At 33.9% G+C, this 126469-nt stretch overlaps 15 protein-coding genes, 2 long non-coding RNA genes, 1 other non-coding gene and 1 pseudogene across 24 annotated transcripts; 12 read left to right on the top strand and 7 right to left on the bottom strand.

The window, feature by feature from the left end:
- On the bottom strand, window positions 5302–10438 carry LOC18607953 (PI-PLC X domain-containing protein At5g67130). Its single transcript, XM_007042388.2, has 9 exons — window positions 10226–10438; window positions 10081–10137; window positions 9852–9974; window positions 9610–9747; window positions 6646–6744; window positions 6225–6528; window positions 5924–6147; window positions 5725–5811; window positions 5302–5646 (listed from the first exon to the last, which is right to left on the bottom strand). Exons 1-9 carry the CDS (start codon window positions 10229–10231, stop codon window positions 5485–5487), a joined length of 1200 nt encoding a protein of 399 aa, XP_007042450.2. The 5' UTR covers window positions 10232–10438; the 3' UTR covers window positions 5302–5484.
- LOC18607951 (probable receptor-like protein kinase At1g49730) lies at window positions 13425–18342 on the top strand. Of its 2 annotated transcripts, none has more exons than XM_007042385.2 (9): window positions 13425–13724; window positions 14259–14810; window positions 15356–15649; window positions 15756–16017; window positions 16093–16145; window positions 16468–16535; window positions 16665–16754; window positions 17203–17287; window positions 17371–18342. In XM_007042385.2, the coding sequence occupies exons 1-9, from the start codon at window positions 13652–13654 to the stop codon at window positions 17913–17915; spliced, it is 2022 nt and encodes a 673-aa protein (XP_007042447.2). In that variant the 5' UTR covers window positions 13425–13651; the 3' UTR covers window positions 17916–18342. The 2 variants fall into 2 exon arrangements, with proteins under 2 accessions (XP_007042447.2, XP_017970719.1); XM_018115230.1 differs by having other exon boundaries at window positions 15362–15649; window positions 17371–17915.
- LOC18607950 lies at window positions 18419–21182 on the top strand (annotated as a pseudogene).
- On the bottom strand, window positions 21296–24758 carry LOC18607949. Its single transcript, XM_007042383.2, has 3 exons — window positions 24451–24758; window positions 24264–24327; window positions 21296–23350 (listed from the first exon to the last, which is right to left on the bottom strand). The coding sequence occupies exon 3, from the start codon at window positions 23226–23228 to the stop codon at window positions 21642–21644; it is 1587 nt and encodes a 528-aa protein (XP_007042445.2). The 5' UTR covers window positions 23229–23350; window positions 24264–24327; window positions 24451–24758; the 3' UTR covers window positions 21296–21641.
- Window positions 25390–27780, bottom strand: LOC18607948 (thioredoxin M3, chloroplastic). Its single transcript, XM_007042382.2, has 2 exons — window positions 27355–27780; window positions 25390–25952 (listed from the first exon to the last, which is right to left on the bottom strand). The coding sequence occupies exons 1-2, from the start codon at window positions 27542–27544 to the stop codon at window positions 25633–25635; spliced, it is 510 nt and encodes a 169-aa protein (XP_007042444.2). The 5' UTR covers window positions 27545–27780; the 3' UTR covers window positions 25390–25632.
- TRNAR-UCU lies at window positions 27928–28000 on the bottom strand. The gene has a single exon. It is a non-coding gene; the product is annotated as a tRNA-Arg (tRNA).
- Window positions 28256–31794, bottom strand: LOC18607947 (methylcrotonoyl-CoA carboxylase beta chain, mitochondrial). The gene is made up of 10 exons (XM_007042381.2): window positions 31380–31794; window positions 31178–31297; window positions 30636–31070; window positions 30472–30562; window positions 30139–30380; window positions 29886–30050; window positions 29582–29656; window positions 29227–29358; window positions 28743–28799; window positions 28256–28661 (listed from the first exon to the last, which is right to left on the bottom strand). Exons 1-10 carry the CDS (start codon window positions 31590–31592, stop codon window positions 28458–28460), a joined length of 1734 nt encoding a protein of 577 aa, XP_007042443.2. The 5' UTR covers window positions 31593–31794; the 3' UTR covers window positions 28256–28457.
- Window positions 31873–35793, top strand: LOC18607946 (protein DJ-1 homolog C). 2 transcript variants are annotated; one of them, XR_001926587.1, is made up of 9 exons: window positions 31873–32185; window positions 32430–32630; window positions 33018–33167; window positions 33253–33432; window positions 33676–33753; window positions 33913–34113; window positions 34396–34533; window positions 34611–35172; window positions 35425–35793. XR_001926587.1 is itself a non-coding variant. In XM_007042380.2 (8 exons), exons 1-8 carry the CDS (start codon window positions 31925–31927, stop codon window positions 34818–34820), a joined length of 1419 nt encoding a protein of 472 aa, XP_007042442.2. In that variant the 5' UTR covers window positions 31873–31924; the 3' UTR covers window positions 34821–35274. The 2 variants fall into 2 exon arrangements, 1 of the variants encoding a protein (XP_007042442.2); XM_007042380.2 differs by lacking the exon at window positions 35425–35793 and having other exon boundaries at window positions 34611–35274.
- Window positions 35965–40828, bottom strand: LOC18607945 (ABSCISIC ACID-INSENSITIVE 5-like protein 7). The gene is made up of 5 exons (XM_007042378.2): window positions 40653–40828; window positions 38485–39661; window positions 37376–37447; window positions 37257–37286; window positions 35965–36467 (listed from the first exon to the last, which is right to left on the bottom strand). Exons 2-5 carry the CDS (start codon window positions 39583–39585, stop codon window positions 36399–36401), a joined length of 1272 nt encoding a protein of 423 aa, XP_007042440.1. The 5' UTR covers window positions 39586–39661; window positions 40653–40828; the 3' UTR covers window positions 35965–36398.
- Window positions 36459–37014, top strand: LOC108660887. Its single transcript, XR_001926588.1, has 2 exons — window positions 36459–36540; window positions 36639–37014. It is a non-coding gene; the product is annotated as an uncharacterized LOC108660887 (long non-coding RNA).
- LOC18607944 (pentatricopeptide repeat-containing protein At4g33990) lies at window positions 45440–49138 on the top strand. Of its 2 annotated transcripts, none has more exons than XR_001926322.1 (2): window positions 45440–45938; window positions 46192–46224. XR_001926322.1 is itself a non-coding variant. In XM_018114573.1 (2 exons), the coding sequence occupies exons 1-2, from the start codon at window positions 45503–45505 to the stop codon at window positions 48644–48646; spliced, it is 2463 nt and encodes an 820-aa protein (XP_017970062.1). In that variant the 5' UTR covers window positions 45440–45502; the 3' UTR covers window positions 48647–49138. The 2 variants fall into 2 exon arrangements, 1 of the variants encoding a protein (XP_017970062.1); XM_018114573.1 differs by having other exon boundaries at window positions 45440–45510; window positions 46192–49138.
- LOC18607943 lies at window positions 50953–51786 on the top strand. The gene is made up of 2 exons (XM_007042375.2): window positions 50953–51441; window positions 51543–51786. Exons 1-2 carry the CDS (start codon window positions 51066–51068, stop codon window positions 51632–51634), a joined length of 468 nt encoding a protein of 155 aa, XP_007042437.1. The 5' UTR covers window positions 50953–51065; the 3' UTR covers window positions 51635–51786.
- LOC18607942 lies at window positions 53605–58840 on the top strand. 3 transcript variants are annotated; one of them, XM_018114570.1, is made up of 5 exons: window positions 53605–53849; window positions 55834–56013; window positions 56106–56397; window positions 57873–57976; window positions 58089–58840. In XM_018114570.1, the coding sequence occupies exons 1-5, from the start codon at window positions 53697–53699 to the stop codon at window positions 58236–58238; spliced, it is 879 nt and encodes a 292-aa protein (XP_017970059.1). In that variant the 5' UTR covers window positions 53605–53696; the 3' UTR covers window positions 58239–58840. The 3 variants fall into 3 exon arrangements, with proteins under 3 accessions (XP_017970059.1, XP_007042434.2, XP_017970060.1); XM_007042372.2 differs by having other exon boundaries at window positions 57864–57976; XM_018114571.1 differs by having other exon boundaries at window positions 57864–57981.
- On the top strand, window positions 60313–65468 carry LOC18607941 (glycoprotein 3-alpha-L-fucosyltransferase A). The gene is made up of 7 exons (XM_007042370.2): window positions 60313–61183; window positions 61775–61935; window positions 62393–62634; window positions 63374–63478; window positions 63875–64031; window positions 64188–64415; window positions 64769–65468. The coding sequence occupies exons 1-7, from the start codon at window positions 60785–60787 to the stop codon at window positions 65022–65024; spliced, it is 1548 nt and encodes a 515-aa protein (XP_007042432.2). The 5' UTR covers window positions 60313–60784; the 3' UTR covers window positions 65025–65468.
- Window positions 67196–70190, top strand: LOC18607940 (ferredoxin--nitrite reductase, chloroplastic). Its single transcript, XM_007042368.2, has 4 exons — window positions 67196–67755; window positions 68289–68643; window positions 68743–69031; window positions 69149–70190. Exons 1-4 carry the CDS (start codon window positions 67386–67388, stop codon window positions 69887–69889), a joined length of 1755 nt encoding a protein of 584 aa, XP_007042430.2. The 5' UTR covers window positions 67196–67385; the 3' UTR covers window positions 69890–70190.
- On the top strand, window positions 100769–103678 carry LOC18607939 (abscisic acid 8'-hydroxylase 4). Of its 2 annotated transcripts, none has more exons than XM_007042365.2 (9): window positions 100769–101165; window positions 101298–101622; window positions 101904–102053; window positions 102145–102393; window positions 102495–102584; window positions 102672–102750; window positions 102854–102960; window positions 103057–103175; window positions 103328–103678. In XM_007042365.2, exons 1-9 carry the CDS (start codon window positions 100960–100962, stop codon window positions 103497–103499), a joined length of 1497 nt encoding a protein of 498 aa, XP_007042427.2. In that variant the 5' UTR covers window positions 100769–100959; the 3' UTR covers window positions 103500–103678. The 2 variants fall into 2 exon arrangements, with proteins under 2 accessions (XP_007042427.2, XP_017972083.1); XM_018116594.1 differs by having other exon boundaries at window positions 103054–103175.
- Window positions 103848–107180, bottom strand: LOC108661001. The gene is made up of 3 exons (XR_001926851.1): window positions 106998–107180; window positions 106639–106713; window positions 103848–104236 (listed from the first exon to the last, which is right to left on the bottom strand). It is a non-coding gene; the product is annotated as an uncharacterized LOC108661001 (long non-coding RNA).
- Window positions 111740–119323, top strand: LOC18607938 (LAG1 longevity assurance homolog 2). The gene is made up of 6 exons (XM_007042364.2): window positions 111740–112173; window positions 114734–114942; window positions 116809–116964; window positions 117858–118043; window positions 118133–118311; window positions 118982–119323. Exons 1-6 carry the CDS (start codon window positions 112054–112056, stop codon window positions 118999–119001), a joined length of 870 nt encoding a protein of 289 aa, XP_007042426.2. The 5' UTR covers window positions 111740–112053; the 3' UTR covers window positions 119002–119323.
- LOC18607937 (ethylene-responsive transcription factor ERF109) lies at window positions 123783–125094 on the top strand. Its single transcript, XM_007042363.2, has one exon. It carries the CDS (start codon window positions 123827–123829, stop codon window positions 124781–124783), a length of 957 nt encoding a protein of 318 aa, XP_007042425.2. The 5' UTR covers window positions 123783–123826; the 3' UTR covers window positions 124784–125094.

The following is a 126469-nucleotide window of genomic DNA, read 5'->3' as shown; positions in this document are numbered from 1 at the left end:
CAAAAAGAGAAAGTATCAAATTACTATCAGAAAGGTGCCTAAGACAGAGCACAGAGCGAGAGGGTGGAGGGCTGGAACAGTCGGTGTCATCTAGCTGCGGAAGCACACGCTTGTTGGGGGACAGTGCGCTCCACGAGCCACGCCCCCTTGCGACCTTGCTGTCTCCGGTCAACCGGGCAACGCATTGCCGTTACAGCCTACACAATATTTGCCTGCCCCGATGCACGTGCGAAACAGCACGTGTTTCCAGCTATAAAATCCTTTTGTGTGTGTGTGCGTGAGAGAGAGAGAAAGAGAGCGAGGTTTCTTTCTGGTTTAAGAAAAAACAAAATCTTAAAACAAAAAAAAAAAAAAAAAGCTCTTAACTTTGGTTCCTCTTAGCCTGCTACAATCCGCAGTTTGTGCCCCGGGTACGGAATTCCCTGATTCCTATCAACATTATCCAATGGGGTTTCTGATGACTCAAGACTTTTGATGGATCTCCATTGATTTGTGTGCCCTTTCCCTCCCCCCAGTTTTCTATTTTTCTACGCTTTTTTTAAATAAAATAGCACACCCAATTTATTACAATTTTATTTTAGTGATTATTTAAAAAATAAATTATATAATAAATGTGAGTAGGCAAGCTAATTGCCACCCAGCCAGAGCATCACGAGCAAGTATTAGAAAAAGTTATCCTTGGACAGTCATACTTACTGTAACTAAAGCATGTACGTTAGTAAGATAAAGGGCAAAAGAGGTACCTTGAAATTGTCATTGGTTTTGCCAACAAAAACTTTTCGATAATTTCCAAACTTTATCTCAAAGCGGATTCGTGAATCGATAAGCTTTTTATGTTTTAATTCGTTTGCTAAACAGAATCTAATCACAATTGGACTTGCATTCCTTTTATTAATCTTCGAACGATTGGATAATACAAAAGGCTTAAACTTGAATGGTGTCGTCTTTTCAGTCTACAAAATTAACTATTGTGTTAAGATATTTTTAGAAATTATTTAGCAGACAATGCTGTCTGTGCTTAGTTTCCAATTCCATGATTTACTTTTAATATCAGATTTATCATTGCAACGTTCTACCTTTTTTTTGCTTCCCCAAATTAAGTAGAGATGTTAGTGTGTGCCTTATCATTATATACTTCACATCACTCGATCTAATTAAATACGATTATAGTATTTTATAATTGAGTTCGAGTAATAAATTTCCTATATGTTACAATTTAAATAAAATTTGAATAATGATCTTAAGATACCCAAAACTCTCTACCTTAATTATAAATAATATTTTTTAATATTAAATTTTATTTTTACTATTTTTATTTATAAAATTTTTATAATTAATATAATACTTACTAAATTTATTAATGGTTTTAAATATAATTTTAAATTGTAATTTATTTTATAACCTAACAATAAATTATTAATTTAATTTTTATTAATATAAATTAATTTAAATTTTAATTTAATTAGATATTTAATTTAATGAATTGTGTCTATAATATTCATTTACAAATTCAGATATCAATTCAAAAATTTAATCAAATATTTACATGGTTCGAATATATTATAAAATAATAGAGTTCAGATTATGATACTTTAAAAAATAATAAGTATCTTACTGTTGACATACCTAAAATCAAGATTAATACTTAAAAAAAACACTTAATTACTATTATAATTTCTAATGGAATCTTTTTTTTCATCAGGTTTCAATAATTTACAAATAGTAATTAAAGGAGAAAAAAAGAAACTCCCATCAAATATTAACCGAATTCTTATGTTAAGATCGTAGTATCCTTTTTTTCTTTTTCCTTTATAATTTTCCATTTTAAAGCAAAATAATCGTAAATATGCATATATTAATAATTCATTCTTTGATAATTCTTGAATATAAAAGGTTGGCATTATTTCCCCTTCAGTGGGAGAGTCGGCATCTCTTTTTGGTGTAAAAGAAAGTTTGACTCTACGTGAGGCCTTTATGCGAAATTAATAATTCTGCGTAAGCATGGTACCCAACAAATCTCATAGATGTTACAGCGAAGTCCACTATCCCTTTAACCCTCAATTAATATTAACTTAATCAATCAATTAACTCTTGACATATTTGAATTTTAAAAAGCAAATCTAAAAAAAACGATTAATTGAAGGAGATTATCTTTAAAATGGATAAGTTGCCACGGAAGTAAGGCTGCTTCTTGTCAAGAATCTCAAGCTCTTAAATGTACTTTTTCAGAGTTAAAAGAATTATTCCTTTTGGGTATTTTTTTGAAAATACTATCAGAGTATTTAATCAACGATTACAGTGGAAAGGAGGCAAGTCTAGTTGGCATTGTGATTCGGCCTAAGATTTTATCTTTACGTGGTCCAATAATGAAATTATTGAATCCAACTTTCCACGTGGGTTGTTTTCGTGTTCACCACGTGTCACTTTAGTTGTGCTGCTGACGTGGTCCATAACTAACTTGGATCCTTTTATTTTTTCCTTTTTATCCCGACTGTATTTTTATATTGTGTGGTTGAGCTCTCCTCGTGGCTCTTTTGTTCCATCCAAAGCTAAAAGTCATGAAAAGTTTTTTGTGGCATTGATTCAAATTAAACTCAAGCGAAGAAAAATGGTCAATTTCATTACATTTGACATTCTAAATTTTTGTAAGGACTATGCTGTAACAGGAAATTTTTTGTTCACATTAACTAGCTTAATCCCACCCATAAGCATGGAAGAAAGACCGAATAGGGTGAGAAGATTAGTAACAAGAGATGGATAATATTAATCTGGTATAATTTTTTAAAAAATTAAATAAATATTTAGTTAAATTTTTTACGTTCCTTTTCAATTAAATAAATTTTTATAATTTTTATTACTTGTCGTTTTTTATCATATGACGTTTATATGACATATTGATATGTCATAATTCTGATAACGTGGTATGTTAATGTAAAATAATTATATAATAATTTGATATTTTTCATTATTCACTTCAACGGTTATATCAATATCATATGAGTATAAAATGATAAATAACATATTGATTAATGATAATTAATTATAAATATATATTTAATTTAAAATAAAAATATAAAATTTTAATTTTTTAAATATAAAAATTTAGTCGAATAAAATAAAAAATATTTTTAAAATTTTTTTTTGAATAATTTAAAAATTTTTTCGAGACAATTAATTTCTACATCTCGATTTTCTCCTATTCCATCATATGCATATAAGAAAGAAACAAAGAAAAAGCTTGGGTGTTTTTTACTGTTAATGAGTACTACGATTGAAGAGGTGGCATGTAAGTGGGGACAGTGAGTGAGTGAACGGGTTGAGGAAAAAAAAATCAGAACAATAAAAAAAGTAGTGATACGAAAAGTAGTCAAAGAAATGGCAATAATATAAGTTGGGTTGCTTTCAAATTGGCCACTGCTAACAAAAAAATTTCAAAGATGTTAATTGGTCAATGTCATTATCACATTTTGAGTATTACTCCTTGGGGGCGCATGTTAGGCGAATATAAAGCCAATTGAGCCCCCATTAGTCATGCCAGAAACTGGTGCCCTCCATGTCATGTTCCTGAAGATTGAGAGAGCAAAAAACTCTATATATTTTGCATTTGGTCAGAACTTCCACCCCCTTTTTTCCCCTCTTTATTCACCATGCTTTTTTGATCACATGTTACTTTATGAAGATCTTCATCGTCATGCTTAACAGATTTTCCTTTTTTTTTTTTATACACTAATATTACTAAAGTTTTAAAATATACAAATACATTGAACCCAACTTAACTGGGAATCAGTGTTTTGTCGAGAATGTCATCAAGTTGATGTTAGATTGTTTATGACTTTAACTTACAAAACAAGTGAAGAATTTCACCATTTCGACGGGGGGTCTAAGGCTAATGATGAGACACTAAAAAGCTACTTTGGGTTCTCTTTAAAGAATTGTGAATTTCTCTCCTTGAAAAATAGATGCTACCCAACTTTGAAGAGTTATAATTCTTAACCAAAAGTTAAAAAGAAAAGAACTTTGTATAGAGTAGGATTAGATTGTGTAACTTTAGCTGTAGCAATAAATAAGAAAGAAAGAAAGCCCATGAATTAAATCAAAGCAGTCATTTTCCCTATGGGAACATGAGGCACTAAGGCAGATATCAAACATTCCCACAAAATTTTTAGTGGAGCACTTCAGCAATGAATCCTATCATCATCATATCAAGGTAGGGAACGAGATGACTTTTGTTTTTCTTTTTCTTTTTTTTTTTGTCATGCATTGTGCTATCAATTCAAATCTCATCACAAAATTTAATCAAATCAGCATATCCAACGCTTTAATTAACTAAAATTTATATGAAGAAGATGTTTAGTATATGCCATGTTCATCCCATAATTATATTATTCTTTGTCCTTAGCTATATGACACAAATTTCACCGGATTCCCCCCTACCTACCTACAAAACGTATATTCCAATTCTCACTTCATGAGAGAAGTAAATTAAGTAAATAAAAAAGGCAAATTGTTTAGATTTTTGGTGTTGACTTAATTGCAAGCACCGTTGGAGCCAATTAAGTTTGCTGCATGTTAATGTATCATTTAATCCTCGAAAGGGCTTTAAAATAAATGGATTAAGGTTTCTTGAGCTGTGCGCGAACCGACTGCAGGAGTATTTTTAATGCTTTTAAGTGCCCCTGATTCATGCCCGATTAGCTCTCAAGTCATGGACCAATTAGTGAGAAGGAGGGCAAAAAATTGGAAAATGAAAGCAAAAAGAAACCAAGAGAGAAACTCTTGCCGCTGACCACCCCTTGACCCAGTAAACAAAGAAGGCTGGAAGGGAAACCAGAGTGAAAGGCGCTGGCCTTTGCCCAATTTACTCTCAAGATTTTTAAGCCCACATCTCATGAGGAACCTAACCAATGGGGCAATTGGAGTTGGTTTTAGTAGCCCAAACTTGGGCCAACAAGACAGGAAATCGTTCCATTACCCAGTGGTTTTGTTATTGATCGCTCGAGGACAAGTGCAATTTGGACTTTCTCGACGAGGAGAAATGCAATTAGTTAAATAGAGATATAATATAAATCTCCAATGCAATTTATTGATGACCAATTGATCATTACATTGTTAAATAATTCAATGACTTCTCCATTATATTCATCATCTATTGTTAATGGGAGAGGTGACAGGGAAGAGCTAAGACAATATGTTGTGTTAGCGCACGCCTATAGTAGAATCACTAGCAAAAGATTCTTCAAAACAATCACATGATACCCACCCAAACTATAATAATTGGAATACAAGAATAAGTACCACTAGTTATGGCCATGGACCATGGTTAGCCGTCACTCTTGAACCATTGTTAATGTCCAACATCCATAAATAAAGCTGGAATAAGAAGTACAATCCTTTCGGAATTGGATTAATATCTATCTGAGTTATGTAATGGTTAGTAGTTTTTTTGGGGGGGGAGTAAAACAAGTAGAAGTTTTAACTTGGTGTTTAAAGTTGTAGGCCTATTGCTACTAAAATTACGCCAAGCACCCACTGGAATTGAGTTGGTCTAGTAACCAAAAGAGCAAAGCTCGAGTCATGTGCTACTGCTCCAGGTGCAGGGGCAACACCTGCCTCAGGTACGTCGCATACTCCGAAAGCCATATTTTCCTACACAACATTTAAATACCACAGTCAATCAGAAGGAAATGGATGGAGATAATGGATGGAAGTATTGTTGTCACAGACCTTGCAATAGACAATGTTTCCACATCCGCACACAAGATGACCGTTTGCCACATCTAAGGCCTCCGGAGCACCTCCACTATCACTCCTCTGAAATTTTCATGCAAGAAATAGTTACATATGCCCAATTCAGTAACAGTTAAGATGTTTAGACTGCTCATGCTTTAGTAGTAACAAATCACAGTTATAGCACCATTTATACCTTGTAAAAATCCACAGCAATGAAGTTAGGCCACCGGTTTCCAGCTGCCACATAACATGTGTTCACCATGCGAAACAGTGGAGCTGAATTATGTTTGCAAGCTTGAGTTACATCTGGTGTATCAGGAAAGTAGTTGACTAAGACCAGTGACCTTGATGTTGCATTCATGGCAGGTGATTCTGCTCGGTTTGGACAGGAACCAGCTACCATCCCGTCATTTCCATCTGTTATTTCAAGTTCATCAATGTTATCTCTGCTTCTTTGAATGAATTGTTCAACAGAAGAAGGTAACAAGACTCACATTGGTTTTCTACCATGTATCTCCATTGATAAGCTATGCCTTCAGAGGCCTCCTTATCTGACTTTGAAGTGAAAACCACCAGGCGCTGATTTTTTTGGACCATATCATCAACCGTTGGCCACTTTCCACCATTTTTGGGCATTCTAGATACTGGAAACCAGAACTTCCTCAGGCCAGCAGCATCAAACACTTTAGTCAAGCCTCTTGGTGAGGTAACATAGTCTTCAATGATAATGGTAACAATTTCTGACGGGTTTGCTTGAAGAAATGCTTGAACCTCTTTTAGAACATTAATTGCAGGTTGCTGATCCAAACAACTTATCCATTAATGCCGTGGTAAAGGAATTGTTAAATTCACATTTTGCAAAACCCAAATCCATGTATAATAATATATTAGCTTTAGATGTCCACACAGACTTACGAAAGCTGTATAATTGAAGCACTGTCCTCCAAAGGAATGGCACAACCAAATGTCATTCTGGAAATCATACATGTCCAGCATCAAACCTCTAACACCATTCTGCAAAAGAATACCACTTCTGAACAAGTGCTAATAATTGAAAGAGCAATGCTCATTCCAATAATTTACCAAAAAATTGACCATACATGGGAAGAAAATGTTCAGTTACAGTTAGTGGGCAATTTAACAATCAAATTGTTATCTGATCATTGCTAATATAATATATACTATATGAAAACCCAGCGCACTTTCTCCTCTAATTGTTTAGTTGTGAGTGAAAGTAATGACTAATGATGACAAGAAATTAGGTTAGGTCACCAAGCATTTATTTCATTATCTCTCATCATCACTTCTTGGTACTGATGCAGCTGGGAGCCGGCAGAATATGGTTGTGAAACAAGTGCGACATCAGTCATAGGCCAACAACAACATTGGTGGTATGCAAAGCACATGACTTTCATTTTTACCGTTATATTTTTATTGAAGGATCACCTACCGAATTCGCCTAACATGTGGGTTTTTGAAGAGAATAAAGTATGGATGTCCTTTATTCCTCAAGATAATGATGCTTAGTTCTATTAGAAAAAAAGCATGTTGGTCCTACTTTCCAAGTTAAAGACAAATGTTTCAGTTCCCCGCTTAAATTAAGAGGTGATATCCTATTGTGTTGCGGTACTGTGAGACCCATGATTCCGACCATTTGACGAATTCTGACCGTTTGATCTGGCAGCATGAGCTTACAATCGTTAAATCAAATTTTGGGCTGAGCTGTCAACCACGGAGATTAATTTAGTAACCGGCCATAACCACTTCATAAATAAAAGGCAAAAGCATCACAAGACACGTGAGCCCGATTCACATGAAATTTTTTCCCAAACACTTGAAAAGGATGAATTTCAAATAAGAGCAGTGGATCACAAGATCTACGCAGTTGTTGAATATGTGTAGAATGTTCTAGATGGGGTTCTATATCTAGAAAGTTGTAATGGCTCTAAGGATTGTGACATTTGGACCATCTTTGCCATTCATGGATTGGTTATAAAAGTAAGTTATCTCTTTTCAACCATTTAAGCAACTGTTTGAGCAATAACATTACTTTTCTTTTTTAACCTTCTTTCTCTAGCTTTTTGTGAATTGCTAAGTTAGTTTCCTATAGTTACCAACTCAGTTCTTAAATTGATCTAAATTGTAAATTGTATCATTAGATCCAGAATCACATAAATAGAATTAGTAGGATTAGTACTACGGAAGAAAATTACCTGTAGGAAATTATAATATGGAGATATCTATATATAACAATTCCAAACAATGATAATTTTGAAAAACAACTCTAAAAAATAACTTCTTAAAAAATCATGTAGTATCATGTTGTTGTAGTTATTAAAGTATTTAAATTTTAAAAAAATCAAAGAGAAAATTTCTTCATTATCAAAGTTATGCTTGACTAAATATTATGGTTTACATGTGATTTAAATTTTAAAAAAAATATGATTTAAGTAATAGATTATGAAATTGATGAAAATAAAAATATACATTTTCTTTAAATGCATTTCTTTTAGGAGAGAAAATTAAAGAGTGAACGAAATCAAAAGTGATGACAAAATGACATTTTGAATTAGAAAATAGATACATAAATTTGATCTTCAGAGCAGCATATCTAAAATTAATAGATCAACTTAATAGACAATGTTAGAGTGGAAAGGTTATCTTACCAAACTAATTTCGTTGTGAATATTTTGGGCTTTAAATGGATTATTAAGTATAATTTTATTTTTGTTCTTTTGTTCTCATACTTGACGATGATTTCTGACTATTATGAGATGATGTTGGGTTTTGTTGTGATATTTTGGTTCAAAAACGTACCAAACAGTAGTTCATACCTTTAATATTCTTTTTAAAAAAATCACATGCGAGCAAAAGCACGAAGTTCAAAACAGTAGAGCAGAGGATGTCGGATTTGACTCTTGACGGAGTTGGAAAGTTTCTTTCTACGTAACCACCTTTCCCGCTTTTCTTTTCCGGATTTAAATACTATTTTTGATGCTTTTCAATTAGAAAATTGTGAATAAAGACAATCACTATAATCATAACATACCAAATACAAAAGTGAAAGGATGGTGAAAAGTTTTTTCAACCATAGTTAACGGTATACCATCAAATTAAACCTTCAACAAAAGTGAACGCAAGTATAAAATAGGTAAGAAAGCATGGTAGAGCAAGTTAATTATTAGCTTTGTACATTAATTTTTCCTTTTAAGCAAGGAAATGCATTGAGTTACTTCATTTTTACTTAATTAAAGTGGTATTTCCCGTATCCTTTCTAGCAGTAAATTAAGTAAATCATCTACGTCCAAAATGAGAAAAAAAAAATCATCATTGAGGATCCGTGTAGTTACGTTGACAACACAAGTCAAACCTTGAGGTCTTTTTCTATTTGCCTCATACTAATCATCCAACTATATATATTACAACTTATATCTAGTTGGTAATCTCATAAAATAAACATTACTTTATTCAATTCCTAGCCGTAGAGTTCACCTAATTAAAGCGGATTATTGAGTACCCTACAACTATATTCAAGCACAAACAAACAAATTCCTTAACAAAAAGACTTGAATATCTTTTCTCTTTAATGTAAAAGTTCAATAATTCCAACTAGAGATTCTCGTCTTTTAATCTTTTCAAAATTTTTACTTTCCAACCCAAAGAGCCGACATTCTTAAAACCAACCCTTACGTAATACCTTGATTAGTTCACTGAAAACTGAAAAGCTAAACCGAAAAGCAAATTATAAAGGCCGCAGGGAAAAGAATTAAAAAAAAAAAGAAAGCTGAAACTCATAGGATCTGAGAACTTTATTTTCTTTTTCCTTCTCATCTTTTTGTAGACAGCTAAAGCATGGGATAAACAGGGAGCGGAACATACATTAAGCTGGCTGGTGACGGAGTCCTGCTGGTTTGTTGGAGCTAAAATCAAAGACCCAGTCGCAGACCTCTCTCCAAACCTTGCATACGAGTTGTGGGTTGTCAACCAGGAGTATCGGTTGAATGGAAGTCCCTTCACCTAATTGAATCATCACAGTCGCACCCACAGAATTACATCCATTAATCCTTCATATGTTTATATACAAATGTGCATGATGCCGAAAATGGATGAATCATACGGACCTGAGAAGTGGGGTTTAGAGGTTGGATTCTGGTGCATCGGGGCCGTACATTTCCATTTGCTAGACACGTTTCACAGTGCAACCCTGGGTCACAATTGCGATCTGCTACGCATGTTTGTCCCTCCTGTTCAAGATTATACACCCCACATTCAGAAACTGACATTTCAAAAAAAAAAACATAGAACAGTCTTCCTGATAAAAAAAAATAGAGAGAAATATATATGGCATACCTTGAGAGCAGAGCCAAAACCAAAGAGAAGAGCGGCAATGATCAGAACAGTAATCAACTGCAATTGAAATGGAAAATTGTGTTAGTTTTCCTTTGACGACAGAGGAGAGAAGGAGAAGAGAAAAAGAAAGATATTCAAAACTTGCCCGCATTTGGTGACGTTGGAGTTGGCTTTTTGAATTTTTCTTCTGCTCCCTCTCTCCGTTTACAGGATCAGAATTTGCAGTCCATTTTGTGATTTGTTGTGGTGACCCTTTTATATAAGGGCATCGAAGCTGGCAATAGAGGAATAAAAATGCAGGTGTTTCTGCGCCGCTATGGATTTTCAACAGAGCATCTTTTGCTCAGCTAGTTAAGGGTCTTTTTAATTAATGATAATTACCCAAGCTTTTAATAATCGTTTTTTTTTTCCAATAAAAAAGAGAGAAAAACATTGAGGGTAACAAATAACTGCAACCCCTTTATTAAGGATACATGATAGATAGATAGATCATAGATACAGTCTGATCTTTCGTAATAGCATAAAATTCTAACAAAAACGGAATTGCATCCAATCCAAGAGTGCACTTCGAATTTGTTGCTTAAAGTCTTCCTCTTCTGCTTGCTTGCAACAATCAATCACTAACTATATACATATATAGTCATTGGTCTTTATATTTGTAACATTCTTTTTCTCACACTTTATTTTACGACAAGTAAGAGTTTGTGCATAATTTTTTCTGGGTTTTGTTTGTCCGACACTAGGAAAGTTTTACTCTTTCAAGGAAGCTTCCTTTTCTTAGACACATTAGAGTTGCCTCGGCCATCACTTAATTAAACTGCTTAGTAGAAGAAAAGAAAAAATCTTCTTACAGTCTCCACATCTGAGAAAATGTGGCTTCGCCGAGCAGTTTTAACATATCGAACACTTTGGTAATTTTTCACTGTCTTTTTGCCCCAAAACCGATAGCCAGAATCCTCCGACTTAGTGCAGCACTCTGAGCTGCCCTCTGACCAACAACTTCGAGCTGCCTTGGATGAAGGATTTTAAAGCCTTTTATCCTTCACAGTTAGCTCGTGAATGATAGCTCTAGCGGCCTTTGTCGGCACGTAACTGACACTAATCCAAGCCCGCAGCATGACAAATGTGGTCCTGCCTTGAACTTTGAGATCTCACATGGGCCATGCTTACCATTAACAATGTTCATAATACCTCGGCCATCCGAATAAGTAAAGTCGAACATCAGCAAAGAGGCATGGGCCACTTATTCAACCAATTTACTGAATTTTGATTTGGCCCAACCTCACAGCGGTTCATTTTCAAGTCCAAGAAAACCAGCTTGAAGTTACCTGAAGGGTGATGTATATTAGGCATCCCTTAAAGAAAGGAAGGAAAAGAAATGCCAAAGGACATGAACCACGTTTTAATTCAGATGATTAGAATCCAACAATTAGGTGTAGCATGACAGACTTTGAACAGAATGTAGATCAGGTGTAAGATCTCTGCTAATCAATTGATGCAAAGTCCATCCTCTCAATGTACTAATTTCACAGACAATCAATAATAGAGACTTGTATCGACAGATGCGGACATGTACTACAGGCTATTGGGGACGTTAAGTTTTCAAGTGGTTAGAAATTGAAAGCATGCTAGGCATTATTACTCCATTGAAATACATATGAACAAGGACAAAACTAAGAATGTACCAGGGTTTCATGTACAGAAAATTTTAACTCCAATTTTAATCCCAGCAGTATGAATAGTTTGCGCAGAGTACACCTTTAAATCTGTCATTAATTGGAGTAAACTTCCAACTAAATTAAACGAGGGATTCTTCTTTAAGCAGAATCTTAACAAAATGAACATAACAAGCAAAAGCAAATGTTCCAGGCGTGGATTGCAAGGATAAAATTAATAATAAAAAAAAAAAGAAAAGAAAGAAAAGGGCACTGCCTGCCTGTCCAAAATTAACACAAAAAGCTGTTCATAAATAGTTACTATCTTCACTAAAACCCTTAACATCACCCAAAGTTTTCTCATTAAAAAACAGTAGTTCCCACCCCGTGCAAGATACAAACAAGAAACATAAGACCCCAGACAGGGGTGCATCAATATCAATGTTTTATTCTCTACTGATATGAGGTTAACAGTCTAAGTATAAAAGTTTATCAGTACTATTAGAGTGAAGATTAGGTCTATTTTTTTTTGTTTGTTAGCACATTAAGAAAACTGATATGATTCCAAATGAACCCGTGCCCATAAGATTACAAACATGCTCGAGTTTCCAATGTTTTGGGTTTTGGCAGTTGCAGGTACCCTCACGCCTCCCACCATTAATGTTGGTCCCACTTGGTTTATCACCACGAAATTTCCAGGACAAATTTAGCTCACTCCTGGCCATGCCCTCTATTCTCCCTAATTATCGCAAGGTCAAATAAGTAGAGGTCATCAAAGTAATTAATCAAATGTGATGATAGCAGCCCATAGCCCATAGCCCATAGGAAGCCAAACATGGGACGGGAGCACATGTTGCGGATTCTTTCTATTGAAAGTTTGAGGCAGGTTGATGTTCTCCTTTTTTAACTTATCCTCCATCTCTATGTACAAAGGTCGAAGTCTTTTTCCATCCTCGGCGGCCAAAACACCTACCCCCCCCCCCCCCCCCCCCCTCATGTCCGGTTCAGTGAAAAAATTTGTCCTCTTAAAACAGGTGCCACATCGTCTGCAATATATTTTGCAATTCTGCAATAACTTTCACTTTTCCAACTAAAGTTTTCTATACCTTGTTTCACATTTTGTTCCCTCAAACAAACAAACAAAACATTGTTTTGTTTGCTAAGAAAAGCATCAAACAAACTTTTACTATGTGGTTACATACAAAATTACATGAGCAGCTGATTTTTCATTTGAAGGAAAAAAAAGGGGTGAAGTGACTTTTTTTCCTTTGATCACGCTATACATTGTTATGGCTTAAACCTAAATTCTTTGCTTAGGCATTATTTTATTATAGTTAATGAGTAGGACTAATTAATATTTGTGGGTGAACTTTTTATGATACATATGAAAATGGAGTGTCCTATTCTACATGAAGTCACATCCTAACAAAAGGGAAAAGAAACCCCAACTGACCAACATTGTTGCAGGCATTGTACACCCTAAAATTTGAAAACAAATACTCGAATCTCATCTAGCCAACAACTGTTGTTACAAATGTAATAAAAAGGGTCCTAAAATAACTCTAAAAACTGGCCACCTCAATGTGATTCTTTGGGTCCACAGTCCTCCCATTTTTTTTTTCATTTTTCCCATTTCTATGATAAAAACTAGTTTGAGCCTTTGAGGACACTACACTGTTTAAAGGCTGAAATAAAGGGAGAGAGAAACAAAGAGACGAAAGAGAAGGGTCAAAAGCCGCACTCGCGCACCGCTTAGTGACCAGTGCCCCCTTCTCTCTGTTACTCAGTTCTCTATTGTTCCCAGATGTGCTGACATTACCCCATTACTTAGATTTCTCTGTTCCTTCTTCACATCGTTCTCTCTTGTTTCTTTGGGCAAAACTTGAAAAAAAGTTTTTTCTTTTTCCTGGTCTACCATGCTGGTTCATGCGAAGGCACTGTTGGGTTTCCTGGCTTTTCTTGGCTTGCAGCTTCCTTTGATACTGGCAGGTTACGTTTGATTACTTTCTTGTTTCTATTAGCTTAGCTCTACTTTCCTTTCTAAGCAAGTTGCAATTTTTGTTATCAGTTCTTTTTCTTTATTGTAAAAGATATAATTTTGAGCCATTTATTATGCTTTTTTTCTATTTTGGGTCTGGGGTAAGATTGGAACCCTGAGAAATGGGTTTGGGTTTTGAAGCAGAAAATTTTGAATTATGATTGCATTGATATAAAAATGCACGCTTTTAAAGTTTAAACCTTGTTCTGTTTTGATTATGACGGGCATTAGAATGATTGAGCTACCTGCACTTTGTACCCAGTTATGTGGTTGAGATGATTTATGGGTATTTTCTTTGGGCTCGCTGTTTAATGAAGTTGAAGACAATGTCATGTTCAATCCAGTATCTATTCATTTTCTGAATTTAGCTTAATGGATGTTTAGAGCTCTGTGTCAAAGATAACTATGTTATTATGGATTGCAAAGCGAAGATAACTTTGTTATTGTTGCTTACTCACTGATAAATGGTCCTGCTACTTTTGCAGATTGCCCCTTAGATTTGAGTGGATCCAATTTTACACTTGTGGCTTCTGTATGCTCCAATAAAGATGACAGAGGAAAGTGTTGCCGCTATATGAATGCTTTCATTGCAGTTTCTGTTGCTCGTTATGCAAACGTGACAAGCAACCTAGGAGTTACATCAGATTCATCTGAGGTCTGCATCCACTCCATATTGCAGACCATGGAACTGTATGGAGTGCCACGAAATGCCACAATTTTCTGTGGGTTTGGTACAAAAATTCCTGTTAGTTATGACTGTAGGGGCCGAACAACTGTCATGCAGATGCTTGAGTCTCCAAAATTTATGGATGTCACAGAGAACTGCAAACTGCCACTTTTGCAGGAAAATGATTGCCGAAAGTGTTTAAATGCCGGCATTGTCTACCTTCATCATCTGGTTGGATCTGAAAATAATATGACATTGAGTACTTGCCGAGATGCAACCTTTGCTGCACTTGCAAGCCAAGTTGACAACACTTCAGCCATTGAAATCGCAAGCTGTTTTTTTCAAGTTCAGGGATTTAATATCCAACCAGGTAGGAATAGTTTTATAAAAAGCATTGGTTTGGTTTTTTATGAGAATTTTGTCTATATCTGTTGTCAGTTGTAGATAGTCTTTCATAAAATTTCTCCCACTTTTGCAGTTTGTTGCATGGATCAAATGTTTATGACTTGTTTTTTAACTTTGTGTCCCTGTACCCCCTTCCTCGTCTTTCCTCTTATCTGTGGTGATAAGAGCCAAGAAGCATTAATGGGCCATTATCTTTCTGGTACTGAATATAGGTGGTTTATAACAATCATCAGGATAAAATTGAGTTTTATGAGGATTGATGATAAACCTTGTAATGTTTTGGTGCCTTGTTCAAAAAAAAAAAAAAGTGAAACTTAAGTCTGCCTAGAACAAATGTTGCTTCTAACAATAACCTTTTGTCAAAATGGTGCTTTTGCTTTCCTGTATTAACTGTATCAAGATATTAGTTATGTGAGTATGTTTGCCATGACTTAGTTTCTGTAAATAAATGAACTTTTATGTACTCCATCCAATGATTTAACTAATTATTTGTTGCAATTATGATGCTAGTTTCAGAGTCATCTCCATCTCTGCCTGCTCCTAAGGCTTCTCCTAGTCCATTGGTTGCTGCTAGCCCAAGTCAACTCATGTTGGGAGTGCCTCCAAAACAAAAGCACCACAACTACCACCTCACATTAATTCCAGGTGTTGGCATAGCAGTTACAGTAGCTGCTGTGATGATGCTTATAATCTTGGTAGTTTTGATTCGTAGGAAAAGCAGAGAATTGGAGGATTCTGAGAGTATGGACAAGAACTCTTCAAAACTCTTTTCTTCTACTCGGCCCATGCGAAAATTTCAGGAAGGTATGCCTTAATATCACTTGTTCTCCTTTGATAATGGCATGCTTTGAACATCATTTTCTTTCCAAGGACAAGTGGGTGGTCTGATGGGGATTTGTATTAAATGCAGGTCCTACATCAATGTTCCAAAAATATAGCTACAAGGAAACAAAGAAAGCAACTGACAATTTTAACACCATCATTGGTCGTGGAGGGTTTGGAACAGTGTACAGAGCCCAATTTAGTGATGGCTCAGTGGTAGCTGTGAAGCGGATGAACAAAGTTTCAGAGCAGGGGGAAGATGAATTTTGCAGAGAGATAGAACTTCTTGCTAGATTACACCATCGTCATCTAGTCTCTCTAAGAGGATTTTGCAGCAAAAAGCATGAGAGGTAATTCATTCTTGTATGAATGTCTATGTGATTGATCACCTACCAGCATAATTAAATGCTTTTACTTCATGGCAGGTTTCTAATGTACGAGTACATGTCAAATGGAAGCCTAAAGGATCATCTACATTGTATGCTTCTTCATTCCCTTAATTCACGTTTCTAAAGTTGGATATTGTTCTTAAACGTGGTTGGGAGGGGTATCTTTGGAGCCTTTTATGGAAGTTGAAGTTTGCATATCAGTTTCCATAGCATTTGAAAGTCAGTGCATAGTCTTGGTTCAAAATAAGAGATTCGCACCCCCATTTGACACCATATTAGCTTCTGTTACCTTTATTGTTTGGGTTTGTTAAAATTTTCTGTGATAATTCTGTTCTATGCCCTTGTTATTTTACTATGTCCCTCATTTGCTTATTGCATGCCGTAAATGGATTTGATCTCATATTTGTGCAGCCCCAGGAAAAACCCCACTGAGTTGGGAGACCAGAATACAAATTGCCATTGACGTGGCAAATGCTTTGGTAATAGCAAAATGATTCTAATTTGTTACTGATTTATTCTGTTGTTTTTTGAATTCGCAGAATTGTTTATAAAAAATTATCATCTTGTTAAATCACTTCACTTTACTCATCTACGGTTTATATTTGCAGGAGTACCTTCATTGTTATTGTGATCCACCTCTGTGCCACAGGGACATCAAATCAAGCAACATTTTGTTGGATGAGAATTTTGTTGCAAAGGTATTTTGTCCATTGAATGCACATTTACTTGTACTACCACTTGTATTTTGCTCTCACATTTATGAGAAACTCCTTATGGAATATAATAGATTCTCTCCATAATACTCAAAGTCATAGAAGCAAACACACAACTTTAAGAACTTTTGATTTCCTCACCATTTTCTCAACACATTGGTTTTAAATAAAGTAAATAGGAGTTTTTGTGATCTTTCTCAGTATATATATGTCAGTACAACTTTCAATAACCAGAGAAAGCTGAAAGCTGGTGGAAATACAAAAGGCCATATTAAAACTAAGAGAACAGTTTGAGTAAATGGAACAATTTTCAAAGAAATTCAGGAAGGAACCTTTCATATGAGAAGGTTGAAGAACTTCTGTCTTCTAGTAAACGCATCAATGCACATTCCTTTGTAATGATTCCTGCTTTCTGCTTTACTGTATCCTCTAGGTTGCAGATTTTGGCCTTGCACATGCTTCAAAAGATGGTTCTATTTGCTTCGAACCAGTAAATACTGATATCCGTGGAACTCCAGGTTAGCCAATAAATTATTTGGAAGGTTAAACAATAATTGTCTCGTGTTATTTACTAAAGATCTAAAAGTTAGATGACTTTCAGGTTATATGGATCCTGAATATGTGATCACTCAAGAGCTCACTGATAAAAGTGATGTGTATAGCTATGGTGTACTACTTTTGGAGATAGTGACGGCAAGACGAGCTATACAAGATGGCAAGAATTTGGTGGAATCATCCCAGATACTGATGGGATCAGAGTTGAGGCTAATTGAGCTAGTGGACCCCCAAATTAAGGACTCCTTTGACTTGGACCAACTTCAGACAGTTGTGACCATTGTGAGATGGTGCACCCAGAGAGAAGGGAGGGCTAGGCCTTCAATCAAACAGGTTCTTCGCCTTTTGTATGAGAGTTCAGATCCGATGCAAAGTGGGTTCATACAAGCTGTTGAAGATGAAGACTATGAAGGTAGCGAAGGAAGAGGTAGGTCAAGTAGAGGGAAAGTACCTAGGAGTGGACCTCTTTTTTACAGTGGGGATGGAAGATATCTTGCTTCATCTTCAAGTACATCAAGGTCATATTGTAGTAGAAGCTTTTTATTAGAAACTGGCTCACCACAATCTCCTCAAAATATACTCTCCCTTTGAGGCTAATCATTTGTTTGCTTGATCCAACAATATGAGAGAGCTGCCTCCATTTGATTAAGCCACAGTTCAGAAATTGCTTGGTGTGATTTGAGTCATGAGCTGGCAGGTATACATGGTCTTTGTTAGGCAGAATTCTCCTGTTGTAGAGCAGGTAAATGCCATCAAGCTTGTTACTTGTACAAATGGGATAAAAAAAGAATTTTGAAGAGTAGTCATCCTATAATGTTCCGGTTTTTGTTACCCTTAAATTTTTTGGATAACTGAGACCTAAATGTATTTTTTGGTTGTCATTGATACAGAGATTAGGGTATTGCAGCTAGTCATCAAGGTTAACTCTGTCTGTTATTGATCCAAAAACTGGGAGAGATGTCTCAGTGCAATTGTTTTATTACCTTCTAATAAAGTTACCGCTGTTATATATGGAAAATCATGCAGGCAGTTCGAAATTCCATGGAAAATGAAATCATTCCATCAAAATCAAGTAGCATAGCTCCATAAGGTTCAGTAATCAAGGGTTTCCTTGCTTGCTATGGTGATGTATTTAAAAGTTGATATTGCAGAATTAAACTATGGGCTCCTATGTTTCCTTTGGCTACCCCATGTTTGTTCCGTCCAGAAGGTTTGGGACAGAGAGTCAGAAAACTAAGAAAAGAAAGACTGTCAGCAAATCTGAAGGCCGTAATTGCTGCAATCACTCTTTCCTATTTGTTCGGACGATTAGAACTATAATAATCCATTTTGCCAGCTAACAATCACTATTAAGTTAACAATGTTGGAAAAATCATTGTAACTTTGGGTGAGTCATCTCACAGTTTCTGTGAGTCCGGCCATAGGAAAATCAGAAAATTCACAGGTTTACTCTTATCATATGCTTTGGCTTTTCAACTGAACTTGATTTTGTCGATCATATTAACTTCAGGATGATCCATGTGTATAAGTAAGAACCTCCGAATTTCTGAATGCCATATCCAGGTGGTTCTAGTGATCTGAACAACGGAACACCTCACTCCATCAAGATTCCTTGTTTCTCTCTCCCTCTTCTTCTCTGTTGCCACATCCTTGCCTGCTTCACGAAGCAGTATGACCTATATCATCCACATGAACAAATCAGCAATTTCTGCTGCCTTTTCCACCCATCATGATTGGTTCACGTCAACCCTCTCATCCCTGTCATAACCAGATGGCTTTTCCCCATTGCATCTCTACACTTTCAACCATGTACTGGATGGCTTCAGCGCTATTTAGTCCGAAGAGCACCTTGATCACCTTCACGAATTGCCAGTTCATCTTGCCACACAAGTATCCTGAAACATTTAGCCAGCTCCACACATACGTAACCGATCATTTCTTGGATTTAAGAAACATACCGGGCTATGGTCTCTGGATTTGGTGACGACATGATCAGTGACGTTCTTGAAACAGGCACCTAGCCTGAAAGCAAGAGTTTGACGATAAAGCCTTGCCTCCAGTGCCAGAGAGATGGCATGCCAAAGCGGCATGGAATTTAACTCATCTTATTGCAACAAGAAGCTGATTGGAGCAAGATCCTTCAGCAAAGGCATGCTGCAGGAAAGAATAGATATATCAAAAACAGATGACGACTATGATTCACCGAGGGATTACGTGGGTCATGATACCCACACATCATCCACAAAGGCAGGCAGCCGGGTGGTAGGTGTTGAATATTTCGGATATGCAAAAGGAACAGCCACAGAAATTGCACCAAAAATTAGAATTGCGGTGTACAAAGTGCTGTTCTTAAATAACAGTCAGACTGCCGCAGCAACTGATGTACTGGCGGGCATGGATCACGCAATAAGGATGGTGTGAATGCCAAGTCATTGCCTTCGGGATTCTTTGAGACTCCGTTTGATGAGAACCCTATTGCAGTTGGAGCATTTGCACCTTTGAAGAAAGGCAATAATGGCCCTCATGCATCGGTGGAGAAATTCTCAATGACGCTCCTTGGATCACTAGCGTTTGGTGCTGGCCGAACCATCGGTGGAGACTTTGCAGCTCATGTCACGCTTGGTGATGGGGACTTAACCGTAACTAGAAAACCTGCCTATAAGGACAACTTGTTTGTCTCTGGCGTTCCTATATATTTTGGACAGGAAACCGAACCAAAGAACTCTGCGAAGTTTTACTCTTTGGACACAGAAAAAGTTGATGGAAAGAACTTAGTTCCGTTACTTCGACTCCAGCGGTCAAATTAATGAAAATCAACTTACTTTTGAAATGGACAGAACTGGAGCTGCTGCAGCTATCTTTAGCTCGGACGATATGCAGTTTCCCGTCCCATGGATTTCTATGAGCCCTTTGTGATAGTAAGCCCGAAGGATGGAGAGTTGGTAAAAAATTACATAATCAATTCCAAGAATGCAGTAGTCAGTATCAGGTTTCAAACAACCCTTTTGAGTACTAGGCCAGCAAGTGGCTTATTTTTCATCTCGAGGACCTGATAGGAGATCCCCATGGATACTGAAACCCGATATCTTGGCTTCTGGAGTCGACATTTCGGCTGCATGGTTCCCCAACAGCGGCTTAGCACCAATTGGTGATGATGATTATTTGCTTACAGATTACGCTATTATATGTGGAACATCCACGTCATTCCCCCGTGCAGCTGGCATAGCCAAACTGCTTAGAGCCACCCACCGCGACTGGAGTTCGGTAGCCATCCGATCAGCAATGATGACAACCGCCGATTATACTGATAATGCAAACGGCCGAATCATTGATATGATCACAGGAGTTCGTGGGACTCCTCTTGATTTTGGAGCAGTAAATCCTAACAAAACCATGGAGCCTGGCTTCGACTACGACATTGAGATTCAAGACTACCATCAATTACCTGTGTGGGTTAAACTATACGAGAACACAGATCCCAACTATCACGTTGCATTTCACTATGCAGGTGATAATGCTAACCAGGATCTTAATTACCCATCATTGATCGTAATATTGAAGAATACAAACACCACCTGCATCACCTTCCAGAAGAAGCTGGCAAATTGTGGCAGATGGTAGCTCAGTTTATTGATCAGTGGTGAGAGCTCCTTCAGGTATGAAAGCTGTAGTGCAACCAGCAAGAATAACCTTTGCAGGAAAATACAGTAGAGCCAAGTTCCAACTCACTGTGGACATTGACGTCGGAGTAGCCAGTATCCCTCAAAAGCGATTAATTTGGGAATTATAGATATTTGAGCTGGTACAAGCTCAATGGAAACACCGATAAGTCTGATAGTCTCTGCATTCGCACCTTAAGCCGAAATGATAGATGGTAGTCTCAGCGCTCGCATCTTAAGCCAAACTGATAGAAGCCAGAGACGGTGCAAATTACTGGCTGCAAATTCCATCTGATCTTACTAAAAAAAAAATGGAGGAAACAAAAGCGTAGGATTTATTGCTCGAGATATTAATTTACAACAGAGTTCCACATTAGTGGTTGATCAGTTACAACTTACAATGACCAGGCATGAGAATTACATGGAAACTTTAACCTCCAAATCCATGCATGATGCACAACAAAAATAACATGTGCTCCCAGCCTATCCTATCTATCACTTATGAAACCTTTGGCCAAAAAAATTCAGAAAAAGGAAAAAAAAAAAAAGCATAGACAGATCAGAGACCAAGTATCAATAAGCACAGCCCAAATGTCTGATCTAGTCAAGTTAAAAAAAAAAAAGTCAACGGTTACAAGAAAAAATCTGTCCGATTCTTCTAGGTACCTACCGCACAGAGAAATTTCCTCTTGCTTACTGGTTCTTCATGCAAGACCACAACATCCCTCACCTTATCAAACAACTCCTCCAGCTTCTCCACACCAAGCTTTCTATAATCCAGCGGTTTCTTGTACCGTTGCTGGTATATTTCTTCAAAACAACCCAAGAAAATTCGGCAAGAATAACTCACCAAAATTTCCTGCAACTCATATTTAAATTGCTCAAGATTACAGTTATCAATGTCACATCCAGCTGCTCCAAAGTTAGTCCGTCCTACATTCCTCCTCTCATCACGTTCTTCTACCACCACTCTTTCCTCATCAGAAAACTCATCAGAAGAGCCAGCACCTGCAGTAACATCCATGCTTTCCTCCTGATTCCCCTTCCCTTTCTTATCTTTCCTTGCTAGAGCCAAAGGAGGTGCACTTGGGCCTGCTTTCCAATTTCGAAGGTAGACAAATTTCTTATGACTTTTTCCATCAATTGCCATAGTGTCACCCATCTTTTTGAAAAGATTAACAAGTTTGAATGCCCCATACTCTGCCACATAAAGAGGCCTTCCAAAATATTTTTGATACTCAGCAGGAACACGGGTAAGAGGCAGGCATCCTCCTGAAAGTTCAAGCAATTTCACTAGTTGTCCCTTCAAACCATTTATGTCTCCAGGCTGTACCCACATAGTATCATTCTGATCACAAAAGCCAGGACATCCTGATGCTTCATTTAAACCAGCTGGGAGACTTTGTGACCTCAAAGTTGTAGGGTAAGAAGGCATGCCTATTGAAGGGTTGCTTGTATATTCAGATAAAGATTGTGATAAAATTGAAAAATCTCTCAAGTTGTAATAACTTTGCGACATGCCCCTATAAACTATTGCCTCTTCCTCATTTTGCCCATCTGGATTGTCACTAATATGGCACCCCATGAAATACCCAGTAATATCCGCTGGTCCTCGAGGAGGCATTAAGGCCTTTGAGGGATGTACAAAGCCTTCCCCACGAGCAACACTAGGCCAGTCCCATACAAATTTACCAGCATTGCTCAGCGCAGATGAAACACCTACCCCAGAAGGAATAACAAGAATGACTGTATATCCACGTTGACCAAGGATGTGAAGAGCGGGAGCAAAATCAACATCCCCTGAGATCAGCATGATAGATGAAGGTGGAGGGTTGTCCAGGGCAAATAAAAACATGTCAACCAAGATAGCCTTGTCAGCAGCATCCTTCCTTCCATTTGGGACATCTATGAGTTTGACACCAGTTCTCTGACAGCCTTCTCTAAGTCTCCTGGGGAAGGCATTAAAATCACCATATGCAGAGAACATCATAACAGCTCCTTTAATTACAGGATGCACTCGCAAAGCCATTCTTATATTCCCAGCTACATCTTCAGGGCGGACATCACTTGGGACAGGGCAGTTCTCTATATCCCAAAGGATAGCCACAGGACCATCAGTGGAGGTTCGATTTTGCTGGTTCATAGGAGGTTGAACTACATTCACGTTTGAATCTACCATAAGAGTTCCCTTTTGTTCTGAGGATTCTGAAGGAACTACGGATGTCGATGCATTTAGATTGGCCATCACCACTCTTTTATCAGAAGCTTAACCAGCAGAAAATTGATGGGAATGCAAGGATGTTGGGAAAAGTAATCCTTAAGGCTGAACAAAGCAAATCGTGTGTATGCCAAGGACCAATCCGATAACTGAAGAAGAAACGTTAAGAAACAAGTCAATTGCTAGGATTAAACTTGGTAAGTACCCATCAGCAGAGTTGCAAGTTATACATAAAACTATGCCTAAAAGGCTATAAACAAAGCACAAGCAGCTCATCATGGGCCATCCATATGGAAAAAGGAAGAAAGAGCGAGGAGGAATACCGCACAACTGGTTCTCCTAGTAGTTTGACTTACAATTAGTAGTATATCAGCCAGAACTTTACATTTTATGGCAATGTTTTGCATAGTTATGAAAACTACACACCATTCTTGATGTTTTCCTTTAGCATCTGCTCCAGATACTTGTTACATAAATCATTCAAAGTAAAACAGAAAAACGCACTTTAAAAAGAACATAATCATGTGGCGCTTGAGAGAAAAAATTTGGTTCCATAATTTATTTTGCTACTGGTTGTTAAAACAGTTATTCATAAGCAAGTGCTCAGTAAAAGATGTCGAAAACAACAATGTGAAAAGTAAATATGCCTTTAAAGAAGGGCTCTTTGGATGCAGAAAGCTGAATACCAAAAAATTTCCAAGAATTTCCCACACCAAATCAGTTTCTTAATTCTTGGAATTGAAGACCAAAATTAACAATTGTTTCCATTCAAGTATCGTCCCAGGTCTTCGATTTTCGATTAAAATTGACAAACTTTATTCTATCACGTATTCAAAATGAGAATCCTGCACAGACACACACACACACACAAACCCTCCTAAATTCAATCACTAAACGCCACAGCTACAATGAACTAAAAAAAGGGTTAAAGAAAACCCTTCAATATCTATTTAAATCCCAATATTTTCCCAAGAAACCAAAACTAAAATATGAAATGATCACTCCATCAAGAAAAATAGAAATGAAACACGAATTAACACCAAAGATTGAGAAAAAGGGTACCTTATGTCAAAACCATGACCCCATATATTACGCCCCTGTCCCCTGAAACCAATAATCTCAGATCCTGAAACCCAAAAAAAAAAAAAAAAATAAGAAGATCCAATACTTATTAAAAAAAGGGATCTTTATTTCAAACCCAGAAAGTCAAATAAAAATCAGGTTCATCTCAAGAGAAAAATAAAGAAACCTGGGGAAACAAGAAGGTGTTTTCCTTGATGGGTTTTTCTTATTCCTTTAAAAGAAAAACAAATTCAGATAATCTGACAAAACTTGGAATCAGAAAGTTAAAATATGGAGAGAGAAATTAGGAGATCATTGCTGTGGAGGAACTGGTTGCTTTCGTAGTGCAGCTACCGTTTCTGCACAAAGATAGATAGATACGGGCTATCGGAAGTGGCTTTACTTTCTTTTTGTTCTACTATTAGGAAGACATTGGCAAACAATTTGAGGGAAAATAAACATGAAAATCGTGCGAACAAAGTTGTTTGTCTAGTTTTATGGACGGCTAGATTTTGTTCTTGACAGAACGCGTGGAATTTCTTACGCCTGCGATTCTGCACTAGGTCGGCGTAATTAATAATCATCGCTTAAAAATTAAACCCCAGAATTAATGGTAAAAAGTAAAAATGAATTACCTAGTTCACGGGGAAAAGGGTCAATGTCTGTTGGTTTAACTCAAAGTAAAAAAAAAATGAAGTAAAATTTGGATGGACAGTAACTTCAATCAAAAGATTTTTGCGTTTTTTTTAGATAAGATCAAAGTCTTCAGTGAGAAACATATGGAGTTTTCGTTCTTCTTGTATCCGTATTTAATTGGAAGAAATTAGAAGGTTGAAAAGACAAAAAGAAAACTTGCTTGTACTCGCAAAATGGTATCATTGATCAACCTGTCAAGATTAATTGTTCCACTTAACATTTTCTTCCTTATGTTTTCAGAAAGCATTCCTCCTGGCTTAATTGCTTTCCTTTCCTGCTTAACGTACCTCGCATCAAAGTGCAAAAGTTATTACCACCCGAAACAAAGGAAGTTTTGATAATGCAGCACTATCAAATTTTGGTTCCTATCTTGAACCAAACACTGCTGCCTTTTAACTTGAAACGCCATCTAAATATGTAAAAGAGAATCTGGGGGCAACGCAAAGATTGGATTGATAGAACAGTTTTTAAGTTTCAAGACTCCAGTAAAAAAGGATAACCGTGAACCAAAAAGGACCATTCAGACCATTTGGAAGCTATGGTGGTAACAGCAACTAGCAAGATACAACTAAAAGGATGTACAAGTTATGCACTTACAATCCAATCAACATATATATATGCAAGAAGAGCTGAAACCTTTACTGGACATTCCAGTTATGCACTATATCATTGTTTATGACTTCAGAACCCTCTCTATGGCGGCGATATAAAAGTCCTTTGGCATGGTTCCAACAACAGACTCCCGCTTCTCTCCATTTTTGAACAGTAACACCACAGGTACAGCCTTGATTTCATAATCCTCTGCAATTGGCAAGTCATCATCCGTATTGAGCACAAAGCAGCTAAGTCTCCCGGCATACTCTCCTGCAATCTCATCAATAATTCGGTGGACCATCCTGCAGGGGCCACACCAGCTTGCATAAAATTCAACAAGAACAGGGGTATCACTGTTCAATATTGATTTCTCCCACGTGTCTTTAGTAACCACCGCAGCTAAACAAACCCAATAAAACATGGTCAAGATGGCATTCAAATGTTCTATACTATGATCACTAAGATCTCAGTAGAACTCAACAAGAAGAAAGTAGAAGCACTGTACAGAATATAGATACACAAGTTTTACATTGCAAACTCAAATTGTCTCTTACTACCAAAGAAGCCTTACATCATTACTTTTAAGAAACACCTTGTTAGAAATTGTTAGTCATTTCTTACAGCCTCTAAAGCTTAGAATATTAACCGGCATCCTAAATGCATAAGTCATATTTGAAGCTGCTTGTAATATCTAAATCAGTTCAACCTTTACGATAACTGATGAAATACAAATCACTGTTTAACATCTGCAATTGTGAGGTTACAAAGAGAAGTTCACTTTCTCACCTTTTCAAAATATCTTCTCTTCTTTTTAGTCTGATATTTTAAACTTATTTACACTAAAATTCGGTGTAAGAAGAATAAGAACATAAGATTTTAGCTAGTCACAAGGTCTAGCATCCAATAAAGAAAAGGGGACAAAAAAACCCCTTCTACCCAGAGCACTAGCAGTAATGGATCTTCGTCACAGGAGAACACTACAAACAAGTTTTTTGGCGGACAGATCAGATTCATTCTATGAAAGCAATCACCTTCCAAAACTTAAAAGTCACATACATAGTATCCGTTACGCTATGGGAAAATTTCCCTGAGATCTATTTAATCACGACACAGAGCAAAAGAACTAAATGGAATTACTTTGAATGTACACATGTCCAGATTGAAAAAAAAAGGGTCAAATGGCTCTCGTTTTGTAACTGTTTGCAGATCTAGTATCAAATTGATGCTAAAGAAAAAGTAAAGAACCAATGTTGAATTATCAAATATCCCATCAAATGTCAAAGAGAAGTTTCACCATCCCACTTTTCCAAACTTTCTTTCTAATCTATTCAGAGAATCGAATTATCAAAAGATCATTAATACTTGGAATGTTAAAAATCATCATATTTCCAACCAAGGCACCCAACATTAGGAAAAGTGATCCGTCATACCCACAATTCTAAATCAACCCTTCATTGAGGGCTCATATCCAACGTACCAACACTCGTTTGAAAGCACCAAACCTTCAAAGTCAAACTATTTCCTACACTTGGTTGCCAGTTGCTACAACCACAATCAACTGAAACTGAATATTTTAACAGACCCACACCTTTTGATTGCTTTGAACAAGTTTTTACAAATTCACCGAAAAGGCAACCAAACAATCAAACTTCACTGGATTAGCCACAATAAATAACATGGAAAAACCAAAAGAAGAAGACAAACAGAGAAACAGAGTAAAGTTGAAGCAGATCAAATAAAACCCACCATTTCAAACAGTATGACATAATCGAAGAAATAAAGAGAAAGATAGAGTGGTTACCTTTGGGTTCACGGGCAGAGAGGGCCTTGAGAGTGAGCGGAGGCGCATAACGAAGCTTCAAGGACCCATTTTTCAGAGGAAATGAGATTCTTGAAGAGCTTAGCTTAGAGGGCAACTGAGAAGAAATGGCGCGTGTGTGAACGCGTGTCGAAGCAAAATGAGACGGGGTAAGCGAAGTAGAAGACGCCATCAGGGAAAGAAAAAAGGAGGGAGAGAGGAATCAGATGCTTTATATAAAAAGAAGAGTAGGTTTGGGCAGATTTCTTATTTATTTGTATCAGCAGCCACTCAGTCTCATCAGTCAGTCAGTCAGTCAGTCTACCAGAAAACCAAAGAAATGAAATGGAAAGAAGCCAGGGGAAATGCAGAGAAAAACAAACGCACATCTCTTTTTTTGGGTTGATTTTTACGATATTGTTTTTACTTGATCAGGACAGGCAGCTGGGGGCCCCATTTGGTCTAGTTGGTACCACCAACCCAAGGAGCTGGGCCCTAATTGGTGCTGAACAAGATGAACCATCAAGGGCTAAGAGCCCAGTTTGAATAATATTGAAAAGGGTTATTTATTGAACGCACGCCCGATGGGACTCGAACCCACAATCGCCTGATTAGAAGTCAGGCGCCTTATCCATTAGGCCACGGGCGCTTCACTTGTGGTGCTTGTACTTCCTTTTTTACTTATGGGAACTACGCTTTAATCTTCCAACACAATTAATTCGCGACAACAATCACGGTGATTCAAAGATATTATTCCTGCCTAGTTATTGAGTAACAAAGCTGGCACAAGAAGGTCATCTTGCAAGGCAAAACTGAGATTAATTAAACTAGTCTAGGCATATGGCACCACAAGCATCAGGAACTTAAACTAGTCTTCTTGGCTTCAAGAAAAGACACTGGAACCTGAACATTGCAAAAGTTAATGTCCTTTGATAACGGTATCTTGACATTTGAAGCAATTGATTAATGATTATGAGCTGCATTACATTCTTATACAGATTTTGATTACATTATTTCCTTGTTTTTTCCAATGTTCCTTTCTTCCCTTTTGGTGTTTGTTGGCTGGGGGAGGAGGAGAGATTGCAGGTTTGGAGTTAATGAGTACATTACATCCTAAATACACCATACTTGGTATCTTCCAATGGATGATTCATGGATGCAGAAATGCTGAGCCCTAGAATTTTCCTCGTATCAGCAGGATCAATAATACCATCATCCCAGAGCCTAGCTGTGGAGTAATACGGATTTCCTTCTCTCTCATACGCCTCCACAACCTTAGCCTTGAACTTCTCCTCTTCTTCTTTTGTCCACTAGAATTCAAGAATGTGCAAGCACAGACAATAAGCATCTATTAGTAAGTGCTTGAATTCAATAGAAGAAGCTAAGTTTACCTGAATTCCTTGCCTTTTCTTGTTGGCCCCTTCAATTTGAGACAACACGCCAGCAGCCTAATTGTTGCCAGGAATAATTCAGTATATGATATGATTAGCCAAAACTCAAATGTGAATAAAAAACTGAGTAACTTTTAACCAATATCTATACACAATAACTATTAAAATGTCTGGCCACTTAAGCATAAGGACTAGCATTCATGACATGAATGAAATATTCTGGAGTTTATCATTATTTCAATGGAATTTATCACATCCATTCATGTTTAAATAGACAAGTGACAGATTCCTGCTTTATTAGACTGGAGCAGACAAAGAGAACCACTTCTTAAGAAGGTAAGCCACAACCATATTGAATATGAATATATAGGTGACAGAAAAGGCTGCTTTTAAGATTACGGTATACTTCTCTATGCTTATTTTCAACCCAAGGATATCATATATTATTAGCACATAGATCATATGGAAGAAAGTATCGATCCACCTGCGCACCGCCCATCACAGATATTCTTGCATTTGGCCAAAGGAACAGGAAATTTGGGTTAAAAGCACGACCACACATTGCATAATTTCCAGCACCAAAGCTTCCACCAATCATAATAGTCACTTTTGGAACCTGTAAATTCATCATCCAGAAGAGATGCTCAGGTCAACATTACAGATGCATGTATGTTTGTTTTTGTCCTTGTACTTGATGATTATATGTCAAAATAGAGGAAACACGTTGATACAAATAAGGAGGTGAAGGAAATTAATGCAATTTGTACATGTAGGAATCCATCAGTGTATATCATAAGAATAACGTAGAGGACCAATAAACATTGAAACATGGTACCTACCTTTGCACAAGAAACTGCCATCACCAGTTTTGCTCCAGATTTTGCAATACCATTTGCCTCAGATCTTGAGCCAACCTAGCAGTTACAAATGATCAGTATGGTTCGACAGTGCTATTAAATCATCAGCTTCAAAGGAAAAATGAGAGATTACAATAGTTGACCAACTCATTCATTTTAGACTAAGTGCATAATATTCTAGATCAGTTTGATGAGCAACACTCTGCATGAATCATGAATGCAAGGACACAACTCACAGAAAGGCTTCATAAAAAATGTAATGGAAGGAAAGTGTGGGATCGTGTACCATAAATCCAGTGATGTTCTGAAGAAAGACCAAAGGAATATTACGTTGAGAACAAAGTTCAATGAAATGGGTCCCTTTAAGCGCAGATTCATTAAATAATATCCCATTATTTCCAAGGATCCCTACAGGTTGTCCAAAAATTCTAGCAAAACCAGTTACAAGTGTCTGCACCAACATGATCCAGGTTAGAAGATTCATGCATTTTATAAGGAAAAAGTAACTTTGGAAATCCAAGAGATATGAAAGTCCTCACAGTTCCATACAGTTTCTTGAATTCATCAAATTCACTTCCATCAACAATACGTGCAATAACTGATCGGACATCAAATTGCTGCTTGTGGTCTACTGGTGCAATGGAACGAAGTTCCTTCACATCATATAATGGTTCTTTATAATCAAGGTTTATGCTAGGAGATGCATTCAACATCCCTTGCCTCCCAGCCAAGTGCAAGTTCTTCACAATGTTCCTCCCAAGAGCAAGTCCATGCATTTCATCTACAGGAAGATATATAAAAATTTGTAAATCGTCACATAATGCTCAAGTGAGAGGTTCCGCCAATGGTAATAACGCATAAGGAAACAATACCTTGAGCAAAATAATCTGAAACCCCTGAAGTCTTACAATGAACAGTAGCACCCCCTAAATCCTCCGCGGACACTTCCTCTCCGGTGGCAGCCTGCCCAAAACTTCCCTTCAGATATTATCTAATCTCAACAAAGACATTGGACAGATAAGTGCATGGAACTAACCTTGACAAGAGGAGGTCCGGCTAGAAAAATGGTACCATTTCCTTTAACCATTACACTTTCATCAGCCATGGCAGGAATATAGGCACCCCCAGCTGTACAAGACCCTAAGACCAATGCAACTTGAGGAATGCCTTGAGCAGACATGGTAGCTTGATTATAAAAAATTCTGCCAAAATTTTCCTTGTCTGGAAACACCTCAGCTTGCTTTGGAAGAAAAGCGCCTCCACTATCAACTAGATAAATGCAAGGTAATTTGCATTGGGCAGCAATTTCTTGTGCTCTTAGATGTTTCTTAATGGTAATAGGATAATAAGTTCCACCCTTAACAGTTGGGTCATTAGCTACAAACATACAAAGTCTTCCATGAACTGGACCAGTTCCGGTTATTATTCCACCTGATGGTAAGGGGTCTTCGTACAATTCATGCCCTGCAAGCTTTTTACATCAAATGTTCAATAAGGAAGCAGAAGACACCCAAAAAAGAAAAAAAAAAAAAAGAAAGCAATGACCCAGTTTAAAAGAGAAGAAATGGCAAAAGGAACCTGAGAAAATTCGAGAAAAGAAGAACCAGGATCGAGAAGACGATCGATTCGTTCCCGGGGAAGAAGCTTATTTCTGCTCCTGTTCCTCTTCACAGCAGCTTCTCCTCCTCCAGCAAGAACCTTAAATCAAATCATATTAAATAACAGTAGCATATTTTAAGAGAAGAATCGGATAATACATTTGTTGGGAAAGTGGGAGAACCTTGTTGATGTGGGATTGGAGTTCAGATAAGAGACGTTCCATGGCGTCGGAGTTTTGGGCAAAAGAGTCGGAGTTTCGGTTGACTCCATCAGGAAGGAGTCCTATAGAGAAGTGCTTCGTTTGGAGACGTTGGATTGGATTAGCTATTATACATGGGGCTGAATTGACTGTCCAAGAAGCTGAAGCTGCTTTCCTCACCAAAGTCCTTAGCATTTCTCTCTGTTTTCCTTTTTCGGCCGTCAAACAAATCAGAATTCGATCAAAGCCAGTTCATACTCCAGAGTTACAAGAGTTTATAGAGTATAGTGCCTCTTTAATAGTTTATCTTCTTCGCTGGCTTTGCGTGTAATTCATATCCATTTTCTCTGGATCCTAAAAACGCAGCGTTCTACTGACTCTCCCTGTCCTGGGTGCCAAACGACACCGTTAGGGCCACTGTCAGACTGCGGTTGCTGCGGATAAGATAATAGCGTCAATTTTCCTGTTTTCAATTCTTGCAAGAAGCTGGAGAAGTGGTTCGCTTTACACACTCCAGTGCGTGAGAAATGGAGAATTTGTCGTGTCTGGTGTTGAAACCAGCAGCTCCTACGAGGCTACCTGGACCTAGGCTTTCTCAAATGGCAGCTACTGGTTCTGCAACGTTTGTTTCTAGCTTGTCATTTCCTTCTTCCATGGACTCTCAACTTCCAAAAACAACAGCAAAACGCTCTTTAAAACCCACCGAAGCGTCGTCTTCAGCAATTCCCACAATCCCATCAGCAACTACCAATGTTAGAAACACAACCACGGCCGTCTCGACCAAAAAGGTCTCTCCTTCCTTAATCCCTGTACCATTTCTTTTCTTCAAATGCTTCCAAAAAATTATATAAAAAGCTATCTTTTCTCAAAATCTGCAAAACCTTTTCACTGGAGCTTGAAAGAGTGGCAACGGCTTTGTTTGCTCACATGGTCAAGCAATTAGCTTCAGGGGTTTTAAGTAGTTCGCAAATTGCGTAATTTTGATATATAAGTTAAAATTTTGATCTTGTTGATTTTTATGGGAATGGATAGGTTTTGGTTCCAATGGGATTTGGTACAGAGGAAATGGAAGCTGTTATATTGGTGAATGTTCTGCGCCGTGCTGGTGCAGAGGTGACGGTAGCCTCAGTGGAACCGCAGCTTGAGATTCAAGCATCGGGTGGCACTAGATTGGTTGCTGATACCACCATCTCCACCTGTTCTTATCAAATTTTTGATCTCGTGGCATTGCCAGTTAGTTCTTCAAATCTTTGAATTGCATGTTTCTTAAGAGTGTCAGTGTCAGTATGACTGCATATTCATACACTGTTAATTGTCACAAGTAAAGAGTACTAAGGGGTTTGTATTCATTTGTTGTGACAATAAAAATTAGGCATTAGGTTTAGCGGTGTTAAGGGCAACAAATAATAGTGTGTACTTATAGCTTTAAGGTTCCCCAACTGGAAATAACACACACTTCCGGGATTAATGCAGCACTTTTTCTTTCTGAGTATATGACTGTGCTTCCCCCAATTTATAATTTTACTGACCAATAGATTGATTTGTTGGTGATATTTCTTCTGGTAATTTGTTTTTACTACATAGTTCATGCCATAGTTAATGCTTGGGTACTATTCGAAGGGAGGAATGCCTGGGTCAGCACGATTAAGAGATTGTGAAATTCTAAAGAGAATTACAAGCAAACAAGCTGAGGAAAAGAGGCTGTACGGAGGTATATCTATGGCTCCAGCAGTCACACTTCTCCCTTGGGGACTCCTGAGGAGGAAGCGGGTGAGTGCTGGTTTATATTAAAATTGGAGTTCCGTGCATATCAATTTTTTTTTATTGCTAAATTTGATGTAGTTTGTCATGCAAGACAACATGCCACCCTGCATTCTTTGACAAGCTTCCAACCTTCTGGGCTGTCAAATCAAATATTCAAGTTTCAGGAGAGCTTACAACAAGCCAGGGCCCTGGAACTTCTTTTTTGTTTGCTCTATCCTTAGTAGAGCAGCTCTTTGGGGTGGCTGTGGCCAGGGAGATTGGAGAATCATTGGTAAAGCTTTTTACTCTGTTGTTTTCAAAGTCTCTTTATGGTGCTTCACCTCACTTGTTTTATCCCCCATGATAGACAATCGCATTCATTCATGCACATGGGAGGATTTTGGCTTATCTTTATTTGATTTCTTTTTTAGTTTCTAACAAGACTTCTCCAACGAATTCTTGACTAAAAGCCATTTTGCATTTCCAACTAAAGACAATAGAATGAGTTTCACCGTGCATGATTACTGTTTTCCAGTTCATGCATTCTGCTGATGAGAAACCCACAAAGGAAGAGTTAAACAGAGTTGACTGGGCTGTTGATCACACTCCTCGTGTGAGTTATTACTTGCTTCAGTTGGATACTTTCTATGTTCATACTCTGTCTTCAAGTGTGACAATTTCTTGTGTAGTATTATTATAAGTTCATGTGGCACTTTGTTGTAGCCATATGTTTCTTACCCCGCATATGTTTCTTTGTCAAAATTTATGACAGGTTCTAGTTCCAGTTGCAAATGGTTCAGAAGAGATTGAAGTAGTTTCTATTATAGACATTCTACGTCGAGCAAAGGTGGATGTTGTGGTTGCTTCAGTTGAAAAATCAGTTAAGGTTTTGGCATCTCAAGGTGTAAAAATTGTTGCTGACAAGTTAATTGGTGATGCTGCGGGGTCAATATATGATTTAATCATTCTTCCGGTGAGATAAGCTAACTGCCATTCTAATACAAAAAGTTGTGGATGCATTCTTTCTCAATATAAAATTGGGATTAGGGACTTCTCCCATTAGATTTAGTATTACTTCTGGTATCAATATATGCTTTGGTTGAAAAGATGTAAATATTTTAAAAGGCTTGTACTTATTACGAACTTTCTATCTTTTAGTTTGAAAATTCATAATTTCGGCTTAAAAGATTTTATTTTCTATTCTACCCCGCATCTCTGAATGGTGAAAGATTTTTTGTTTATTTTTAACTTGAAGGGAGGAGTTGCTGGTGCTGAACAACTACAGAAATCTAGGATTCTTAAGAAGTTGCTCAAAGAACAAGAGGTGGATGGAAGACTATGTGGAGCAGTATGCTCTTCCGCCACAATCCTGCACAAGCATGGTCTGCTGAAGGTAAAGATAAACTATTTGACATTTTCCTGCGTATTAATTATCATATGCTGATCATTAACAACCTTTGCCAAATGCAGGAGAAGAGAGCCACTGCTCATCCCTCTACCACTAGGGAACTCACCGATGTAGTAGATGGTCCCATAGTAGTTATTGATGGTAAACTGATAACAAGCAGGGGACTTGCTACCGTTTCAGATTTTGCACTGGCTATTGTGAGCAAGTTTTTTGGCCATGCAAGGGCTAGAAGTGTTGCAGAAGGCCTCGTTTTTGAGTACCCTAGGAGTTAGAAGATCTAATTTTGAGTCATAGCTGATGAATGGCAATTTTTCAGATGCCATTTAAACATAAAGATCAGATTATAATCCCTCAACTTGGACCACTAGCGGAAGGACAAAACCATCACAAAAACATGCTCAGCCAAATCCTAAATGCTCCATGTTAGAGTTAGTGCTTTTCTTTGAAAAGTATCTGCCCTTTTTTTCTTTTGTATATGCCTTGCCATAAACAGAGGCCACACCTGTCTGTGAGGTCCAAAGCAGGAAAATGACAATGTGACTTATCAATTGTCATAGCCATATTCGGGTGAGGAGCTGCTATCAAATCTTCAAATATCTACCAATGTGGCAAACCAAGCTACAGGTAATTTCATACATAATAGAACCTACTAGCAGTAAAAGGACTGATATGTTAATGAGTTCTTCTGATGCTTTGCAATTCAATATATTTCCCCAATGTTGATCATGTGTGTGGCCTGATAGGGCAATAATTTGGGTTGGGAGATGGGGGGAATGAAGGCTGCAGGTTCTCCACTGTTATAATATTGTTATGACTGTCTTCAACAAGATGAAACAAGTGAAGGGTCTAATCTGACTATGATATTTCATGCTTTAGGCCTATTTTTGGTCTTTTAGGAGCAAGTAGATTTTTCTAAGCATCGGCATTTCTGGATATCTGGACTCGCTTTCACCAAACAGCATCTTTCTCTGCAGTCATTTTCTTCCAAAGGTTTCTGTAGTCTCCTACGCAAAGAATTGTAAGGTAGTTTATGCTCTTGGGGGCCGAATCAAATTAGAAAGCGGATGAGACATCCACGTAGCTCATAGGGTGGGATAAAGGATTGGGATGGAAGAGGTTGGGATTATCGCCATCTGTTGAGTACGGGCTGGAACATGTCTCCTGTCTGCATCAAGACAAAAATATTTTCGCTTCTTCTGTTGACTTTTCGAAAGTTAAACGTACACGACTTTTGTTCTTTCTCAAGGTTGTTCTAGAAAAAAGATACCCAAAAAGATATCATAATCCACCGTGTGATTTCGACCGAAACAATGGGTTTTCACGATCCGAGCACCAGGTGTCACATTAAAAACGTATAAACAACGTTGCTATATCTTTTAGTTTGAGGCAATTCACAACTTGTCTAGATATAAGACATAGCACAACATCAAATGAATAAACAGATTCGATGACCTAAGTTTATCTGTTACAACAAGGCAAAAAGATAAGAGATGTCTTAAATTAAAAAGTCAAATCTAATGGTAGGTTAGAGACTAACCAAGTCTGTGGGTGGAGTGTAAAAACATAAGAGGAGAAATACGTCTGACTTTCCTACATGCCTTTGTTGTCAACGTTATATCATGATAGGCAAACAGAGATCAAGCCAACCAGAAAGTCTAATCTACACGGTTGAGCTAATAGTATTAAGTTCATAATTTACAACTCAAAACCCTTTGCTCCTATTCATACAGCTATCTACCCCTTCTGCAGTATAAGATACAGATAATAGATGCACACCCGCAATCCTTGTGCCATACCACTGGCCAGGATTGCGTATCTAAGTAAAGTTTGTACCATCAGCAGTTCCAACTCTACCAAGGACCAGTCAGCGTTCTTCTCAAGCAGTGTCTTTTACACGGTCGACTCATTGTCTCTAACATCTGTCGAATTAGGCAACAGAAAGCAGAATAATATCAGCATTGTCCTCTAACAGTGACGTTAGTAAAGAAAAGGGTAACGCTCATGTCTAGCTTAACTTTCTGGTCAACTTTTAATGAAGAATAACGCCAGTACAAATTTACTGAGTGTGTGTGTGTGTAATATGCAACTAGTCATCAACTCCTTTACGTTACTGCCCTCTCCTTTGGTCAACCACTCAACCTAGACGGCACCACTGGCCTTGGTGCAAATTCAATTGTAAGTTTGTAACTCATCTTTGACCCTTTAATCCAGCAATTGCTTTTTGGCATTGTCAGTCTAGATATTTTACAGGGTTTTGGTGTGATATGGTCGACCAATTGTTAATAAAAAAAGAAAGAGCAATGGAAAAGGAAAGTTGGAAAGGAAGCAGAAGACTTGATTTCAAGTTAAGCACATCCTTCACGTAATGACAAATCAGTCATTGTTGATCTTTTTCAGTTAATCATCCTGTAAATACCTAGTGTTCGTTTCCAATTATATGAGAGAAAACGTCTATTATCATTTTAATCTCAGGATAATACATATTTTGAGGCTTACTACTTTCCCAACGTGAAAACAAGTGCACAAGAATAAACATCCTAAAACATGATAACATCTCAATAAATATCCATATGACACTATAGTTTATACTATGGTTTGCAAAAATTTGTTTTTCTTCGGGCCTTGGAGCCCATCTAAAAGCTAGTTGCTGCTTTTGAATGGTAATATAAAATGTAAGGTAGTAATGGAAGTATGAAATGAGCATTTACCTGATTTTTCTGCATTTCCATCATTTCTTCCTGCACCAACCAAAAAACAGTCAAGGAGGCCATCACCCAACATTTTCAATAAAACACAAAGCATCTTAGACTCTTAGTCAATGACTTACCTGTTTCTTCTGCAATTCTTGGTTCATTTCTTTAAGTTTTGCAACTTCAGCTTCAAGTTCCAATGTATAGGCCTGCCAGAAACGCAGAACAGTTAAAGCAATCAGTTGTTTTATATTTGGAGCTAAACTATAAATCAATAATTAGTAGAAATTATACTTCTATAGTTCTTTTCTTTTACAGTTGGGTTCAAAAAGACAATTGAGGAACCTCTATGATCACCACCATTTATCATTCAAACAATTTTCACACAATTAAGACGAAATGATACCATTTAATTCCAATATGATTAATGTGATACATAAAGATAATGGAAAAATAATACAACTGTAACAACTGAGTCAATCATATGACATGCCCACTCCATAAACTTGTCCAAGGAGTTAAACAGCTGTGTTATTAAATTGGCACTTCAAATTTATGCCATGCCCCAAGAATGATACATGATCATAATCTTGTTAGTATATAGGGTTTGATTAGAGTTTCTTCCACATCTCACAAGGAATCTTGCAATCAAAACATAGTGTGGTTTTCAAGAGTAGTAGGAAGAAATGAACTCGAGCTGCAGCATTTCATATCCACAAATAGAAAGCCATAACAAGAAGAATGCACTGAACAACATTGATTAAAATTCTATGTTGTATTTAAAATTTTGTTTCGAACAACAGTTGCATGAATCTTTCATCATAGTTCCTTCAACAGAAAGGGCGACATACAAACAGCAATTTACTTAGTGCCTTTAAGTACGCCCATATCGTCATAATCAGAACGAGAACCCCCCCCAAGAGAGAGATATTCTTCCAATGTGAACCTGACTGTCACGCCAGTCATAATGGTGCAAGCAGCAAAAAGCAGTAGCTTTGCACTGGCATTACATTTGATGTGCCAAGTAGAAACCATACCAAACCACTATTTTCACACAAAGAAAGCAAGGGCATCCTGCTAAACCTTATTATGTAGCATGTTTTTAGCAGGGAAAAAAATTTGAAACAAAGTTGCAACTTTTTCAACAAGTATCCACATAAAGGAGTTTGAATCTATACATTAAAAGACATACTATCTAACTGAGTGTGGGGAAAAAAAAGTGTAGTGGCTCAATCACCCAACTTACCTGCTTGCGAGCTCGTGATCTTGCAGCTGACTCTCTGTTCTTAATCATTCTCCTTTGCCTTCTCTCAACTACTTTCTCCAAAGCTGCACTGCATTTTCTTCCCCGGCCAAATACATAAGGAACTGGTGACAAAGAAGTGGCATCTACGCTGTTATTTGGAATCATATCTGAAGATATCTGGCTTGGAGGAGATGCTAAACCAACTATTCCCATCCCACCACTCTGCAGCCCGGTAGACTGAACTAGATTACTATTCATAGATGGGTCACCAATTCCAACCATTGAACCCCTAACTCCTGGATTAGCAAGCTGTGCAGTGTTCATTAAGTGCATAGAAGGAGCAAATGCTACTGTTTGTTGCTTGGGAAAGAGTGGTTGTGGCTGCTGCTGCTGCTGTTGCTGTGGTTGTTGTTGTTGTTGTTGCTGCTGCTGCTGCTGTGGCTGTGAGGATTTGACTCCACTCATGTTCAATGGTAACCTTGGAGGATGATTGAGAACTGAGTTATTGTTACTCAAAAAGCCATTGTTTCTATTTGTCTGTTGAAATCCGAGAGCTACACCAGTGTTGTTACCGAAGAATCCACTATTGTTTGCCATTCCAATCTGTTGCATATCTTCTCTTACAACACCTGCCCTCACCAAGAATTCCTCCAACGTCATCTCTCCCAAAGTCTGTTGCCTCTGTGGTAAACTTGCTCCTCCACCAACACCACCGCCATTACTTCCGTCTTTAGCACCATCATTTTCTTTCATCAAGTCTCTCCATACTTCATCAACCGTTTTCTGACTCAGAGTCCTCGGCAATGTCAATGATCCTTGCCTCTGCAAATTCCCACCAGAAAAACTTCCTTCTCCTCCAGCAACTGAAGCTGTTGTCACAGCCTGAGTCTCTTCAGCAGTTGATATATTTTTCAAGAGTTCATCCATGTTCATTGACCCAAAGTCCTTCCCAAGTCCACCAAAGGTGTTCTGCAGCTCATCAAAGGTCAATGAGTATATAGATGACTGCCTAGCCAATGGGAAATTCCCCAGTGGCTTTGACCCGTTTCCTTCCATACTTGGAGCATCACCAAAGTTCTTGTAATTCAGATGAGATCCCATGTCTCTTTTTAAACAGCAGCAGACACAGATGACCTCAAATCAAGATTGCCCCAGATGACCTCAAATCACGATTGCCCTAAAAATCCATCCAACTGAAGTAGATGAGACGATTATGTCATTCACTTTTCCTTTTATAACCTTTTTTTTTCCTTTAACTTAAGATCTAATAAATGTTCACCAAACCAAGCAAAGTCAAAGTTAATCATACATAACATTCTCGATATATTTCCAATTATGGACATACTTTTTAATCCCAATTCCATTAAACCATAAATATCTAACTAGCAATAAAATCATACTATCTATCACAACTTCGAACCGTAAAAATCTAAAAGACAACATGAGAAAGTAACGGCTTAGTAAATATGGGAACCAATAAGCATTAAAACTTTCATGTGATATCTCAAAATTCAATATTCTCCAACAAGTGGTACAAAATATACGATCATACACATAAGAAAACCAACTGTCCTGCAAAGCCATCCAATTTATGCAGATAATAAAGAAAAATCTGAAACTATATTAAGTCGTTTTATCTTTCTCCAAAACTCAGATCCAAAAACTAAAATGAAAAAAAAAAATCTTGGAGCCAGAAACTAATCAACAGCCAACAAGTGTCAAACTGCCATTTCTCGTAATAGTAAACTTCCATATCCATGGAACAACACAGATATTGAAGCTTTATTAGAATCTAAAACCAACCCATTATTCCAAATCATAAAATCTATCGAAAGCATGTAATATCAAGAAAAATTCAACCAAAACAACAAAAAAGGAGTCAAAGGGAAAGAAACTTTCATTTTTATAGAACAGAAAAAAAAAAAAAAACAAGCAGCTAAACTAACTCTTAAGCACAAAATCTCTTCTTTAATCCATTCAATACGGTTTCCTTAATCGAGAAAAAGGAAACAAAAAATTGAGGCAAAAAAATAAAACTAAAAATAAGAAAAAGACAAAAATATAATAAGAAAATGGGGAAAAATAAAACAATAGATAACGAAGAAGCGAGAGAAAGAGTAAGGAAGAGAAGAAAAGAAAGAGACACTTTCTTTTTCCTTTTTTTTTACCTTTTAATTTTATTTTCGGCAGTAGTATTTAATTTTCGTAAACAAAAATAAAAAATAAAATGTGTTGAAAATCGGGAGTGTGTGTGGACTCGAGCGAGAGGGAGAGAGAGAGAGAGCTGTGTCGTTTCTCTGAAGAGAAAGAGGGTTTAGCAGTGTGGAGGCGACAAGTGTCTAGTGCCGCCTCGACACGGGTCGAAATTTAAGGAGCTTCCCCGATTTTGGTGGATTTAATTGTAATTTTCCTTGTCATGTTTTTTTAATTCATTATAATAATATTTACGTGGAAGACTGATTAGCCGCGGAGATGGCGCAACGTGGATCAGTAGAAATGCGGTTGAAATTGTGATGTGACTTGTAGCCAATGGGTGAGACAAAGGTGGGAAATCTCTGGCCGTTGGATCTGCTTTCCGACAAGGTGATCGATGGTTCTTGGATGCTGGATTAATTTGTCCCGCGGAGGAGATGAAAATTGTGTACGGTATGGTGCACAGTTGCATACAATGCATGTTTTACATGGCTTTCATTTTCTCTCCTTGTTACCGTCTTAAAACTTAGTAATAGAATTTTTAAAAAATCGAAAATAAATTTTTATCACATAAGTTACAACCAAACAACGTATAGTATATGATAAAATAAAATTATTGACTCATGTGTAAACTTCCACTACATTTAATTGTACAATGAGATTGAAGAATAAATCATTTTTACCCACAAGTTTTGGAAATTCGAATAAATTTCAACAACTATTTAATTAGATTTTAATACTTGATGCAACAGGTCAAGGTTGTATGTAATAATATGTATTAAATACACATTTATATGTGTGCGGTACCAATGATTACATGCCTAATTAATGTTTTCACTGTGCTGATTACATCAATTTGCTCTACGCCCTAGGATAACAAATTAAGACTGTTACTCGATATTAAAATATATTAATTAAAATATAGTCCTAACTCCTAACTACTACATTCTAATTGTGAAATCTTTCTAATTAAAGTTATTAAAAAAAAGTTACTCACATAGATGAAAGACTTCTAATTCAAATACTAAAAAGCCAATCTCAATATTTATATGTTTCTTTTATATATAGATAAGAAAATAAATTTATAAAAATTAACTATATCGTTTTAGGTAATGCAAGACCCAAAATGTTTATTAACAACACTGAACTAACACTAGCTGGTAAAGAATTAAAAACATGCAACGTTGTGAGCATTCAATCAACATACTAATTAGTTTTATGATGAACATGAGATATGGTACAGTCTCAAATCTATTGAAATAGTTCCCTTATATACTTGGTTTTAATTGATAATTAATAGTGAATTTATTAAAAAAATAACAATGAACCATAGATTACACGAGTTGAGATAATTAAGAAATAACGTTCGTTGAATTTTTTAAAAGATATAATTCAATGATAAGAATGTCCATCCTATCATTCAAAAAGTTAAATAGTTAATTTATTACTCTCATTACAACTTCACAAGCAATATTATTACAAATTGGAAATTTTTATTCAAACTTTAAAAATAAATGTAGCATTATTACTCTTGAAATTCACAAATTTGATATAATTAATACCCAAATACGTTTGGTAATGTATTAATTTAAAAAAAAATGAGGGATGAACGATGAATAGCTAAATTCATTATAAAAAGTCACTACATTAATAACATTAATTTTCTCTTGAAAGGCCATTCACAACATTCAAATACACTCAGGTTCAAGACGTCTAGAATCTAAAATTTTAGTTAAAAACGATGCTTTTGCATTCAAATCCTTCACTATCCCTACCTAACTAGACAAAGTAAATTGCTTTAAAAAACAATAAAAAGGGGTTTGAACGAACAAAAGAAAGATTGTCATATGGTTAAGATTAATTCTTCCGTACCCTCATTTTAAAGCATAGAGTAACTTTCTTTGGTGGATTTCACGTGTTATGTGCGCACATCAAATAGATGTCAATTCCATCACATTGTCATGCACGGATGCACATGCGACTCTGCTCTTCCATCTGACGCATGTTCGTGGAACACTGTTTCTTCTCTAGCAGTTAAAAGCTTCCCCAGATCTACTTCCATGGCCGAAAGCTTCCATCTTTTTAGTTTTTACCTCTCATGTCAGGAAAAATGCAAAACGTCTACGAGACTATTGCACTTTTAACTTTTAAATAGATGAATTGGGATGTGAATTTTAACTTTTAAAAATATCTCGACCACCTTCGATTGTTTAAAATTTTTTTTTGAAGATATATGTTGTTGTTGCTATTAAATTATTTATATTATGTATATATGTTTTGGGTTACACAATAAAAGATTTATAACTTTATTCATTTTTCAAACTTGCAATCTCGAAAATAAATTTTTAAAAAATTATGTTATTCTTCACTTAAAAAATTCATGACTAAATTTGCAATGTTTTCATTAGTCAACATTTTTTTTGCTCTTTTTTGTGCGCTACATTAAATTTAAAGCAAAAGGGGGAAAAAGGTCATATAGACTAATAGCCACATATCACGTCTCCTTTTTTTTTTCCCCTTTAATGTACGTGTCCAAAATTTAAGCATTTTCTCTTTAATTAATATTTATAATAATTTATCTTAAAGTTTATTACTAAGTACCATTTATTTGATATTTTTAGTTTTTAAAATAAAAAGCAAAGCATTAACCAAAAATAACTGATTTCACCGTGCTTGGTATTTACCCCATTAGGAAACTTTCTATTTTAGAATTGCTTGCAATTAAGGGATATGGGATTATGAGTGTCTAAATCTAGCAAAGATTTAATTGGACAACGTTTCAAAATATTTAATGAAAAAAAGTATGATTTTTTAAATTACCAAAAAAAGTGAATAAATTATAAAAATAATAATCACCTTAAGAAAATCGGCTTTAGCCAAAAAAAAAGAAACAACAATGTCATGTCATGGAATGAGTTGGCAACAAAGAGCGGCACTAGGAATTTTACAGGCCGTGCGGGTCACCAGAGATAAACGGCTGAGACCCACACATCAGCGTCGCACCATTAACGGTTTCATAATCAGAATGATAGTACTGGGTACATATTACCCAAACCAATCATGAGGATTCGTAATCTGCACAGATGGTGGGGTTTCCGGCCGACAACGTGGTTGCGCTTGATTCCTTCATATGCTCACCATATTATGTATGATGGTGGGCCCGCACCTATCCAGTCCGTTCTCCACAATCTAACTTTCATTGCATCATGTGTACGTCCTTATGAAAATAAAACTTATATTAACTGTGTGAATGTATATTATCTCATTATTTAAGAAATGCAGATCAAATCAATAAATTTAATAATTAAGATATAAAAAATATAATATAATTTAAACTCTTAAATAGAATTAGATTAAAATTATAATTCAAGAAATTGTTAGCTTATAAATTGATTCTCACTTCAGTTATAATTATAAATACACATTTGAATAAGATTTTCTTACTCTTTTGATTTTTTTTAAATATTTTTTTTATAATTATTCATTTAAGATTTATTTCATAACATTAACATTAACAAAATAATTATTTTTATTTAAGAATATAAATTTAATAATTAATACTTATGAGTTATGATTTGACAAAAAAAAGAAAATAATAAATACCTCATTACCAATTATTTATAAAAATAGATATTGATAAATAATCAATTTGTTAAATTCATATTATTTGCGAGTATTTTCAGGATCAAAAGTTGGGAAAAATAAAACTGTTCTTATAAAAAAAAAATTGCGAACTAGAAGTTTAGGATATATTTATTTACTCAAATGTTAGTTGAGGTATGCAAGCATTTTTGTGGTTGAAACTAGCTCATGTGAGCAATAGAAATTAGGTAACATTGTTTTTTTTGTCTATTTTATTTTAGAATTTATTGTTCAACAACTCAGATTGCTTGAACACGAAACTAATGCACATATATTTATAAAATACTAAACAAATCCCAACAATATATGATACTTCTTTAATTCGATGATCCAATCGATAAATTGATTTTTCTTTCTTAAAATTGGATGATGTGATTAAGAAAAACAGTACTAAAATAGCCGTAGAATTAAAGCTATATCCAATTTGATCTGTTTAGGACAAAGTAAGTAGTACAACCTCGAATTAGGCAATAGTCACTTGTAGTACAACAGAGGTAATAGTATTTTTCACTGCTTGTATTGTTTTTGGTACAAGGATTTTGGGTGTGTTTTTTAGAGGATGATTTTGAGCTTATGTTATAACAAATTCTGGGCATATTCCTTATTCCAATCTCTGCATAACCATAAGGTTTTGTCTATCCTTTTTTGTCATCAGATCTGATGGCCTGCAAAAGAAGGTGGAGAGCAAGAACAAATGGGTCTCATATGATCTGAGATTTTTAAGTCACCCGTGGGATCTTCTGTGTTTCCAGCATGAAATATTTTATTATATTTATACCTAAAACGAGTAAATTATTATTTTTATCACTTAATTTTTAAAATTTTTTTAATCACCTAAATCCCAGTTATAAAAAATAATTTATATTATTATTTTTAATTGTTTATCTATTAAAGCATAACGGATCTGTTACCTATATTTCAGGTTAGGATACAGCGAATGTGCACCTTTTCTGCTCAGGATCCAAAAGAATTTCAAGCCCAACCTTAATTTCCTGATTTAGAATATGGGTATCAACTCACGCAGCCCAAGCAGCAAGCCCAATCTAAACCCTTTCTCTCCCTCTTCGAAAGACTTAAACCCTAGCAGGCCAAACCGTACTCTCGGGAAATCATTATCATCATCATCGTAGTTCTGAATTTCTACTCATTTCCAATATATCCTTTACAATAAAGAGCTAGATGTATGTTCAGGTGCAATTCTCCGAATAATTTCTTCTTGCTTCCTCATTTAAACTTAATTAAGAACTTGGTGTGAACGGATGGGATTTTTTCTTTTTCTGATTCTGGGCCTTTGATTTTTGGGTTCTTTTATCCATTTGAAAGACAAGCAGCAAGAACAAGAACTGGCTTCAGTTCGCTTCTGTTCAGTTTGAAGGTTGTGGAAGAAGAGAGAGACTTGAAGCGGTTTTTGGGTTTTGTTCGTCTGGGAGACTTTTTGTGCTTTTGCATTTAGTACATTGTACCTTAGTTCATTCTTGGAATATATTTTTACTTGAGAGAGCTTTGAGCTTGAGATAGATTATAAAAATGAGGGTGCAACTTATTAAAGCTACAGAAAACTTGTTGATTCTGGTTAACTTCACCACTTCAGATTTACAAATCTCTCTAACTTGAATTCTGTAAGTTGGATATGATAGTGAATCATGGAACCTTTATTGGGCTACCGTTCTGTGTTAATTTCATTTGATATTTTCATCCTGTTTTTCATTAGTTCTGTTTTAAGTTTCACTTGAATTTCTTGTCACCAGAAATTCCATTGCGGACATCTACTGATCTTTTGTTTCAAGTAATTATTAGAGTTAGGCCATGGTGCGTATTTAAAATTTTAAAAGTAATATGCAGTATGCCTTATGCATTGCCTATTTTACTCAGATTGGTGCCAACCTACAGAGTTAGGCATATTTCCAAAATTTTCCCATTGCTTCAAGTGCGGTGCCCCTTGTTTTCAGCAGCTGCAAATTCTCTACAAGGTACTTCAAATGGATGTGAAGACAATGACAAATCAATTGATTTCAATCATCTGTTCAAATCCTGCACCCAATTGCACCTTGCGAAGCGCCTTCATGCCCTTGTTTTGGTTTCGGGAAAAGCTCAAAGCATCTTTATTTCAGCCAAGCTTGTTAATCTTTATGCTTACCTTGGCGATGTCTCATTCTCTCGTCGCACTTTTGATCAGATCAACGAAAAAGATGTCTATACCTGGAACGCAATGGTTTCTGCTTATGTTCGCAGTGGCCGTTTTCAGGAAGCTGTGGATTGTTTCTATCAGTTTTTCTCGACCTCAGGTCTTCGACCAGATTTCTATACTTTTCCTCCTGTTCTAAAAGCTTGTAAAAATCTACCTGATGGAATGAGGATGCATTGCTTGGTTCTAAAACTGGGTTTTGAATGGGATGTATTTGTTACTGCTTCCTTGGTTCATATGTATACCCGGTTTCGAATTGTAGGCTCTGCTCGTAAATTGTTTGATGATATGCCAGTACGAGATATGGGTTCTTGGAATGCAATGATTTCTGGATATTGTCAAAACGGCAATGCTGCAGAAGCATTAGAGGTTTTGAATGAGATGAGATTGGAAAGGGTAATGATGGATCCTGTTACTATAGCTAGCATTCTTCCTATTTGTGCACAATTAGATGATATTTTATACGGGAGGTTGATTCATTTATATGCTATAAAAAGTGGGTTGGAATTTGACTTGTTTGTGTCTAATGCATTGATTAACATGTATGCCAAGTTTGGTAAATTGGAGCATGCCCAGAAGGTTTTTGATCACATGGTGGTAAGGGATTTGGTGTCATGGAACTCAATAATTGCTGCCTATGAGCAGAATGATGATCCACATATGGCACTAGGTTTATTCTACAATATGAAACTAATTGGAATTAATCCTGATTATCTGACACTGGTGAGTTTATCTTCTATTGTTGCTCAGTTAAGTGATTCTCGGAAGGGTAAGTCTGTTCATGGATTCGTCATGAGGAGAGGTTGGTTTCTGAAGGATGTCATCTCTGGAAATTCAGTAGTGGACATGTATGCAAAATTGGGCATTATGGATTCTGCACATGCAGTTTTTGACGTCCTCCCAGTGAAAGATGTGGTATCTTGGAACACTTTGATCACTGGTTATGCTCAAAATGGTTTGGCAGGTGAGGCAATTGAAGCATATGGCATGATGCAAGAGTGCAAGGAGATAACGCCCAACCAAGCGACTTGGGTGAGCATTCTACCTGCTTATTCTAATGTAGGAGCCCTGCAACAGGGGATGAGAGTTCATGGACGGTTGATTAAGAACTCTTTCTATTTGGATATCTTCGTGGGAACCTGCCTGATCGACATGTATGGAAAATGTGGGAAATTAGATGATGCTATGTCCTTGTTCTTTGAAGTGCCCAAAATGACTTCTGTCCCCTGGAATGCCATAATATCATGTCATGGAATTCATGGGCATGCTGAGAAAGCTCTGAAGCTATTTAGAGAAATGCGAGAAGAGGGGGTGAAGCCAGACCATGTAACATTTGTATCTCTGCTTTCAGCTTGTAGCCATTCAGGTCTGGTTGATGAGGGTCAATGGTGCTTTCATGTGATGCAGGAAGAGTATGGAATTGAGCCTATTTTGAAGCATTATGGCTGCATGGTAGATTTGTTTGGTCGAGCTGGGCATCTGGAAATGGCATATAATTTTATAAAAAACTTGCCAGTAAAGCCTGATGCATCTGTTTGGGGTGCCCTTCTTGGTGCTTGTAGAATACATGGAAACATTGACTTGGGCACCTTTGCTTCAGATCGCTTGTTTGAAGTGGATTCAGACAATGTTGGGTACTATGTTCTGTTGTCAAACATTTATGCAAATATTGGGAAATGGGAGGGAGTGGATAAAGTAAGAGCAGTGGCTAGAGATAAGGGATTGAGGAAGACTCCTGGATGGAGCTCAATCGAGGTGAGTAATAAGGTTGATGTCTTTTATACTGGAAATCGAAGCCATCCGAAATGTGAGGAGATATTCAAGGAGTTGAGGAGTTTGACTGCTAAAATGAAAAGCCTAGGCTATGTTCCAGACTACAGTTTTGTGTTGCAGGATGTTGAGGAGGACGAGAAGGAGCATATCCTTATGAGTCACAGTGAGAGACTGGCAATTGCATACGGAATTATCAGCAGTCCTCCTAAAAGTCCTATCCGAATATTCAAGAACCTGAGAGTTTGTGGTGATTGCCACAATGCGACCAAATTCATATCTCAAATTACTGATAGAGAGATCATCGTGAGGGATTCAAACCGTTTTCATCACTTCAAAGATGGGATTTGCTCTTGTGGGGACTATTGGTGACATGACTAAACAATTGATGGAACAACCTTGGAATTGTTGAGACAAGGGATTGCGAGAAGAATTGAGTACACTTTTTGGGCTTGAGCAGTTGAGCTGGAGCTTGGATTGATGATCACTAAAGTCTGAGCATACTTCCAGGATGAGTTGGCCTACGTCAGACAAGGCCACTGGAGGAATGAATGCTTTTCAGCTTGATGCACCCATTTAAATCAGCATCGCGTGAGGGAAGGTTGTTCTTTTTGCAACCTGATTTGGCGACACTTTTTTCTCTTAATCAAAAGTTTCATCATTTTTGTGATCCCAAGTCCAAACCACTGTGCTTTCTTTCTTGGCATTGTGGTTGAACCGCTCTGCTGTTGCTCGAGTGCCAACCAAGTTGCCAGCTCGGTGGGAATGTCAGAGGGTCCATATGCTTATCTGGACCATGTGGTTTTCTAAACCCTTTGCGCATGGAAACAAAAGTTGATTATACACAGCTGACTTTCTTAGTCATCCTAATTGCCAGCTTGTTTTCTTTAACAATAGTAAGCGGCCAAGATTTTCTTTTTCCTTTTTTTTTTTTGATGATTTTTCAATGTTTACAGCAATCTTTCTTTCTGTATCTCAATGAATATTTTTTAGGGTAAAATATAAGTGAAAAGTAATACGAGTAAATTTTTGTGGATGCACATAAAAACCTAGGAAGGTGATTAGTATGTCAATGGGTGTCAGGTTTGTCTTACCTTTATGTTACACTTTCAATCTTAAAGACATGCTTATTAAGTAGAAGAAATCTCTTATTTATTCTTTTTTGTAAAATTTGTTTAATTAACTGTTAAACGTGAAATATTTTGTTAATATAGTCGTGTATGTATTTATAACATTTACACGTTTGATTAATCATATAATATTTGTATTTACTCATAAAAATATTAATATTTTATATTTATACAATATATCAAAATTCATGAAAACAAATTGACGAGCTATACATATAACATTGGGCATATTTAAGCCAATCATGTGAGGCCACGTCAATGTTAGGAGGGGTGAAAGCATGTGGTTATAACAAAATGTGTCTACATTTGATCGTTTAAGGTTTAAAAGATTTAGCAGAATTTGATTGTAGTATTTGAACTTAAATAAAATCATTTTATAAGAATTTTGTGTAATTAAATAAAAAGTAAATTGAGTAAAAGTTGAATAATTTTAAAAGAATTGGTATTTGTAAATTGTGAAAATTGTAACGAAATCAACATATTTTACTAATTTAAATTCAGTTCAAGTTAAAAATTAAGTTAAATAAATTTTAAATTTTTATACTATTATAAATAGAAAAAGTTTATTTAGTCATTTTATATTATTTTATTATAACAGAATGCAAGTTATTCATCTAAATTTGATTTAAGTATGAAATTTTTTCGAAATTTTTTTTTATAGAAGGAGAATTCAAACTTAATTTTTTACAAAAAAGATAAATTAATGTACATATTTTAAAATCAAATAGTTAAGTAAGAAAATATTTATATATATTTTTTAACACCATAAATTTTTTACATTTAAATATTTGACTTATTAATAAATGTATCAATAATCTACTTAAAGATTTGTATTTTTCAAATATTTTTTTCAATTTAGTCCCTCTACATCTTAATTTTGTTCAATTTAATTATTGTATTATATATTTTTATTTAATTTAATTCTTATGATGTGATAAAATTTTTTATTTTGAAAATTTTTTTGATATTTCACGTGACATTAACATATTAGTATGTTAATCTTATGTCAGCATTATTATGTCATCATATTAATATCATATGACATTACCACGTCATCATGTTTATGTCATATGGTACGTCACGTCATAAAAATGTATCATGTCAATGTTGATATCATTGGTGGCGTCATTTCATATAATGATAAAATTAAATATCGTTACGAGAAAAATTAAATTAAAAAAAATTAAAAAAAAATTATTTTGATTTTAAATTTATAAATAAAATTAAATAAAATTAAAAAATATAAGGACTGAATTAATTTTTGATCAAAATTATAACAATCCGAAAAACTAACGCTATTAATTGACAGCTTTATCCTAGAATTATTATGTGGCCATAAATGATTGGTGGAGCTCTGTATAATTTGGCTGGGTGCACCATTGACCCACCAACCAAACCTATTTAATGGTTTTGCTGCTTTTGCGTACATAACGCCCCAAAATCAATAAAATATTTCAAAAAGACCCCCATCCCGCCACCTCCTAAAAATAATAAATAAAAAAAAACTAAATTCATATATATTGTTATATGTGAATATATATATACACTTGGAAACACGCACGAAGAGTTTGTGAAACGTCCTGAACCTCTCCCCTCCCCCACTGATTACCCAGAGAACCCTAGCCAACCCGATACAGCGTGCAGCTACGGCTGTGAACCCAATGTCGAGACGTTACGCGCCGCCTCCACCCCCTCCGCCACAACCAAGGCATTTATACAAGCAGCGATCGTGGTCCCCTGACGCGGAGCGAGACGAGGCGTGGCTCAGGCGGAAGGGAAGCTATGGCGTGGGGCTCCGTCGTAGCCAAAGCGTCACCAACGATGATTTGCAGGAGCTCAAAGGCTGTATCGAGTTAGGTTTCGGTTTCGAACCCGACTCGCCCGAACTGGATCCGAAACTATCCGATACTTTACCCGCTTTGCCATTTTACTGCGCCGTTAATCGTCAATATAGCGGTAGATTATCGAGGTCTTCATCCACTTCATCGATTGGATCCTTTAACGATGCTGGTAGCTCTAGCACGATAATTGATCATGGTAAACATTAGTATTATACAGTAATTCTCTTTATTAAATTCAATGAAATCATATCGCCGACGACGATTCTTAATTGTCTGATGTCAATTGTTGGGCTATAGGCGACGATCCGGAGACGGTTAAGACTAGGTTGCGGCAATGGGCGCAGGTGGTGGCATGTTCGGTGCGGCAGTTTTCAGGAGAACCAAATTGATTGCGGTGTTCTCTTTTCCTCCTTATTTTTGTATAGAAGCTTCAGTTAACAGTATTGGATGTAGAAATTAATTTTATATAACTTCTAAAGTTCAAGTTTGTATTGTAATAGATAGGATTGGGATTTCATTGTAATATATATTTTTATGATTAGCTTCTTGTTTTTTTTTTAATATTTGATTTGATTTGATTTCTTCTTCGTTTTGGTTATATTAATTTATCAGTCGAAGTAAAACAATTTTTTTTAGTAAACTTTACTTATACTTTTTGAGATGTTATTTGTTTTTTTTCTCAATTAGTATTACGCCAAATTTTTTCTATTAGCACTCTTTGGATAGCAAAGTGTGAGTTTTATATTACAAAATTATGAAAATATTTTTAATACAAAATAAATTTATTTATTTATACATAAAATAAATTTTGACTTATTAGAGTCAATTTTGGCTTTCAATATGATAATTTGAAAGATTGGTAGAAAGGTCAATTTGATCAATCTTCTAAATATGGTATTTTAAATATAATATGGAAATAAAGCTTGCTGAATAAGAATTGATAATGAAAATATAATGAACCGCATTATTCGGGATTTACAGAGGTATTAGTTGCCATATTATTAAGCTTTCCTTGTCTTTTCAAGAGCCGTGGCCCTATCAACTTTGATTTTGGGTGAGCTGGACACTAACTAAAATTTGCATTTCATGTATGATTCACTATGTTACCAAATTTGGGAGCAAAATAATGATATCTCCCATTTTGGATAAAATTGCTATCTATCCTCAATGGGTGGTGATCCCTTCTTTTTCAACTTTGTTATTGGTCACTCGTGTTGAAAGGGACATCACGACAAAAACATTTTTTTTCATATTTTAGAATTTTTAGCATGTTTTGTGACCAAAAAAAAAAATTTTGAAATTATAAAAATAAATTTTAAAAAATTATATTTAATGTATTGTTAGTATATAAATTTTATTGTTAGTAAATAAATTTAAAATTAATTAAATGATAATAATTTTAAAAATATCTATGTTTTTAAATTTTACTGAGATGACGTTTAAATATATTTAAGAATTAAAAACTCAAAAAAAATAAATATTTATAATTTTAAAAATATTAATGTTGAATGATTTTTGAATTTTTTCTACACATATTTAATACGTAACATTTTATGGTTAAATAATGGTGCATAAATACTATACACTGACACTATATCAAATATAAACCCTTTAAAAAAAGTCACATCAAATTTTTGTATGGTTTATGAACAATTAACAAAAATACTCGATTAAAAAATCTCAAATACTCTTACAACTTAATTGATTATTCTTAAATGTACAATATGATTTAATTTATTTACAATTTTATGTAGGGGTAAAAATTTCCTTGTATTTAACATATATTTAGTTGTCTTATTCTCAAATAAGACAACTATATATATGTTGGGAGAGTGAAAAATGACATTTTTTATGCACCAAAAAGATAAAAATATTTTATTTACAAAAAAATTTATGTGCAAGGTATTTACGATAACAATTATTATGCGTAATTATAATGTTGATTTTCCTATGTGATTTGTTTTTTTTTTTTTTTGAAAGTTCCTATGTGATTTGTTAAGCGTTATGTATTACGCGATTAACTTTTAACTCTCCCCGAGTCGGTACAAATTCCAAATCCTGCAAAAAAACCGCCGTACGCTAAGCACGCAAATATGCACAAATATGAACAGCGAGTGAAGCACAGTCGCGAGCCACCGAATATTGCAATCTGCACCTTTTTTTTTTTGTTTTAAAGTTGGAAATTTGGAAAGCGAGTAGCCTGGAAGCGGAGGAAAAATAAATATCTGGCTGACATTGGCCGAAGATATTATCGCTCCTGATGACGTGGCACATATCTGATGGTATTGACACGTGTAAAAGCGTCGCCATGTGGAGCCTTTATTGGCCCCAACAACACGGCCTCTCCCTCTCTATTTTCTCTGCTAAATTGAAGGAAAACTTCTCTTTTAAATTAAACAATTTTCACGTTTCTTTTTTTGATTTGAAAGAGGAGAAAGATAGAAAAATACAATGGGGGATAATCTCCGGTGCAATTTTCCGTTTCCGGCTCCGTTTTCGGATTCCCAGGCTTGTGTAAGTGAGTTGACTAGGACGAACTCGGACTCCTCTGGCTGTGCTGTAACCATTGAGAGCTTCAGAGATCCTACTGCTAATGCAAGACCGGTAATTTTCCTTTCTAATTTAACTTTCATTTTTTTTTGGTTTGGATTATGGCTTTGCATGTGTTATTCCTCATATATAAATTTTAGTATTTAGTCAATATGATAATTTGAGAATATATTTTGACTGCAAATAATTTGTTCTGCGTTTTTTAATAAACGAAGGTTCTATTTTCAGTTAGAAAATCAAATTAGGGGAAAATAGTGAAGCGGAGATAGATCTTTTCATTGAAGAAGATGAGACTGAGAATCTCAGCTTTTATAATGCTTAACTATTTAGTTTGGTTTACTGTTTTGGAGTAGAGAAATGGATATTTACAGTAAAGTTATAACTAATTTCTTTACTTGCACCGATTAGCAGCTAGTTGTTTGAAAACAATTGTTTAATGGGGGCATCCGTTGAGTATTTCTTTCTTTCATTATTAGAATCATTACTGCAATATTTTGTGGTTCTATATAAATGTATTCTTTACATATAGAGGTTTGATGTTTCACAGTTGCTTGAGATAATTGTGGTGATAAATATTTTTGGAAGCAACTTCTAACCAAATGTTTAAGAGAGATTTGTCCGCTAGATTAATGCAGAATGTGAAATAATTTGAAAGAATTGTCAGCAAAGCAAAGGGTGACAAGCTGAAACCAAGGTTTCCTATCTGGCTGTGATTTCTAGCGCGTCTAATAGAGCCTGTGAGAACGTAGCAACCCTTTACATGCATGTTGGAAATAAATAATATGGATAATCGAGGTGGCTTACTTCGTTAATTTGGATTTCAGTTTTCTTTTTCTTTCTAAAACAGGATTGAAGTTCTGATAAGTTAATTGTGGAAGCAGGTTTTTTAAGTTCTATCATTCACTTTATCGAGACAGAATTGGCTACATTTTGTTCAAGATTGGTGACTGGTAGTTTTACATACTATTATTATCCATTGTCCTGTTCTTTTATGTTTCAAAAACCTTTTTTAGAGCAAAATCTTAATTTTATATCAGATATACCATTGGACAAGTATCTTATCTTTTCTTAACAGGTATGAAAATAAGATGATAGAGTTGAGACCAAAGATTGGGTTGATGATCTGGAACACTCCACATTCTTGTTTCTTGAAGATATATTGGAGTTGAATGGAAGATTTTTGGAAGAATAGCCTATGTCATTTTCTTTGCCCATGGCTAAGCATTTGGATAAAAAAAGTCTATTAAGATGACCCTTAATGGAAGAAGACAGTGTTGACTTAAGTGATTCTGAAATTTGTTTTACTTGATTTGGTCTCTTATTAGTTTCCCCCTCTTGATATCTCAATGGATCATTATGTTCTTACAGAGAACTGTTGTTTGTCCTTTTTTGAAAGAAAATTACTTGCTGGTTGTTTATGACCATTGGGGTCTGCCTCTAGATTTTCAGCATGCTCTAACTTATTTAAGCACAACTCCTCCATTTGCTCGATTCATTTAGTATATAAGATGGAGTTCTGCTGAATGTGATTAGGTTCCCTATTCAATACCTCAAAAATGTCTTGTTCACTTTCCATTTGGTATCAATATATTATTCATGAATGGCTTTAATTGTCCAGTCATCTCCTACTTTCTCATGTAGTTTTTAGTACTGCAATCCTTGATTTGTTCAGTTAGTATTGTAATTTCTTGTGCACTACCTAGTGCTTCCAACCTAGGTTAAGTATTTGTTCGGCACCTTTTCCACCTGTTTGCCTGTAGAACAATCTATCCAAGAAATCCTGATAAATAGGAGGGTAGAACCTAGCAGAATGATCATTGAGCTATTTGAAGTCACTGTAAATTGGATGGTAAGTTATATAATGTCCTCTTGTTATAGGAAACTCTTCTTTCTTTATCAGTTAGTCTGATGTAAATGGTTGAGTTTTTTCCCCTGCAATCTATGGTGTTCAATTCTTCTCTTTATTGTTCAAGCTCTCTTTTCTTTGTGTGTTCATCTTAAATCTTTTCCTTTTCTATTTTAACTTTTAACTTAGCAGGGTCAAAGTATGGTTTGGACAAATGAGAAGCACAACTTATATCTTGATTTCCTAGAAGCATCATTTGTTAAGCAGTTGCATTGTTCCATAAGTTTGCATGGCTGTCACTTAAAAGAGGAAATTTGGGGGTCATATCCAACCCAAAAACTTCCAGCCAAAGGACATAATTCTTCTGATCAGGTCAGAGATTCAATCTGCTTGTCATCTTCACCTTATGACCTTGTTTCAATGAGTTCCCTTGCTTGAATAAATGATCTCGATTATCTTTTCAGATTTCGATTCTACAAGATGGCTGCTGCCAGAAGATAGACTATGAGAGCAATGACCCTTTGTTGGATAGCACTGCTGATTCTAACCAAATCCTGGGAAGTCCATGGATAGAACATTTTAGATCTGCAGGCAAAAGCAGCTCCTCAACATTTCCTGTTCCAACAGAAACTGCGGTTCTAAATGATGGAATCTACTTGAAAAGTAATTCGAACGTTTCTTACAAATCAGCAAGAAGCTCCCAACACCATCTGATATTTCATTCCTGCAATCAAAGTTTGGATTGCTGCACCCCTGGTAAATCTGAATAGGCCCTTTTTTTTTCCATGTCTGTTAGGAGTTTCCCTATTCCATGCTAACTGGTTTATACTTTTTTAACTTATGCATTGCACTTTGCCATGTCCATGCATCATTTTCCTGGAGATATATGCAAAAAAATGTGTTTCTCTCCTAGTTTGCTTTTAGCGGGAAATGTTTCATGAATGAGCCTTTTGGGTTATGTTACTTGTTCACCACTGGTAAAGGCCTGTCAATTTTGGCGCTCTCTCTTTCTCTCTCTCTCTCTATAAAGTTTGCAGTATTGCTGAAAGCAACTTGGTCTTACTGATGTAAGTCTTCCGAGTAGTTGCTTTTGTTTTGCTGTGCTTCTGATATCTGCCTGGATTTTGTTGTTTGTTACTATTAGAGATAATGATGGATCCTGGAGGAAGGAGGACTTGCTGAGGATGTTATTCGTTTGAATAGAATGGATTGGATGGAGTGGAGAGATGCTATGTGGGGAGTTGTGTTTTGGTAAGATCAAGCTGGAATGGCATAAAAAAATGACCAGCCATGTATTACGGTACTAAGCTGAAAATAAAATTTATAAAATGGTTGTTAGATCAGCCATGCTTTTTATATTGAGAGCTTGGCAAGTAGAAAACAACCATAATTTCAGCTTATACAAGAAAAGATGGATAATAAATGAAGTGTTCAGTAAGATGGTAGAGGCATGGTTTTGGTCATACGCGACATAGATTTTAAAGTGCTGTGGTAAATAAGAATGATTAGATTGAGATCGTGTGAGTTGACGTACTAAAAAAATATTTGGAACTTTCAATATTTCATAAGCTTTAGCCTAAATTGAGCAGAGTGGAGTAAAGGATGCATTTTGCTGACCATAACTTTTTTGAGATTTGAGGTTTAGGTGACTTAAGTAATGCCTGCTAATATTTTTTGATGACAGTGCTTTAAGACAAGCTCAGCGACTCTTTTTTGGAATGTATTAGTTTTGTTTTTCCCCATTCATGAAAGATATTTTCTCTCCTGTTCTTTCTCTTTCTCTTCTTCATCTGGCGTTTTCCATTTTTGTGCCCACGTACTTGAAACCATGTTTTGTGGGATAAATATCTGTAGCGTTGTGTTTTGTAGTTGCTTCTTGCACTTAGTTAATGGGTTTCTAATATATAACAAAGAGGCATTATTGACTTTGTCTTGGTTCATATTCAGTATTTAGATATGGGGTGTCTAAATGGATTTCTATGAGAAATCATGCACTGAAAGGGACTTTTGTGATTAAGCATCTCATTCTTATACAGTAGCCAGTATTTGTTGGCCATTCCTATCTTTCTCACCATCTGGATACTTTCCTTTGCTAGTTTTTGAAAAGAAACTTGTTTTGTTTTCTTTGGTTTGCCCCCTGGGAGAAATTTTTAACTATTTTTTAGTTCATCTGGAATGGTGGCTGTCTTTTCTGTTTAATAAAATTTTTTGGTCTTTCATAGAGGTCTCAGACCAGAATTTTGCGGATGAAGACCAAGGAAAAAAGATCAGCTGTGTGTCTGGGGCAAAACGCTTGAAGATGACGGCAATGCTTGGTGCTTCAAGCAACAGTCAAGTAATGTTAGAATTAACTTTGTGTTTGCCTCTTGTTTATGGATTTAAGTTGTTTTAGATGATGTTTAATTTTTTGTAATCTCACTTTTATTATCCATGAAACTCTTGTTCAGGTTGTGCCACTTGGAAGATTACATTCAGTAGATGACTCCGTCATCAGTGACACATCTACAAAAAGAGGGAAAAAGAAATTGCTGTCAGAGCATCCTGAGAGCTTCCCCTGTCCAAAGTCTGACATGTGTTACTTTCTAAGGGAGAGTTAAATTGCAACTTGAAACCGAAATCACTGATACATGTATGGCTAAAGAAATGGGACAAATTCAGCAAGTTTCTGCCTGGTGCCTGATTGAAGAAGAATGCTGTACCAAAAGTTGATTTGGGGTGATTTGTCTTGTGAATGATTATACTGGGTGGGCACAACATGGTGAGTGTGCATTCAGAAGATTTGACATTAGAAAAGGAAGAATTCTTTTGTTCTTTTTCCCTCTATGTTTTTGGACCCGCACTGAGATTTGCTTATACATAATTTGCATGCTAACTAACTTCTGTGGTGGTATCTGAAGTATTGGAGATCGGTTTATACTTTAGACTGGCACAATGAATAGATATAAAAGCTGGGGAATGCAATTTACACTCGGCTGATGGCAGGGGTGTTTTGGAGTTGCCAGTGATGTAGTCTTTGGTGTCTAACTCTTAACCTGTATTTTCTCCAGATGTATCATAGTTCTATCACTGTCAATTTTGGTTTTGTTTCTCAGTTTTCCTTTTATTTTGATGTAGTGTTAATTAATAGCATAAATCAATGTAAACAAATATAGTCTTAACATTGCCTAAGCGATTCAAATTCCCATGCTGGTTTGCTCTATATGCACGTCTATTATTGACATAATTGCATATTTGTTTGGAAAACTCACCTAGCTATAGACTTCCCTATATGAATATCCTTTCCTGCCTGTGGCGGCTGCTTCTTTTATCCTTTGTAGTGTGTTATTATTGAAGTTGATACCCTTGCTTTCACAGGATGGATAACGGTTAGACTAACTTAAAAGTAAAAAAGCATACTTCAAAAAGAAACCAAAAAACAAGGAGCAAAACAAGAAGCTACTTTGGTTGTTATGTTATGCTGCCAATGATTAAATTAGAGGACCAATAACATTAATATTAATATTATATTGCGATCAGTGTTTTAATCCAATTAAGCAATAGTTGTCTTTGAATAACATAAATAATATTCTTTCCTTGATTTAGGGTTTAGGGTTTAGGTACATTTTAAGTATCCACCAAACGTGTGGTAGGCTGCTTGGCTTGAAAGCCACAAGCCAGAAAGAACAATTTTTGATCGAATTCCTATTTTAAAACAATGCAAAGCCTTTTCCAAACCCTGCCTGCTACTGCTATTGTAAAACTCATTCTATTTTGGACACCTTTGATTTCGATCTAATGGATAATGCTATTAATGCAAGATAGTACAAGCATACAACCTTAACCAATTTCCCCTAGCAATAATGCCTCCCTACGAAACTATTTTCATGTCTGGTCCATCTTTTGCCTAACCATACCATACTGAAGTACTTGCTACATATGTCTGGTCCATCTTTACCTAAAACATGGTTTCTCTAACATGGGGCCGACAGTATCATCCAGGGACCAATGGCATAACCAACAACTCCCACTGGATATGGCACTATCTGTAACTGTTCCCATTGGCTTCTACTAGCAAATCAAAGTGATTTTTTTGGGGGTGGTGTTTACATGCGAATATGATTTCAAACGGTACAAAACACATGGGTTTTTCAAAAGAAATTCTCTTATATATTTCGACTAACATGGAAATTAATTCACGAAAATTATCACTATTTTCATAAATCTTAATAGACTTTTTAATAGAATAATAATATCATTAATAGTTAAATATAAAATGATAATATTTATTATTATATGATGTAATGAGATTTTGTTTACCACAATTGATAAAGAGTATAAATTGATCACTCTTCTAAAAAAATAAACCAAAAGATTAACCTCTAGCATTTGTCTTTATCTAATTTACTAACCATTCATAATCTATTTAAAATTAAATAAAACATTTGACAAAATAAACTTATAATTTGTACAATATTGACTAGAGCTTTTGGATTATCAGCCTGATGCAGACGTGCAAGGCGAAATGAACTAGAACAATAATCCTAGCAATGCCAAACAAAAGTATCCATATACGTAGAGAGAGAAGACTAGGATATTGTTTGACCAGACATTTCACAAAAGTGTAACTTGAATGGACTCTCATAGGCTTAAATAAACAAAAAAAAAAAATCTATATATTAAAAGATAGAAAATAAGAAAGAAAACGAAAGAAACAAGTTTTAAGAGTCTTCCCTTACCCCTCAGGCCCTCACGTAACGCTGCTGCTAGACTTGTGTCAAAGGGACCAAACCCGAATGGCCAAAACCCAGATTATATTCGATTTCAAACCAGAGAAGCTTCGCCCTACGCGCTTGCCCAACCCCATAGACCTTTCGATGTTGAAAGAGGAAAACCTCTGCCCTACCATTATACCCCAAGATAACTCTTAACTTTCCGTGTTTTTCCTTGGGCAACTCTCGAACAACCTTTTCTTTTAAGAGAATAAAGAAAATCTATAAACTGATAAACATGATTCCTTAAAAACGCACCCAAACTCTTTATCTTTTTTTTGTTTGATTTATTTCAATTTTTTTTCTTTCCCTCTTGGTTTCTTTTTCTTTTTTCTCCCCTGAAAAACAGAAAATTAGACCGAGAGAGAAAGACACAAAGACTCTCTTTTTGATTGATGGGTATTCTTTCAAATCTAAGAGGATCACGAACCCAACAAGGGTTGCCCTTAACTGATGGGTCGCCACCTTCTGCATCTGTTTCCAACAAGAAAAAATGGTCAAACTTGATGCCTTTAGTTGTGGCCCTTGTGGTCATAGCTGAAGTTGCGTTTCTTTGTCGTCTTGACATGGCAAACAACGCTGCCTTTTTCGATTCATGGCCTGAGATGTTCTATAAATCTCATCCTTCTGGTGAAGTACAGGTTTATAGCGTTGAAAATATTGGGATTGAAGCTTTGGGTGGTGACCAGAACTCCGTTACAGAGAGCTGTGAGGAGTGGCTCGAGAGAGAAGATGCCGTGGTTTATTCAAGAGATTTTGGCAAGGATCCCATCTGGGTTTCTGGTGCTGAGCAGGTTCCTTCACTATTTCTTCTTCTTTTTTTGTGGGGGGGCGGGGGTTAAATGATAGTACGATCAAGGTCTGTTTTTTGGTCTTTGCAAGTTTGTTCGATAGGACAGCGCATAGAATTTTATGCTGATATTCTGTTGCGATTTTGAACCTTTAGCTAATAGGATTGTGAATTTTCTAGATTGATTTGTTTGTGAAATTGTGAAGTTAGTGTAAAGTGTTTATTTGCCTATTTTATCACAATTTGACGAAATCAATATAGGAAATATAAATAACATAATGTTTATGTATTAGCTTTCTGACTGAAGATCATATCTTCATATTTCTTAAGGCCAGAGGAGCTATCTTGGAAATCAGACAACATATGAAAATACATCCTAGACCTCTCCCTCGATGTTGCTAATCTATTACATTAAGAGTTCAAATGATAGCGATGCTAGTTCAGTTTAAAGGTTCTTGTCATTTTGCATATTTCCTGCATTGATGTTGCTTAGAAGTTGAACTTCTTACTTGGCTTTGGGGAGTTTACTAAAGAAGGGTTGTATGTTTAATTGTGTATCCTTTTGTATCTCTGAGTTCCTCTTCATGGTATATAGGAGTGGAAAACTTGTGCTGTGAGTTGTAAGTTTGGGTATGATCCCAGTAAGAAAATTGATGCTGCCTTTGGTTTGCCTCAACCACGTGGAGTAGCTAGTGTGCTGCGCTCAATGGAATCAGCTTCATATTATTCAGAGAATAATATTGCTCAGGCACGAGGGTGGGTAAGCACAATCTATAATGACTTAGTTGCATTTGAAACAGACACAAATTTTGCACTAAATATTGTGGGACTCTATGGACACCACAACTGGTGTGATGCTTCAACATAGACATGTTTCCAAGAATCTAGGCTCTTGAACATGGCTAGATGTGTGTCCCAATCTTTTCCACTATATTTAACACATACTTCTAACATATTTATGTAAAGAATAACAGTTTGTGAGATTTCTGCAAAAAGTTCATTCAGTAATTCTACTAGTTTCTTTTGGTAATTAAGCTGGCTTCTCTTGTGGAATGATGGGTATAAATGGACTTGACTGTTTCCCTCAAACTGTTGGACATGTGCCAATTATTTCATTGGACACTGTCCTACTAAGCTAGGGTCCAAAGTGGATTTTAGTTATGGGGGATTCTTTTTAAAACTAACAGTTTCATTTTTTTTCCTTTTGAATTAGGAGGGGTTATAATATTGTAATGACAACTAGCCTCTCATCAGATGTTCCTGTTGGATATTTTTCATGGGCTGAGTATGATATCATGGCACCAGTGATGCCAAAGACTGAGACTGCTTTTGCAGCTGCTTTCATTTCTAACTGTGGTGCCCGCAACTTTCGTTTGGAAGCTCTTGTTGGGCTTGAAAAAGCTAATATCAAGATAGATTCTTATGGTGGTTGCCATAGAAATCATGATGGAAGAGGTGAGCTTGTTTGATGCTTTTTAATATTTAAACTAATTATATATTGACGTGCATTCTGATGTTTAAACTATTGGAGTTTGATGTGATTTTCAAATTATTAAATTTTATATTTTTTAATTTGTGGTCTTCCTATAGAAAATCTATAAGCGATCCTGTCTATCTTTTCTTCTAGTTTAAAACTTACCCTACCTTTCTGAGCTCACCGGATCTCTGGGCCTGAGGTTTCCCTTTATATTTCTTACCTGGGCAACTCAACCTGAAACTCTACAGTGCACTACTCTTACAATGATTATGGTTTCTCAAAAGATAGTGAGAGATCTTTAAAAGTTTTTCCAATGATATCTGTCTATTTAGTAACACAACTCCATCCAACGTAGCATTTCTCCTCAATCGTTGCAGTTACTCTTCATGAATCTGTCTTCGCCCTCTTCATCTATTGTGTTTTTTAATTTTGTATGGATATATGTTCAAAGATAGTACACGTGCTGTATATATATCTATACATATGAGTTTGGTCTGGATACCAATGCCAGCCCTTTTTTTTAATTCAATTGCTACGCAAAAGTCATAGGTCATTTTAGCAAATGACTGTTTGGGGAAGGTTGTTTTGCTCAAATGAGAAGTTTAAAGAGTGGATTAGTATACAAACTTCAGCTACTATTTAATTGCTTGCCACCCCTTGCATGTGCTTGTGCATTGTGTAGAGTAGTTTATGATATATTTGATGTAAATTTTGCAGTGGACAAAGTGGAAGCTCTGAAACGCTACAAGTTTAGCTTGACTTTTGAAAACTCCAATGAGGAGGATTATGTCACTGAAAAATTTTTCCAGTCTCTTGTTGCAGGTATGAACATTACTTCTCTGGCCCGTGTAACATTATGTTATTACAAAGGAGATAGACGGCAAATATATTTATTTTCAATCGTCGCTCCTTTTCATTGATGTTTCAAAACTCCATTCTACTTTAGTCTCTGCCACTCAACTGGGTGACAAATTGTACTTAAATGTCTCCATAGGGAATTAATTCTGGTTTTAGAATAAATGCAGAATGTTTTGCCAAAAAATGGGAAACAAGTGGTATAACTAATTTCTGGCCAATATGAGAAACAGGATCCAGAAAAATTATCATCTAGGCTGGAAAGACATTCATATGTGTTTTTATTTTGAATTTGAATGTTTTGGTGCCATTTGATTTCAGTTTCATCATTTGATTGATTAACGGAACTGTTGAATTTTGTAGGAACTGTACCTGTGGTGGTTGGTGCACCAAATATTGAAGATTTTGCTCCTTCTCCTGGTTCAATTTTACATATTAAGGAATTGGAGGATGTTCAGTCAGTTGCAAAAAGAATGAAGTACCTTGCAGAAAACCCTGATGCATACAATCAATCATTAAGGTGTGGCTCAACCCTTGGAATGAATATACCAATTTACCAGAACCCTGTTTTTGTGCCCACCCCTCTCCCCTTCTTTCAAGGTTTCTATGATGGTTGTAGTTATATTTTGGTTTCTTCATGAGGTGTCTTGTTGACAATGAGATATCCATGGATTAGGTGGAAGTATGAAGGCCCATCTGATTCTTTCAAGGCCCTTGTGGATATGGCGGCGGTTCATTCATCATGCCGTCTGTGCATTCACTTGGCAACAGACATCCGGGAGAAAGAAGAAAAGAGCTCTGACTTCAAGAAACGCCCCTGCAAGTGTACCAGAGGATCAGAAACCGTGTATCATTTATATGTAAGAGAGCGAGGGGGGTTTGAGATGGATTCTATTTTCTTGAGGTAGGCCCTGTACTTTTTAACTATCAGTACATTCTTGCGGAACAATGATATTGATTAATTTTATCCAGACTTGATTAGACTTTCTTTAAACATAACAATCAATGGAGAAGTAGTTGAAATTATCTAGTGTTTCATTTAACCTTACATAACAATCATCTAGTGTTGTATGGCTAGTTTATCTTTGATTTCTTCTGTCTTGTCAAGACTCATGCGTCTTAAGCAGTTAAGCATAAGCTAATTTGCCAATGTGGCTACAGGTGGTAATTTTATCTCCACTTAGTGGAAGCAAATTTTAAATATTTCTTCAATTTTGAAACTGGAGAAAATCCTTATTTTTTCACATTGATGAGCAGGTCTGGCAATTTGACTCTAGAAGCCTTGGAGGCTTCAGTGCTTATGAAGTTCAAGTATCTGAAACACGTGCCTGTTTGGAAGGATGAAAGACCAGAAAGCATAAGAGGAGGGGATGAACTAAAAGTATACAGAATATATCCTGTTGGGTTGACACAGAGACAGGCTTTATATACCTTCAAGTTCAAAGGGGATGCTGATCTTAGGAGTTATATTGAAAACAACCCTTGTGCTAAGTTTGAAGTCATATTTGTCTAGATTGATGGTTCCATTATCTCAACTTTAAGCACGGAATGGATTCCCAATTGCAGCACTATTTGCTGAAATTATTTCCTGGGAGGTCAAGGCAACCTCATGTGGGTTATTGCTTTCACTTTCATCAAATGCTTCTTGTAAGAATCCCATGATTTTTTTTACATCAATGAGCTGCTAGGTTTATGGGGAAGAACGTGGTTAAAAGTTACTAATGGCTCAATTAGTGTTAGCTCACGTCAGAATGCATCTGATATCTGACCCTTTGAGTTTAGCTTCACAATTCTTCCAAGCATGCTTATGTTATTGGATAAAGTATTTTTACTTCAGGTGTGTTACAGGGTCATTGTGTATATGGTACTTGTTCCTGCACAATATTTTGCAGAATAATACCTAGTTTGAATACTTAATGATGGAACAAATCTGGCTTTGTCGTTTGCATCTTTCCTTAACTTCAGAATATGCATTCAGATGTTTGGTTGAATACGTACGTATACAGAGTAAGTGATTATCTGAAGCTTTTGAAGGATTGGGGCAGGGCAAGGCAAGGCAAGGCCAGCCTCACTAGGCCTGTAATCAGAAAATTTTATTGGGACAGGTAGGTCTCAGCGATGGGCTGAGGCTCTCTTTATCCTTATCTCATTCTGTGTGGCGAAGTGCGCCATGAAATGATGAAAACAATCCGGATGAACCAGCCCGGGATGGAAGATAAGGATAAACTTAATAGAATTTTATATCGGAGTAATGAGTGGAATCTTCGAAGAATGATCCTAGTTATCTTCATGGGTGCTTAAATGCTTCCAACCCTTTACAAATAGTACTGTAATATTCAGTTTTCTGGACCCTGGATCTCCAATGTTGCCTTAGCTCTTATAGGACCACATGGTTTATTCAAAAAAGAAAAGCCTTGGAGCTTTTACCACCTTAATTACAAATGAACCTAGAGCCAACTAGGCCAAGATACCAACAAACAAGAAGAAATGCAGAACCGTAGAAAGACTAATGTAAAACGTTGAATGAGTGACAAAGAAATCTGGGCCAAAAAGAAGAAAAGCAACAAAAAATACAAATCATGGCAAGCAAGGGAGAGGAGAGGTTCAAAGGCAAAACATGAGGTGCGGTTGGATTCGGCAAAACCAGGGAAGAAGGATTGTTGACTTAAGGCCACATGTTTATTTTCGATTGAGACCAAAACACAAAGATTGATCTTTAACTAGTGGCGGCGAGTCAAGGCAGTGTGCCTTTTGGCTCATTCTAAAGGTTATGAACCAACAACTGGTTCAGGTTTCTTCTCCTCTCAAACGCTCATTCTTACTCTTTCCCTCCGCCCCTTCCCACTCAGTGGGTCACCCCTCTCTCAATTTGCCAGTACAAATTGCAACCTTTTTCCCCCGTTTCTATGCTCATGAATCTGTGGGTTAGGAAAAAATAAAGGGTTTTGCTATGCCTTGTTGAATATGGTGAGATCATTGTTACTTTTGCATTTATAAAATTCAGGTAGGGTAATTTTATTATTTCAATGATAATAATTAGTCTACATCTTGATTCTAAGGTCAAAGCAAATCAAATTACATGATACAAATATTAAAAATGCTTTTTAGTATTAAAAAATTCAATAAAAATGTTCCATATCAACTAATCATGTGTTATGTTTTGATTTTATGTAATTATAAGCGTCACAAAAAAAAACACCATTGGCGTAAACCGTGCGGTTGTCCACAGTTCAAATAAGAAGCAAAAGCCAATCAAAACTTGTTAAAGATTTATTAACCCAATATTCAATTCCAAAACTCATCCCAATACATGCACTACGACCCAACTAGTTTGATATAGAAAGAATTAGTCAAATACTAACAAATGATATATATATATACATATATATAAAAGAAAAAGAAATAGAGCACTAGCCTCCTTAGTTCCTTGTCTTTCTTCGTCCTGAAGACAACCGCAACTCAATCTTCAATCCCTCAAGTGACAATTAATTAGAAGGAGATGGAGATGGGAAGAACAAAGCCTAGTCATCACATGCCACATGTCGTGAAACTCATATTAACTAAATTTAGAAAGTGGAAAGTTGGGGTAAGGTAATAGGAATAGCAGTTGAAGGTAAATATTTAGTAATAAAAGTAGAAGACAAACTAACCCTCATCTCCTTCATCCATAGTCGTACTAAACAAACTGGCCCTTCACACCATCCAAAAGTCCCCTCCATTCCCCCCCCCCAAAAAAAAAAAACCCTCTGCTATTCTCCTAAGGTCCCCATCTTTCCACTACAAAAATGTCCAAACTCTTGTCTTCCTCCGCCAGAATTCTTGCTGTTCCAAACACTTTGTATCTCAGTTTCAACTTTTCGAATAACTATCTCAAATGTCTTCTTTTTCAGTTCGTTTCCTTGCACCACAAGCATTGCAGTCTACTTCCTCTTCCAGGCCTAAAACCTGGGTTCTTGCCGCTCCGACGACGGCACCGGCATCGGTGGAAGTGGATGCAGGGAGGTTGGAGCCAAGAGTGGAAGAGAGAGATGGGTATTTTGTGTTGAAAGAGAAGTTTAGGGAAGGTATTAACCCTCAAGAGAAAGTGAAGATCGGGAAAGATCCCATGAAGCTTTTCAGGGAAGGAGGGATTGAAGGACTTGCTAAGATGTCAATGGAGGAGATTGATAAGGATAAGACTACAAAGGATGACATTGATGTCAGGCTTAAGTGGCTTGGTTTGTTCCATAGGAGGAAGCATCAGTGTTAGTTTTACTACTTAAGCTTTCTCTCTCTCTCTCTCTCTCTATTGCTTGATTTGGTTTTTGGTTTTTAATCTGAATCTTTTAGATGTTCTTTTTTGAGGTTGAATGAGATTGGTTCCTTATAAGATTGGAAATGTTTCTCTTTCTGATTATCATTTATCCCGAGTTTCATAAAAGTAACAATGAATTAGACTCCTTGGAACTTGCAGGGGAGGAAAAGCTGATTTTTAACTGTTATAAGAAACCAGGGAAATGGAATTTTCAAAAAGACCCTCTATTGTTCTCTTTGAGTTGATTTTTTTTTTTTAAGAAAAAGATATATATTTCTCTGTTTTGTCCATCTCTCTGTCTTTTCACCTCTAAAAAGAGTATACATTGATTTGCTTACCAATCTTACAAATTCCTCTTCTTCCTTGATGTATTATGAGATTTCAAGTAAATGTTAAACGGGGTATTGGGGAATTGCATGATTATAATGAGCACAATTAACTAAATTTAATCTTCTTATAGTTTCCTCATATTATTGGTGGCAGATGGTAGATTCATGATGAGACTGAAGCTACCAAATGGTGTAACAACAAGTGCTCAAACACGATATCTAGCTAGTGTGATAAGGAAATATGGAAAGGATGGGTGCGCTGACGTGACAACCAGGCAAAACTGGCAAATTCGGGGAGTGGTGCTGTCTGATGTGCCACGAATTCTCAAGGGTCTTGAAGAAATAGGCTTGACTAGTCTGCAGAGTGGCATGGACAATGTCAGAAACCCTGTTGGCAATCCTCTCGCTGGCATTGACCCAGAAGAGATTGTCGATACCCGTCCTTACACCAACTTGCTATCCCAATTCATTACCGCCAATTCCCGTGGCAATCCAACCATCACTAACTTGTAAGTTTCTTAACACTGCCCTGATTTCTGGAAACCATGTTTCTGTCATTTGTTGAGGGAGATATTGAGGCTGATTTTGGACATTATTTGTTTGAACAGGCCAAGGAAGTGGAATGTCTGTGTTGTGGGGTCTCATGATCTTTATGAACATCCCCACATCAATGATCTTGCTTACATGCCTGCCACAAAAGATGGACGTTTTGGGTTCAATTTGCTGGTAGGTGGGTTCTTCAGTCCCAAGCGATGCGAAGAGGCCATTCCTCTTGATGCTTGGGTTTCGACCGATGATGTGATCCCAGTGTGTAAAGCTGTGTTAGAAGCCTATAGGGATCTTGGCAGTAGAGGTAACAGACAAAGGACGAGAATGATGTGGTTGATTGATGAACTAGTAAGCAACACTTCTTTCACAATTACTATTATGTTAGACCCTTGAGGTTGCATTATTTCCCCTTTTTTTTGTATTCAATTGTTTCCTGATCAGTTGAAAAAATTTGTTAAAATGCAGGGCCTTGAAGTATTCAGATCAGAGATAGCCAAGAGAATGCCTCAAAAAGAGTTAGAAAGAGCATCTTCTGAAGATCTAGTTCAAAAGCAATGGGAAAGGAGAGACTATCTTGGTGTCCATCCACAGAAACAAGAAGGCTTTAGCTATGTTGGTTTTCACATTCCAGTTGGTCGAGTCCAAGCAGATGACATGGATGAATTAGCTCGGTTAGCCGACACATATGGCTCAGGCGAACTCAGGCTTACAGTGGAGCAAAACATCATAATTCCAAACGTTGAGAACTGGAAATTAGAAGCCTTGCTTAACGAGCCTCTATTGAAAGACAGGTTTTCACCGGAACCAAGTATTCTCATGAAAGGATTAGTGGCTTGCACTGGCAACCAATTCTGTGGACAAGCCATTATTGAGACAAAGGCTAGAGCCTTGAAGGTGACTGAGGAGGTGGAAAGGTTAGTGTCAGTGGCCCAGCCGGTAAGGATGCACTGGACGGGCTGCCCTAATTCCTGCGGACAGGTTCAAGTTGCTGATATTGGTTTCATGGGGTGCATGGCAAGGGATGAGAATGGGAAACCTTGCGAAGGGGCAGATGTGTTCCTGGGAGGGAGAATTGGTAGTGACTCGCATTTGGGACAACTTTATAAGAAGGCTGTTCCTTGTAAGAACTTGGTACCTGTAGTTGCTGACATATTGGTGGAACACTTCGGAGCTGTCCGAAGAGAGAGGGAAGAAGCGGAAGATTGATACAATCAAGTTCGCTCATTGCTTCAAGATTTTTCCTTTTTTTTTTTTTTTCCAGTTGGAGGACCTGAGGATTCTAAGCAAGCCTTCGAGAAGAAAATGGAGCATTTTAAAAGATACGTGGGGGACTATTTTGGACAACTTTGATCCAATGGGATGACAAAGAGAACATCTCCTCTTTCAAACATGCTTTCTCCTTTGGTGATGGGTTTTGTTTGATAATATATAACATTTTGATCATATGTATCGAAATAAAATTATTAGTAATATATTTTCCGTTGAATATTAGAGATGATAACGATTATACTTGTTTTTCATTGATTAATCTTTGATCATCCTGTTCTAGGAGCAATTAAGTTCCTTGCAGGAGAAAGATACAAACCTTCACATTTCACCCCAACTGTCTAATGAAGCCATTCCCCTCATTTTTAAGAAAGATTTTGAAGGAAGGAAGAAAGATTAGCCCTTTGCTAGGTTTAGATTGGATGTATTCAGATTGCTCCAGTTGTCCTTTGGGCTCTTGCTATGCTGCATATTAGTGGGCTACATGGATTGGGTTTGAGATATCATATCATCCTAAGCAAGTCTTTTCTTTCCCTTTTTTTTTCTTTTATTGGACTCCTCTTGGCGCATGGGCTTTCTCATTGGGGTGGGATACCAGGCCGAGAAAAGGTTTGCAAGATTGAATTGCCAAGTAATTGTTATGGCGTTATGGGCTCACCCTAACAATTCCTTTCAAATGGATAGTGGTTAAAGCTTTCGGGTTTCCCCCAAGAGACGAGTGGGGAGGGAATATACCTTCAATCAGGGGGAATGTGTTCTACAGGAGAGACAGTTTTGCCCAAATTTAAATTGCATTGAGATTTCTAAAGGGATTACCAGAAAACCAAAAGTTATAGTAAAGTTTTTATAATGAAAGTGAGGTATATTCCTTACTATGAACATTCGATTTGGGAATCTGCTCGTAGTTCTGACAATTATGTCTCGTATGATTTTAAGCTACCACTGCAACCCATGTTTTAACTTTCTAGTGGAATCTGGAGCCAGAAAATGTTATATTTACCCCCATTTTATCAGACACTAGCACGTAAAATCACAGTGGAGTCGTCCTGGCCAAGACAATAGCCTTGTAACAGCTACATATTCAAGATTGAATCTTCTAGTATAGTGCAGTAAAATTCGTAGAAGTATTATTAGAAATATGTAAGAAGACAGTTGCTGCTGAGGTAAAAAAAAACTGAAATCAAACAAAAAATTTGATATAAAAATCCTTTCAGTAATTACTTTTAGCAAAATTTTCAGAGGAAAACCATTGCATGCACGAGAAGGAAACCAACCATCCCAAACTGCCCTTAAGCCTTCCAACCCATCAGAGATCATAAATTAGTGAATTCCGAGTGAAAGGATGAACTTCTTATCAATCTAACTGGTTGGGCAATGTCGACAAGGACATCTGATTCATATATTCAACCGATAACCCCACAACTTGCTTCCTTGCTCGATGAGTTAAAATCAAAGAGTTCATAAAATTGTCGAGTGCAGATCAATGGGAAAACAGGACCTGACCAGGAAAAGAAACTCAGCTAATCTCTCAAACTTAAATGTAGTTTAGGGGCCATGCAACGTGACCCTGAACAAATAGGAGCCACAAAAAATTGTAACCAGACTGGGTTTACAGTTGAACATTTTGTAGAGAATCGGCCAGCCTTGTTAAGAATGGACAACGACATGAAACTGATGAATCAGTGTAGTTATTGTTCCTCCAGATTCAGCCTCCCTGAGACACTGACGATTTCAAATGGCCATAGAAGTTGCAATCAGTATTTATGGTTAGCTTTAGATATATGTATGTTGTCAAATATAGATGTTAAATGTTAATCAATGGTGTTGGCCAGTTGGTCAACTAGTTTTGAATCAATGCTCCCAATGTTGGCTACATTCTTCGTTACATCACCATCTTATTTACTGCATATATACGAAATTTCCCACCACACGGAAAATACATGGAAAGTTCATTACCTTCCTATATCTCACATCAATCCCTTTTAAAAAAAAACCAAAGAGTAAATGGAAATATTGGGATTATCTTTTTCTTTTTGTCTTTATATTAAAAGTGATTAAGTTAAATATTTTTGAAATTTTATCAAATTAACAATTTTATTTTTATTATGCACCCGAACATTTGTCTCATTGATTGATACATAATCTCCTTACCTAAAAAGTAAGGTTCGAATCCCTTCTCCCTCAATTATAAAAAAAAAAAAATTAACAAATTTATGTTATCTTCTTCTTGAAATTTTTTATCTTCATTAATTTAAATATGTTATTGAAATACAATTAACTACTCTGAAAATTGAAAAAAAATTGACATAAAAATTAGAAGTAATACATACTTTATATAATAATTAATCAGCTCAGCTTTATTACTTGATTTGCTTCCATGTATTATTTCATATAATGGCTTAAAAATTTTCAAGTAACGTGATTGTTTTTTTTTTACTTAACTAGAATCTCAAGCTAGGGAATAAATGCATTTTAATTTGAAATTTTTGTTTAATTAGCTCTATTACTTGATTATCTTCCACCAAGTTTCCATATACAAGAAAATTTTCAAAGTAGAACAATGAGGTTTATTTAGTTGGACCCTCAAGATAAGGCAATAAACACTTGTTAGTTTGAAATTAAATTGCTTAATATATAGATTCAAGGGCAATCTAAGTTGCTTTCTGTATGGTAATTAATTTCTCACTATTTGTAATTGTTCTTTCATTCTTCTAAGCTATCTTTCATGTGCCGATTATATATCTCATTATATCTAATTACTTGTTGGTGCCTATAGTTTGGAAAATAGTTATTTCCCACAAATTTCACGATCAAGATTGCTTCAATAAAAAGTGCAAAGTAATCTTTATTATGAAAAAAATTACAAACTTAAATTAAATATGTACAGTTTTTTTTTTTAAATAAGCCGTAGTCCAAAATCAATTATTAATATTCAAAATTTTCAATTGAATATAATGAAAATTGAAAAAATCTTTTAGTACTACTGAAAAATTAGAATTAATATTACTCGATAATAATAAACCGCTTCAGCTATTACTTAATTTGCTTCCACTTATTCTTACAGACCATGAGTTTTATTTAGTTGGAATTTCAAAATTAGAAAGTAAATGCATGGTCTTGGAGTTCTTACTTAATATAAATTCAATGACAATTTAAGTCGTCTTTTACGTGTCAATTAAAATTTTCACTACAATTAAACATGTCTATAATTTAACAAATAACGTTCTTTTTTTCACAAAATTCAAGGTTAAGATTGCTTCAATTAAGATGCAAAGCCATCTTTGCTATAAAGAACATTACAAACCTAATTTAAGTATGGATTTTTTTTTAAAAAAACTAATTTATAAGAATACAAATTTTATTAAAATTAAATTTTGACAATTGACTATTTTGAAAATTGAAAATAAAATTGGTACTACCTGAAAATTTGAATTAATATATGTACTTTAGATAATAATGAATCAGTTTAGAACTATATATTTAAAATTGAAATTTAACAATTAATTATTTTGAAAATTGAAAGTAAATTTTGTACCATATTAAACTTATACTTAATGTACATACTTTAGATAATAATGAATCACTTTAGTACTATATCTTTAAAATTAAAATTTAACTATTAAGTACTTTGAAAATTGCAAAAAAATTGGTACCACATGAAAATTAGAATTAATACATGTAATTTAGATAATAATGAATCACTTTAATACTATATATTTAAAATTAAAATTTAACTATTAACTATTTTGAAAATTGAAATAAAAAATTTGATACCATATGAAAATTAGAATTAGTGTACGTACTTTAGATAATAATGAATTGTTGACTCCATATGTTTTCTATAATAAAAAAAGATTTCTTATTTATTGATGTTTAACTTCATTATTTAAGTGTGCAGAATAAAATTTAAAACCTTTAATAATTTTGATGTTTAAAGACAAGTCAAGACACTTGCTCACTCAAAAGATGGGTTAATCAATTAAAGAGCGAAAGAAGACAAAGTTAACGATAACAAAACATTATTAACTGATTAACGTAGAGCCTTATTTAGTTAAGGTAAAACTGAGCGCTATATAAAAGTAAGGCAGAGAGGGTTTAATTAATTAACACCAGGCTTAACTAATTAAGAAAGTGCTGTAAGCTAAAGACAAAAACTTACTAGCCGGTTAAACAAAAGGGTTAATCAACTAAAATGCAAGACTTGAAGCACTTTGAAGTACCAAAGTTTCAATTCAAAGTGAAGTTGACCATTGAAGGGAGTCAAATGAAGAAGGGCAAATTTGAAGATAGTTCAATTGGTTAACATTTATTTCAATCAGTTAAAGTTGAAGGAAGAAAAACTTCACTCAATTAAAGGGGATTAACCAATTAAAGGAGGTCTGTTGGTTAAAGAACTTTGAAAATAGAAAATTTTTAATTGGTTAGAGTCTTTTTTAACCGGTTAACACAATGAACAGAATTGCCAAACAGTGCAAGCAAAAGAAAGCTTAATTGGTTAAAGCCTACTTTTAACTAGTTAATGAAAAATTGTCTGCCTATTTGAATTTGAATGCTAGAAGGCAAAATAACCCCTAGTATGACATCAAATATGTTCACAATAACTAGAAACTGCCTCTAACAGAAACATTTGACTTCTCAAGTATAAATTGAAGCTCCAACAGTCAAAGAAGTAAAAGAAAAGCTTTCAAGATCATATTTTGAGCAAAAAAACCAACTAACCTCTCTTACACCTCTATTTTCCATTCCAATTATTCTAAAAGTGTTTGAGTTTGATTGTATTCATTTCTAATTAGCAAAGGTGATCACGTGGGCTCCTTTTTCTTCTTTTTCCTTAGTTGATTAAAGTGTGAGAAGTATTCTAGAATTTATTATAAAGAATTAGAGTTTGGGTTAGAAGCTTGCATTGTAAAAACTTTGGTGAAAGCTGTTAATTTCACTAGTTTAATGAAATTGGGTTGAAAATCCTTAATTGAGAGATCAAGGTAATAGATATAGGTTATGTGAATTGAACCACTATAAATACTTATATTTTGTCCACTTCTTTTTACCTTTCTTTATTTGGTGTTTTTTAACTTTAAGAAGTTTAAATCGTACTCTTATAGTTGATTAAGAGCTTTACAAGCTCAAAAGGCTAATTTCAAAATTTTTAATACTATTCACTCTCCTCTATGATACCTATAAGACCAACATGAATCACTTTAATACTATATATATTTAAAATTAAAATTTAACAATTAATTATTTTGAAAATTAAAAATAAATTTTGTACCACATGAAAATTATAATCAATATACATACTTTAGATAATAATGATCACTTTAATATTATATCTTTAAAATTAAAATTTAACGATTAATAATTTTGAAAATTGTAAAAAAATATTTGGTACCACATGAAAATTAGAATGAATATACGTACTTTAAATGATAATGAATCACTTCAGTACTATACATTTAAAATTAAAACTTAACAATTAATTATTTTAAAAATTGAAAATAAAAATGGTACCGCTTGAAAATTAGAATTAATATACTCACTTTAGATAATAATGAATCACTTTAGTACTATATAGTTAATATTAAAATTTAACAATTAACTATTTTGAAAATTGAAAATAAATTTGGTACCACATGAAATTAGAATTAATATATGTACTTTAGTACTATATATTTAAAATTAAATTTAACAATTAACTATTTTGAAAATTGAAAATAAATTTGGTACCACATGAAAATTAGAATTAATATATGTACTTTAGAACTATATATTTAAAATTAAAATTTAACAATTAACTATTTTGACAATTAAAAATAAATTTTGTACCACAAGAAAATTATAATTAATATACATACTTTAGATAATAATGAATCACTTTAATATTATATCTTTAAAATTAAAATTTAACGATTAACAATTTTGAAAATTGAAAAAAAAATTAGTACCACATGAAAATTAAAATTAATATGCGTACTTTAAATGACAATGAATCACTTTAGTACTATACATTTAAAAGTAAAACTTAACAATTAATTATTTTAAAAATTGAAAATAAAATTGGTACCGTTTGAAAATTAGAATTAGTATACTTACTTTAGATAATAATGAATCACTTTAGTACTATATATTTAAAAGTAAAACTTAACAATTAATTATTTTGAAAATTGAAAATAAAATTGGTACCGCTTGAAAATTAGAATTAATATACTTACTTTAGATATTAATAAATCACTTTAGTACTATATATTCAATATTAAAATTTAACAATTAACTATTTTGAAAATTGAAAATAAATTTGGTACCACATGAAATTAGAATTAATATATGTACTTTAGTACTATATATTTAAAATTAAATTTAACAATTAACTATTTTGACAATTAAAAATAAATTTTGTACCACATGAAAATTATAATTAATATATGTACTTTAGATAATAATGAATCACTTTAATATTATATCTTTAAAATTAAAATTTAACGATTAACAATTTTGAAAATTGAAAAAAAAATTAGTACCACATGAAAATTAAAATTAATATACGACTTTAAATGATAATGAATCACTTTAGTACTATATATATATTTAAAAGTAAAACTTAACAATTAATTATTTTGAAAATTGAAAACAAAATTGGTACCGCCTGAAAATTAGAATTAATATACATACTGTAGTACTATATATTTAAAATTAAAATTTAACAATTAATTATTTTGAAAATTGAAAACAAAATTGGTACCGCTTGAAAATTAGAATTAATATACTTACTTTAGATAATAATGAATCACTTTAGCACAATATATTTAAAAGTAAAACTTAACAATTAATTATTTTGAAAATTAAAAATAAATTTTGTACCTCATGAAAATTATAATCAATAAACATACTTTAGATAATACTTTAATATTATATCTTTAAGATTAAAATTTAACAATTAACAATTTTGAAAATGGAAAAAAAATTATTTCGTGCCACATGAAAATTAGAATTAATATACGTACTTTAAATGATAATGAATCACTTTAGTACTATACATTTAAAATTAAAACTTAACAATTAATTATTTTGAAAATTGAAAACAAAATTGGTACCGCCTGAAAATTAGAATTAATATACATACTGTAGTACTATATATTTAAAATTAAAATTTAACAATTAACTATTTTGACAATTAAAAATAAATTATGTACCACATGAAAATTATAATTAATATATGTACTTTAGATAATAATGAATCACTGTAATATTACATCTTTAAAATTAAAATTTAACGATTAACAATTTTGAAAATTGAAAAAAAAAATATTTGGTACCACATGAAAATTAGAGTTAATATACATACTTTAAATGATAATGAATCACTTTAGCACTATACATTTAAAATTAAAACTTAATAATTAATTATTTTGAAAATTGAAAATAAAATTGGTACCGCTTGAGAATTAGAACCAATATACTTACTTTAGATAATAATGAATCACTTTAGTACTATATATTTAATATTAAAATTTAACAATTAACTATTTTGAAAATTGAAAATAAATTTGGTGCCTTATGAAAATTAGAATTAATATATGTACTTTAGTACTATATACTTAAAATTAAAATTTAACAATTAACTATTTTGAAAATTGAAAATAAATTTGGTAAAACATGAAAATTAGAATTGATATACGTACTTTAGATAATAGTGAATCACTTCAGTACTAAATATTTTTTGATTTTCTTTCACCTATTCTTCCATATAATGGCCTAAGAAATTGCTGAAAATAGAACAATCTATTTGACTTAACCAAAACCTCAAGGTTAGGAAGTAAATGCATGATAGTTTGAAATTCTTGTTTAATATAAATTCAATGTCAATCTAAGCTGTCTTCCATTTGCCAATTAAGATTTTCATTACTTTTAATTGTTTTTAATATTTCTAAACCGCTTTTCATATGCCTATTAAATTTTTTTATTATTTTTAATTGTTTTTCATGCTTATATTTTAACAAATAGCTTTTTTTTTTCATAAATATCAAGGTTGAAATTGCTTTAATAAAAAATACAAAGTCATCCTTACTATAAAGAACATTACAGACATAATTTAGGCATAAAAAATTAAAAAAAAATCTAATTCACAATAAAGCAATTTTTATTAAAATTTAATTTATTGTTTTTAACTTATGTACTAATGTTACATAATTGACTATCTATAAAAGGATGTTGGACTTCTCTCTTGAGACATAGGATATACAAATTTACCTAGAAATCTCAAGAGATCAATAATCTCTAGTAGAGAGAAAACCGTAATTGAAGAGCTAGAGTATCCAATTGATGATGATGACAATGCAACTTCTTAATATTATAATTTTTTTATGAAATTATAAGTATAAGTAGAAATTACAATCACAACCAAATATTACATTTCATAAAAACAATCAATAAATTATATCAGATAGACAAATAAACTAATATATATAGTTAATTAGATAAATTCAACATAAAATTAAACTAAACCAACACATGGTAAACCTTAAATTTACGACCTTGGATTTTCATGACCTCTTTCATTTTTCTAAGATAAGATCGCATTGACTCTTAATACTGCTAATTTAATTATAATCTTATATATAAATATTCTTCTGAACGGAAAAAGTCTGAAAACTGGAATTCAATGTATAAGAAGCAAATCTTTCATGTCTGGGGGGCCACTGCTATTCAGTGTTTGCTAGTCTGCAATGTGACATGTGAAGATATCTGGATTCCACACACCAAAATTTTCAATAATTCAATATAATAATAAAGTGTTCACTTTTGCAGATCCTATGGTATGAAACAGTGAAAATTTGAATGTAGTCCACTGCAAGCGTTTCAAAGTGATTGGTAACATATCAGCATGTATCCACGTTTTTGTCCATATTTACAATTAAAGATAAAGCAACCAAAGTGGGAAAATTTTTTGTTGGTATTATTTCATTGACCAATTAATGTCAACTGTTATAATTTTTTGTTCCTTTTATGCTGTTTTGTTTTCGAGTTGGTATTTTTTTTGCATGACTCTGTTTTTTCCAAAGATTTTTTCTTCGTGATCAATAATATCTTTTTTACTTTTCAAAAAAAAAATTTGTACTTACTCAAAAACTAGGTTAGCAATTAGAGGTGTGCATTATACAATTTCGGAAAAACAACATTTTTATTTGTTGTTATTTTATCTTTTAATTTAATTGTTTTAATCGTATCAAGTGTATGATAATCGTTTCAATAACGTTAATCGTATAAATGATTAATAAATTATATAAATTGTAATCGTGTAAATAAATCGTTTAGTATCTTATAAAATTTAGCTCAATACATTTAATAAATATATTATTTATTTTATATCGTATTATATATTTATTAAATGTATTCGTATATATATTTAAAATTTTAATATCATTAATTAATCGTGTCAAGTTCGTATATATTCATTGTTAATATCTTATACTCACACAATACAATTTATCAAATTTAACTTGAATCGTGAGGTTTTTTTGTATTTAAAAAAATTATTTTACTTTGATAAAAACTAAAAGGCTATATATAATTACTACTATCAGCTTGGTCAATAGATAATCTCGATACATCTGGTAATGGCATTTTACCTAACGTTCGATGGAATAATTAAAAAAGATTACTTGTTTTGCTTTGGGGGCAAAAGAAATGTACTTTCAATTTAGTGCCAGACAAGAACAAGACCAAGAAAAAACAGCAAAGATCGCGTAGGCTGTGCCCTAATGCCACGTTTGCAGGGACCAACTTGAGGGGCACTTGTTCCAATGTAACTGGAACGTTGGATTACAGCCATGTGTATTGAGGGTGAGTATGATTTGCTGAAAAAAAGAGAATTGTGCAAAATACAAACACCTCTCCATTCTGTCTCTCACTGCCTATCACGATCAAACTTCAAGATCATGGATGGCATGGGCATGGGGTCAAGCAGTGACTATGAGGGTGGGTTGGGAGAGTTAGGAAAGAGATGATTATTACCGTTCATTCATTACCCGCCGTATGTTCCAAAAATGGAATCAGAGGCCAAAGTGACAAGGGTCACTGCTTGGCCGATTTTAGGTGGATGTGGGCATCATTCTGGGTATCCGAAAGCACTCTCTCTTCTGTTTGTTTCCTTTGATAATTCCAGATTTTCTGGATTTTGATTCCCCCTAGCTAGCCAGCCTCGCCTGTTTTTTCCTTCTCCTGCCACTCCTCTATCTAGGATTGATGTAAGTTTTGGCCTACACAAAAGGAATTGATTTTAGTAGTTGACATTGACCATCAGGCTTGTTAGTTTTATATTCCATATAGTAATTACACTAAAGAGATTATTTTAGTGTTCACTAACTACCAAAATTAAGACTATATATTATGGAAAAAGGGATGATGCAAACTTAATAATTGAACTAAAAATGTTGATTGAATGATTTGCTTTCTGCATTCTTTCATTCACCAAGTTACGTGGGATGTGCACATTGGAACGAGTAAAGTTGAAATCCAATGATAAGCAATCAGCAAACTCGTGCGAACCATGTGTCCATGAAACGTCAAACAATAACCCAATAAGTCTCAATTCGGGAAACTAATTAGTAATTATTATGGGATCACAAGAGAACAGAATCTACTAAGAAAGACAAGCAGGAGAGGGAAAGAAAGTTATCGCTTTTCATTTTTAAAGGTCTTACCATCAGATATTTCCCACTTGTACTGATACAATTAGCCAACCATAAAGCTTTGTGGATAGAGGAGCTAACCTTGCCAAAACAAAAAAGAAAAAAGAAAAGCCTTTTGACGTAGCAATGAAAGCGATAACTAGCTAGCTAGGTGGGTTAGCGAATCTTGCATTGCATGACTTAAAATGGAAAATAGACTATTGCAAAAGGATTTTCGACTTTGTGAAATGAATACCCTAATCTAGGCATATCTTAGGGCTGCTGGATAGAATTCAGAAATGCAAATCAGCCCACTTTTTTTCGGAAATCCAGTAGCTTAGCTCCATGTGTTCTTACATCTACTGCGAATAGATTGCAGTGTCGTCAACCAGGATTAATTCTATCCCTTTTAGCAAACAAGAGGCGTACGACACCAAAGCTTCTTGATAGTGATTGTGTCTAAGATCAATATAGATATACTGAATCTTTATATATATATATATATATATATATATAGAAGCTAACAGACAAAAAAATTCCCTTGAAATTGGTAAAAGGACATTTGTTTTCCCGAAATTTAGTAACATTTTAAGTTCACCATGTTATAGTAGCTTTTAGGTTCTAGTTGTTTCATGCATAAGCATAACATGTGCAATGTGTCACAGCTTTTGTGGATAATTGTGAGCTAGATTTGAGTGGATTAAAGTGGAGGGAATAGTGCATTTGGGCAATGGTTTTTTTGGGGGAGGGGATTTTGTTCAAGTGATCGGTCACAGTCTCGGGAGGAAAAGTGGGTGGACAGCCCATCCTTTAAGAATCATGCTGAAATTATCATAACTGAGAGGGATGCTTCAGTGCCGTACTGCTCTGGCAATCTCTCTCAAATGGAAATCTAATTGAAGATTTCAATCTTTACCTATTTGGAGGTCACCTAGTAAGCTACATGTCCAAAATGTGCTCAATGTAAACATTGGCATGATTACAAGCATGGAGAAAGAAAGAAAGAAGAAAGCACTTCCCCTGGATGATCTTATTTGGCCCATTCTGATTCGAATTTCTGAATATCTTACGCAAAAAGGACCCATAAGATGATGAATCGATTGAACCATGGGATACCTATCCGCAGCCGCAATGTTCTTGTTTATCAGTTGCTATAACCTTTACTGCTGCTTTCTCCTTGCTGATCCAACAATTAGCTCAGTAGCATATATATCTTTAAGAGATATTTGGAAAACGAGAGGATCTCAGTTCTCTTTACTGATGTGTTATCCAATCTTTCTATAATGCTTTTATCGTTTATATTATGTACTTCTTTCCTATTTGTCCTTGCTCTGCTCGTTTTTCCTTGATAATATTATTTCTTGAATGCAATATCAAGTACAATAATGGCTCAAACATCCTTGGTATCCAATTCTAGTCAAATCAGTGCGATCAATTTAGGTCACACAAGCTTCAAGTACGACTGCCTAGACATAGTGTCCTGTTTCTTTTACAATTTGTTCAAGTTTGCCTAAGCTTTTATTGATGAAACCCATGGTGGCCATGGCAGACCTTGAAATGTGACATGCACCAACCAAGCAATTACAAGTACCAAAGAGACCGTGTGCCTAAGGAATAATTCAATATTCCATGGCCGCATGATTAATTGTTCACGTCAAAAAGGGATATCGAATGCATGTGTGCCTGGTTATATATAGTTAGAAAATTGGGTTACTCATGTCTGATTAGCTAAACAAATCAAGAATTAGAACTTGTGAAGAATAGGATAATGAGGAAAGAGCTAGCAAATTAATTAATTCTAGAATCGTTTTCAGGGACATGCTTTCCTTGCCTTTTTTTTTAAAGCTATCTTCTTTTTACCTAAACATCTTTTGAGTTTGAAGTGCATGAATTGCTTCTACGTATATATATAGTTTTAGCTTTGCCAAAATTGGATGGTCCATATGAGATTAATTATATATCATACATGTATATATATATATATATCATTCGTTTCTTTCTTTTTGGATTAATTCATATAACTTATATGATAATTGGCAAATGTAACTTCCTTTCGCATGGCCCATCATTGATTCATTTATCACATCACACCCACATTTTGTAATTTCTCATCCAATTCTTAATGTACTTATGACATTTGGGTATGGGGAGTGAGTATTGTAGGATTCTTTTTCCTATGAATATGATTTTATTAATCTATATATGTTAGTAATCAAGCGAATTTTTTTTTTTGAAAAATGAGTTTATTAACTTAACATAACCTACATGTCACAACAAGTCTTGAATCTTGTATAAAAGACTTATAGTAGCATATTAAATTAAGTTATGGAAGAAGATAACAGAACAATTACAAAAAGATCCACCACTCATGCAAATAATGGCGGCTCAATCTCAACAATGAGTTCTCTATAAAAAAGAATTAATATTCCCAACTTTAAAAAAAATTCTGAGATTACACTATAACGACGATTCAAATGTTATAAACCATGTCACTACATCTTAAAACATTCAACTTAAATTATGAAAGCTAATTAACTTCTATTACACCCCAATGACAAAGCAAATCAGTAAAATCTAGAGAATGTTCACCTCTTCTATCACACCCTCAAGCAATTAATACTTCTGAGTTCTAAAATAAACATAATTTTTATTGTTATAAATATTGATAGACTTTTTTTTTTCATTATAACTTTCAGTTAATGTTCAGTTGTTAATTAGCCTGTTACATTGTTACCTAATTTTGAAAAAAAAAAGTTATAAATTATTTCATTGCATTTCAAATACTAAAAACAATTTTCAACAATGTCGGCGAAGGACAAAATATTATATTCTTATTCAAAGAAAAATGTTTGTTTGCTCCTAAGAAGTAGTAAAGACTAACAATGGATACAAAGTTGCCAACTCATGATCCTAAAAACCCAAAAAGGAAAAATCAAATAATTGATGCCAGCTTTGCAGGTTGGTGACTTCCTGCAAGCCTTAGCTGTTATCAAGAGCGAGTGAGCAATGTATTATTCATGATTTCAGGCCACAAAGGTGTTTGGGGGAAATTAAAGTAGCTTTTGGACCACAAAATTTTAGCATTGTTTCTATAAGATTTTTATAACCTCCACTTCCTTAAGAACATACTACTTTAACCAAAATGTGTTGTCAATTAATTTTTTTTTGACATAATATCTTAAAACATTTTTAAATTATTCAAAAAAATTTAAATAAATTCTTTACTTTTAAATCAAATAAACTTTTTGTTCAAAAAATAACGTTAGCCAATACATCACTTATTTTTATATATATTAAGTGACGTGATTAAATATTAAAAAAAATAAAGTAAGGTTAGATTTTTTTTTAGTATGTGCAAATTGCAATAGAATAAAAAATATATTCCGGAACCTACATCATAGAACAAAAGTTTTGGAAATATTTCATTTATTTTTTTTTAGAATGTTATTATTATTTCTTATCAGGTTACCAATTAAATAAATTTGTTGCATTTTAAAAAAATAAATAAATAAATGTGTTGCAAAAAATCTTGTATATATGGAGAGTGTTTTATTAATTAGGTGCTCTATCTAAAAATCTTTGTTAAACGATTTGGGCTTTGACTTTTAAATGTTAAAGTGGGTGAGAGTTTTATTAGATTTTATTTTGAGTCTGCAAACAACAAAAACATTTATTATTTTTGTCTCAATTTATTTTTTCATTTGTTTTTCTTTGGGTGGGGAGGAAAGGGGCGTGTAGCATTTGGCATTAAAAGGCAATAATAGAGACCCAAAGAAGGTACTCTCAATTTCTCATGAAATATTACATTTTTTGGACATCATAGTCTTGAGGAAAACATTTATTTTTCAAGAAAAAGGGTTTCAAAATACACAAGATAAGTACTGTATCCCATAATTAATGTGTGAGTTTGATTTTTTTCAATCAATTTTTTTTAAGTTCAACCACTTTTTATTTATAAATTATTATTGATAAAATTAAAAAAATCTTTGAAAATTATTGTTGAGAAATTACGAAATTGTCTCTAAAGAATTACCCAAGATCTAACCCAATCAATAGAATAAAGAAAGAAAGAAATCAAGCACACCCACAAGAACACAGAAATTTACGTGGTTCGGTATTTTGATGACCTACGTCTACGGACACAACAACAGAGAAAAATCCACTAAGAGAAAAATCAGGAGATTATAAGAACAGTCTCAAACTCATAACCCTTATCCCACGTACACCTAAATCACTCTCTCTAAATTTAGGTGATTATTATTCTTTAATCCATAGGGTCCTATTATAGTGCCAAATACAATAACTTTATCCTAATATAATTAGGAATCTTATCCTAATAGAATTAGGAATTGTTATTCTAGTCTAACTAGATTTAAATACTATTTTATAAGGTATACTAATTTAATTAGAATTAAACAATCCTAATTAAATCACAATTCAAGACTATCCTAACAAATCTCCACCTTAGGCTTGAATTCACCAAGCTCCACCTTACGAACCAATCTCTGTCGACACCGCCACTGCCCCAATGGGCCTCAAGCACTACGAACACCGATCAAGTCCAAGCAATGCTTGAACTTTATCCCAGAAACTGACTTAGTTAGCATATCTGCCGGATTTTCATCTGTAGCTATTTTCTTTACTACAATCTCACCTTTAGAAATAATCTCTCGAACGAAGTTACACTTGACTTGGATGTGTTTGGTTCTCTCATGAAACATCTGATTTTTAGTCAAATGTATAGCACTTTGACTATCACAAAACACAACTGTTTGTGTTTGTTCAAAACCAAGATCACTAACCAAGCCTTTAAGCCACAAAGCCTCCTTCACTGCCTCGGTCACAGCCATATATTCAGCTTCAGTTGTAGACAAAGCAAAGGTTGATTGAAGAACTGCTTTCCAACTGATTGCAGATCCTGAGAGAGTGAACACATACCCCGTTTGAGATCTTCTACTATCTAGATCACCAGCAAAATCTGATTTGGAGAAGCCAACCACATTACGACTAATGTTTGCACCTCCTTCACACACTAAGCCAACTTCAATAGTAACTTTAGGTGTTTTCACAAGCTCCCATGTTTGATCCCAGTGTAGAGACTCAATCTTCTTAGAAGACTCGACATATATAATTTCCTCATGATAAAAGTAAGGCTCATCAATCTCTACTTCTATAAATAAAACATAAGAATCAGAATCACCATCAATATAAGTAATGCTTCGTTGAGATACCAATTCTTGTACCTCTTGCAATTCTTTCTGGATTTCACTATCATCTCGCACTGTCACAAGAGCATTGATTTCAAGCTCCACCTGCTTGCCAACTTCTTGGTCTGATGTGTTTGCAATTCTAGACTTTATCCCACAAAGTAATGCAGACTTGTCAAAGGTAACATCCCGACTCACTATAAACTTGAGAAACTTACAATCAGTACACCACAACCAATAACCCTTCACCCCATATGCATAGCCTAGGAATATGCACTCTGTCGCCCTCAACTCAAGTTTACCATCACTCATATGAACATGAACAGGACAACCAAATACTCTCAATATAGAGTAATCAGCGGGCTTACCAGACCAAACTTCCTTGGGAGTCTTAAATTCAATTGCAGTTGATGGAGACCGATTTACCAAGTAGCAAGCCATGTTGATAATTTCTGTCCAGAATACTTTGGTTAGGCCAACATTTGAGAACACGTATTTTGCTCTCTCCAAAAGTGTTTTCTTCATCCATTCTACAATACCGTTTATGGTGTTTTGTCGACAGTGCGATGTCTAACGATTTTCTCATTCTTGTAGAATAGACCAAACTCACCTTTGCAAAATTTCAAACCTTTGTTTGTTCGAAAGCTCTCGATCTTTTTCTTAGTCTGCTTCTCGATCAATACCTTCCAATGCAAAAAGGTGGTTAACACTTCACTCATAGCCTTTAGAAAATACATCCACACTTTTCTTGAAAAATCATCGATAAAGATCCACATGTATAATGATCCACCTTTTGATGCCACCGAAGAAGGACCCCACAAATCTGAATGGATATAGTTTACTACATTCTTGGTTCGATGAGTTGTAGTGTTAAATTTCACTATATGTTGCTCACAGAAATCTAACTTTTCACTCTTTTGACCACATAGCAAACTACGCTTACTTAGTTTTCTAATCCCTCTCTCGCTCATATGACCAAATCTCATATTCCATAAACGTGTTACATCATCTTCAGGATCATTAGATGAGACCACAGAAACAGTTTCAATGACCGTGTTTCCCACTAGACAATAAAGGTCACTGGATAACTTGCCCTTCATGATAGTTAAGGCTCCTTTAGATACATTCAAGACACCATCTTGGCCACTATATTTGTAGCCCTTCTTATCTAACAAACTCAAGGATATTAAATTCTTTTTCATGTCAGGGACATGTTTTACCTCAAGTGTTCTTACCATACCATCAAACATCTTGATTCGAATTGTGCCAAGCCCAACAACTGAGAGAGAGAAATCATCTCTTAATTGTACAATGCCCATATTAACAGATTGATAAGTTGTGAACCAATCACACCTAGGACATATATGAAAGCAACAAGCCGAATCCAAGATCCATGTATCCATCAGGTTACAATTAGTAATTGCAAGAACATTATCAGTTTCCTCAAAAGTATCAAAGTCATCTCCAACCACGTTTGCAGTATTCTCAGACTTATTGAACTTTTCATCATCCTTGAATTTGGTACAGTTTTGACGAAAATGCCATTTTTGACCACAATTCCAACAAGTTTTCCCTTTTGCTCTAGATTTACCTTTTCTGTCTAAGCCTTTCTCTTTACCTCTACCTCTATTTACAACCAAACCTTTTGTTTGATTTTCATTTCGGATACCACTAACTTTCTTCTTTAATTCCTTGGAATTTAAAGATGCCCTTACATCCTCGAAAGTGAGAATGTCTCAGCCGTATAGTATAGTATCCACGAAGTTTTCATACGATGGAGGCAAAGAACATAAAAGAATTAGGGTTAAGTCTTCATCCTCAATTTTAACATCGATATTCTTTAAATTAAGAATAACTCTATTAAATTCATCAATGTGGGTATTAACGGACGTACATTCACTCATCTTGAGAGTATACAATCGTTGCTTCATATAAAGCCGATTCGTCAGGGACTTGGTCATATAAATACTTTCGAGTTTAAACCACACTGCAGCAGCAGATTCTTCATCCGTGACTTCTCTTAGCACCTCATCAAACAAAGCAAAGAGAATAGTACTATGTGCTTTTTTCATAAGGTCATCTTTCTCACCATCAGATAAATTCGAGGGAAGATGCTCTTTTCCCTTCAGTGCCTTCAACAGTCCTTGTTGCACTAGCAATGCGCGCATCTTAACACGCCACAGGCTGAAATCGTTTCTTCCATTAAACTTTTCAATCTCATACTTGGTCGACGAAGTTGTCATATGAGATTCAGATTGACCTAAGACCTTGAAGCTCTGATACCAGTTTGTTGGGAAATTACGGAATTATCTCTAAAGAATTGCCCAAGATCTAACTCAATCAATAGAATAAAGAAAGAAAGAAATCAAGTACACCCACAAGAACACAAGAATTTACGTGGTTCGGTCTTTTGATGACCTACGTCCACGGGCACAACAACAGAGAAAAATCCACTAAGAGAAAAATAAGAAGATTATAAGAANTCTAAGAATTGCCCAAGATCTAACCAAATCAATAGAATAAAAAAATAAAGAAATCAAGCACACCCACAAAAACACAAGAATTTACGCGGTTCGGTCTTTTGATGACCTAAGTCCACGGGCACAACAACAGAGAAAAATCCACTAAGAGAAAAAACCAGGAGATTACAAGAAACAGTCTCAAACTCATAACCCTTATCCCATGTACACCTAAATCACTCTCTCTAAATTTAGGTGATTATTATTCTTTAACCCATAGGGTCTTTTTATAGTGCTAAATACAATAATCTTATCTTAATATAATTAGGAATTGTTATTCTAGTATAACTAGATTTAAAGACTATTTAATAAAGTATACTAATTTAATTAGAATTAAACAATCCTAATTAAATCTCAATTCAAGACTATCCTAACAATTATGAATAACATAGTTTTTTAATTTATATTTGTTAAAACTTAATGTAAATCAAATATTTAAAACAATTAAAGTCAAATTTGAAAAGTTTTAATTAAAAGAAAATCAAATTATGACAATATTTGTGAGATAGAAAAAGTGTCAAATACTTCCTTCGTCGCATATTATTTGTTCTTATTTAACTTTCAGTGTGTGCTAGAAAAAAGTTTAATTTTAGTGTATTTACATCAAACTTTTAAATTGTTATTATGAAATTAATGTTTCAAGATTTTTACTTTTAAAAATATATAAACATATAAAATAATTTAAAAAATATTTAAAAGTAAAAGAATTAAGTGTGTAAAATAATAAATTATATAATTTTGAGATATTAAAAAAATGAGATGGAAAGAGTTGCATTTAGTTACCAATAGAGGCAGAGCGAAGGGGGGCTAGAAGAGCCTGTCCTTTCAAAGTTTTAAAATTTTAAAATTTTATTTTTATTTTATTAAAATTTTATAATTTTATTTATACAAACAATGAATTTTTTGTTTTCGCCCCTTATGCATGAAGTCTTGGTTCTGCCATTGGTTACTAACAAAGTTTCTTCTTGACAAAATATATAAAAAAGTCTTTTAATTATTTACAAAAATTTAAATAAATCTTTACACTTTTATTGCATTTAATCGTATCTTTGTATTTTTATTTTGAGTCATATAAACTTTTATATTTTTTATTTTAAGTCAAATAAAATTTTATAATTAATTATTAATTTAATCAAAATATCATTTGTTATTTTATATTGTGTGACATTGATGTGGTAAGTTAAAATTTTATAATTGATTATAATGTGACATACTGATACATCATAATAGATAATGATATGACATGTTAATTTAACATAATAACATGATTATGTGAAATTTTTTGCTCTCTACATCAATATCATGTAACTCCATGTGGATATAAAATAGTAAGTAATATTTTAACTAATGATAATTAATTAATAATTAATTATAAGAGTTTATTTGATAAAATAAAAATAAAAAACTTAATTAAACTTAATAAAAGAATAAAAATTTATTTAAATATTTTTAAACAATTTAAAAATTTATTTGAACATTATGTCTTTTTTCTTCTAAACTTTCTTGATCTTTCCCATCAAAATTTTGACACGTGTTCAAGTTACAAGAAAAATTTTACTAGAATGACAATGGTTTCACTTATGCGTAGGTATACACGTAATCTAATTATTGATGTGTGATTTTTTTTAAAAGCCTGTTTGGTTTAATTTTTTTCTAACTTAAAAACTATTATGAAGCTCTTATGAAAAATAATAATTTTTAAAATTAAGCAAAAGTTGTTTGATAAATTTTTTTTTATAAGTTATAATTTTTGTTAAAATTATCATAGAATGTATTTTTTTTTTTTGAGAATGTAATATTGTAATTATTTTTAATAAATGAGGATATTTTTGAAACAAAAATAAAAATTCTCTTATATTTTTAAAAGAAGAGAAGAAAAAACTTCTCTTTGGAGCTTTTTTTAAACTCTTTTTTTAAAAATTTTGTTTTTAAAAAAATTATTTTTTAAAAAAAAATTTCAAAAAATCATATTTGATCTAATTTTTATTTTTAAGATGTAGATAAGTTAAAAAAAAAGCTATGCTAAATATGCACTGAATTTTCCATTGACTTTACATGACTAAAAAACAAAAAATATAAAGGAGATACTAATGATAAAAATTTGTCAAAAAAACAATAAAAGAGGTGATAGAAATTCAGATTTTTCGCCTAATATGCGAAATATTACATTTTCTGGACATAATCACACAAAACAACACGAGGCAATGACCGATAATATTTGGTAACCAACATGTCGACCAATCGGACGGCTTGGATGTGAATTGCTTGATCTGGTTCCGTCTCCGAACTCTCTCGATCTCCACCAGCAGATCCACGACAGGTGTTCGATGCAGCTCTGCTCCGATCGTGACTTTAGCTACCTGATGGTTCGCTCCCCCGAACTGATCATGACGTCACAGTCTTTTGACTTATGGGAAGTTTTCCTAGTGGGCCCTGGACCCTCAGCCACCCTCCCCGCATACTCTTGAAGCTTCCAGGTCTGCAATTGTCCGTAGCGTTGGGCCCCACTTCCCGAAATGTGACTTGACGTGGCGTGGGCCCAGCTGATTGGTTTGGGTTGATCAAGAAGATCATACGGCGCGAACTTGTGAGCTGTGGCGCACCGCCATCTCAATTTCTTCGGTCCTCCATGGGTCCCCTCGCCTCAGTCCAGGGTGTCGTTACCTGCCCCCGCGGTTTTCCCATTTTAATGTTTTTATGTCTTTAGCAAGGTGTAGCTTTTTTGTTTTCAAAAACTGTAGCCAATTTTATGCTAATCATAATCGTTAATTATGGTCTTCTTATTTTGAGCATAATACTTAAAAAGTTTCTAAATTATTTTAAAATTTTAAAATAAATTTTTATATTTTTATTTTATTTAATTATTTTTTTATATTTTTATTTTGAATAAAATAAATTTTTATATTTTTATTTTGAGTTAAATAATTAATAATTAATAATTAACTCAATCAAAATACTATTTATTATTTTGAGTCATATGATTCTGACATGAATGCTAACATATCATAATAAATAATGTGATATATTGATATATTATAATTAATAATAACGTTATATGTTAATATAACATAATAACATGATCATTTTACATTTTTCATTTTTCACATCAATATCATGTTATCGGCATATGAATATAAAATAAAAAATAATATTTTAATTAATGAAGATTAATAAACTATTAATTATAAAGATTTATTTGATTAAAAAAATATAAAAATTTAATTAACGTAATAAAAATAAAAATTTATTTAAATTTTTTTGAATGTTTCAAAGATTTTTTTGAGGATTATACCTTAAATTTTTTTTAGCCATATATTTCTTTGAAGTGTAAAAAAAAAAAAAGAGATAAGGATAGTATCAACCTACCAATAGGATATGGAATTTATTATCTTTTTCTCGTTTGGCAAATATCAATTTCAACATGCAAGATGCAGGCAAAGGAATGTGGTGCGAGTAACTTTACACATGCAAAAGCTTTTAACCTTATCTGTGAATTCTTTCATAAGTATGCTTTATTTTGATTTTTGGAGGAAGGTGTTTAAATTCAAAGTATCAAAGGAGTACTTTTTAGTTACCTATCTTTTCCTTGGTCTGGTCAACGAGATTCGCTACGCAACTGTACATAGAAGAAATGATAGCATCTTATGACACGTTTAATGAAATTACAACGGGAATGAAATGATTATTTTGTTAAAATAAAATAAGATAAAAATAATTTTTATGTGCTTCATTTATAAATTGAAATTGAAATTGTTATTTTATTTTTTTATTTTAATATTTGATCGGTAAAAATAATTTTGAAATAGTAAAAATTTATATGATAAAAGAAAAAATACTTTTTATTAAAATTTATGATTTTTAATTTGATATTGATTTTTTATAATTTATTAAAATTATTGCTAATTTTTAATTAAAACATTTGATGTGACTATTTATTTTTATTTTATTTTATTTTTTCTCTATTTTTTATTTTTAAAAGATTAAAAATTATACATGTGAGCATTTGACTCATTGGTTAGTATATGATTTTTCTCTTAATAAGAGTAAAATTCGAATATTCTTTCTCGCAAATATATATATATATATATAAAATTTAATAATTTATAATTTATTTAAAATATTACTAATTCATAATTAAAATTTTAATTTGAAATATATTTTCTATAATTTATAGCTAAAACTTTAATATAGTTTTACTTTCATTTCATTTTTTTTCTCTTTCCCCTTCTATTACTTGACACCAGAGATGTGATCGATGCAATGAAGCACCGATTTAGTGCTCCTCATGACTAAATCGTTTTTTCCCATTGTCAGATTTGATCCTTAGAAACATTAGATCGATTACAATCATTAAAGGATATCGACGAAAAAAATTTAGGGAGAGGAGCGAGACGGATGAGAAAGAGAGAGAGAGAGAGAGAGAGAAAGAGAGAAAAAAGAAGAAGAAAACTTAAAGACTTCTTTATTCTAGGTTTTATTATACTCAAAATACAAGGACCTGTCCACATTTTTTTTTTCAAGATCCCTTAGCAACAAACATTTTTTTTTAAAATATGGGTTTAACGAGGTTGATATTTTCTTTTCTGATGTAAGAGAAACCAAAAAAATTCAAATCCTGCTTTTTGAGTTAGATTATATGGTGCATTATTGTAGACACTCAACTTTTAACAGACAATAAACAAAAAATTAATTGATTTGATAATTAAAATATATATAATAAAACCATTAATTAAAAAAAAAGGTACCAAGCAAACACTACAGTGCCAGACGTGAAAATCTTATCTGGCAACGTAGTGGGAGGATGCCTTTGCCAGCACCAAACAACCACTACAGTGCCAAACGCGAAAATCGCGTCTGGCAAAGTAGTGGGAGGACACCTTGCAAAAGCCAAAAAGTGTGAGTATAAAGCAGAGCCAAAAATCGACAATTGAGGGAGGAGGGAACAAAGAACGAAAAAAATTCCCTAAGTTTCCTAGCAGCCGAAAAACCAGCAACAAGCCACAACCTGCAAGCAAAAGAGAAAGCCAAAAATCTGCAAAAAAAATACCCTATATTCGCTAGCAACCACAACGATCCACAACCTAAAAAAAAAATCAGAGAAAAAAGATACCAAAAAATCAAAAAATGCGTAATGAGAGGAGGGGAAAGTCGATTGGCAGGGAGAGAGAGTGAAAGGAGATCTGGATAGGTGTCCCAATCGGAGGAGAAGATAGGAAGCTTGAAGGAGTCCCGCCGGTTGTGGGAAAGGAGATCTGGTGTGTGGGTTCGCTGCCGGACGAAGAAAGAAAGGTTGGGGTCTTGCAACCGCCGGCGAAAGGAAGATGCAAGGAAGCCCGAGGGACCGTCGGTTGTTGGTGCTGCCGACCATCGTGCCGCCAGATCCGACGAAAGGCAGCCCACAGCAAGGTAAGGGAGAGAACGCCGGCGAAGGGAGGTTCGATTGTGAGGAAGCCGGCGGGTAACGTTTAAAAGAAAGGTGATATTTTTAGAGAGGGAAGAGAGAGTCTGGCGATAGAGAGAGAAAATGGGGGCAGAAAATGAAGATCTGAAAGAGAAAGAGTGCTTTTATACTCAGATCTAGGCTCAAACGTCGCTGTTTCGAGAAAAGGTTGTAAACAATTAAAAAAAAAAAGGCTTGAAACGATACCGTTTTGGGCACCAGGGGGCTAAATTCTTGAGGCAGGCTTACAAGCTTTTCGAGTCAGCCCGATCCACCTTGAGCCGGGTCCGACAGTGCTTTGGGAACAGGCCGCGGGTCGGCCTGACAGCTTGGGTCCACTTGACCCACAAAGGTAAACCTTTTCATTTTTTTTAAATTTTGTTGGGTGATTTATTATATTGAGTTTTAGGATTAATGTTTAAATAGGTATGATCTAGATTTAATAGTCTTAACTTGATATTCTAAACTACACAAATATTAAAATAAAATACCCATTGAAAAGTATAATATATATATATATGTACACATAGTAATAAAGATGTTTAAAAATGAAAAGAATATTTGCACTTAAATAAATGAAGCATATATGCAAAACAAAAATAGATTGCTAAATAAAATTTATTTATAGTGTTAGATTTAGAGAACAAATATAACAAAGTANAAGTGATAATATGAATGAATGAAATAAATGGTAGGCTAAAGATTCATATATAGATTAAATCATGAATTAGAAACTAATAGATTAAATATTAAAATAATTATAATAAAATAAGTATGAGAATCCATATTAGAAAGTTAACTCTTTAAGAAGAAAAATAAAAAAATATATAATATATCATTACATTAACTACAAGTAAACCATACCGATGATGGGATAATCGGTCGAGATACGAGAAGTCGCAATCCTGGGCTGATATTTCCTAGGTTCGAAATCCGAATCAAGGCTTCACCAGTACGATGGGAGAGCCTCGGATTTAAAGATTCTGAAATTCTTAATAAATAAAGAGTTTGACTATACCAAAAAAATTACTCGATAAAAATAATAAACAAATACTAAATGATAAAAAATGATAAAAAATAATAACAATTCAAACATATAATAAATAATTAATTTGTGAAAATACAATATACATGACATTAAATAAATAAAAAATAAAATAAATAGATAAATAATAATAAAATAACTAATTTAAAATTAAGCATTGAATATTAAGTGGCATAAACTATGAAAAATGTGAAGACAAAGATAAAAAAATAATAAATATATATATAAAAATAAGATCTTAGGCATTAGGTTTGAATAAAAGATTGCTTATAAAAAATATAATAAAATAAAAGTAATAATTAATTAATAATAACAAAAAATATAGATAATTGCATTAGCATAGCATATATATATTGCATCATACATATCATTGCATATAAATATTTCTGTTTTCGAGTTTAAGCCCCGATGATGAGATTTTTCGAAGATCTTGCGAAGGCGAGTACTTCTCGAAAAGTTTCCTAGGTGAAAAGATGCCCCCGAGTCCCACCAGTATGATGGGAAGGCTCGAGAAATTTTTTTAATAAAAGGTTTTGGCCCGAATTAGGTTCATTATGCACAAAAATATTATTTTAAAAAGAAAACGTACAATGACTCTGATGATGGGAATTATTCGTCGAATTTGCGAAGGCAAGTTTCTCGGATAATTCTCTAGGTGAGAGAATATCCCGAGTCCCACCAGTATGATGGGCGGATTCGGGAAAATATCCTCGATAAAAGGTTATTCGTCCGGTATTTTTATCTCATGCCATGCATTTCATCTTACTTCACATTTGCATTCCATTTTAGGATAAATAAGGGATAAAATAAGATAATCATAACTAAGGAAATATAATAAAAGGATAATCTAAAAATGGTACCGTTCATGGAATGGGCGTCCCGGGGGTACTAATCCTTCCCCGGACGTAACCGTACTCCCGAACTTAGATCTAGAAAAATGTAGACCAGTTAAGGTTATTTTCGGTGGGCTTAAAATTAATTTAAGGCTTCATCGATTAAAATCGAGTCAATGTGTGGCCAATCACACTTAGTAAAAAAAAGATTGGTGGCGACTCCTAGTTTAATTTTTAGTGAGTTTTCACATCCCATCTGGCGGTCAGGTTCCCGGACCGGCACGTTACGACAACTACAGGGACATTACATAAAATCTATATTTAATTATTTATACATTTAAAAATAAATAAATTAGCTTAAAGTTCATCTGCATAAAAGTTCTTGCATTATTTTATGTAATGTTATCCAAACACTATCCAAGATAAAAATAAAGGTAAAATACCCTCCATCCTTTTAAGTTTTAATCGAAATTCTAAATGGTTATATTAATTTTTAAAATAGACACTTAATTCGACTAAAAAATATATATTTCGCTTGACACATAGATTCAGCTGTTATTCAACCATTAGTGTTTTTGTTAATTTAATGACGTGATAATATTGAAAAGATAATTTTATTTTTTATTAATTTTAAAAATTACTATTATATAACTTTTTTATTAATTTCTCTCTAATTTTTTTAAAAAAATTATATGATAATAAATTTTTAAATTAATAAAGAAAAAATGTATTTTAGTTTTTTCATATTTTGTGTTAATGGGGTTTACACCTTTGGGACAAAATGTCCATTTCAAAAATTAATAGGGGTAAGATACTTCACTTTTTTAAGTTTTAATCGAAATTTCAAGTGGGTCTATTAGTTTTCGAAATAAACACTCCTCCCAAAAAGTACAAATATCGTTAATAGAGATTATAAAAAGATTAAAATGTCCTTTCTTTCTTTATTAATTTAAAAATATTATTATATTTTTTAAAAAAATAAAAAAATAGGGATCCCTAGGGGAAAGGAGCACCGGTGCTCCTTTAGGTAGCCCAAATCAAGCTTCCCAAGGGAGCTCCAGTGCTCCCCAAATGGGAGCTTTTTTTATTAATAAAAATTAATAAAATTATATAATAGTAATTTTAAAAATTAATTAAGGGTAAAATTATCATTTCACTCTTGCTATGTCATCAAACTGACGGAAATACTAACGGTTGGATCTACTTCTCCAATGAAAAATATTTTTTGGGATGAAGTATTTATTTTGAAAACTAATTGATCTCTCTGTAATTTCGATCAAAATTATGAAAAGTGAGAATATTTTATCATAAAAATAAATATGTAGAGAAATACAATTTTTTTCGGACACAAAATAATTTAGATTTTTCATTTTTCATTTTCAAAATTGTATTTAATAGAATTATATTTAACATAAAAAAACCAAAGGATTCACTTAAAAAATTTTAAAATGTATATTGAAGAAGTCAAACTAATTATATAAAAAAGTGTATAGTTAGAAGTAAAAAAAATATTGTATGTTGAATATGTTAAAAGGTACTTAAATTTTTGTGTTGATATATAAAAATTCAAACATTAATTGAAAAGTTTGAAAAAACTTAATTTCAAAATAAATAAATAAAAACTAAAAGCATTGACGACTATTGTAAGGATTAATACAAAAAAAAAAAAGAGGAAAATTTAATGGGTTAAATGGTACTGTTGAAATTATTCAGGGGGCCAAGTAAAAGTTTATATGAAAATGAGAAGAAAATTTGTGGGTAAAAAAGTAATTTTATTCAATAAAATTATAAAAATATTCTTAAATGTGAATAAATAGGTTAACTTTGAATTAAGAGTATTTTAGTAATTTTATTGAATAAAATTTACAGTTTAACTTTTGTAAAAAATTGAAATTTATCTCTAATCAAAATGAATATATACATGGAGATAATGAAAAAATTGAAAAAGACGTATAATTAGAAAATCAAATTAAAGACCAAAATGATCTCTATATTATAAGCATTAAAAAAAAAAAGAATCACGAGAGTACTTCCATTTCCATGAGTTGACAAACTTTACTAAATAATTTTCAAAGGAAGACATCATTATTTATAGCTGCGTCTACTTTTTGGCATGTGTGTTTTGATTTCAACCAATTTCATTTTATAAAACATCTTACTTTACTTGGCACTGCAAAATTAAATATTCCACACTCAACATTATAATATCCCAAAAAATGAATGTCGAGAACAATGCAATGAGCAAATTAACTGCCACGTCTCATTTGTTTCTTTTATATGCGATTGCGTGTGTCCATGCACACACAGCTAAGCTAGCTGAGATTTTTTACCCAATCAAATGTTTTAACACTACGTTCTTTTCAAACAACTTGATACCCTTCTATAATTTGGATCCATTCAATTTTTTGATATTTAATTAAATTGATGAAATAATTTAGGTACAATATTAAAAAAAAATTTCTAAACTAATAAAAAATTTAAATAAACTTTTATTTAAATATAAACTAACAATTGACTAAATATTATAATTTAAAATATTATTAATCTTTTTTATATCACGTAGCATTCACATGATATGCTAGTATATCATAATGAATAATGATATAATATGTTGATGTGACATAATAATATTATCAAGTAACATTTTCATCTTTCGTTTCATTATTATGTAAATATCATATTTGATTAAAAATAGTTAATTAATCGTTAGATCTAACAATTTAATCTAAAATAAAAATATAATAGGGTGAGCAAATGTCACGTGCTTGGAACTTTAATCAAAATTCGTGCGGTGCTTAAGGTTTGGGGATTAAAAGTCTAAGCAAGCCTAACTTAGAATTTTGCACAAAGATGCAGAAGGTGAAAACTCTTTTGCACAAACATGCAGAAAGCGAAAACTCAATAAATTTGAAAAAAAGACTTTGAAAAAAAATAATTATATTGTTCAAAGTGAAAAACAAATACATAAAATTTTAAGCAAATAACACAATGCCTAAATGGCATCCGAGCATTTGAGTCATTGGTTAGTGAATGATCCCCTTATTTAAAGAACAAGATTCGAATGCCCTCTTCTCCAATTATATTAAAAAAAAAACATAATGCCTAAATGCTTGAATATAGACTATTGGGGCAATTGATTCTAATCGCCTTTGCCTAATATCTTAAGGCTCTAATTATAATAAGATTTCTCTAATCCTAGAACAACTCTACTTCTAATGGTCTAATACAACTAGGGTAGGCAATAAGAGATTAAAGTAAATAAATATTCTACGATTAGCCTAAAGTCATAATACGAGACTAGGTGGCATGGTGTGTCTGCGACCTATTGGTTGTCGATGGGCCCCTAATCGATGTTGGCCCAAGATCGATTTTTGATCTTAGGATGTGTGCGGCACTTGTTTGTGCTGCTATCACAACTAGTTTTGTGGGTTATGCGTATCACTGTACATAGAACTATGATAACAAAACTGGACTAAATTAATTATCCACCCGAATCAAATGCAATTTGGGTAAAACAGCTCTGTTCAATTGGTTTATTGGGTCAATTAATCTAAAACATTTGGTCCAATTAATTTATTTGGTCAATTCTTAATTTTAAAATTTTTAGACCAAATTGACGCAAAAACCAAATTAATTTTTTATATATATTAATATATATTATTTTAAAATTTATATAAAATATAACATACATTTAATATTTTTAATTTTTAATTACTATTTACTAAGTTACATTTCCGACCTTTCACTTTTTCATTTTTATTTTTTAACCACTCATCCTTTACTCTTTCTTTTTTTCTCACCTAGTCACCTTTATACTTTGCTTTTTCTTTTCTTCAAAACCTAAATTGAAATCCTAAACTCTCTAAACAAGTTGATAATTTACGATAGTTAATGGTCTTGTGTTAGATAGTTTTATTTTGTGGATGTTAATTTTATTATCTTTGACTCTTCGGTATGTTGAATCTTGAATGTTAATTTGATGATTTATGTAAAAAACATAATTATGTGAGTGAAGGAACAAATGTTATATATTTTTTAGATTATTTGTATATTTTATAATTATGGATGAAGTTTATAAATTTTAATATTGTAATTTGTAAAAAAAAAAGGTGACAAAAATTTGAACTCTTAGTCCAAAACTGAACTGACCAAACCAATTTGATGTTTGGTCGAGTTGATTTTTCTTTATGTTTAGTCGGTTTTAGTCAATTTTTTAAAAATATTTGATTTATTTGATTCTTAGTTATGACAGACCAAATTGATCAAATTGTCCAATTGCTCACCCTTAAAGTATAAAGACTTGATTGAAAATAATAAAAACATAAAAATTTATTTTTATTTTCTTAAATAATTTAAAAACTTTTTAAAACATTTATCAAAATTTTATTATCCAAAATAACGAAACAATCTAAAAGAGCAAAAATTACAACTTGATATCTTTACTTGTTAAAAACTATTTTCCTTATCTTTTTTGTCTATAATTTTCATAAACTAGAATATACTTAGGACCCATTATTTCTTTTTGTTTTTTTTTTTTTGGTATTGAAAATTCACTCTCTAATGCTTAAGACTCAAGAAATAAAGAGAAATTGTATCTCAATATTTAATTTATTAATTGATGCATAATCTCTTATTTAAAAAACAAAGTTCAAAATTATGACCTTGGAGAATGCATATAGCAATTCTCCAATATTAAATTGGCAAAAACAAAAATCTTCACCATATGCAGTAGATGTTATCAATGCCTATGACTTTCTTCAATAACAAGAAACTAAAAATATTGGAGAGAATCTTCCCAACTGTTAACAACCTGAGTCGCAAGTCAACTCCCCAGCTCATTTTCGTAACTCAATTTTTTTCCCCAGTCAGCGGGTCACTAATCGTTGATGTTCATCCAGGCCTGAGTAATTTCTAGGAGTCACTCTTTCATTTTACGACTCGAAAAAGCTGGGGTACGTCAATGTAATGCTGTGTAGCTTTAGTGTCAATATTACAAATCAAACACTAGCGAAGCCGAATTACAGCAATCCACTATATCCACAAAAATTGTTGTCCCTATCAACTTCAGGCTACATAAGTTCTTTTCACTCTATATAAACCCCGAACCACCTCACCCTTCTCCCCAACTGATATCATCTTCACAAACAAAAGCAGTCGTTCAGCATATCCACTGATCATACTTTGGCAGTCACACATCGCTAGCGCTGCAACACCAAAATCTCATTGGGGAGAAAGAGAGAGAGAGGGGGGGGAATTTAAAGAGATAGGAGAAAGAGAGGGAGAGAAACATATACATTTCTCAATGGAGACTGTTTCTATTTTACTATACGTAATTCTGTTTCTCTCCACTCTTCTTTCGTATCCTTTCCTAAGGAAGCAAAAGAGAGGACTTATTCCTATGAACAGATTTAAGCTTCCACCAGGCTCAATGGGTTGGCCATATGTTGGAGAAACTCTCCAACTCTACTCTCAAGACCCAAATATCTTCTTTTTAACAAAACAAAAAAGGTTCTTACCTTATTAATTACTCTATAGGATATGTATTTTTTTTCTTGTTCATTTCCCTTCTCTTTATTAGCTCTCTGCTTTTGCATGTGGTACTGAACTTGGCTGGTGGGTGCCATTGCTTTTCATGTTCAGATATGGAGAAATTTTCAAAACCCACATACTTGGTTGCCCTTGTGTCATGCTGGCTAGCCCCGAAGCTGCAAGGTTTGTGCTAGTGACTCATGCTCGCTTGTTCAAGCCAACGTACCCCAAAAGCAAAGAGAAGATGATCGGCCCTTCCGCGCTGTTCTTTCACCAGGGTGAATACCACACTCGACTACGGAAGTTGGTTCAAAGCTCGCTAGCCCCTGATACCATCAGGAAGCTAATACCCGGTATCGAAGACATAGCTGTTTCTGCCCTGGAGTCGTGGGCTGGCTCGGGACAAGTTATAAACACCTTTTATGAGATGAAGAAGGTTTGTTTAACTAGAAAAGAAAGATAGTATTACAAAATTGGATTAGACCATATTTCTAATGTGAACCTCATGGTGCTTAAAACATTTTTTAAAGGGTTTTTTGGCTCATCTATATCGTTTAATCAAGTGAAGAGTTTTTGATTCTCTTGTCCTATTCCTCACTTTTTTTACATGGGTTTCTTTTAGAATTTTGTTTTTATTGATGCTGGCTCTGAACCTGGGACCTCCACTTTGTTTGGATCATGATTTTCTAACATGTGGGTTGCCTTAACTCTGCACAGTTCTCTTTCAACGTCGGCATTCTTTCCATTTTTGGTCACTTAGATAGAGGCTACAGAGAGAAGTTGAAGGAGAACTACCGGATAGTAGATAAAGGTTACAACTCTTTTCCTACAAACATTCCTGGAACTGCATATCACAAAGCACTCCTGGTAAGATAAAGCATTTCCTCTGTCGCTATCAGAGAAACACATCTGATCACTTGGAGGCAATTCTGATGTAAACTTTTTTGGTGTTCAAAAGGCTAGAAAAAGATTAAATCAGATTCTGGGTGAAATAATTTGCGAGAGGAAGGAGAAAGGGCTGGTGGAGAAAGATCTGTTGGGCCATTTGTTGAACTTCAAGGATGAAAAGGGGCAAACTTTGACTGAGGATAAAATAGCCGATAATATCATTGGAGTACTTTTTGCTGCCCAGGACACCACAGCCAGTGTTATAACATGGATTCTCAAATTCCTCCGTGATGACCCTAGACTTCTAGAAGCTGTTAAGGTAATCATAGAATTCCAGTTCAGAAACCTTCCCGCAAGTTCAGAATTTTGTCATCAGATAAATCGAATTGTCTCAATTCATGATTCCCACAATCATTACAGGCAGAGCAAAAGGCGATATACGACTCGAACGATGGAGGAAAGAGGCCACTAACATGGGCACAGACAAGGAGCATGCCTCTTACATATAGGGTATGTACTGTCTAAAGTTCGTGTAGCTTTGTTTTAAGAAAAGCCTACTTCAAGAAACTTCTGAGAGTTTTTTTGGCTGATTTTCAGGTTGTACTAGAGAGCTTGAGGATGGCAAGCATCATATCTTTCACATTCAGGGAAGCAGTAGTTGATGTGGAATACAAGGGTAATTAAAGGCTTACAACTGGAATATTCTTTTCCTTGATTGTATTTGAGGGGCTTCCCAATAATTAGTATCATCACTGTTCTTTCAATTTTAAATGTTACAGGGTACCTGATACCGAAGGGTTGGAAAGTGATGCCATTGTTCAGGAACATTCATCACAATCCAGAATTCTTTTCTGACCCGCATGATTTTGATCCATCTAGATTTGAGGTACCTAATCTTGTACATATCGTTTAAAGCATAATTTCATCTAGTAAAACACACTAGTTTACATTAATTTATTTCCTTGGCTATGGCTTCAAGCAGGTAGCTCCAAAACCCAATACCTTCATGCCATTTGGCAACGGTGTTCACGCTTGCCCGGGCAACGAGCTTGCCAAGCTGGAGGCGCTCATTTTGATCCACCATCTAGTAACAAAATTCAGGTACTTTTTACTCGCAGTTTAGTATTACAAAAGATAGGTCATAATCTTAAGTGGCATAAGATTTTGTTAAAAAAAAAAAAAGAGAAAATTCTTGTGCTAAATAATTTTGACAAGTCTCTTTCTGTTTGGATGAAATGATGGTTTATTTGCAGGTGGGAGGTGGTGGGTTCTCAAAGTGGGATTCAATATGGCCCATTCCCAGTCCCTCAACAAGGGCTCCCTACCAGATTTTGGAAAGATTCCAGCAGAGATGTATGCCCTTTAGTTACAGATTTGGGAAAGAATTCATCCAGCATTGCAGCAACAAAACTTTTCTGTTCCTGACCAAACCCTACTATTTTTCACCATGGGGTTTATGGGTCCGTATCGGCTTTATCCTTCATGTTATTCTTGCAGCTAGTAATTGTAACTTTTATTATGTATACTAATCATTATGTAGTAATAAGGAGAAACAAGAGTATTAATGGGAAAAAGAAATCATATTCCCAACTTTCTGATCTCTATATCTGTAGCCATGCGTGATTGTTATGTAACTTTCATTTCAACTAGACAATAAATATGAGAATTACTAGGAAAATATTGCAAGCTTGCAACCCGCCATGACCCACTGGATAAAAAACACGTGCCAACATGTGCATCTTGATTCACGTGGCAGTCGGCAGAAGTGCCCGTAAATAGGAGACGTGTCTGTCGTTTCGATTGGCCCGTGTGAAAAAAAGACAGGTGCCCTTGGCTGGAGGGCACATTCTCTGTTAAGGGCACAAACATTGGTGACGACTGAGGAGGGGTGGGGGGGGCCTCATGGAACAAAGCGCGTCACAACGAGCCTACCTCTATTTTTGAGGTACAAATTCAATGGGCCTACCTATGTATCTTTCAACTTCGAAGGCCATGGTGCCTTTGCTGGTGGCCCCAATGCATGATCTTTCCTAAGGCCCGAATCTGCTTGCGAATGAAGGCACTCTTGTTGGAATGACCTAAGAAACAAGGGCAGTGCACTAACAGGTGGCCCAAAGTACTTGTCCCCCACACTTCATCTGGAATTTTCCAACCAGTTATCCCTTCAAGCAAAGGTAATTGCTTAAGCTAAGTAGACACGATTCAAAATCAGATCAGTCAAATGATACTGCATAGGAACGTGAATGTGATGGAGAAGACAATTTGAAAACGACTAAGAAAACTGAGAAAGAGAGGTTTAACAAGAGAAGATAAGTTCACAAAGTTTAAAAGTAGCTTTGAAGAAACAATATAAAAATTGTAGAGATTACGATCATAGAAAGAAAAAAAGAGAAGCAAACTACAGTACTCGAAAACAAAGTATAAACCTCTAAATTCGAGGGTAAATCAATCTGAAACAACATTGAACCATTCTGGAGGATGAAGCAGCAGAGTGAAAGGCAAAACAACAGTATAAAAAACAAACTCAAGCTTTACTTGGTGGTCATTAACTAGAGATCAATACAGCCGTCCCGGTTTGTTTCAATCAATTCTCTAGGAAGGACAAAGAACAGTGCATAACAGTGCAAGTTCATAAGCATACTGTTAATGGCCCACATGAGAACAGAAGACTGAATGGCACTTGTTGTCCTGTTGCGCCTCGGGGATAATTTTAACCAACAACTTAGGTATTTTACAAACTCTTTCCTCCAAAGAACAGATTATTTACTCTTGTTGGGATAAAACCAAAAGCAATACTAGCACTGCCACCTTCATGCCTTAAAACAGTGCCATCCTTATTAAAACATGAGATGTATCACAACCATCAGCAGCTGGTTCACTACCATCATAGCAACACCAAACTACGATCTTTTACACTGGATCCTATTACTGAATCACAGTGCCACAGCTGTACCTACATTCACATGGACCCATCAACATCAAGACTATAAGTTCGGAATACTATTAAAACATTTCCATCCTCACACAGGTGCCAACTGCTGCTTGCTGCATGTTATCAGATGCCGACAGTACGTCTAGCATAGTTATCTATAATGGCTAGAAATACTCAATATAGATAAAATTTCTTAAGACTACTTCAGAATGACAAACATCATAACAAGACTTGAGGGGAAAACTTAAGATGCTGATTAACTTTTGTTTATCACCACAGCCATGAGCATTGTACCACACCTCAAGTCCTAGAAAATATCTCCATATTTCAGAAATTCTAGTAATGTGTATGAAATCCACTGAAATGTTGCATTGATTGGTCATAACACGACATGTAAGTGCCCAACTCCCATGTAGAGTAATCGTAGAAATAAATTGTAGGGAAGATCATTGTAAGAACGGTATTGACAGTTCGGCGGCAATTCTCCATCAATCATATTCCTACAGCCAGTATAGCCACATCTTTCAACTGACCTCATCCCCTTTTTAAGAAGAAATCACATAGTTATGTTTTTAGAATTTAAATATCGCACTTTTTATCATACTCTACAGCAATTATAGCTACATCTCTCAACCAACACCATCCCATTGTTAAGGGATAATACCATGATTAAGGTTTCACAATTTAAGTATATCATGTCATTGTTGAGCAATTAGAATAAACAAAGATCTTGCTCAAAACATAAAAAGACCTTTCAAACTATCTCAAAAAATTTCTAATCTCTATTAGTATGAAGGATCATAACCTTTGAGCACCAACAAAACTAATTGGGAAATATATCTGAGAAACGAAATTGTCTATTAACAGAATCAGGCTTGTCCTTAACTCTACTTGCAATGCTGTACCAATCTAATGTCGGCTTATCAGTCTAGATATTACATTTATACAGCAAAAGTATAAGTCCTTGTATCCAAGCAAAGGGAAAATCAGGATCCTGATTATCTAAAAAATGTTAAAAAAAAAAGAATAAACAATCTTGTGTGATGAGATTTTGATTTACAGAACAATCACCAAACTCAAGATAAATCACCATAATTTATGATTTTTCGACTGTTGAATTCTTTTTGTAGTAATTTTCCCCCACTCACTACTGCTGATGATACACCTAGTTATACCAGGATACCAGTTGTCCAACTCTTGGTTTCAATTTTTGAAACTATCAAAGCTTTTGGCTGAATGAGAATGGTGAACCAAAATTTCTAGATCACACTAAAGCTACTTACAGAATCAATATGCTCTAAAAAATTACTACACTTAATGACCTACTTCTAGAAGCTATTTGCCAAGTATTCGAATAACAGTCCATATTCACATGTTATAAAAGATAAGGATAAAAAACACTTGTATCCAAAATGGACTCTTTTAACAGATGGAGACACAGGTAAGTAACTAGACAACTTCCTTCATAACAGAACCATCAAAGAAGTCATCAATAAAAATGCTGTGTAAGTAATCCAGTGTGTTGTGGGTCATTACAAATTAAAATTTTATACGTAAATTAAAAGAATTAAAAGATATTGGCAATGAAATGCAAGAAGGACTGATGAAGCATGTAAAGTTAGGAGCACGAACAGTTACAGAAACAGATGAACATGCAAGTGATTGCCCTCCTTGATTCCACTTTCAAAAAGCAAAGAACGAAGCTGCCTGCACCAGTTGGGATCCATTGAACATAAGATAAACTCAAAGAACAAATCAGAACAAATCAACTTTCTCCAATTAACTAATCAGAACAAATCACAGTAAAACGACACATGCAGTTAAAGAATAACACACATAAAAAAATTCAACCTTTGTATCCAATGATTCTCCTGCATTGATTCGCGTCCGCGTAGATCTATTATCTACTTAATAAATAAATGCTTCGTTACAAAAAATCACGGGGAAGCGTTTATTATATAACGAAAGCGATCAGAAAGTACCACACTTACAGCATTGAAACTCGTTGGAAGATGCAAATCCATGAAAGCCTAATCGACGAGAAGTACACTGGAATCTGTTGACGTTAATATTGATCTAGTTACTGTAGCTGTAGGCCGTTCACAACTCGTTAATCAAACGCCAAGTCGCCCATTCTTTTTTCCTTTTTTGGACTTGGAGGGCTATTGGGCTGTTAGGCCCCGAATATAACCATCCTGCTTTTCGATTTTTCCTTTGCTTTCTCAGCAGGTGCATATTTTGAGTGGAAATATTTCTTTCTGGTGGTATAAAGTTTTCTTTTTGAAATTCCAGGACTCCCTTTTGGACAACCGTGATCGGATCGCATCTTTTCATAAGGATTCGTTCCACTAATTTAATTCAAGCCTCACCATCTAAATGTATATAAGTATACGTATCGAATAGATAGTATATAAACAAGTAGAATATCGATTTCACAAAAAATTAATTTAAAATTTTACTAAATACTAAAATTATAATAATTTAATCTTATCCAAACAATCAAATTCTAATAACTAAACTAATTAATTAATACTAATTAATCAAAATTTAAACTAAAAAAAATCATAGTAATAATAACTTTGATAATATCAAATCAAATAAGCTTAGGATCATAATATCCCTCATACTTCATCCAAATCTTACCTCTCTTTCTTAAATAAATTCAATGGGTTTAATTGTTAAACTAGAGTTTTAAATTATTTATAAAAGTTTCCTGACTTATCTTATAAAAATATATATCTTAACCAAAACACTATATCTCTATATGAATTGAAATTAAAACAGATTCATTAAGTTCATACTCTAATCTGGCTGCATATGGCCTATAGGTATATCCCTATCCTATATACAAATCAATTAAAATGATCATATGCTATCCCAATTTTAGTCTACACTAAACTTCCTTTCCCAAGTTTGTTTAGGTTCTTAAATCAATTTAATTGGTGGCCAAGTAATTAAAAATATTAAAAATAAGGATGTCAACGGGTAAGGTATCCATTAATTTCGAAGTACTCGAATCCTAACCCTATTAAAAATCAAATACATTAACTTTATTAACTACTCAAATAATTTAAAAATTACTATCCTAACCCTAACTCTAATACATTGCCACTACCCTATAATTACCCTAACATGTTTAAATACCTGATTAAATAAAAAAAATTATTAAAATCTTCTTCATGGGTATATAAACAAAGTTATATATATATATATATAAAAAAAATATTTATATATTGCACCCGAGCATTTTGCTCATTGGTTGGTGCAAGATCCCTTACTTAAAGAGCAGGATTCGAATCTCCCTCCTCCAATTATATAAAAAAAACCAATGATATATATACTATAATTAATAATTTTATGAGTTATAATTTTTACAATGTTAATACAAAATAAAAAGTAAATATATTTATATTTAAAGTACATATATATATATATACATGTATACATAAAAATATTTTAATATATAAAATAGTAATTATATTCCTTATAAATTAACATAATATATAAATTATATATATTAAAAGACATTACAAGTTAATTAATAATAATAGTTTCATGAATTAATTTAATTAATTATAAGGATTTGTTCTTAATTTCATGAAATTAAAAAAAAACATTTAGGTTTCAAAAGTATTCTAATCTCAAAAGCTTTATTTAAGTATACATATTATAAGATTATATAAATAATGGTATATTTATTATAATTAATAATTTTATAAGTTATAATTTTTGTAATGTTAACACAAAATAGAAAGTAAATATATTTATATTAAAAGTATATATATATAATAGTAATTATATTCTTTTNCAAATTATTTAAACATAATTAACAATCTAATAATTTTTTAATTTAAATATATTAATGTCATCATATTAATAATTAGAGTAACCATACTTTTCATATATTTGTTAGTTTTTAACAAAAAAAATTGCTTGTAAAGTTGGTAAAAATTATAATATTTTAATTTAACTATTAAAGTAATAATAAAATATTTATAAATAGTAATCGAGTTCGGGTAACGGGTACCCAAGGAGTAATATCCGAACCTGATTTGGGTAGTGAAATTTCACTACCCGAACCCGATTTATGGAGTACCCTAACCTAGTGTAATCGAGTAAGATACCCGCAAGGTACCCGTTGACATCCTAATTAAGAATAAATTGAAATAAATAATTCAAATTTCATTGAAAATAAGTAAGAAAGAGATTAAAAATTTAAATTACATGTGAGTTCAATTACAATCCTAGAAAAAAAAATTAACTACTAATGATTGCAAAAACAAATAACATTATAATCATTTCAACCATTGAGAGTAACAAGAAAAATAAAAGTTAAGAAATAAAACAAAACAAATATTTACAGCTTTGCTCTTTAAGTTTTAACCTTAACTTCTAGTTTATTGAATCTCAAAAGTTATCTCACCTAATGTTCTTAAAAATACCCTATTTATACTAATAAACTTAACATCCTATTTATACTAATAAACATGACCTATAGTTCCCTAAGTTGATTTATGATTTAATTGGGCTTAAAAGTGTAATGAGAGGTCCAAAAAATCAATTGTCAGCCTTTAAAAATTTTCATTCCTGCCACAGTACGTCCAACTATTTTTCGACACGATTTTCTTTATCTTCGAGTCAGAACTAGATAAAGTGATTTTCATGAAAGTTGTAGCTCTATCTCTTAGCTTTCCAATGGCCCAATAATCGCATATTTAGAATTCTGTAGCGTAAGTTATGGCTAAAACACTGAAGTATATGCAAGCAAACTTCCGGGTCTTTCAACACCTTACTTTTCAAAATTAAGTCAATTCATTTAGTTTCTACGAAAAATATAAAAATTAATAAATAATAATCAAATTAAAATAAATAACATAAAATTAAAATAATTAACTTAAAAATCAATTAATTATAAAATAACTAAAAATAAGTAAATTATAATTAAATTTAAGAACTTAGCTTATATTTTATAATAAAATTAGACTAAAATAATTCTATAAAATAAAATTATCACTAAATCGAACAGCCTTTTTTTTTATTATTTTTTTGGTTATGAATCAACCATGGTTAGGGCTTCAAATTGGATTTCCAAGATTGAATGGACCATAAATCCAATCGGCGGTGGACCCAAAACCAGCGATGTGTTGAAGACATGGCTTAAGGTTTTGAGGTTGCTATAATAAATGTGAATATTATATCATTTGCATCGTAATTGTACTAGGTAGTCGTTGAAATTATTGAGATACATGACTCTCACGAGTCACGTTTTGTCTTACCTCGGAGGGTACTCTTACCTTACCCCGGAGTAAGTAATTTGACATCTGTGCATATGTTCACCAAGGTAACCAAATGTAGGCTATGATCACTACTAGACTTGCACATTACAGCAAGAGTGCAACACTCTACATAATGTATTAATGAAATTCTTAACAACAATGCAACATTGTAATTTATATTTAAAAATTATATAATAATTTATTTATTTTTAAAGATTAAAATTATAAAAAATAAAATTTACATAACATAAAAAACAAAAACATGACAAGTAAAAGATAAAATTCATATGTAACATCATAAAAAAAAGAAAAAAATATGATTGATGGTTCGTAAAAATTTGTGAAAGAAAATTTATAGAGATTTAGAATATATGAGTAAATAGAATAAAAATAAAAATAAATATTATTGATATAAATTAAAAAAACTTTAAAATTGAGTCAAACATATGAAATTATTTTTTTATTATTTATTTATATTAATTATTAAATTAAAAATTATTTTAAGGAAATTATTAAAATTTATAAATAATTTTAAAAATTTTATATAGTATATAAAAATTTTTAAAATTCCTATAAGGAGGCTCTGTGTCACGGGCTTGGAATTTTAGTCAAGTTTTGTGTGATGCTGTAGTCTCGTGTTCATAAGACGAAGCAAGCCTAAACGAAGTTTATTGACAATCGACACAAAAAGAGATTGGAGAGAATAAATAAGTATTATTCTTCAATGAGAAAAAAACAAAATACCTAAGATCTATGCACAAAGTAAATTGTTTGATTTGATAAACTAAGTAAATTACCTAATTCGGCAAACTTAATTTGATTATCTTACAATGACTCCGAAATGTGCTACTTATAATAGCTCATTTAACCTAAACTTGGTGTTCAAGTAAAAATAAATACGAAAGTATTTAACCTAAATTTTCTTATAGTACAAAAAAAGTAAAATCTTAAAACTATATCTCATTGACGAATAAATTATCAATAAGGAAGATTTTACTTTTGAAAAGTATTTTAGTTGTCTTGGAATACTTTTCTTGGTTACTAAGGTAAATGTACCCTTACATGTGAATTGACTTGACAATTTATACAGATTAGACTAATCACGGATGTGCAAATCGTGACACTCCATTCCTTGGTGTAGCATGTAGAATACTATTCAGCAGTCAAATGTACTAAATAATGTGCTCAAATTTGACTAAATATTGGAATATCGTTAGCCAAAGCCAACCAATCAAATCTAAGGAATGAGCTTTTTTCCATTAAAAAGAAAATCCCAATTACACAAAATTTTTGGTGCCACATGTCACGCCGTGGAAAAGGAAGGACCCACATTGAGAGAAAACTGGCTGAACCCTCGAAGGCACAAGAAATGAAAAAAAGAAATAAAAAAATTAAAAAAGAATAAAATCCAGCAAAGCTAAGTAGCGCCTCACAAAAACATTCCGTTGTTGTGTTTGTTAAATAAAGCACGCGAGATCTTAACCTCAAAGTCTCTCTTTTTATTTTCCTCATTTTATTTTTTATCATTTCCCGTTCCCTCTCTCTCTTGAAAACCAGCTCAAATCTTCTCTTTCTCTCTCTTACTTACTTTTTTTTTGCTTTCTTCATCCTATTTCTTTTAGCTGCAAAAAATTAGGGCTAGAAAACCAGATCTCTCTTCATCTTCTCCAATGGAAGCGCAGTGCATGGGATTCTTGCATTAAGAATCTGGTTCTTTTACGAAATTTTGGAGTCATTTTGATTGGTGCTTTCTCTTTGAAACTGGTGTCTGATGGAGTCATTTATTTGGAGCCGCAACGCCAAGCCAGACGCGTTGCATTTCCTCTTGGCGGTTTACTTCGCGTTCGGTTTCGTTGCCGCCAGGTTCTTCCTTGACAAATTCATTTTTCGCGTAAGATTCTTTTATCTCTTTCTTTGTGTTCTTTGATTCCTAAATTACTTATTGCTTTTTTAGTTTTTATAATATTTCGTTCTGTATGGATAAGCTAAATAAAGGATAGAATTTTTTTTTAATTCGAATGGACATTCCTCGTATCCAAAAGGCCGTTTTCAACTTTGGTTGATTATACAGAGGTCCATTCTTTAAATCTTGGTTCTCTTTTTTTTTTTATGTTTATATTTGGAAGGAAAGTTATCTTTAGTGGTTGAGCTTAATTAATAGTGCGTTGACTTGAGTCTTGGTCTGGATATGTTAATAAAGTATGTCGCTACTGACAGAACAATAATAAAAAAGAATGAAAGAACGAAAGCATTGTATGAATAAAGAAGATAAGAGAGGACGAGAGACGGGGTCTAATGGTAGTTGGGTGGCACCAGGCAATTCAGTCGTTTTCAGGTTAAGATGGTCATATCCAAGGTTAATTTCTTGGAGCTTTACATATGTAAGGATGATCTTTTGATGAAATGGTTAGATTTAGAGAAAAATGTGCTTAAGCCTTGAAAAGTTTATAGAAGATGGGGGGAAGAAGCATATGCTATGTTAATTGAAGTGTGTTAAGGTCGTGTTTGATGCATTAGATTATATAGGATATGAGTAACTGTCCTTTTATTTATTACATTTCTTTTTTATATGCACGACTGAAATGTTTAGAACCTCTTTTGCATCATGGTATTTATGTTGAATTACACAATCCTATGGAAGGAAAGGTAGAATTCCATAATTCCACATGGACAGGATTATGTCGGATGAGATGAGAACGTTTTAGTCATAAATAAAAAGACAAAATGAAATTAATTTACTCATCCATATTGTCTTATCCTACCATAACCATAACCTGTTACACCCGATCCAACCTAAAATTTTGAGGATGAGATTTCGACTAGAAACCAAAGTGCAGGGAAGACATTCCTTGTCTTCTGGAAGTCATTGTGCAATGTAAGTACTACTAACAGATTAGTGTCTTTTGCAATAATTAGATTTTTCAAGTTGTTTCTACCTGCTTTTCAATCGAAGTTTCAGCCTCTGTTTATAAACCTTGAAAAATAATTGGCTATTTCAGCAAAACTGAAATTTAAGAAAATCTTTTGCCATATTTGTGGGCTGCTTTGGATTGATTTATCAAAGTTTTCAGAGCAGAGGATTTTCTTGCAGTGTATTAAGTAACAATGTCTCAAAATCCTAAATGAAGTTGTTACTCTAAGTGTCCTTGTGTCTCAGGGCTTAGGCATGGGTGATTTCAACTATACTTGTTACACTGATAGATAATTATCCTTTTGCATAAAAGCTCATGCTAAATGAAGTGTATGTTTCACCAAGAAGGTGTATCCTCATCATATATTTCAAGAAATATCATGGGAATGAATGTTTGATTCAATTGGGAATTGAAGAAACATTTCTGTTCCTAAATCTTGCATTGACGACTTGGGTACCATATGGTCATTATTCATGCTAATAGTCGGGTGGGGAGATATCAGTGCAATACAATGTAGAATCACAGAATTTTCTTTGTTGCGTTTTCCAGTTGGATGCCTTAGGATATATAGATCTCCCATGATATTTCACAGTTGTAAAATTATTATCAAGCCTCATCAAAACAAAATACAAGGATATCGTGGAATTTGGATTAGAGAGACTAAAAGAAGTGTGTCAGGCCACCACAATATTTGCTATTCAAGGATTTGGTAACTGTTCAGAAAGTTCTCTCTTGTGCAGCAACACTTTGTGAGGTGGAAGTTGAATCAAATGCATTTGTACCGTATTGATTCAGTTGTACCCAAACAAGGTGTAGCTGTAGAAACCTTTATGATGTACATCAGGATTGTGTTAAATAAACTTTTGGAGGCTTTGGCGAAAAATACAAATGAACTTTTAGTGGCAGTTTCTTAATGCAGAGAATGCTCCTCCCTGACATTTCTCCATCTTGTCATCGACTACATCTCTCATTATCTAGCCTATGCATTCATGTTATACTTTTCTTCCTCTGCTCTTGAAAGCAAACATGCTAGTAATGCAACGGCTAGCTTTTGCTTTCAATATCTTGTAAAAATTGAATTTTAAGTTATGGATGAGCATTAAGTTGCTCCAAGTATTTTCCTAGTACAATTTCTTGGAGGCTATTCTGCTTTCCAAGTGAAGAAGCAAATATATTGCAGTTTAAAGTGGTGTAGGGAATGGATAAATGAGCTTTATTGGCTAAGTAGCCAGCAATCTATGCTTCAGTTCCATAAGTTGATTGTCCCTCAATCTTGATATTTGAAATTTCTACTTTCATTAGAAATGATGTGCGTCTATTTGAAAGTTCTGTTTAAAATGTAATGCCTTGCTTATAATAGTAAAGAAAGCAATAACTATGTTTAGTATATTGGTCATAATACACAGTAGATCAGATTTGTTCTTTTAATAGTTTCATTTCATTTTTATATTACATGCAAGTGCATCTGCATAAAAACTGGGTATATAAAACACTTGATCTTTTGTTAATACAATTTGATTTTTCCTTATGTTCTTTAAGAGGTTGGCCATCTGGTTGTTGAGTAAGGGATCTGGTCCTTTGAAGATGAATGAGGCTACACAGGCAAAAATTGTGAAATGCTCGGAGTCTATGTGGAAGCTAGCCTACTATGCTACTGTTGAAACATGTGTTCTCAGAATCACCTACTATGAGCCATGGTTCAGAGATACAAAAGAGTACTTCAGGGGCTGGCCAGATCAAGAGTTGAAGTGAGTTACCTATATTCCTGGACTTATATTCAGCTGTTGTATTTATCAATCTCATATTTTGTGCCTGTATGCAGTCGTGTGACTTTTTAACTAAGATATATTGTCTTTGTCATTAATTGACAGAAAGTTTCTGTTTGTCTTAGATGTCGAGGCTCTACTTTTCTGATCTCTACATTGATATTGCATGAAAGGCTCTTCTCTTGTTTGTAATTATTCTTGTAAGAGAGGATGGCCAAAACTATTATTGCTCTTGTATTTAGGGATTAAAATGCTTTGATAACCACTCTTCTATTTATGGATGGAAAGGATGTATCTGTACTCGAAAGGAAAAAAAGATTCCCTATCTTATTTTCTAATTAGACGAATGGTTTATTTTTGTATGTGAAATCTGTGCATTTCATGTGGTCAAAATGTTTCCCCTTTTTTTTATTTTAAAAAAAAAACTCTGTTTGAAATTAGTTGTAGACAATTTTGTAGAAAAGATGGTATTCACTTACGTGCACCTCTATGTAAAGCTTTTGTGAATGTGTAATCTTTCTTGTATTATTGTATTTGAAAGCGAATTTGCATACAACATCTGATTTTTGTTGTTGTCATTCTTGTTTTGTTTTTAGCACCGTTTGTCCTCCTATATGATACAAATCTTAACGTTTTACCTTTCACTATTAGCAGATAAGCCTAAGTTAAACTCATTGAGGTACATATTGTTATCTTCAAATGAGCTTGTCAGCTTGTTTTACTTGTGATTTGATTTAGTCTTTAGTTTTCATTAGTGTTGGTTTAAATGTTCTCTTACCCTCCTTTGAGTGAATGTATCAGTTTTGACTCTGGAGTATCTTGCTTGTCAGCATCTCAAGGCAAAACATTTTCTCATGGGATATTATTCTCTTTCAAGGAATAAATCTGCTTTATCAGTATTTTATTGAAAATTATCTGCCTTTCCCTTGATGCATGACCCAACTCATTTTGTTCTGTTCTCTTTAAATTTCCTTTTTCTTTGATTGCTCAGTTCTGCATGGTGTGGAGGACTAGGGCTTCTTACACCTGTATTTGAATGTTAGATAGCTTTTGGTATGAGGGAAGTGGGAGCACATTCCTTGCAATGTGCCCAATTAAATTACATTGCAATGTTTGTTTTGCAACAGACCACTGCAATGTAAGATTGCAATGCAATCACATTACAGTCAAGGGATGTAATGTGATTGCAGTCCAAAACTAATGTATTCACATTACATTGCACTCTGCAATGTTTTTAAAGACACTTTTACCCCTCAACTTTATTACCTTGTTAAAAACATTTTGTAGCATTATAATTAAAATAAAATATTTAATATAAAAATAAAAAATTACAATAAAATAAAATATAAGAAATTAAAATTTATATAATATAGGTAAAAGAAATTAAAATAAAATATACAATATAAAAAATTATATTAAAAAATAAAAATAAAATATATAAGATTATAATAAAACATAAAAATAAAATATGACATTAAAAACATATTTAAGANTTTTAAAAAATAAAAATAAAATATATAATATTATAATAAAAAATAAAAATATAACATATGACATTAAAAATATTTTTAAGAGATGATATTATATAAAAATTAACAATAAAAAATACAAGTATATTAAAATTATATTTTAATAAATAAGGGTAATTTTGAAAATTAACATTTTATTCCCAACAAAGTACTTGTAAACCAAACGCTGCAATGTTATCTTCCCTGCATTTTAATCATTATTTTGCTTGCATACCAAACACTGTAATGTTATTTTCCCTGCAATCACATTACCTGTAATCACATTGCATTGTAAAGTACCAAACGCCAGCTTAATGTCTTCCATTTTTTTTTGGTTCAGTCTTCCCTTAAGCCTTTACTACACGTGCCAATGTGGATTCTACATCTATAGCATTGCGGCACTCCTTACTTGGGAGACTCGAAGGAAGGATTTTGCTGTGATGATGTCTCATCATATAATTACTGTTATCCTGATTGGATACTCATACGTTACAAGGTAACTTACCAGTTTCTGCAGAAGTGCACCAAATTGCCAATCATTACCACATATCTGAAAAGCAAATATTTATTTGGTAGTCATTGTTGCTTACCTCTTGGCATCTTTTGAATCTCATCATTGGACCATTTTCTCCAGATCACATAATTTTGATCTGGATATCTAACCTTTGGTTGTAAAGAATTTTTAGTATTTCTTGTTGGTCGTTTTTATTGTCATTTTGAATGCTACATTTTGAAAATTTTAATATTTTCTATTAATCTATACAAATTTTCTAAAATTGTTTGCTATCTGTATCCATATATTGTGGGGTACAATAGCTGAAAAAGTGTATGGTATGGTCAAATTAGTGTGTCCCTGGTTCAATGTACTATAAATTTGTTGTTCTTTCAATTTACTTTCAGCAAGCCTCAATAAGCAGGCAGATTGTAGCATGCCACTGTGGTATATTGCCATTATTTGGATCATTAGTAGTTTTTGGCAAAAGGCAACATGGCAGCTTTGCTATTTCATACTCTTAAGAAGAAAGTATATGCCTTCTTTTAAAATCTTCTGTGATATGTTAACTTTTTTCATCAAATCATGGTGAAAATGCAGGCATTTTTCCACTTCTTCATTGCTATGATCACATTCATAACCTCAGCATCTTATTTTAATGTTGCAAGTGCTGGAGTCATTACCTAATCAATGAATAAGATCAATGAAAGCTATTACTTGCAAGTTTTTAGGAATAGATGCTTACATCAGAATTGAGGAGTATTTAATGGAATTCTTGTGAGGGAAGAACATAGGACTTGAGAGTTTTACACTTTTCTTCATAAGAGTTGGTTTAATAAATTAAATTAACTTGAAGAGATCCAAGTGGAAGAAGATTTGAATTTGCTTGTTTACAGGTTTTTCCGCATTGGTACAATTATCCTTGCCCTACATGATGCAAGTGATGTGTTTATGGAAGCAGCTAAAGTTTTCAAATATTCTGAAAGGGAGCTTGGAGCAAGTGTGTTCTTTGGATTGTTTGCCATCTCTTGGCTCTTGTTACGTCTAATATTCTTTCCATTTTGGGTGATCAGAACTTCAAGGTTTACCCTTATGGTTAATAATTCAGTTTCAGTACGATATCTGCATAGTGATTGATCACTTAACTACTCTTGTGGTTGGCCTCTGACAGCTATGATGTAAGGGAGTACTTGAATCTTTCAGAGTCATACCCCAGATTCCTGTACTATGTTTGCAATACTCTGTTGCTGATGTTACTTGTGTTCCATGTCTACTGGTGGGTTCTTATATGCTCAATGATCAGCAGACAATTGAACAATAGAGGAAAGGTTGGAGAAGATATTAGATCTGGTAAGCCTTTTTTTTTTTTCAAAATGAAAAAAGAAAAATCAATCTGTCTCTTGTTTTATGATATTAAGGAGATTGTCTGCAACTTTATATTTTTATTCCTTGGAAATTGTTAATGTTTCTGTTTGCTATTGTCATTTAATGTTGGAAGTTGTTAAAATTTCTCTCTCCCCCCAAACATGAGTCATAGAGAGCAGGAATGAGAGCAGGAGCAGGACCATGAAAGTGCTGGAATTTAAAAATTCTTGATAGGAAGACAATTTTAAAAGCACCTTAAAACAATTAAATATATGATGTAAAATAAATAACAACATTCAAAAATATACCTACCGAATGCATGGTAACATCATTTAAGTTTCAATGTAAAAGAAGGAAAACTTGATATTAGACTTGTAATTGATAAAACTACTAATTCTTATCTAACTCTGTGGTACTGGCTACATGTGGCTTCTTATCTCATAGTTGATATTAGACTTGTAAAACGAGGAAAACTTGTAATATTGGCCCAAAAATGTTTGAAAATAAAAATAAAAACTCTTTGATTTATAAAATTAGAATTCTCGAATTCAGTTTGTCTAATTTGCAAAAATCATTATACATATACTCCCAATGAGCAATTTCAGCTCTTGCCTCATCTTACTTGATAATTGTTATTTGTCTATGTTAAATGCAGATTCTGAGGATGATGATTAGACAGAAGATTTCATAAAATTTTTTTGTTCTTGCTGGCAATGTTAAAGCCCTGAGGAGATTACTTGTTGGAGGTTTTTCTCTGCACTCAATTGGTCATATTACTTTGGGTGAAAAATCCTCTATTTGTTTCAATTTTTGATTGATTCTTCTCGGGGTACAGATGTAGGAAGTAGGATGATCAAGCATGCCTTGATTTCTTTTTTGCTGTATAAATAATAGGCAATTACTGTATAATTGTTTTCTTTGGATAAACTCCTGTTTTGGGATTAGTCATCATAAGGAGAAATGAATGCAAGGGAAGGTTATCTTTGTTGAATGTGTCTCTTTCTCTTGTTTTTAGTAACAAATACCATGCATAGGTCGCTTTGGGTTGCGTGATATACCAAACTTACTATATATATATATATGTGAATAGAATCAAATCAAGGTATGAAAGCCCTTTGAAATTGGATAGGCTGCCCTTTTATCTCTTCTGATACTTCTAGGGGAGGATGCCTTTCTAGCAAATATGAACATATTAACTGTAAATACGAAGTAGAAGATAAGTTTTTATTGATGCGCTAGTAAATTATTATTATCCTTTTTAACTCGGAAATTAACACATATAAATGTGCTTCAATAAATCAACAGGTATTCATTTTGGTAAAAGGTTGATGAGTGTATATATATGTAAACCTTATAATTAGTCTTAATTTCTACATTTTTACTTTAACATTCATCTCAAGGAAAAGACAATGAGAAGGGGGGGTTAAAACTCTTTAAATTTTCTTTTGTAAGTAAGGTGTGATTATACTTAAAAATATTATCTTAACGACTTTAATTTCATCAGTATTCACGCAAAGAAACAAACGGGGAGAAAACTGTAGAAGAACATTTCAAAGCGGCTTGGCTGCTCGGCTAGCTGAGCTAGCCAGTCTATGACAAAAATTTCTTGTCTGGGCACATGCCGCATTGCTTCGATGAAATTTCTCCAACACTGTGGCTTCTTCTCGAGGGAGCATTGCCTGCAATTCGATTGTTGGGTTGGATGCAACTTTTGTTTGTGGATACCTTCCCGACACGAAATGACATTTTTGCTGTGGTTGTTGTTGTTTCGTTTTAGGAATAAGGACATGGAATCACACCACAAAATTAAAGTGTAATATGGGTGTAGTGGAGGAGGGGACAACAATAAATGAGCATGTACCTTGAATCATATAGGTGTGGAAAGTGGGATCTCGGCAGACCCGATTACTGTTTTGTTAAAAGAGGACTATTCTTCGATTTTTGGTAATTCTTTCCAGCACAACGTCATTTTTATCTTATAAACAGTTGAAGCCTGATGGCGATCTTTTGGTGGAAAACAATCACTTCACAAAGACACAGGAGAAAAAGAAACTTTCCAATGTTGGAAAGAAATCACCATTGAAATAATTAGTAAAATACTAACATTTAATTATGATCAAGAACTATACAAAATAAGGTTATCTGCCCTAGGACTTAGTAATGTGAACCTACTCTATGATATATTCAAATATGTCTACGTACTTATCCTAAGATCATGAAACCATAGTTTATTCGGTCAAACCATATTTAATTTTATTTAATTTGATTTTAATTGTTTTTCTCATGTTAACAACCTCAAATAAAAACAAAACCCCAGCTGCCACGATCTAATCCTCTTGCATGTTCTAAACGCAGCGTTGCGTCTCCTGTTTAAGGCCTCACCGTCCAAATTCAAAGCATCGCTTTCACTGCCCCGGTTGACCTGTTCGCTATGGTTCCGGCTGTATCATAGAAACAGCTGCCATCTGCGATGTGGCGCCTTGGGTTTCACTTTTTGCGCCTACATTCAGTCTCTCAACAGACGCTCCAGAATTTGACTCGTAAAATCAGAATGGTCAACGCCTTGTATTTCTTTATTACTACTATTTTGAATTAGTCAAAGCAAGAGGGATGCTTTAGTCTCTTTCAACTTTGGTCCATCGTACATATCCTTACAGTTGCCGGCTAGCTGTTTCTCCGCTGTCAAGTAACGTCCTTGTTTCTTTGTCTGGGCTCTTCAAGCTCGCGACGGAAAGAGCACGGGGTCGGCGCCATAGAAATGGTAGCTGTCATGAAACTGACAACAAACTGCCAAACTAAAACAGTTTGAGAAAGTCTTAGTTGTAATTGCATGAGCTAGAGTTGTCAGTGAAGTTTAAATGCTTCCCCAAAATTAAAATGGACATTAATGCAAAAGAGTTTTCTATTTCCTAAATCCATAAGGATTGGAAGTTGGACTTTTTAATTTTTACCCTAATTTTCACATGTACCAATTACTTGAAAATTTATATTAAGAGAAAGTATCATGTAAAATGATCTTTGTATATGTTGGATATTTTAAAATAATTCTATTTGTTTTTTAATTTAAAAATCATGCTATGATAAAAATTATTTGTATAAAAATCTGTTTTATATAAACCAATACCACTTTGAGATCTATTCATAAACTTTTTGAGAACAGGAATTACATTAACATTTATTCTAAAAATTAATATTTTTTTAAATATATATATATATATATTTTGCATCCTACATTTGTTTTAAAGTTATGATTTCATAAGTTAAAAAAAACTTTACTTATGAGAGTTACTCTCTAAACAATTCGATAAGACTTGTTTAAAATTTTTAAAATACCATATTTAAAAATAATTAGAAATGTCTCAATTCGATCTCTTTTGTTTCCTCTTGGTATTTGGATGTCATTTTCTTAACAATGGTTAGTCTACTTGTTAGGCGTTGTGGTTTACCAAATTTTATTTTATTTTTTTAGATTAAGTTTAACATTGATTTGGATGCAAGTTTGAGTGTTCAACAAGGGTTTGCAAGAAAATGATATTAAATTTGAAAAGGAATTTCTTGGTATTTAGAGTAGTTCTTGTAACTTTGAAATTTAACCTTGTGTTTATATACGAAAATGATGTATAAACCATGTGAACGTATGAAAAGATACTTTTAACATTAAGTTGATACATTAAATCATTTATTTTAAACTATTTGGATAAGTTGTGACCTGAATATATGTTAAGATGTTCACACCTTGAATTATAAGTTAAACTGTAAATTTGAGGTGTGACAAAAATTATCTAAAACATACGGAATTTTTGTTTTCAGAGACATGTATTTTAAGACAAAAATAATGAAAAGTCAATGTCTCAAAAGTGAATTTATATGACCTTAATGGGGACCGTTCTGAAAAATTATTCTTCAGGAAAGGTTACACATTGGCTTAACATCGTTCCTGATACAGACTAGCTCATAAGGAGATGTGCTACGAATACAAAATTAAATATAAATACTTCAATTTCTTTGTTTGAAAAAAAGAAAGATACGACTGGTAACATTGTTAGATAGTTTCATGTATAAACATATAAATAAAAAGAGAAGAACATAACATTTTTGTAAAGGCATATAAAAAAGATAAATAAAATTGACATAATATTCAAAAAGGCTTTTAAATTATTCAAAAAAATTTAAATAAATCTTTATATTTTTATTATTTTTAATCAAGCTCTTTTAGTTTTATTTTGAATCAAATAAATCGTTATACTTTTATTTTAAACCAAATTAATCTATGTACTTTGATTGATTTAAACCAAAGTATTTTAAATATTTTTCTCAATTCAGTTCCTCAACATCTGAATTTTATTTAATTTAGTCTCTATGTTATATATTTTTATTCAATTTAGTACCTATAATGTGACAGAATTTTTCTTTTGAAAATTTTTTTTATCTGTCATGTGGCACTGACATGCTAACATGTCAATATCACACCAACATTGCCACATCATCACATTAGTACCACGTGACAGTATCACGTCATCACATTAGTATCACGTGACATTATCACGTCATCACATTAGTGCCATGCGACATGCCACGTCATCATCTTAATATCACGTAATCAAAATATATCACATTAGTGTTGACTTAATCATTTTTTAATGGTAAAATTGAATGCCGTTAGAAAAAGAAACTAAATTGAAGAAATTCTTAAAATCAAATTACTAAATTGTTTCCATTTTAAGTTCAAGGATTAAATTGGATAAAATTGAAAAGTATATAAACTAGATAGGTCTTTTGGCTATAAAAAAATAAAGAGTTTATTTGAATTTTTTAAAATAGTTTAGAGACTTATTTGAGTATTATGTTAATAAAAATTAATTATTAATTTTCATTAAAAATAAATATATTTTTTAGTAATTGATAATATCTTTTAGAGTAATTATTTGAAATTTAAATGATATCGTTTGATACTAAATAGATAAATGAAAGTTATTGAAATATTAAAATATAAAATTAAAATTTTTATTTTTGGAAGATTAGACTTTTGTTTGTGGTTGAATATTTACTGGGTCAAACAATGAAATGAAATGAAAAGTACAGAAAAATAAAGGAGGAAGTCCTTTTCACGAGGCTTTGGTTGAGCGAAACTTCTTAGCCTCTGATCCACACTGGAATTTTTGTCAGTGTGTTCACCCATTTGCAGAAACATTTTATCTGAGACCACACTTGTGTTTCCATTTTGAACCGTCCAAAATCCCGCGTGTATATTTATTGCTGTGTCACTGTCATAAATGACGTCATCTGCCACGTAATAAATGGATCACTTTGTTTTCTTTGTCCCTTTGCTATCCTATAAAATAATACCACGTGCCCCCTCTTAAAATCTTATAACCCGTGTCCGTGTGTTATCGGTGTTGGCAGCTGGCATGCCACGTTGGCATCCTTAGAGGTCTCCGTATAAAATGCCCCTTTACCCTCTTTTCCCTTGTCCGACGAGAATCGAAATCTGGAAACTCATATGCGAAGCGCAAGTCAGAAGTCCGAAAATTTAAAAAATATATCTCAACAATTACCAGAAGTCGATACCACGCTTATGCAGAGGTACATGAAAAGGCAGAGACTTAGCCCAGCTCCGCCTTCAATGTCGCCGTCGCCACCACCGCATCATCGTCTTTCTCCTGAACAAGAACTCTCCGTCATGGTCTCGGCCCTCAAAAACGTCATCACTGGTTCCACGCCCACTACCTTCACCGGAACCGCCGTTGATTTTCCCTTCCACTTAGGTGCCTCCGGGGCTTCTACTTCTTCTGTTGCTGCTGGGTACAACGTTGATTGTGGAAACATGGTACTCCAAGCGAGTGAAGTCATGGATAAGTGCCACGTGTGCAAATTTGACGGTTGTCTCGGGTGCAATCTTTTCCCGCCAAGTCAGCAAGAAGAAAAAAAGGGCAGTACTACTAAAACTAAACGAGTAAAGAAAAACTACAGGGGCGTAAGGCAAAGGCCATGGGGCAAATGGGCCGCGGAGATTCGAGATCCGAGACGCGCCACACGGGTATGGCTTGGAACCTTCAACACGGCTGAAGAAGCAGCTCGGGCTTACGATAAAGCAGCCATTGATTTCCGTGGACCCAGAGCTAAACTCAACTTCCCATTTCCTGATAGCAGCAGCAATGGCACTGTAACAACAACAACACCTCCACCACCACCACCAGGAACAGCCACAACAACAGTAACAACCGCTGCTGGGTTTGACCAACGAAACAGTAGCTCGCTACATGTGCAACAAGAGAGTGAGAGAAATGCGATTAGCTTGGAAAGGAACGCGGAATTGGGGTTCGGGACTGATCAGTTTTGGGATGGAATAGGCGAATTAGATGAGATTCAGCAATGGATGATGACGATGACTGATTTTGGTGGGGACAATAATTCGTCAGATTCTGCTACGACTACCGGGAATGCTAATAGTTATTAAGTTTGAGGCCAAAAGTTACGAATCTGGTGTAAGCAGGCAACTTCATCTTCTACATATTTCTTTCCTCATGGCTTCCAGTAAAGAACTGGAAGTTACGCTGTTTGCAGAGGAGGTTTATTAAATTATCTGCGGGCGGTTGGCTCTTTCTTTTTTTATTAGTTGCAAGAAAGAGTTTCAATCAAGGTGATAAAACTTTGTAGGATGTTCCATAATTAAATTAGTGCATAATTGTCACTTCTCTTTGTCTGCTAGCTAGTACGTACTTCTGCTGTAGATCATTCATTATTAATCACTACAATCTCTTTGCAAGATTTGGGTCTTTTGTTCTTCCTTTTTTTTTTTTTCCTTCTTTTTCCTAAAATTATCATGGTTTTCGCTTTTTGACCTTCATGTTTATGGGAAGAACGCTGCAAAATGCCCAAAAAAGAAAAAGGCGTACTGGGTTCATCCTGGCTGCTGAGAACCCACAGGACTAATTCAAAGACTTTGACTTGGGACCCACAAACTCCGAATGAGATTGGGTAGGAAAGGAACGTTTAGCTTCCCCTGATGAAAGCAGCACAGGGAGTTTCGCTTCTGCCCACCAGGTGGGGACCGCGCTGTAATCATGAGTCAGAGGATCTAAAAAACCTCGACGTGTGCAAGGGGAATGTTTGGCAAGTGGGACCCTCTAATTCAACACCTGCAAAATGCTTGTTCCAAACTCCAATACTTTAAAGTAGAAAAAGAAAAAAATATACTAATTGAGCACAATAATACTATAAAGAAGATTTTCGGTTTTGATCACATTTGACATGTGCCCAATTTCATCACGTGCTGATTAATTGGTTTACGATTAGAGAAACCATAAGCACTAAAGAAATAAAGAGATGAGGTGAGAGTCCTGCTACATATTTATGAGATAATCTTATAAAAGAGAGAGAGAGAGTGGCGGAATCCCACCCCTGCCAAGTGGTTATATTTCAAGTCATTTCAATCGGAGTCAAAAATACTAGCTAGTAGGTGCCTGCTAGTGGAGGAGTCTTACTTCTACTTGATTTTAAAGAGCAACAACACGCTTACTTCACTCGCTTCGTTGTTCATCCCACTCGTTGCCATCGTTTGCATCTGGTCTTATGATGTGATTGTGGACTTAACTTTCACAGGTTTGGATCTTAAATTGTGATGATAATAATTAAAAAAAGAAATTATAAATGATAAATGATAAATGTGACAAAAAGAAATGAAGCTATACATTTCTTTTTAATTTCCGTTTGTCCAATGCGCCAAAAAACTCACATTTATGTTTAAAAAAACGTTTCATATTTACGTTTTAAGAAAATCGAAAACTCTCCTACCTTGGTCTAATCTTTATGTTATCATGAATCCTGAATTTTCGTACATACGTATTTTTTTTCAAACCAAGCGTCTCGCCTGAAGAATAGGATAAACATTAGGACAAACTTTAGTTACACCTCTTATAATTTTAACTTTTCCCACATTGTACCATGTTTTTTTTTTCTCAATTTGCATTTTGTGGATTTTTTTTTCAATTAGCATCTTGTGAATAACTTTTATTTTATAAGAGTTAAGCTGTTAATTGTATCTAATAAAATTATCAAAATATTCTTCATTCAAAATTAATCTATTTGTTCACATTTAAAGATATTTTTGTAATTTTATTGAATGAAATTTACAATCTAACCC

This window comes from Theobroma cacao, chromosome 2, assembly GCF_000208745.1.
Source record: "Theobroma cacao cultivar B97-61/B2 chromosome 2, Criollo_cocoa_genome_V2, whole genome shotgun sequence".
In the NCBI taxonomy this organism is placed as follows: domain Eukaryota; kingdom Viridiplantae; phylum Streptophyta; class Magnoliopsida; order Malvales; family Malvaceae; genus Theobroma; species Theobroma cacao.
This window is presented reverse-complemented; position numbering and strand designations above follow the sequence as displayed.

Bases quoted from the DNA above. Each gene is read 5' to 3' on its own strand.
- LOC18607953 (XM_007042388.2), bottom strand. The intron at 9,748-9,851 runs GTCCGTATGATT...TGATTCAATTAG, and splicing joins CTCTAAACCCCACTTCTCAG to GTGAAGGGACTTCCATTCAA. The intron at 6,745-9,609 runs GTATGTTCCGCT...ATTCTTTTGCAG, and splicing joins CCGTCACCAGCCAGCTTAAT to AATGGTGTTAGAGGTTTGAT.
- LOC18607951 (XM_007042385.2), top strand. From the start codon at position 13,652: ATGCTGGTTCATGCGAAGGCACTGTTGGGTTTCCTGGCTTTTCTTGGC. The intron at 16,018-16,092 runs GTAATTCATTCT...ACTTCATGGCAG, and splicing joins TGCAGCAAAAAGCATGAGAG to GTTTCTAATGTACGAGTACA. The intron at 16,755-17,202 runs GTATTTTGTCCA...TGTATCCTCTAG, and splicing joins ATGAGAATTTTGTTGCAAAG to GTTGCAGATTTTGGCCTTGC.
- LOC18607949 (XM_007042383.2), bottom strand. From the start codon at position 23,228: ATGGCCAATCTAAATGCATCGACATCCGTAGTTCCTTCAGAATCCTCA.
- LOC18607948 (XM_007042382.2), bottom strand. From the start codon at position 27,544: ATGGCGTCTTCTACTTCGCTTACCCCGTCTCATTTTGCTTCGACACGC. The intron at 25,953-27,354 runs GTAACCACTCTA...GGGTTTGTTTAG, and splicing joins CTCTGCCCGTGAACCCAAAG to CTGCGGTGGTTACTAAAGAC.
- LOC18607947 (XM_007042381.2), bottom strand. From the start codon at position 31,592: ATGCTAAGGACTTTGGTGAGGAAAGCAGCTTCAGCTTCTTGGACAGTC. The intron at 30,381-30,471 runs GTATTGTTTCCT...ATCTTCCTGTAG, and splicing joins TTCAGATTATTTTGCTCAAG to ATGAAATGCATGGACTTGCT. The intron at 28,662-28,742 runs GTAAACTTAGCT...CTTGAATTCTAG, and splicing joins AGAAAAGGCAAGGAATTCAG to TGGACAAAAGAAGAAGAGGA.
- LOC18607946 (XM_007042380.2), top strand. From the start codon at position 31,925: ATGGAGAATTTGTCGTGTCTGGTGTTGAAACCAGCAGCTCCTACGAGG. The intron at 33,168-33,252 runs GTGAGTGCTGGT...TTGTCATGCAAG, and splicing joins GACTCCTGAGGAGGAAGCGG to ACAACATGCCACCCTGCATT. The intron at 34,114-34,395 runs GTGAGATAAGCT...TTTAACTTGAAG, and splicing joins ATGATTTAATCATTCTTCCG to GGAGGAGTTGCTGGTGCTGA.
- LOC18607945 (XM_007042378.2), bottom strand. From the start codon at position 39,585: ATGGGATCTCATCTGAATTACAAGAACTTTGGTGATGCTCCAAGTATG. The intron at 37,287-37,375 runs GTAAGTCATTGA...TGGTTGGTGCAG, and splicing joins AAGAATTGCAGAAGAAACAG to GAAGAAATGATGGAAATGCA. The intron at 36,468-37,256 runs GTAAATGCTCAT...CTAATTCGACAG, and splicing joins TGGAAATGCAGAAAAATCAG to ATGTTAGAGACAATGAGTCG.
- LOC18607943 (XM_007042375.2), top strand. From the start codon at position 51,066: ATGTCGAGACGTTACGCGCCGCCTCCACCCCCTCCGCCACAACCAAGG. The intron at 51,442-51,542 runs GTAAACATTAGT...GTTGGGCTATAG, and splicing joins TAGCACGATAATTGATCATG to GCGACGATCCGGAGACGGTT.
- LOC18607942 (XM_007042372.2), top strand. From the start codon at position 53,697: ATGGGGGATAATCTCCGGTGCAATTTTCCGTTTCCGGCTCCGTTTTCG. The intron at 56,014-56,105 runs GTCAGAGATTCA...TTATCTTTTCAG, and splicing joins GACATAATTCTTCTGATCAG to ATTTCGATTCTACAAGATGG. The intron at 57,977-58,088 runs GTAATGTTAGAA...ACTCTTGTTCAG, and splicing joins GTGCTTCAAGCAACAGTCAA to GTTGTGCCACTTGGAAGATT.
- LOC18607941 (XM_007042370.2), top strand. From the start codon at position 60,785: ATGGGTATTCTTTCAAATCTAAGAGGATCACGAACCCAACAAGGGTTG. The intron at 62,635-63,373 runs GTGAGCTTGTTT...TAAATTTTGCAG, and splicing joins TAGAAATCATGATGGAAGAG to TGGACAAAGTGGAAGCTCTG. The intron at 64,416-64,768 runs GTAGGCCCTGTA...ATTGATGAGCAG, and splicing joins ATGGATTCTATTTTCTTGAG to GTCTGGCAATTTGACTCTAG.
- LOC18607940 (XM_007042368.2), top strand. From the start codon at position 67,386: ATGTCTTCTTTTTCAGTTCGTTTCCTTGCACCACAAGCATTGCAGTCT. The intron at 67,756-68,288 runs GTTAGTTTTACT...TATTGGTGGCAG, and splicing joins CCATAGGAGGAAGCATCAGT to ATGGTAGATTCATGATGAGA. The intron at 69,032-69,148 runs GTAAGCAACACT...GTTAAAATGCAG, and splicing joins TGTGGTTGATTGATGAACTA to GGCCTTGAAGTATTCAGATC.
- LOC18607939 (XM_018116594.1), top strand. From the start codon at position 100,960: ATGGAGACTGTTTCTATTTTACTATACGTAATTCTGTTTCTCTCCACT. The intron at 101,623-101,903 runs GTTTGTTTAACT...AACTCTGCACAG, and splicing joins CCTTTTATGAGATGAAGAAG to TTCTCTTTCAACGTCGGCAT. The intron at 103,176-103,327 runs GTACTTTTTACT...GTTTATTTGCAG, and splicing joins CATCTAGTAACAAAATTCAG to GTGGGAGGTGGTGGGTTCTC.
- LOC18607938 (XM_007042364.2), top strand. From the start codon at position 112,054: ATGGAGTCATTTATTTGGAGCCGCAACGCCAAGCCAGACGCGTTGCAT. The intron at 114,943-116,808 runs GTGAGTTACCTA...TTTTTGGTTCAG, and splicing joins TGGCCAGATCAAGAGTTGAA to TCTTCCCTTAAGCCTTTACT. The intron at 118,044-118,132 runs GTTTACCCTTAT...GGCCTCTGACAG, and splicing joins TGGGTGATCAGAACTTCAAG to CTATGATGTAAGGGAGTACT.
- LOC18607937 (XM_007042363.2), top strand. From the start codon at position 123,827: ATGCGAAGCGCAAGTCAGAAGTCCGAAAATTTAAAAAATATATCTCAA.